The sequence below is a fragment of the Camelus bactrianus genome, chromosome 2 (genome assembly GCF_048773025.1).
Source record: "Camelus bactrianus isolate YW-2024 breed Bactrian camel chromosome 2, ASM4877302v1, whole genome shotgun sequence".
Classification (NCBI taxonomy): Eukaryota; Metazoa; Chordata; class Mammalia; order Artiodactyla; family Camelidae; genus Camelus; species Camelus bactrianus.
The window spans coordinates 26,419,173-26,541,068 of NC_133540.1; the positions used below are offsets into that span (position 1 = coordinate 26,419,173).

At 43.0% G+C, this 121,896-nt stretch overlaps 3 protein-coding genes and 1 pseudogene across 7 annotated transcripts; 2 read left to right on the top strand and 2 right to left on the bottom strand.

The window, feature by feature from the left end:
• The first annotated feature begins 26,724 nt into the window (after positions 1-26,724).
• Positions 26,725-35,521, top strand: SFRP2 (secreted frizzled related protein 2). Its single transcript, XM_010968525.2, has 3 exons — positions 26,725-28,038; positions 30,414-30,494; positions 34,362-35,521. Exons 1-3 carry the CDS (start codon positions 27,540-27,542, stop codon positions 34,664-34,666), a joined length of 885 nt encoding a protein of 294 aa, XP_010966827.1. The 5' UTR covers positions 26,725-27,539; the 3' UTR covers positions 34,667-35,521.
• Positions 35,522-53,344: 17,823 nt separating this feature from the next.
• Positions 53,345-102,849, top strand: RNF175 (ring finger protein 175). Its single transcript, XM_074375421.1, has 9 exons — positions 53,345-53,395; positions 64,945-64,982; positions 67,718-67,859; positions 78,701-78,855; positions 88,066-88,173; positions 92,447-92,567; positions 97,301-97,434; positions 100,524-100,625; positions 102,511-102,849. The coding sequence occupies exons 1-9, from the start codon at positions 53,345-53,347 to the stop codon at positions 102,629-102,631; spliced, it is 972 nt and encodes a 323-aa protein (XP_074231522.1). The 3' UTR covers positions 102,632-102,849.
• A 530-nt stretch (positions 102,850-103,379) lies between these two features.
• Positions 103,380-114,405, bottom strand: TLR2 (toll like receptor 2). 5 transcript variants are annotated; one of them, XM_074377105.1, is made up of 3 exons: positions 113,551-113,779; positions 109,972-110,035; positions 103,380-108,957 (listed from the first exon to the last, which is right to left on the bottom strand). In XM_074377105.1, exon 3 carries the CDS (start codon positions 108,939-108,941, stop codon positions 106,584-106,586), a length of 2,358 nt encoding a protein of 785 aa, XP_074233206.1. In that variant the 5' UTR covers positions 108,942-108,957; positions 109,972-110,035; positions 113,551-113,779; the 3' UTR covers positions 103,380-106,583. The 5 variants fall into 5 exon arrangements, with proteins under 5 accessions (XP_074233206.1, XP_010966823.1, XP_010966824.1 ...); XM_010968521.3 differs by lacking the exons at positions 109,972-110,035; positions 113,551-113,779 and adding an exon at positions 114,098-114,405; XM_010968522.3 differs by lacking the exons at positions 109,972-110,035; positions 113,551-113,779 and adding an exon at positions 113,963-114,100.
• Positions 114,406-115,138: 733 nt separating this feature from the next.
• On the bottom strand, positions 115,139-116,676 carry LOC141579624 (toll-like receptor 2; annotated as a pseudogene).
• Between the last annotated feature and the right edge of the window lie 5,220 nt (positions 116,677-121,896).

Below are 121,896 nucleotides of genomic sequence, written 5' to 3' on the forward strand. Positions count from 1 at the left end.
TATCTCATTCAGATTGTCAGTCATTTACATCGTAAGTTAATACAGAGAAAGTGTTTTATTCTTCAAAACATCAAAATTCTCCCATTTGGTATTTGCGTCCACTGGATCTATAAAACTCCCCATGTTAACCCTCTCTGGCTGCCCCTGGGATACAAATTAAAGACAATCTTTGTGTGACTACAGGGCTGGTAAGGGCCAGAAGCAGTTACTATAAATTCCAGGGACCTTTTCTCATATAGATATAAACATGCTTGTTCTCTGAACCAGTACATAAGAAAATCAGAATGATCACAGAGTTACTCATTCACTTAATACGCCATTAAAACATTTGCTCATTTCCCCAAATCTGGCTATATGGACAAGAAATAATGAGGCCCAGATTTTATAATACAGTGATGATGAGGTGTGACATCTTAAGATGTTTAATCTGTCTAAGCTGCCTCAGTTTTCTCATCTATAAAATAGAAGCATTATCTTTTCACCAGGGTTTTTGTGATTATTAAGTGAGAACATCTATGAATACACTTTTTAAACTAACATTAGTAGTCACTGTTGTTGTTCTTAATAAGCCCAGACTGAACCTCCCAAGGCCACTCTTTTCTGAGACCATTTATTCACTCTGCAGATACGTTCGGAGCACCTAGTAAGTGCCAAGCACTGCATGATTCAGTGATGACCAAAAACAGCTCTAGCCTCTGCCTTCGTGGAGCTTTTGATGGTCTGCCCAGTGATGGGGAAAGACATTAATTTAATAATCACTCTTAAAAAGAAAGAAAGAAAGAAAAATCGTAACTGTAATAAGCACTTGGAAGGAGCTACACACAGTGTTATGAGAATTTATCATAGAGGATTGTGACCAGAAGGGGCCATTATGGTTCATTTATTTAACAATATTCCTTGGCCCATGAATCGCCACCCACTGTGGAAGTCCTGGGGACTCAAACACTACAGCATGAGGCCCAGCCCCAGGCAGCTCACCGTGCAGAGAAGGGAGTCACATGGGTAAGTGGACAAGCACCCACCGTGACCCCGGGAGGCCAGTGAGGCAGCAGGAAGAGGTGACTCCACGGAGAAGGGCAGGGAAAGGGACGTGAGAAAAGACTTTGTAAACGAGGTGAGCCAAGCCTTAAAGGATAAGTAGAAGCTTCTCAGGTTTTCACCCCGAGAAAGGACAATTCAGAAAGAAGCAGAAATGTGAACAAAAGCAGAGCAGTAGGAAGAGTATCCATCAGCACGTAGATGTGTTAGCGAGTCCAAACTCGTTCTGCTCGCTGTAAGGCACGCCAATAAATTGGGAGACAAGGTGTTGGGGCAAGGAACAGCAACTTTATTTGGAAAGCAGGCAGACTGAAAGGATGGCAGACCGTCTTGGAGCACTATCCTCCCCTAGTCAGAGTGCAGGCTCCAAAAAGGGGGGGGGGGGGGGTCGGTTGTTGCAAACTTCTTGGTGTAGGAATTCTTTGTTCCTGCAGCTGTCCACGTGGGCCACCTCACAGGTGCTCCTGCAAAACCTCCAACAAAACAAATGTTACTCTCTATTCTGCAACTTGTTATCTTTACCTGAGTGCAGAGCTGGCAAGACCAAGCCTAGAAAATAGGGTGCAGGGTTAAAGCCAAAGGAACAGATCTAATATGGAGTCAGATTTGTTCTTTTCTATCACACATGGAGTTGGGGGGTGGAGGGAATGAGTCTCCCCTACCCATCCACTCCTCCAACCCCCACTCCCTTGGCCACCAGAGGCATTTGGACACGTCTGGAGACATTTCTGGTTGTCGCAATCTGGAAGGAAGAGGAGGGTACTACTGGCATCTAGAGGACAGAGATGCTGAATCCTACAAAACACAGCCATGTCACCGCCCCCTCCCCCACAGGAAAATTACCTTGCCCAAAAATGTCAGTAAGGCTGAGAATGAGAAACCCTGCATTAGAGGAAATACGGTAGAAAAGCCTCTCCAAGGCTCAAATATGTGTAAAAGAAAAATGGAAACACTTTTCCCTCCGTATGAGAAACAGTCCCCAGAATTGGATGTCCTTCCTCTCCGCGGCGCTGCCCACAACTCCGCAGAGGAGACTTTCAAGAAGTGAAGCGCATGCGTGGGTCTGGGGTTCAAGAGAAAGATCTGGCTGGAAATACAGGTGTAGGGTGCATCTGCAAGGTGAGGACTGGAGTCCTGGGAGTGGATGAGATGGTGTAGGAAACGTGTGTGATACACTGAAACTAGGAGAAAGCCCAACACAGGACCAGGGAAACGCCACCATTTAAGAGGCCGGCAGAAGAGGCGACAGCAAAGGGAAACAGGAAGGGATAATCAAAGAGTAGGACTCAAAGGAGAAGGGTGCCCTGAAAGTCAGGAAGGACAGGCTTTCGAGAAACTGAAGGATCATTACCCAAACGAGCAAAAAACCTGCGCATGGATGTATCTAGCAATTTTATTCATTTTTTTCTTCCTACCTGGTTTTGGGAGGATTTCCTTGCATTTCCGGTTGTAAGAGATACTCTGCCAAAGTTCAGTAGCTACACTGTGAGAATTGCACCATATGTCGATGCAGTTTTTGCTGCATTTGTGGGAGAGGATGAGCTATGCGTCCTTCTGCTCTGGCAGCTTGGCTCCTCTGAAGCAGCTTTATTCATAATGGCCAAAACTTGAAGCAACGGCAATGTCCTTCAACAGGAGAATGGACGAACAAACTGTAGTGCATCCAGACAATGGGACATTACTCAGGGATAATGAAAAAATGAGCTCTCAAGCCACAGAAAGACATGAAGGACACTTAAGTGCATATTGCTAAGTGAAAGAAGCCAATCTGAAAAGCCTCACACGGTGCGACTCCAAGGCTAAGACATTCTGAAAAGGCAAAACTATGCAGTGAAAAGATTAATGGTTGCCAGGATCTGGGTTGGGGGGAGGAATCAACAGGTAGAACAGAGGAGATTGGGGGGGTGGGCAGTGAAACTATTCTGTGTGATGTTGTAACAGAGGATACACGACATTAGCCATTTATCAAAACCCACACAACTGTACAACACAGAGTGAGCCCCAATGTAAGCTATGCACTTAGGTTAATAATGTATCAACTTTGGCTCCTCATTTGTGACACACATACCACACTAATGCAAGATGTGAAAACTGAGACGGAGAAAAGAGGTATATGGGAACTCTCTGTGTACTTTCCACTCGGATTTTCTATAAGCCCAAAACTGCTCAAAAATCTCTATTAATTATTTTCTTAAGACTAGGGTTTAATAACTTAAGTTCAATTAATATGTGTGCTGATAAAGCTTAACATAGAAAAAGATCCTATTATCTACAAAAAAGAAACAGACTCACAGACATAGTAAGCAAACTTATGGTTACCAGGGGGAAAGGGGGTGGGAAGAGATAAAAATGGGAGATGAAGATTTGCAAATGCTAACTACTACATACAAAATAGATAACACATTTCTTTTATATAACACAGGGAACTACACTGAATATCTCGTAGTAACCTATAATGAAAAAGAATATGAAAATGAATATATATATTTGTATATGTATGTCTGAGACATTATGATGTACACCAGAAATTGACACATTATAAGCTGACTATACTTCAATAAAAGAAAAAATGCTAAAAATGACCTTAAAAGTTATAATTGATCTTCATGAACCCCCCCAAAAGTTGAGGGATAAACTGTTAAATATCATAGAGAAGTCAAATACGGAGACCCCAAAACTGAATCTGCTCCACTTGATAATTAGGATATCGTGATGACCTTGAACAGAACCGTTAAGGCAAGGATTGCAGTGGGCTTCACATGAATTAGAAAGGACGAAGTGGGAAAAATAAGTGTAGATGCTAGCACTACGATGGCAATCATAGTGCAAAAATAAATGTACCAAATCAACATGTTATACACCTTAAACTCACACAGTGTTTTGAATGTTGAATATATTTTGATTTTTTAAAAAATGAAAAAAATAAAGTGTAGGCAACTTTTTCAAGAAGCTATGCTGTGAAAGAATGAAAGGACAGTGGGATGCAGAATAAAGGTTTCTTCCTTAATATAGGAGGGATCTGAATATGTTTATAAACTGCAGGGAAGACCCAGAGGGAAGGAGAGATTAGAAATCCAGTAAAGAGAGGAGATTACTAAAGAACAGGTCAATGAAGAAGCCATGGAAGACAACTGGACTCAAGTCTTGGAGGAAAAAATAGGGACATTTTCCTTTGATATTTTATTTTTATTTTTTAAATACATTTATTTCTTTATTCTATTATTTCACTGAATACATTTAACTAATTAATTAACTTAATGCACTTTGTGTATTAGATATATTTAACATTGTAGAATTAATTGAGTAATATTTCACTAGGAATTTTGAAACTACATGCATAGGTAAAGTGGGACCAAAATCCCTGTTTCGTGGGGGGCTTTGGGGGAGGGAGATAATTAGGTTTCTTTCCTTCTTTAATGGAGGTACTGGGGATTGAACCCAGGACCTCATGCATGCTAGGCATGCACTCTACCACTGAGCTATACCCTTCCCTTCTCTTTGATATTTTAATATAGAGATTTTGAAAGACAAGGGGTAGCCCTGGGAGTAGAGAAAGTAGCAAACAGAGGAGAGAGTAGAAAGAAGAGCTTTGTCTCCCTCACCATCCAGCATGGTCCTCAGTCTCAGATTCTTACAGATCAGCATCAAGAACACTAGAAAAGCTGACACAGCCAGCTTTGCAATAGGGGTCTGTGGACTTGAATTGAGAATCAGGAATTCTGGAACCCTACTCCACACCACTGCATCTGCACACCACCATCAGCCTCATTTCCCAGTGATTTGGCTCAGCTGTTTGGCCCTCTTGGGATTTCAGATACATCACCTGGAAAACAAGAGAAACACTTAATTCCCAGCCCAGGGCTGGGTGCTGGATCGACTGAACTTGAGATTGTGCGGCCAGCAATACTGCAGACAGGATCCCCACTTTGACTGAGGAGTGAGCCTTCTGGTTAGGGAGATTTTCCTTTGAACATCACAGAGAAGAAAAACAAGTCAGCCAAGCAGTATTCTCCATGGAAATTTCCAATATCTAGCCTCCCCAAAGTCAAAGCAACCTCAAAAGATAAACTTGCACTCTGAGGTCAGTGTGAACTTCAACATGAGCCAATTCTAATGTTCACCCACACTGGCATTCATCCAATTTTTAAAGCCTTTCTGTTTACATCAAGGAAAGCTGCACTGAAACAATCACAGATGGACTGAGCAACCTCTGAAACAAACAAAAACAGTTTAAATGACTTTATATGGAATAAAAACCTTTATCACCAACTTTCTATCTCATAAGCATGGCATTTTTTAATCAAGAAGGTTCACGTTCCAAAAAGAGGTGGGAAAAGCCAAGCAGGCTAAAACCACATCATCCCAGTGTGTGTTTCCACAAGCTAGAGATCAAAGCCTCAAGACCCGTGGCATCCTGTTCCCAAAGTTAAACCATCTTGGTCTGAAAAGCTTAGCAGAGGATGGCGTGGAAGTCTTAGTGGGAGGGTTTTCCAAGGGAAGATATTTCAGCCCTGTAGAAATGAGTTGGCAGGCTTTCCCCAGCCTCAGTCCTGCACCCTGATTCTTTCCACTGCTTCTTCTATAGCCTCATCCCAAGCCTGGTCAGATGGAAAGTGCCAGGGACAGACGATGGGGCAGCCTGGGTCAAGAACCACACATTCAAGGCCATGACCAGGATCGCAGCAAAGCCCTTGATAACAGCCTCACAGACACACTAATGAAATCCAAGGAGGACTGATGATCCTAAGTGCCTCCCAACACATCCTCCTGGAGGTTCTTTTGGCTAAGGAAGACCACGGCTCCCTGTAGCCATGCCTTTACCCATGCCACTCCCCCTGCCACCCTGTCTTCAGCCCTTGACCAGAACTGAAGGGCACTCCGTGGGAAAGTAGGTGGCATGGACCGTCCTTGCCGGGAGTTCATTCGTCTGGGTCAGGGAACCAGAAACTGGATAGAACGTTTACTGCCAGCTCTAAACCTAAGACTGACCAGTAATTCAAGAAGTCAGATTCCATCTTGGTATGCACTAGACCAAATTATGGCCAGAAAATGAAACTACATGAAATCAGAAACAGCAAACATTTTTTGAGCTCCTGAAACTAGCAAATAAGAAATTAGTCATGATGGGGGATACCAGGATGCAAAAAAACAAGCTGCCAAGAGTTTACATCCTGACTCTGCCCCTTGGCTGTAAGCGGGCTTTTCTCTGCCTCCCTGTCCCCCATGCATTGCCTGCACAGGTTGGTGACACAGAGTGGCAGCTGTATTAGAACAGAGACCATCCTGTGGCTATAACAGGTGGATTGGAATGCTTATGTCTCTTGAATCGAATGTCATAGCTCCAAAAGAAACTTTATATGGAGTGTTTTGTAGTAGAAAATACACGATTGGACATCTCATCTACAAAATAATCCTGTGGCTATTTATAATGTGACTTTAGGAACTAAGAGCATGACACATGCTCTTAGGACCAAGTATTTGATGCACAAAAATGTTCACATGGTACCCAAGCTGCCACAATGAATCTCAGATGCTTATAGAAGATCATCTGATGAAAACTTGGGACCAACTGTTAGCACATGGGACACTTAACATAAACTGCCTCTCAATCCATAGTCATGTCTTATTCCTGTTACTAGAAATTAAATTCTGGATGCACAAGGAACTGTGCTGTCTTCTCCTTCCCTTCCTCTGTTGTACTCTCTCTCCCCAGTAACACACACTCATTACTTTAAGTATCTTCAGTGATAACCAATGTTGAATGAATGAGGTATTAAAGCTGTATCAGATAGACATGTGTTTAGCTATAAATAAATGTAAAAAATAAAAACTTTCACTGCAAGGCTTTATACAGAGATGGGTTTATTTGTCTCTGGGCACAAAAAGTCTAAGACTAGAAACACCAGGCTGGCAGAGGAGCTCAGAATGCCACAAGTCTCTGTCCTCGGGGTCACAAGATGGCCACTGTGCTTCCAGATGCCATATCCAGTTTTCAGGAAGCAGGACAGTGAGAGGGCTAACAGCTTGGTCTTTTTGCCTGGAAAGGAGTGCTGGACACCTACATCACTGGCCAGGGCTGACCCACATGACCACACCAGGCAGAAAGTGTTCAAGAAAGGTGAGTGTTGAGCATGTCAGCATCTTTAAAAGGGGAAGGCAAGGGGAAAAGCCAATTGGGAACAGGGTGGAGGGAGCGAGGTCCTGGTGCTATTTGCAGATGGTTCTTTTCCCAAGAATAAATGGTTTTCACATTCTTTACTCCTCACTGAAATTGTTTGTTTTTTTTAATTGATGTATAGTCAGTTACAATGTGTCAGTTTCTGGTTGTACAGCACAATGTCCCAGTCATGCATATAGATATACGTACATTCATTTTCATATTCTTTTGTTCAACTTATTTAGTCCAAGCTCTTGAGGGTGGTGTTATTAAGGGTCCTTTTCATTTCATTCCAATATTTCTAGAGTCCAGTGAGAGTCTTATATTCCAGCTCGTCCAACCATTTCAAATTGATATGGACAGTTCCTATTTCAATCCCAAACTCCTGTCCAGTTATATTTATTTCAATACCAAATTTTTCAAATTGATTCATTCTGTTACCATTCTTTTTACCCTACTTTGTTTATAAGTGAGAGAGCCTGAATTCAAACTCAATCAGATCCGAAGTCACCAGTTTTTAGCTGCTTCTGGAACACCCGTGACCATGGGGATGCTTGGACACACATTGCTATTGAGAGGATTTCCACAATTTTTGTTTTCTGGAGTCTGTGCAGAGTTGCCTGGGATGTGATAAATACACAAAAATAAGATACAAAAACAGTTATTTATCAACTTAGAGAGTTGGCTGTCCTTTTGGGGGAAAAATGTACTACCTACAACACTATCTCAGACCATACACAAAAATCAATTCTAAGTTAATTAAAGGCTATGAAAAGCAAGATTTCTGTACAGAATGTTATGGGTCTCTTAAATGAGCCATACAAAACATAAACCAAAGATCAAAGAATGATAATTTTGCGTAAACTAAAATTACCTCTAGATGAAATGAGACAACAATAAAAGTTAAAAAGACAAGACCCAGAGAAAGTGAAGATACTTGCAATTCGTTTCATTGATTTTTTTTAAAAACATGACATCCAGAATATATAAAGAAGATCTAAATCATTTAAAGAAACAGAAAAGACAAAAAATTGAAAACAGGGAAAAGAGGCAATTTGCTCAAAAAGAAATCTGAACAGCCCGTAAATGTACAAAGTGTGTGTGGAGTCTCACTTGTTACCAGGGAGTTAAAAAAAAATTAATGTGATACTCATTCACATCCACCAAATTGGTAAAAATGTATGCGTATCAATACTAAATATAAGGGCGCTGGAAAATTCCAGCATCGCTAATGGGAGTTCCAATTGGTACAGACACTTGGAGAGCAATTTGGACTAGTGCATCCCCCCACAACTTGGCAATCCTACCCTCAAGTATGTATCTTGGAAACACTCTCTCCAACGTGCAAGAGAAAATACATGCGAAGGTGTTCACAATAGCTTGGTTTGTGACAACAAAATTTGGAAGCAAGTTAATTGTCCATCAGTAGGAGGATGGTAAAATAAATTACATATTCATCCAAAGGAAAATTGTAAAAACACTAAAGCGAATGAGATAGAGCTCCTGCTCCAGGATGGATAAACCTTCAAAACAGGGTGAGATGAAAAAGTACCACTCATCATCAGGCTCTGTGCCCTGCCTTCCGTCTCTGTCCTCCTCTATCTGTCCTTTAAATTCCATCTCTTCTCCAAAATCCTTCCAGAAAATTTCCCTGCTGTTTCCAACCTTGGTCCTCCCCTGGGGGGCTTTTAGTTTGTCTCTCTCTTATGACACTCACCCCCAGTGCAGCATCACAAAGACCTCAGCTTCATTGCCTCACCAACATTCTTTTTTCTCAATCTTGGATAATAGAATGGGGGGAAAAAATCATCCTTTAATGTATATTTATTGATTACTCCTGAGATTAAAATTTTTCCTATGCTAATTATTTACTTGTATTTCTTCTGTCTTATTTACAGCACTCTACAGTCTTCTGCACATGGTTCCTAGCACATATTGAAAACAGCAAATAAATTTTGAACTGAATTGAATTAAAAGCTAGAAATTGAAAGTAAATCAGTAAAAACACACAGACAAAAAAATTTACTCCAACATAAGTAATGTAGTGAAATACAAAAGCATCTCACTAAGAGTACAAGCTTGCTTGCTGAAGCCGTTTCTTAATTAGGTAAATGGAACACGTGACTTACTGCTTACATGATGCCGGATGTAGGAGGTACCCATTCCTTAGGGCTTAAATAGCTTCTGCTAGCTTGAGGAATAAGCAGAATTTAACACAGACAGAAATACAGATGCCAGGAGAGTGTGTGCCAGGAGCCAGTGTTCCTACAAAGTCTTTAACATGAGACAGATACCCGTCCCAATAAATCTTGAATTCTGCAAATGTATGACCTTATTCCCTAAGTTTAATGGATGTCTTTGGAAAGGTTCCTATTAACCTCATGACTTCTGGGATTTATAGCTAATAAGCAGAATCATAATTGAAATGATTACATAAATACAAAAAGTCACCTTTCCTCCAGAAAATGCAAGCTATTTTTCCCGATAGTTCACATGGCATTTAATGGTCCTTGGGTTTTCTATTATTTCTTTGTAGAGATCCCAAGGTTCATTTCCAGACAGGATTGTTTTTCTAACAGCTTCCAATAACTTACTCTGCCATTCAAATTCAGAGGTTCAAATTCGAAATAAAATGCTCAATATAAAAAAAAATCTGTAGCTCAAAGAACAGCTATAGAACTGGAATTACCGTGATCGTAGCCAGTGACCATCACTGCAATAGTTTCCTCTCTTTTCATTTATGAGTAATTTATCACTCTGTCTGGATTTTGACTTGTAGCAGCATCAGTCAATCCAGATTTTAAAGAAGCGCTTGGCTCCCAGGCTGCTGACCAGACAGAATCTCTTCCTTTGAGGGCAGTCAGAACATCAAGGTAGAACTCCTTAGAAGATTAACTCTAGAACACTGCTTACTCAGCATTTAACCTGTACTGAACCCAGCTGAATCCGTATGAGGCTTTATGGTTATCACAGGACATAAGAACAATCAGAAAGGGCAAGTCTGTCGTATTTCCATTACTTAATCCCCTTATGGGCTGCACTATAAGAAAAACATCATTGAGCTGACAAGCAAAACCAAGCAAAGTGATGACAGTGGCATTGTCCAGAAATATTATGCTTTCTCTGAATATTCTACCAGCTTCTAAACTCTATTTTCATAGGTATAAATTTAAGTGGAATTTTATCTATACATTATAAGGTGTTCTAGGGATGTTTCTGTTTTTTGTTCATTTAGGAGGTTCTTGTTTTTGTTTTTAGTGTCATGCAAAATAAATAAGACTTTGTACTAAATCTGTAACTATCATGAGTAAACACTTTTCACAAAGTTAAAAAAAAAATCAGCCTCAACCAGACTTTAGTTTATATTAAAAAGTTCCCTAGGGAACTGGGTTTTACATTTGAGCCCTGATTTAGCTAAAAGATTTATAAGGGCATATGTAGAAATACAGGTCCCTATTGGGTGATGAACCAGGGCTGAGACGTAATTATGATTCTCTCTGCTCTCCATTCCACTGGAAACTGCTCCCAGGAGCCCAGAGGTGAGTTGGTCGTCAAGGAAGAATATAAATTCTCTATGCAATACAACCATCTGGTCACCTTCCCAGCCGCCTAAAGCCAACCCAAAGGACGTTAGAAGATGATTCACAAATCTTTTTAGATTCTAAAGTAATTGGAATATTTGCTTCTCCTGGAAAGTTAAGGTCAGTGAAATGTTTTGTAGACCCTGAAACCAAATTTGGTTGGATCTATTTGTGTTTATCACTCCAGGCTGTCGCTCAGTTCAGCTTGTCACAAGTGCCGTGACCGGCACACATAAGCCTATGCAAAAAGTGACATCCCCAAGTAACGTGTGTAGAACAGTCCAGGAATGGAGAATTGAAATTATCCTTGTGAAAAAAAAAATGCAATTGTCTAATAACTTGCTGAAATTTCTCAAGAGTGAGGTAACTCACTGGGAGGCCTAATCTTGGCAGCGTCTTGTCTTTGAAACTGTCCCCAAATCATCTCCTTTTATGACAGAGTAGGGGAATGGACTTATCAGTCCACTGGGTCGGGGAGCTACAAGTTTCTTACAAGGCTCATGGGGTAACAGTACTTAACTATCACAGAAAAGATCTGGGCCACCCCAAGAACTCCTCACAGGAGCCTGGTAACCAACAGCCAGGGGTCTCAAGAACACAGGTTGAAGGTCAGTAATCAGTTATATAACAAAAACAAGATTTAACAAGGAGATCATAGGAAAAAAGTGTCTATTCTTTGTCTTGATGACAACCTCCCCACCACCAACCACACACCCTCACCTCCACCAACAGCTAAATAAATCCAACAGGGCTCCACACTTGCAAAACTTTGACAATCACCCTTCTCATATGAAAACTACCATGTTATCAGCTCTCACTAAGAAAAACATACACATTTGGTTCACGTATCTTGTATAGCGATAAAGATGTAAAATGTCAGAAATGTACAAATCAGGGGAAAAAAATGAGGCAGGCATTGTTCAGAGTATTTTCTGAAAGTCAGAGAGCCAGGTCAGTTCCATTTGGAGAAGGAATTTCAAATGGTTATTTTAACCCTATTTAGTTCTGTTGAATAAAACATTGGTCATCATTCATTGTTTATTCCCTAAAGTAAGATTACTTATGTACTTTAATATTTCTGTTGAGGGTTTCTTATTTCTTTGTCAATGGGATTCCACTGTTGTAGCTTTACCAGCTTGCCACTAGATTTATGTTTCATAATTATGTTATTTTCACATCCATTGTGAGGTTTGTTTCATTTTTTAATCTCGTAAAGTGCTTATGGAAATTAATATCATTTTCGGATACCGACCCCCAACATAAAGCTTCCTCTACATTAAAATAAATTTCATCTGCTAATTTGTGTAACGATCTGCCCATCAACAATGGTCTCTTTGCCTGTGGCTTTGGCTTAGGAACTCACAGTGGATTCACAGATGTCGCTTGTGGTCCCAGGGATTAGGCAGTGTGGTCCGTGAACCACAAGCCACGCAGGATACAATCCTGAAACTGTGCTATAACTACCTGCATGAATAACAGGTGAGGTTTTCCCATGGCTGCCAGCCTTTCTCTTCATCATTAACACAACTTCTCATGGCTTAAAGCAGTAATGCAGTGTGTGAAGGTCCTTGTGCCTTATTTTCAGTTCTAGAGGACTGTTTCCTTATCCTCAGTGTGTGACACTCAAAGGCCAAGGAGAGTGATCACAACTGTATTATGCTAAATAAGGACAATCTTTATCTTCCACATTCATCTCACTATGTCCAAATGAAAAAATCAGTAGTGAATCTGGAAATAACACATGCATTGAAATATTTATTTTATGGAAGTAGACGTATGTGTAACAACTGACTTTTCAAAATAAATAGCAACATGGCAAATGTAGGAAAGAACATCAGAACAGAGGCAAATGCAGACAATGTAAGTGCACACCCGACAAGGACACCTGTGACATTAGGAAAAAATATACATAACAAGAAACAGGGAAGCCAGATACAGGTTCCACCAACTGAGCAGTCATTGGTGGGTGATACCAAGCGATGCATCATTAGTCAAAGTAGGACGAATCTTCTGCTGCTAAGTAAGAACTGAGGCCATCCAAGAGTTTGTAAATATCATAAATGGGAAGGGCAAAGAACTAATAATAATAAAAGAGGATGCCTCATTGAATATAATTCATCTAGAATATAATAACCTGCCCAAAGTTCATAAATCAATAACATTTGTCTACACAGAGTGAGAAGAGCAGTTCACTGAAGCATGTAGAGTGAATCTGTTGGCTTTATCAAATGGCTGCAATTATCTGCCCCTAGCTGTTTGGAAAGAAGAAATCATCACAGTAGAGTCAGCACCTACTTCCAATATGAATGCCCTTCAACTGTAGTGAAGAGTCAGTGTGTTAACTGCTAAGTACGAAAACTCAAAAGACAGCCCCACACTGAAGACCTACCTGATGGGATCAGGTGCTCAAGCACACGGAATATCACCTCCCTTTCAAAGCAGCAAAAGCACTGGTGCTCCCAGGCACCCTCGTGAAGCTGTTCTCTCATATCCCCCCAAAGTTTTTCATCCAGTCCTGCTTTGGCTTCCAACAGGAGAGCCCAAAGAGTAAAGAGATGCATCTCCGTTTATTGCATTGGGGTTCATTTGAGTATGGAGTGCTTACTATGTGCTAGGTATGGTGCTAGACTTTGGCAGCCCAGGAGGGAGAAGGCAAGATTCCCGTCACTTGGGAGTTCATGGTCAAATATGGTCAATCAAGAAGTGATTAAATAAAAATGAAGCCATTATGGTGGGGCTCTATTCCAATATGACCAGTGTCACAAGAAGAGGAAGACAGAGAGGTTATAGCTCAGTGGTAGATCGTGTACTTAGAATGCATGAGGTCCTAGGTCTGATACCCAGTACCTCCATTAAAAAATAATTAATAAATAAATAAATAAATAAATAAATAAATAAATAAATAAATAAACTTAATTACCTCCTCCCCTCAAGAAACCTAGCAAAACTAAATAAAGATCTTCTTTTTAAAATGAGGACGAGATAGCAGGAGTGTGTGTGCAGAAGGACAACTAAATGAAAAGGCAGCAAGAGGGTAGCATCTGTAAGCCAAGGAGAGAGGCCTCCAGAAACCAAGCCTGCTGCCTCCTTGATCTTGGACTTCCAGCCTCCAGAAGTGTGAGAAAAGACATTTCTGTTGTTTAAGTCACCGAGTCAATGGTATTCCATCATGGCAGCCACAGCCAACTAACACAGCATCCTTCCCTACACCGGGGTTGCTTGATGGACGCAGGAGACAGTGAAGGGAGTTAGAGGATCTTGTAAAAGAGCTCATGAGGGAGTCCCCCATCCCGTGTGGGTTCAAGGAGACACTGGGTGAATCTCGGTCAGGGACACCCTGCTGGGTGGGAGAACAGACCACTTGGTCTTGAATGTCTTTCCAACACTTAGATTGTATCATTTTTCTCTCCAAACTTCAGCTTCTCTGTGGAAGACAATTATCACTTCCATCATCAAGTATACTTTGGGGTCTCCTAGCGTAGAAATTTGAAACAAAACAAAAGCACATTTAAATACTTTCCCTTGACTCCCTCTGGCCCTTCTTCATTTGGCTCCTTAATTTCTCAAACGCACAGTCTCTTACTGCTGCCATTATCCTTTGCCCACTTTTTGGAAATGGAAGTTGAGGGACCAATGTGATCAGATTTTACCAAATGGGAGGGAAAGGGCTGGGAGTTGCCTTTCCAGGTGGGAAGAAGGAGGGTAACAAACCCCTGCCTGTACTGTCAGGGTCACAGAGAGGTAAGATGATCTTTGCACAGCTGCGGTTACAAGTATTCTAGAATCTTCCATCAGGCTCAAGAGTCAGGCAGATCTGCATCTACTCTTGTTGGTTGTAAGGAGAATGCTCAGCTCAGGGAACTGTGACCTGTGTCACAGTTATTAGCCAGTCTAACCAATTCCCATTAAGAGAAAAGAATAGCATAAACAATGACTATTGCTAATACAACATATTCTTTTTGTGCAATACATTCTATTTCCTAAGTCATCATTTTATAAAGCTGTTGCTGAGAGACCCCCTTAAATGATAAGGGTGTCCTTGCTCTTCTGAACCCTCCCTTTGATAAAAATGCTAACAAACTCCCCAGAATGTGAAAGGCACTTTGGTTAAAAAGTTATTACATGTACTTAATGTCACTGAACTGTGCACTTTCAAAAGGATTAAATGGTAAAGTTTAGGTTATACCTACTTTACCACGATTTTTAAAAAGTCACATCAAGTTTTAGTCACTATAGTAAAATAGTACGTCTAAGCATGTGAGCCTTCTAAGAGAGCAGGTGATAGATTAATGGAACTTTGTTGGTCAGCATGATAGTGTGGGGATAAAAATGGAGAAACGAGAATTGCATCATCTGTGCTCAAAGAGATTTGAATGTCTTTGTTCAGAGAATTATATTCAGTGTGAATTTATCTGCAAAATACTAGTCCCATTGCCCTGATGGATTTTCCAACGTGACACTTACGTGGTCTGAATCATTTTTCTAGGAGCACTGTCTACTGTTTTGGAAGGAGAAGGTTGAGGGCCAGGATGCTGGGCCAGACTGTCAGAACCAAGTTCACTCTTTCCGCTTGGCTTGTGTCTCAATGGCAGCATGTGATTGGGAAAGGGAAGGGCTCTATTCCAGGAACCCCTTCTGGTTTCTCTGTGCCTAAAGTCTAGGATTTTCTGTTCCACGCTCACCGCAGAGTCATAACAAACTACATGGATTATACACTTGCTGTATGCAAAACCTACCACTTAGTCGTGGGGCTGTGGCTGATGGTACAAAAAAGAATATACTCCTGCCATCCCCACGCCTTGAATCTGGATAGGCTGACAGGACATGTTTCTAATTAGTAATGGTTACTCCAAGGAGATTACCAGTGAAGATTAATTACAAGGGTTTTTTTTGGAGCGCCAAAACTGTTTCCCTCAGTTAATATTTCAACTGCCTGTCATCTAGTTTGAAATAGCATTTTGACTGCAAATTCAAATTCCAACAACAGTAACAACATTTTTTTTAAGGAATTAGATCTCTTTTCAATTGAGTGAGTCTGATTGTCTTGATTGTCTTGTGAACGTGCATGAAGTGTGAGCTGGATTTTTTCTCCTCTTCCTGGGATGCGGGTGTGGGGTTTGCTCCTGACTGGGTCCTTCACAGCTGAGTGGCGCTCCAACTCTCCTAATGATTCGGGGCTTTATTTGTGGCCAGGGCAAGTCTTTTCACGCTGCATGACATCCCCAGGATAAGTTCCCAGAGGAAGTCTCCGGGGGCAGAGTTGGCTGACATGATGCACTAATGACTACCTCGCAGAACAAAGACAGTAAACAGCGCTTCCACAAAGCGCTTCATCTGCTGAGTGTTTTGTTCCTTTACCCTCGCTAGATGCAGTAGGATACATTTAACGGACGGAGAAACTGAGGCAAGGAGAAGTTAGGCAACCTGTCCAGGATCTCACAGCTGCAAAACATTGGAGTCAGATTTGAATGTGGTCAGAGTCTCAGTCATCAACCTATCCCAGGAATCAGCCCGGGAGAAGCTGGTCTCTCCCCACAACCATATATGTAGCTCAAATTCAGCCAAGAGATTTGCTTTCTCTTCAACCCAGTTGGAGAGAATCTAACAGAACATCTGTAATCCTCACGCCCGCTCTGTGACAAGAAAGACTCTGACTCCCCTCCCCTGGGGAGTCTTAAAGCCTGTTCTTTTTGGCATTCCTCATTCCCTGGAAAACAAGAGCATTGAAATCACTCAGAGGGAGGGTTCCTTTATCTTCCTTACCTCAATCTTTCTCTAATTTCCTGGCAATGTACATTTCATTGAACATATTTTCATAGCCAGATCACCACAAAAGGCCACCAAAATAAAAAATCTAATCCATGAAGACCAGTAACGTGTGTTATACAAAATATATCATAATCTGTATTCCTGGCTGTAGCCCCAATACATTTCAGTTTGCTCAAGGATTTTATTTTATGAAAAGAAATTAATTCAGAAAGTCATTTTATTTCTTTAAAAAAAAGTTTTACTCTCCCAGATTGCATTCTCCCAGGGAAAGCGCTCTCTTTCTCAGCGATATAATGGAAATGTATTTTAAAGCATATATGTCTTATTTCCTACAGGCATTCCTATTGGAAATGCCTACAGGATCTCGTTAAAACTGCCAATTGGAAATGTAGAAGGACTTTTATAGCACCCATCAGCACAGGCCTCTCACTTCCAGGGAGCAGACTTCTATTTCTCTAGCCCTCCTAACAGTGGTCCATTTTTATTTCTTCGTTGACAGTGCTAGTTATAAACGCAGTGAAATCAGATCATAGCCTAGCTTGGTGTCATGTAATTCTTCTCTCATACAAGTCAAAGCATAACCCTGGAAAAATGTTCATGTACTAATTTTCCAGTTGTCAATTTTTTCACTAACCGCAACGTTACAACACATCAATCTATAAACCTTACCAGTATTTACTCAAATTACTTGACATTTATTGATCAGCAATAGCAAGTTAAGCACCGTACAAAGCATGGAATTAGATACGTCATGTGTACATATATGTGATAGGTGGGACAACCATCCCCTGATAATCCAATTCTTCTCCACTTCCAGCCACGGGGCAGGAGGGCCCCTCTTCAATCCCTCTGAAGTTAGAGGTGGCCTTCCTACTTATTTTGGCCCATGGAATGTGAGTGAAAGTGACATGGATCACTTCCCAATGGAAGTCTGTAACTTCCGATAATGGCTTCACCAGTCCTCTCTCTGCTTATTGAGTGATTATGGGAACACATCTTGATATGGAAATGACAAAAAAGAAAGCATCTGGGGATGCTGAGCTGGGAAAACAGCTGCTCTGGAAGCTCCCCCCACCTCCCCAACCCACAACACACTTTGCATTAGTGGAAGGCAAACTTCTGTGGTTTGGTGACGATTGCTACAGCAGCAAAACCTAGCCTATCCTGACTGATACAGCGTTGTATGTGATTCCTGATTTGCAACATACTAAAATGTATGTGTAGTTCCTGAGTAAACTAGTCCATTTTTTTTGCCCAATGGCCAAACATCATTTTAACCCTGCCATCTTGAAAGTAAGTGTGTTTATAAGGAAAACTGGGGAAGATAATTTGTGTAAATAAGTGTGCATTCCCTTTACTTCTATAAAAGCAAGTGATGGCACGGATCTTAGTGATTAATATTCAATAGGACCATCCTTGCCCATAAAGGATAGTTCATTATATGTTGTAAATCAAACCTGTTTTAACTCAGTTAATTCTGGAATTAGAGTATAGACAGACGCAACATAGCAAACAGCATCCACCTATTTCATGCCAGCATGAAGGTCCTTATAGGAGGTCCTCTGGGCACACACTCTGTAAACAGAAGGAGCATCACTCATATGAGTGGGACAGACATCTTCTGACACTGTCTCCTTCCAAAACTACACCCACCTGAGAGTGAACACATTGTTCTCCCAGAAAACGTAAACCCATGAAGCAACAAACCCTGAGCCATGACTCAACCTCCCCTAACCTCCCTCGTCCATCACCCTCGTGGTAGGCAGAACTGAGCCTTCCAAGCCTCTCCAAGAACCAGAAAGTGTTGGTTCCCAAAGTACATTCTTCTCTGCACAAAGGGATATTGGAAATACATGAATGGGAAAAAATGGCTCAGAAAAATAAGAGCTCACCCTTCTCAAATTCTAACCACGCCATTTTTGAGGTTAGAAGAAAATCTCTGTTGCTTTTTCTTTTTTCCTTGCAAATCTAAAATTCCTCTTTTCAACCAAGTTGATATGGGAAGTATCATATTGGGAAATATGAGAGAAACAGCTTCTGAGTTGTGGCCAACCAGTCCAAATGCCAGAAGATATTACCATCAAATTTCTAGGCTGGGAGAAATCTGCACAGTGAGGTGCTTACCCAGACCCATCTTAATCATGATAGGTATAATTCAGTCACTATGCAAGCAGGGCCACTCATGAACTGGTAAGAAGCTGGAAAGAAAACAGTGCAGAAGAATTCATTCAGGAAATTCAATGTAGTTTGACTACTATATTCAAAGGTAATTATTACTATGACATAGATCTACATTTGTTGACCTATGGAAAGTTGTTACAAACAGTATATCATTTGATTGCATTTTTATAAAGCTTTGTGTAGATGTATTTTCTCTTAAGTTAGAAAAATGTAGCTATGTCTGTCATTTTTGTAGATCTGGGCAATGAAATTAAAAGATTTCCACTTTCCTCTTTATAATTTTCTGTGTTGCCAGAATTTTTTACATGCATTACTTTTACAAACAACAAGCATGGTGGTGGGGGAACAATCCATGGGTAAAAATGAAAGTTTCATATTAACTCAATTTAATTTTCAATTCATTCCTCCAGTCTTCTATCCAGTTGTGTGCGGTTGATTTGGGAGATGCAACGGTGCAGGATACGTCACTTACCTAGTGGTTAATGAGAATTTACCATGTATCTATTACAGTTGAGGGTTTTTAGACACAGAATATTCTCCTCTGAAAGTAAATTCATAAACTGGCAGAATGCAATCTCCTTTTGTTAGTTTAAGCTGGTCTTATTCAAAAGCAAGGAACATCTGTTCCTCTCAAGATCTTTACTGGAGGTTTTTCTGATGGTCTGCTTTCTAATGAGGCTTATGACTATACTCTATCACAATTCAAAAAGCAACCAATTCGGGGGAACGGTCTGGCTCAGTGGTAGAGTGCATGCTTAGCAGGCACGTGGTCCTGGATTCAATCCCCAGGACCTCCATAAAAATAAACAAATAAACAAACAAATAAATAAATAAACCTAATTACCTCCCCCCGAAAAAAGTTTAAATTTTTTTAATTTAAAAAAAAAAAAACAATAAAAAACCAAAGAAAAGAAGGTAACTAAGGTTCTCGGACATGAACTGCATGCAAATGCATCATTAGCCTTGGCCTTGTTTTTCCTTTCCCCAGAAGCACATATTTCACTTTAGGAGGCTCTTCAGAGCCGTCACAACCCTTTATCCAAATGTAATGGGGAGAAGTCTTTATCCTCAGAAATATGCTAAATGCAGGGAAGTGAAAATTTTACTTTTACCTACAAATACTAAAGTACAAACCCTTTAAAGGTGGAGACCTTTTGATTATTCCAACCATGCGGGGTAGAGGCCCAATAATCTTTTTTTTTTTTTTAATTGAAGTATAGTCAGTTACGATGTGTCAATGTCTGGTGCGCAGCATAATGTTTCGGTCCTACATATACAAACCTATCATTGTTTTCATCTTCTTCTTTATGATAGGTATTGAATATAGTTCCCTTAATTACGTGCTCTCCGCACCAAAAAAGACAGAAATTTCTTCCCAATAATCTTTTAACTAGATGGATGGAATTAAATCCCAAGAAACTTGAGGAATGCCTTAAGGCATTGGTCTATAAATTACATCACCTACAGTTAAAGAGAAGAGCAGGACAGAATAGTTGTCCTGTCTGTGCTGACATGGTAACATTCCATGGAAAAAATTCAGTGACTACTTGTCCAAGTCTTTCAGAGACCATGAGAATATCCTAGGGAATAATACACTCTTTCACATAAAATAAAAAATTCCAAATGAAAGAAACATGGTTTGAGACAGAGTACAAGCAAGTTTGACAACCTCCCCACCTCCGCAAATTTTACCACCACCACACCCAGCTGCTCTGAATGGAATGATAATTAGCATAAGAAGTAAAAGTTTCAACTTAATAATACCAAACGGCATAGCGTTAAAAACATGTTATCAAGATTTAAGAAAACAATTGATAAAAGAAGACATCAGATAATCTTGCTCAAGTTGAAGCGATAATCCAGACAAACTTGGGCATGGAAAGCGTTTCCGAACTAGCACAAATAATAATAAATTAACTGTGCTCATAAAAGCACTCTTTGTTTTCTTCCAGGGCAGAACTTGTTATAAATTTCTTTAATTAATTAAGATTTCAAGGAAACTAAGGGAAAACAGCAAAGCTCTGGACAACATGGTCAAGATGATCACCAAACACTTCACAGACTGGCCATCTCCCAGAAACCCAATTTAACATTTGGAAGTGTTATTTCTCTGTAATATTTCACTCCCCATTGAACCACTGGAGATTTACAAGCTATTAAGAAATATTTGGCATGCTAATGAAACTTTGTTGACATCTAGTGCCAGTGAATTCAGTCATCGTGCTGAGTGTGGATATGCTGGAATTTCTAGTTTGAAACAGTATAACCTGGTTACACTATAGTTTGACTAGTATAACCTGGAATCTAGTGTGAAATTCCAGGTTATACTATTAGCCTAAGTCAACCAGAAACAAATGCTTTTTTTCTAATTTACAGATCTATTTGTTGCTGGGAATACCTCTGACTTACTGAAGCTGAGGATGTCATAAAAGAATGAATCACTTTAACAAAGCTGACAAACGTGTCAGTTTGGGCAACATAAAAATCTACCACGAGAAAGACCCAAACAGACAGACAAACACACACCGCATATGGAAAGGTATCCCTAAAAGTCAGTTCAACAAGAATGACAAAGGGCTTTTTATTCCGGGATTTGCCTCTGGAAAGATCGTACTTGTGTGCAGGAACTCAGATTCCATCTGTTGCTTTAGAACCAGCAGGCTTTATTGTATTGACTTTGTGCTCTTATCTGATGGTAATAAATTCCTACCAGAGTGAAACACCAGCTTAGCCACTGACCCCTGCTGTTCAAATCAGACAATGGAGCAGGTCTTTCTTCCCAGAGACACTCTGTGGCTTCTGGACCGCCCTCTGTGAATGGCCTTGGGATTTTGCAGTCTCCATTCAGGATTTCCTAATGTGAGCAATTAGGAGATGCTTCATTTCAAGAGCCTCATCAGCAGTTGCAACACATCAGTGAGCAAAAACTACTGGGATCTCAGACACAGATGGGGAAATTGGGAAGAAATGAGCAGGGGAAAGTAGAGAGAAAGTATCCACAGGGTTCTTTGCATATGAGGCATGCGCAGGAAAGATTTCTTTAAGCAAGAGTGGCGAGTGGACTAGATGTATGCAGGTGACACTAATTTCTAGTTTTTGAGCCCCTGAGACCAAGAAATTAATACTGGTCCAGCAAATTTGAGACTTTATGCTCTAAACAAGTATCTGCTGGTGAGGATACCTGCACTGAACAGAAATAGAATCTCTTTCCCAGAGGTCCATGCCACTGAATCACCCCAGGAGTTTTGTTTCTTTTTCTTTTTCTTTTTCTTTTGCTTGTTTCTGTTTTGAAGCAGAAGTAGCCAGGGCTGCAAGTAGGACATGCCATGTCCTAGCTCCATCCTTATTCCCAAAATGTCTAGGGTAAGGGAAGAAATAGAACAAGAGAAGAAACGGAAATTGGTCTCTTCCGAGACAGACAGCCTCCATAATGTGCCTCTAGCTGTTCCTGAGAGAAGCATCCTGTCAAACAGCTTTCTCAGTGCATCCCAAGTCAGCTTTGAATAAAACACTCCAGGGACTGGGGAAGAGCAAGAAAATGATCTGTTGCACTAGTAGATTATCACTGTACGTGTAAAAAAACAATTTTTTTTGCCATTTTGGAGCAACTGTTTTTCAGTCATTTTTTACTGAGCCCCAAAAGTATCCACATCCTGTGCCTGCAGACTTTTCTCAAAGAGCGGGTTCGCAGATGCCTCGGGAATGAGGGGTTCCAGTGACTTTGAGCACCACCTCCTGCCCCCAACCAGAGCTCACACAGACTCAAGCAATTACGGCTCTCGCCGGGGGGCTCCTTCTCGGCCAGGTGACCGGCAGGGAGGGTCCGGGAACCGCTTCTGCTTCGCCTGCAGGGAACCATCGCCCTGCGCCCCGCGCCAGGGCTCCGGCAGGGCGCCGACCACAGTCTTGGTCTCCGCCGCCCCTCCCGGCTGCTTTCTCGGCCGGCTCGCCAGGAGAAAAGGGGGCCCTGGGCCCCGCGCCGGCCTCGGCGGGGACCGGGACAGTGGGCACCGCCAGCGCCGGGCCTCCCCTACGGCTCCCGCAGCCGCCGAGTCAGAGCCTCCCTGACCCTTCGTTTGCTCTTCCAGCTCCGACCTGGGGCCGCCGGCCCCTTAAACCTTAAAAGAAGGAGATACGCGCGAGAGCTCGGGTTAGCAGTTGGTAAACTGCGCTCAGCCTTGACTTTTCTTTAAATGTGAGACAGACGCTCTGCGGTCACAAGCCGGGACCCCGGCATCGAAAATCCGCATCTGAACCCCTGGGGTCCGAGGGCCCGAGGGAAGCAGAGTGCGCGGCAGGGGAGCTGCGGGCACCTGCCCCGCGCGCGTTTGCCCCGGGCACCTTCCTGTCCAGCCACAGTCGGTGTCCTAGCGGGTGCGGGTGCCGGGAGCGCCGAAGGCGAGAGAACAAGGTAACCCCTTCCCCGCTACACATTAAAAAAGAAAAAACCCAGCCTCACGCCCAAAGTGTAAAAAATATAAAAGATCTCAGAGCCTCCATAGAGTGAAAGAAGCTGATTTGCAACCCTAAAAGGGGCTGGGGAAACCATCTGTTTTGGGTAATGGCGCCCCCAGATGGCTGCCGCGAATCCTACGAAAGACGCTGGGGCTGGCTCACCATTCCGTCCCCGGGGAGCAGAGAAGGGCAGGGTCCACAGTCCCAGGAGGAGGAGACGTCACCCACCCGGCCGGCCTGTGAGGGGATGAAAGCCAAACAAACCACGCTGTCCTGGTCGCCCAACAGGTCAGGATGCATCGCCACAGCCGCCCGTTCAGAAGCGTCACCCAGCCGAGGCACATGCAACACCAGTAGCTGTGCCTTACGTTGTGTGACCAGGTTCTAGTCACTTAATCCCAATGTGCCTCAGTTTCCTCGTGACCATTTATTTGCAAAACAGTAATAATCACATCCACTTGCCAGAGGTGATTTCCGGGGACCCTCGGCCAGTCTGTTAGGCGTCGTCGGCGCGGGTTGTCCTTCTCTGTGTTTCCCCGGGGCGCTCCAGGCCTGCCCTCTGAAACTGCATCCTTCCCCTCCACGAACAGTTGCAAAGGCTTACAGCCCAAGAGGCCGTACATTTTAATAGAGAGTGTCGAAAGACAAGCTTTACAATCTAAAGGAAGGGCAGGTCAGTGGTGTGGACATGCGGGGGCTACGAAGCTTGTTTCCAATTCGAGGTTGCCCGCCACCTGTGCTGGGTTAGGAGAACGGAGACGTCGGCTTATTACACGTGCCGTTCTCCCCCTTCGTGGTTGCACTCCCTCTCGGAAATGAGTCTGAACGTCTATACCCTACTATTCGTGAATGGGGTTGAGAAGCTGTTTCCCCTGCTCTCCGCCCAGGCAGCACAGACCGAGGGGTCGGCAGCCCAGGGCTTGGAGACCACCCCTGCCCCCGCCACAGTCAGAATCTCTAAGCATGAGAGTTAGGGTCCTGCCTGCCCAGAAACAGTTTGCAGCCAGCAAAGGTTTAACCAAGCAGCCGAATTGTTCTGGAGAGATTTGGCAGAAACTTTCTTTGTGCCTCAAGATTCTTCAGTGCCTTGACTACAGAAAACAAACAGACAAGCGGGGCCAAAGCCAGAACACTGGTTGCCGAGATCATCAGGCCTGCAGCATTCAGGTGGGAAGTGGTTCACTCCGTGTGCGCGCGCGCGCGCGTGCGTGTGTGTGGTGGTGGCGGGGCCTGGGGAGGGGGGCCCAACCCCAGCACCTGGGACCCATGGGACACCCCTTCAAGCAGGTAGCCTGGCTGGGTACTTCAATCCTTAGATGAGTGGGCACCCACCATTACTTACCCTGGGTTTGGGCGAATAGTTGGTGTTCCTAAAACCGGCAAGTACTAAATGGACTCCAGGAGAGTGGGGCTGAGTGGGTGGGTGGGGAGGTAAGGGTGGTAATTCACTCTCCATTTGTGAAAACAAAAGCCTTTGGCGGATTTTGATAAATTGCAAGGCTCAGAGGAGACCTATAGGCCCAAGGGCCAACACGGAGCGCAGGAGTCCGGGTTAAGGAAGGCGCCAAGGGGCTGCACCACGTGCGCGCATCTCTCTGCGATGGCACACCTACCCGAGATGGGCAGACGCGCTGGTCACCAAGCATCTGCGTCTGTGCGCTCTTCACAACGACAGCGGTACGCGCTCGCGTCCCAGCTTCGGTAAAAGGTTATTCTGCTGTTCCCTTGCCATCAGCTGGTCCCGCGGGCGCGCCTGTTGCATGCGCACGCGCTTGGCCGGGCGCCACTAGCGGCGGAAAGGAAAGAGAGTAGGGCACGACCCGAGGTGAGAAAGGAAGACGCAGCTCAAGCAGAGTGAGGTCTAAGCCGGGTGGCGCGGGTGCAAGGAAGGGCCGCTACCCCGGAACCCGGCCGGCGGGAGCGGGACACTGGGCGCGGCCGAGATGGAACCCCTAGAGCGGCTTTCGGCGCCCCCTGGCGTCCAGCGGGGCCGCGTGGGCTCCCGAAACAGTGCCTCTGGCCGCACGGACCCAGGGACGCCTGGGCCCCCAACCTCTCCTTGGTACTCTGCCGCGCACCGCCTCAAACCAACCCCACCGGCTTCCGGCTCCTTGTGCCTCGAGCTCCTTGAGCCCCGAGGGGGTCTGAGAAGCGGAGGCGACCCAGGGGAGGGCGTTGGGCCTGGGGGCGGTGGAGGTTTGAGGGCCCTCATCCCAATCCCGGGCCCAAGTCTTAGCATCTCTCAAAGCTCAGGCTCTGATTAGCTGTTTGGTTCGATGTGCTTCCGTTTTACCGGGGGTTTATTTGCGAAGTAGTTGGTACTGGGGAGCGGGGCTTTTAAGCATCTCGGTGCTTTAGTCAAACACAAAAAGGCCCAGGACCGATTCGGCCGAAGAGCGGCCTTTTGCTACCGGCCCCGGCTCTTTCCCCTGAGAGCCCCGGCGTCAAAGGAGAAAAGACGCAAACTGGGCTTTTAGGGACCCAGATTACTTGGGTCAGAATCAAAAGATGCTCTCCTTCCAGGAGGCGATTTCCCTGGTGTGTTCACGGCCAGGAGAGGGTAGGAGATTACACAGAGTGGGGTTTCGTCACCCCACGTTAACCCCCTCCTCTAAGCAGTGGGACCACATAGCGAGCCAGGCGACTGAGGCCCGGGGGATCGCCAAAGCCAAAGCATCTTCCGGAAGGAGGGAAATAGAGAAGCTGCGGCCGGAGCCTACGGACGGCTCGAAGTGGCCAGGAAGTAATAACAATGCGCCCACCTTACATATGAAAGAAGCCTGGCGGGCTTGCTCTCCCGGGATTCCCTCTGGATCTGCAACGCCACCCAGCCAGGGGGCCTGAGGGGGAGGAGACGATCTGCCTCAAGGGGAAATTGGGGGCGATTAGGGGAGAGGAGCCCCACCTCACACACACACACACACACACTTTCTCTCTGCTGGCACCCTAGTCCAGGTTTACAGCTGTGAACTTACTATTTGCAGTCCTACAGGGCACTTCAACTCCGCGAGAGCAGAAGCCGGCCTGTTTGTTCGCCTCTGTACACCCCGCACTCAGCACGGTGCCCGCTGGCGTGGGTAGAATGGAGGAGCCAATTCTGCCAAGACTTCCTCTTCTGCCTTCCACCCCCACCCCATCCCAGGCTGCCTACCTGGCGCACTTTCTGCCAGCCCCTCGTGCCCCGCACCAGCCCCTCTCTGAGAGTACACACTCCAGAGGCCCGGCGCCAGGGCCAGAGTGTGTTAGGGCCCGTGATGCCTTCGAGCGCTGAGTCATCCCATCCCATTCGTTTAAGAAGGGAGGCAGGTTTCTTCTCCCAAACCGGGAAATGGTGGGCAGTTGTGTGACACTACGAGACTCCGTAGAGGCATTTCCTCAATAGCATAATTTTCTAGACTTACCCAACAGAATAACACCCGCAACGTTTGATTGATAGTTCATTTTTCATGCAAAAGTTTTACTCATACGACTCTATTTGTAGACATTCTGATTTTTAAAAGAGCGGGCGGGAGCACGCCGTACGGGAAGGACAAGGCTGGGAACTGTGGCCGGGGATGCGAGAGGAAACCATCCAACCTCGCCGAGGCGGCCACGGGCTGGCAGGTCCCGGGCGCGAGCCAAGGGCACAAAGAGCCAGCAGGCCGGCTGCTGGCTCGCGGCTCCCGGGAACGCTGTTCTGCCCCGCAGCCCCGGGGCCCAAGCAGAGACTGAAGGCTGGAGTCAAACCAACCCCGACCCGGGCCTCCCGGGGGCGGAGCGCGTTCCCTCCCGGACCTGGCGACAAGGCCGCTCATCGCGCCCCCCGTGTCCCCCTGTCTCTCGCAGCCCGCTCGTTGTTGGGGAGCAGCTGCCAGGCTTGTCTGTTCGTTGTTTACAGCGTCCCAGAGCGCGAGCCCGGCAGCATCGGGGGCGGCGGGGCGGGGGGAAGGGGGGGCCGGAGGACGCAGCCAGAATTTCTTTCCAGGGAGTGCGTGAGGGGCATTCTCAACGCAAAACCAGATCAAGAGAGTAGTGACCAACCCTCCTCGGATTACTCTCCACTGGCTCCTCCCTTGCTCCCCTCCCCAACTCCGGATTTGCATAAAAAAGGCCAAGAAAACTCTGGCTGGGCCCCAGCAGCGGCTCACTCTGCTCCCCCGGGTCGGAGCCCCCCGGAGCTGCGCGCGGGCTTGTAGCGCGGAGTCTAGCTCAGAGCGCCTCGCCCGCGTCGTCCTCCCCGCACCCGGCGTCTCGGCGCTCCCGCCGTCCCGCCGCCCGCTTTCCAGCGCAGCGAGCGGGTCCGGGACGAGCTCGGGCCCCGGCCGCCTCGTGCTTCCCCGGCTCGGCTCCCTCCGCCCCCCGGGGGTCGCGCGCCCACGATGCCGCAGGGCCCCGGCTCGCTGCTGCTGCTGGTCCTCGCCTCGCACTGCTGCCTGGGCTCCGCGCGCGGGCTCTTCTTCGGCCAGTCCGACTTCTCGTACAAGCGCAGCAACTGCAAGCCCATCCCGGCCAACCTGCAGCTGTGCCACGGCATAGAGTACCAGAACATGCGGCTGCCCAACCTGCTGGGCCACGAGACCATGAAGGAGGTGCTGGAGCAGGCGGGCGCCTGGATCCCGCTGGTCATGAAGCAGTGCCACCCGGACACCAAGAAGTTCCTGTGCTCGCTCTTCGCCCCCGTCTGCCTCGATGACCTGGACGAAACCATCCAGCCGTGCCACTCGCTCTGCGTGCAGGTGAAGGACCGCTGCGCTCCAGTCATGTCCGCCTTCGGCTTCCCCTGGCCCGACATGCTCGAGTGCGACCGTTTCCCCCAGGACAACGACCTCTGCATCCCCCTCGCTAGCAGCGATCACCTCCTGCCGGCCACCGAGGAAGGTAAGCCCTCCTCCTTATCCTCGCCCCTCCCCGGCCAGCTCTGCTAAGGCTTTTCGGGGGTGTTCTCACGGCCCCCGCCCGCCCCACATCCCAAAGCTTTCCCGCCTGGGGTGCCAGTCCCGGGCGGGGCAGACGCTCTCCTTGCCCTGGTGTGTTATCTGGTGACAAATTTGAGATTACCCTGCTCCCTCTGCAACACACACCCAAGTCTCTTATTCTCTTCCCGAGTTATACCCGTTGCTCTTTCTTAGGGACAGTTTTTAAAAGGGAGGGGCAGAGAAAACGTAGAACTAAAAGAGGTCTTTCCCTTGTAGATACATGTACAATTATTTTTAAAGCTGCTAGCATGGGGGCCACAACGGAGAGTGCTGGAAAGAGTCCTGCGTGGAGGAGTTGGCGGTGAGCACCCTGGCCAGAGCATCCTGGCCTGAGTCTCAGGCAGCACGTTCTTACCACTGGGCAGGATTCTAGGCGCAGGAACATTCCCTACAGGCAGGATAGCCAAAATGCTCAGATGGTGTTTTAAGGCACTCTGCTCTTTGCCGATTTCAGCTTTGAAAATAAAAATCCAGACTGGCTCATGCGTGTTGAAAATTGCGCTTTGATTGTATGTAACTGCTCAGGTGCCCAAGAAAGAGGGCACAAAGGGAATCTCCAGGAATCATTTTTCTATCACTGATCAGCTTTTATCGTAGGAGTGGTTTTAATTAACTGGAGAAAATAGTGCAAAAGAGAGTTTCCCAAGTGTTTTAGAAAACAGAGGGGGAGTTCCTGCACAAAAACCATCAAAGCAATGAAAACCTCATGGGCTCTTGATATTCTTCCTGAAAGGAAAACATATACATTGTGTCTGAACTGATTTACATCCCCCCCTCACCCAATGGAAAGGGGGCTTCCTAATCCCCTTCAGGGCTCCAGCAGCATCTCCCTTTCAATCTCTAATTGTTTTCCTACAGCCATCATTAGTTAAAGAAAATGCAAAGTTACTCAGCAATCTTTCCTGGCAGGCACCGCGAGTGTGCAATCATCTTATTGGCTAGATTTCTAATTTATTGCAAATGTTTGGCATATTTCAAACATTTGTCCAACATATACCACAGACCAACCAATACAGGTTAGTAACATTTTATATACATTCCTAGAGCTCCTAATTGGAAAAGTTTCATTTTGTTTGAGAGAGGGGAGTTGAGGGCAGTTTTATGTGTGTTGCTTTTGTTTTTATTTTTCACGATCAGCACCAAGCATGATACACTATATTTCTCCAAAAAGCCATTTCCCCTTAAAAATAAAAGTTCATGTTCTTCAAAATCCGCTCTGCACTTTCTCTAATTTGATAAATAACTTCTATAATGAGTCACATAGTTTGTTTTCCTGTGAAAATTCAATTTCATATTAAGGAAAATCGAATTTCACCTAAATGTTAGAGACAGCCTGACTACATTATAAATGGGAGAAAATGAATATTTTCTGCTTTTCCTTTTTCCCAAGAAATCAGACTCTTCTGAAAGAGCCTTTAGCAGGCTCTCTGATAATTGCTCACATTCCTAGGTTCGGTTAGACCCCAGAGACAATTAACTTTCGTTGGCTTCAGGAAAAGCTTTGAGTTTTCTGTTTGTTTGGGTTTTGTTGTTGTTTTGTTTATTTCTGAGAGTCTGAAACAGGCAAAGAGAGGCAAGAAGAACCAGCAGCAGGGAGGAAGCTAACAATGAAAGAAAGGCTGCTTAACTCAAGCACAAACTTTGCAGAAAGCACGAGGTGATGGCACCAGTGAGAGCAGGTTGTAGTGGTTAGCGAGGTGTGCTTCCAGGTGGAAAGAGCCCAGATGTGATCCTTACGCCAGCCACCTCTCCGTGTCCCCGAGTTGGAAATACCTTGAAATGACTCCCCCGAGAAACAGAGCTCAGCTGAGAGCCCAGCCGAGGCCAGGCGGCCCTGGTGGCCTGCAGCTGAGAAAGATGATCCTTTGGCCGGAGTTTGTGGCTGCTCGTTTTCCAAAATCCCTCAAGGGCCTTTTAGAGCTTTCTCCTCTGAGAGGCTTTGGGACCTACTTTTGCAGAGACTGACTTTGTCCCCAGACTGGGAGGAAGAGCTCAAAGCTGCAGGCTGGCCCAGTTACCTGTAGCTACACAGCGCCCTTTGCCTGGGGATTCATCATGTATTAAGCACAGCAAGTGGGCAGCTTTGCCCATCAAAAAATGGGAGACATGGGAGACTTTCTTAGGAATGGGTGTTCCTTCTTTTGTAAGGGAGACGGAAGCTGGGGTCTTACAGGAAAGACAGTTGCTGCTCTTGCCTGGATGAGCCCCTGTGAGTTGTTTACAAATGCCACCTGCTGTTCCCCTTTAAGGAAACTTACTAATTTGTCACGTTTCTAGCTCCAAAGGTATGCGACGCCTGCAAAAATAAAAACGAGGATGACAACGACATAATGGAAACTCTTTGTAAAAATGATTTTGGTAAGTAACACACCACCACCAACGAAACAGTTCACATTCAGAAGTTTTATTTCGCAGCACAACCTAACGGTACAATTCATTAAGATGTGACTAAATAAAGGGTAAAAATATCATCACGGCTTATCTCTCCTAAAATCATCTAACTTGCTAGTTTCTTCCCTATGTAACTATCTTGCACTGAGTTGTATCTTTTTAGGTGACATTCATTGTTCCTGTTCAGCAATAATCAGATAATGAGAATGGTTCAAATTATGAATTTTCAATGGCACTTTCTTCATTTCACTTTGGCTTTTTCTTGCCAACAAGCATAATCCTGGGCCGTGTTCTCTTTAAGTCACTTAACATATGTACTAGGGAAGGAAACATGTAAATATTAACCCCAGACAAACAGATTCCAGGCATTAAGTTGACCAAAAATAAAAATTTACTACAGTGCCAAACAGAAATCTTTTTACTTTATTCATAACTCATGAGGCTTTGCTTCTCTGTGTTCTACCATCAGTGTATATATCCAAGGTACTGGTTAGTAATCTGGCGGGGAGAGTGTTCTTACATTTAAAAAGAAGAAAAAATAAAGCTAGCAATTTACTTTTGGCAAGATACGTGAAAGGTGCTGTGATGACATGGTGCTTGGGGACAGTAAATAATGTGTGTGATATGTGATCCAATTCTGTGGATTATAAGTCAGTACTATAAGAGAAAGAGGGTTAGAGACTGTCCACCCGGAGCTCTAGCAGCACCTTATCTGCCATCCTCAGGCCTCCGAGGGGAGGGGCCACCTAGACACAGGATCAGCATTAAATTCCGAGTTGGGGTGGCCAGGAACTTCACCCAGACTCCTGCGACTCTCTTGTTTCCATCCCATTCCAAGAGTAGGCACTTTTTGGTGTGTTTGAGAGGTTGGTGCCCTTTAAAAGTGTTTATTCAGGCAGAAGGTTGACCTTATTGGTGAACAGAGATGGTCCCTGTTCTATCAAACACTAACAGACTCTAATCTATACGAGCATTTCCACATTCTCGACTAAGTTCTAGAGTCTGAGAGCAACCACTCGCCTTCCAGGTTCCGAGCCCAGAGGTCTCAGGCCTGGCCAGGTCCCTAAAACTCTGGGAACAACCCGTTCCCATCCTTACAACCCCAGATCTCTGCCAGGAGGTGTCCTGGGTTAACCTTAGCTGGTCCGGGATTGCCATTGCTGTAGGGGAAGCTTCATCCTGCTGAGGAAGGGAAGAAGGAAGGAGGCAGCTCTAAGTCCCAGCCAGTCCTTCCCCTCAGCAAGAGCCACAGCTGGATCATAGGGTTTCATGTGTCTACATTCAAAAACATACAGCTCTCAAAGTAAGGAAGGGCCAGAAACATTGGCAGCAGCAATCCCAAATCTCCAGAGCCTTTCTGAACCCAGTGCTTAGCTTCCATGCTACAAGATTTTATTGAGGGTAAAACAATATATATAATTTTAGTAAAATGTATATAAAATATCATTTCCTTTAAGCAGCTTATGGGCTTTGCAGTAGATTTAATACAGATCTCTCTCCTGGCTTCCATGAAAAAGTTGGTTATATCATGGGGCTCCAAAACAGTTGAAATTAGGGCACGCGCATACACACACACACACTCACACACATACACTACCTACTGGCTTTGTGGCTTTCCTTACAGAAGATCTCCTTCCTAAGGATGCTATATCATGACCTGGGCCAAAAAAAAAAAAAAAAGTGTGTGAGTGTGTGTCCTCATGCCGTCTCTCCTTAGAGGAGAAAGCCTTTCAAAACGACGTAGAAGTCGTTACATTTAAGGTATCACACATGCAGATACCTCACAAGCTTTGTGTTCTCCACATTCATTTTGTCCCAAAGGGGATAATAAACCTAAACTGGAGGGGGTGCATCACGTAGGATGTATAAGCAGTTTCCCACATCGCCTCTGTACTTTGGAGGAGTCCTAAAAAGGTAATAGGAACAAAAGTAGAAATCTGATGCATTTAACTTGAATCACCCACAAAAGCGTGACACCCTTCCTCCGTGCGCTTCTGAAGTACAGGGAGCATGTGGAACACCTCCTTATTCTAGTGATAAAAGCACTGGCAAAGAAAGAATAGCCCAGAACTACCAGCCTATGTAGGTAACCTTCTGTTGGAGCAGGTAGTATCATCACCTCCGCCTCCTGCCGCATCTTGCATCCGCGTTCACATCTTCCCACGCAGGAAGCTATCTGAGCGCTTTGATTCTCCCTATTCTCATCTTCTCCTGAAATCCTCCCCCCTGGTTAAAAGGGGTGATTTTTCTCATGTCTGGAGCTCAAGAATGTCTTGTTTGACCAGGTGAAATCTCACGCAGGCTATAGGCGAGGCTCCCAGGTAGCCTTATAATCACTTCTCCCACCGTACATCTTCCCCATTCCCAGCCCTTAGGCAGAGGCTGTAGGAACATGTGATATTTCCATGGGACTTATCTCATGATAAACTCTGAGAACTCGGTACTGCAGCTCAGATGCGTATCAGATAAAATAATGGCTGGCCAAGTCACAGCATCCTTGGTTTACCTGGTTGAGCATCAGTCATTGCCTACTGGACTGGAAAAGCCATGCTTAGTCAGATTCTCTTTCTGAAATAGAAAAAAAAAAAAAAGAAAGAAAAAGAAATCCCCAGAGCAGTGATACCCACACAAAACCCTCTTCCTCTGTTACTAATTTAAACAATGCATTAAACTCCATCCGTCTGGAAGTCACACCTGCATATCATCTATAGGGAACAACTGTTAATGTCACCAAGGGTCTTAGGACACATTACAGTTTCGTGTGTTAATGCGCCAACCAGGACAAGAAATCTGATACTCTGCCTTCAGAGACCACAGAAGTTAGTGGAGGAAATCTGGGGAGCAGAGTTCTGAGAACTAGACTCAGCCAGGACACAACCTAACTTGGTGACCTCCTATGAGTCACTAAACTTCTCTGGCTTTCAGGCACTTCATATATCAACAAGAGATTTTAATTGAATGATTCCTTCGAACCTTAAAATTCGATCCTTTCCCTGCCTTCATGGAGTCTTGAAATTTAATTCCAGCATGTATGTTTGGAGGGTTTTCTTTCCCAAAGCATACTGTTCATGACCATAAAATGTGTCTTTTATAGTAAACCACTTACTTTTGGTCTTAGCATTCTAATGAGCCTACATACCCCTTTTGGAAACAGGACATATATGAGCTGTAAACGCCTTGGCCTTGGACGGGCAAATGATAGTATCTGAGGATGAGGTCTTCAGAAAAACACTTTTACAGCTAAACATGTTGTGCTCTTAAAAAGTCTTGGATATTTTTTCCTCCTAGTTACTTTACCAAATCAAATGCAGCTGTAAGATCAGTGCTCCGTCCCTGTAGTCTGTTCTTTAGAAAACAATGATTGTGTGATATAATTCTCTTACAGGTTTGTCCAAAAACCTCTCCGACAATATAAATTGAGTTTAAAGTTTACAGCCACAGAAGGATTGTGTTTCACCTTAGAGTCAGGCATTTCTTTTTCATGCTGAAGTTTCCAATAGGGGAAGTCGTTTGTGGAGGAGAGCACAAACCACATGCAGCCTGCATACAAACACAGGAACACAAGGGCGAAGGGGGAAAAAAGAGTCAGTTGAGTCCCGCAAAGTCTTTAAAAGATGGCGGATTTGAAACAAAGTGCCTGGCAGAGCCTTTGAGGCTTTAGAACCGGAGCCACCTGCTGCCCTGGGCTCCCAAACCCCTACCTGCAGCCCCTGACAGTCTCATTAGCCCAGGGGCGGTGGGCTGTTTTCCCTGCCCGGAGCCGAGTCCCACAAACATGCAGCAGGATGTGTTCCCTCATTATAACTGTAATTCTGTCCCCTCTTGTCTTCGTAGCACTGAAAATAAAAGTGAAGGAGATCACCTACATCAACAGAGACACCAAAATCATCCTGGAGACCAAGAGCAAGACCATCTACAAGCTGAACGGTGTGTCCGAAAGGGACCTGAAGAAATCGGTGCTGTGGCTCAAGGACAGCTTGCAATGCACCTGCGAGGAGATGAACGACATCAACGCGCCCTATCTGGTCATGGGACAGAAACTGGGCGGGGAGCTGGTCATCACCTCGGTGAAGCGGTGGCAGAAGGGGCAGAGAGAGTTCAAGCGCATCTCCCGCAGCATCCGCAAGCTGCAGTGCTAGGTTCCCCGCGCAGCCCGGCTCCGCCCGCCCTACCCTGTCTCCTCCGGGACCTCAGCGCTCGTTTCCCAGGCACAGTCCCTGCAGCTCCGGCCCCAGCCCGGAGCTGCCCCCCTGCCCTTTGCACGTTTGCACCCCCGGCATGTCCTGAGTTGTAAGGCCCTCAGAGGCATCAGCAATGGAGAGCTGTTTTCACATAAAGGAAAAAAACCCACCCAAATCATGTAGAAATATTCCAACTAATAAAATCATGGCTATTTCTACGACGTTTTAAAATAGCTCATGTCAAAACTAGCTTCGCCTAGGTGCAGCTGGGCCTTGGGTTTGACTTTGTTGGTTGGTTTGGTTGGGGTCAGCCGATTTTCACTTTCCAAGGCTGCCGGAACGTGCAGAGAGCTCCGCTTTGCTCTGTGGTTCCAACTGTCGTGGGTCCAAAACCCGGTTGAGATAAAGCTGGCTGTTATCTCAACATCTCTTTCGGCTTCAGCCTGATACTCAGCGCCTACGTCTTGTAACAGCTCACTTGGCATTTTACATCCCTGTCGGGAACTGACAACTGCAGTACGTATCGCTATTCCAGGTAGAGTATTTCCATTTATAAAAACCACATTAACCACCGTAGCATGAGTTCTTCAAATAAAGGGCGACGCAGACAAATGTTATCATTGACCTGAGTACTTTAAGCTTTGTTTAAAACACTTTTTCCTTAATTTTGCAAATTAAACCAGTGTAGCTTCCCTGTAATATACATAGTAGTTGACTTGAAAAAGTTGTACAAATATTGCTTTAACCAACACTGTAAATATTTCAGATAAACAATATATTCTTGTATATAAACTTGACATCCTGTTTTACCAACTCCTCGTCTTCTGTCTTGTCTTCTTCGTGGGAGGAACTGGGAAGGGAGCTGTCACCTCCCCACAGTTTGAAGTGTCTGTTTCCTAAGTGATTCAGAAAGCGTCTCCCCCCTCCGACAGCTCCGCCTGGTGCCTCACATCTCACACAGACCCTACCCCTGCGGAGCCTGCAGGAAGGCGGAGATTTGAGGGCTCTGCAGAGGGCGTTCCTGCTTTTGTCCCTTCTCAGCAATCCAGCGGCAGCTCTGGGGCAACACTAGTCTAAAAACCTAAGGTTCACGAGCTCGACGGTTGTGCTTTTTCATTTCTGCAGATTTTTATAATGAAAAGGAATCACCGTTGTAAAAAATGTTCATTCTTTCCCCACTTACACTCTAACCTTCCGATCAAGAGAGCCATGATTTGAAGAGTAGCCATGGGGAAGCAGGGGATAGGAAGGGGAGGATGAAAATAACCAGCATTGAGAGGAGAAGGGCATCCATCCATAAAATGTCCATCCATACGCTTCATTGTTTTGTTTTAGGAGCCTCCAGAGAAACTCTAGTAAACACAGGAGTAAAGTAAGGCTCAGAGGGGTTAGGTGGCGTGGCTAATATGAGGCAGAGCCAGAGCTGAAACCAAGGCCTTTCAGGCAACAAATCCTGTCTTCTATTCAGTCCACGAGGGGTTGTAGAAACAGAGTGGCACTCATCTATTCAGCAAACATTTACTGGGCATCTGCTAGGTGCCTGGCCCTGTCTAAGTGCTGGGGACACAGAAGTTAGTCCTTGTTCTTTTGGCGATTACATGAGAGAGTGAAAGAACATAAATAACCACGATGATAATTACATATTGACAGGTGAGAAGCTGCATGAAATATCAGGACAGGTAATATGGGAGAGCAACGCAGTGTCCCCATCAATCTGAAAATTTTAGTGGTGTCCATGTGAAGCCTATACCTGGTGGCATTTTGTTGATTTCGTTTGAAAGTTTCCTGAACACACAGCCATGATCTCTCTACAGCCCCTCAAGGTCTTCTGGAACCAAAAGTCAATACAGCCCACTGCCTGCCTGAGCTCTGGGATTTCAGTGACCCCTTTCATTCCCCTCTCAACTCTGCTTCTCATATGATTCCACAAACACATGGGAAAGCCCTCTTCCTACAGGGCACCCATGGACCAGAAGAGGGATGTTCACATACCAAGGCCATTACTCATTTCAAACATTTGAAACAGGGAACTAGAGACCCTAGATAAGGAAAAAAAAAGAAAGAAAGAGAAGATAAAAGACAAAAGAAACAGTAAACCAAGGATTTAGGAATCAGAAATAGGAAGCAAGTACAACACAACCAAAACTCGTGGAAAGAAACAATTTGGAAGAAATTGATCTGTCTGAATGCTCCCTCTCCAATCAAAGCAAAAGCCACCTGCCCATATTAAGGGATGCGAGATCTCCAGCTCTGGAGAGGTAGTTAGTGCCAGACATGTTTTGAGGAAGTAGCAGAAGTAACACTCTAGTGTCTGCCTCCTGCCATATATGCCTCTCTATGGAGCTTCCATCCCCATCCACCCCTTGTTCCCATCCTTGATAAAGCTATGAGCCAATGATACATGCCAGGGCAGAGCGGGTAGGTTTGGGGTTGATTTTTCACTTTGTTTTATTATTTTCTTTTGCATGATGATTCAAGTATATATATATGACTCATTTATTTTTGAAATAATCATAACTGTATTCTTTTTTTTCTGGCCTGAGTGTTCACTGTAAAAAAAAAAAAAACTGTTTAACAAACAGCAACATGGGTTAAGACAAAAATGCAAATGAAGCAAGTTACAAAAGTACACTGCACAAAAACATTGGAAATACGGCTATGTCCTCCAGCTCAACAACACATACAAAGTGTCAGAAACACTCACTTGGTTCAACTTTTAGATTTCAGTCATTTGAGAACTATTATTGTCTGCGTTACTATGTGCGAGACACTGCACTGTGGTAGATGCGTAATGATTCAAGTATATATATGGCTCATTTATTTTTGAGATAATCATAACTGTATTCTTGATGAATTTTTCACCTATCAGATTTATTTGGTAGGCAGATGAAAACATGAATGTTCATCCATTATTGGGGGAAAAAAGCAAGCAATCAGAAAACATGGGATTTCTGGCTTTCCTGATGATTCATGACCTGTTAATAAATGGCTAAAATATCCCCAAATAGGAGATCAGCCTAAAAAGAAAAGTTCAAAGATACAAAAACTACACATCTATTACACATGTAATTCTTCTTCCCTTTCCTAAATAACTTGAGAAATGAGTTGTGGTACAAGGACACATTTTATAAGACTTTTGGGGCAATATTTCCCAAAGTTACCCACTGTTTAAAGGTTCTGTCTATGTGCTCTGAAATTCACAGGATCCATTTTATCTAACAGCACTCTCCAGTCTTCATTCTCTACTTTCTCATCAAAAGATAATTTTTTTCATATTTATTTCTTTATTTTTGTTGAAGCAGAGTCAGTTTACAATGTTGTGTCAATTTCAGGGGTACAGTATAATATTTCTATCATCCATATACATGCGTAGATTCTATTTCATATTCTTTTTCATTGTAGGTTACGATAAGGTATTGAATAGTTCCCTGTGCTATACAGAAGAAACTTGTTGTTTACCTCTTTTATATATAGTAGTTAGTATCTGCAATTAGTATCTGCACAGCTCGAACCACCAATTTCTCCCTTCCCAACACCTTTCCCCACTGGAAACCATGTTTGTTTTCTATGTCTGTGAGTCTGTTTCTGTTTTGTAAATAAGTTCATTTGTGTGTGTGTGTGTCTCTCTCTCTCTTTTTTTTTTTTTTTAGATTCTAGATATAAGTTATTCTTTCTCTTTCTGGCTTACTTCACTTAGAATGACCATCTCCAGGTCCACCCATGTTGCTGCAAAATGCATCATTTTATTATTTTATATGGCTGAGTAGTATTCCCTTACATATATATACCACAACTTCTTTATCCAGTCATCTGTTGTTGGACATTTAGGTTGCTTCCATTCTTGGCTATTGTATATAGTGCTGCTAGGAGCACTGGGGTGCATGTATCTTTTTGAATTAGAGTTCCCCCCAGATACATGCCCTGGAGTGGGATGGCTGGATCACACAGTAAGTCTATTTTTAGTCTTTTGAAGAATCTTCAAACTGTTTTCCATAATGGCTGCACCAAACTACATTCCCATCAGCAGTGTAACAGGAGGGTTCTGGAGGGCTTAATTCTATGATGGGCAAAACATTGTATTTAGGGTGCCAATAAAGCAGGAGTTCCCAAAACAGGAAAAGGGGGGAAAGCATTTGATCTTTGATTTTTGATTTTTTTTTTAAAGCATTAGAATAGTTACCATAAAAGAAAATTAAACCACTAGATTCTTACTTATACATTTTAAAATAAGTTTGTGGGGTTTTTTGTTTTCAGAATGAAAATATAGGGGTGATGTGGGGACATAATAATACTCTTTTCAGTGTTTTGGACTTCTAACGATCTTAATAACACTCACTTACTGCTGATATGGAAAGAGGGGATAAGTTCTGAGTATAGCATGGTCCCTCCATGTTTTCTGGTCTAGCTCCTTTAAATTCTCACCCTTTATAGACAGCCTGTAATGTGAGGCTAGAAAATAAAATTTAAACCCAAATCAACTGAAACCAGTAAAGTTACACACTGCTCAGCAGATCCAGGCCATCAGCATGAATCCTGAGCAACTTGTTATAGTATAAGAAGGAGTTACCCAGGCAAAGGAGAAAGTGGGAAGGCTGTGTGGAGAGGGGACAAAGTGGATAAACAGCTCAACAGTAATGGAAACTTCGAAACCTACTTTCAGCAAGGGACTGAACAAACAGGTAGGCAATAAAAGCAAACAGAAGACTCAAACAACACCATAAGCCAACTAGACCAACAGACACCTATAGAACTTTCCATTAAACAACAGCAGAATACACATTTTTCTCCAATTTTTCTATGAGTGGGCCAAAGATGGCCCCTATATTTTGGCTCTTATGTTGTTTACTTTTTCACCGCAGGTTGGCCACCATCAGCTCAAAGCAAAACTCAAATTCTTACCTATACAATTGCTTTAAATATATCCAAAGTAAGTACATTTTAGCCATTTAGAGTATCTGCCTATTTTGCATACCCTGCAAAACCGTATCCAATATCAGCAAGTCACAGAGAACATAAACCCTGAGGGTATAAAAGAACCCAAAGCACTGCCGCCCCTCAGAGCTCTCTGACTCAGAGACACCACCCCCCATCCCACTGCTGAGTGACATCACCTTGACGCAGAAGTCTCCTCTCCACTCCCTTCTTCCCTGAGAGTTCACTTACCTTCTCCTCCATTTGGATGGTGGCCTCTGTCTCTAGAAGTTCTGCTGTGAGGGACTTCCCCTCTCATACAGCCCTGTCCAAATACCACCCAAGAAGCCCATTATGCACTATGGCCATCTCATGCTTGGGTCTTTCCTTGATCAGTCTCGAAATCCTTGGACTCACCCCACAAGTGCATGTGGAATGTTCTCCAGGATGGACCATATGTTAGGCCATATAACAAGTCTCAATATATTGAAAAGAGCCCAAATCATGCGAAGTATCTTCTTTAACCACAATGGGATGAAATTAGAAATAAATAACAAAAGGAAATTTGGGAAATTTACAAATATATGAAAATTAAATACCACATTTCTAAGTGTGTTTGAAATTAAGCTGAATGAAAACAAAAAGTGAATATACCAAAATGCGTATGATGCAGTTAAAGCAATGCTCAGGGGGAAACAGCTGTAAATGCCTATATTAAAAAGGAAGAAAGATCTCAAATCAACAATCTAAATTTCCACTTTAAAAAACAGGTAAAAAAGAAAAACTAAACCCAAAGCCAGCAGGATTAGAGCAGAAATTGATAAAATTGAGACTAGGAAAACAATAGTGAAAATAAAGTTGATTGTTTAAAAAAAATCAGCAAAATTGACAAAAGTTTAGCTAGACTGACCAAAATAAAAAAAAGAGAGAAGGCCCACATTACTAATGTTAGGAATGAAAGAGGGATATTTCCACCAACCTTGCAGAAGTAAAAAGGATTATGAGGGAATACTATGAGCAATTTTATGGCAATAAATTAGATAATGTTAACGCATTTAAAGAAGAGCTAATATCAGTCATTCACAAACTCATCCAAAAAATAGAAGAGGGGAACATTTCTCAACCCATACTATGAGGCCAACATTGCCCTGAGGCTACAACCAGACAAAGAAATCCCAAGAAAAAAGACTACCAGCCAATATTGCTTATGAATATAAATGCAAAAAGCTTCAGCAATCCAGCAGCCTATTAAAAGGATTATACACCATGACCAAGTGGGACTCATCCCAGGAATGCTAAGTTGGTTTAACATATAAAAATCAATCAATGTGATGTATTATATTAATAGAATAAAGGACTAAAACCACATGATCATATCAATAGATGCAGAAAAGTGCTTGACAAAATTCCACACCCTTTCGGGACAAAAATTCTCACTCAAAAAACTAGGAATAAAAAGGAACTTTCTCAATGTGATAAAGCCATCTACAAAGACCCCACAGTTAACCTCATACTTAATAGTGAAAAACTGAATGCTTTCTCATTAGGATCAAGAAAAAAAGAGTAATATCTACCCTAAGTATTCTTATTCAACATATTACTGAAAGTTCTAGCTGGTACAATAAGGCAAAAAGAAAAAAAAAAAAAGTGGGGAAGGAAGGGAAGGGGAAGGGAGGGAAGGTAAAGACGAGAAGGAGAGCGCAAGAATCCAGCTCAGAAAAGAAGCAACAGAACAACTACTGTTCACAGATGCCATGATCCTGTCAGCTAAGAAAATCCTAAGAAATCCACTAAAAAAACTATTAGAACAAATGAGAGCCACAAGGCTATAAAATACAAGATCAACATCCAAAAATCTAGTGTAATTCTATCCTCTAGCACTGAACAATCCAAAAATAAAATTGAGAAAATGATTCCATTTACCATAGAATTAAAAGAAGAAAATGTTTCAGAATCAATTTAAGAGATGAAGGGCAAGCTTTGTACACTGAAAATTATAAAACATCACTGAAAGAAATGAAAGAACTAAATACATGAAAAGACATCTATGTTCATGAATTGGAAGACTTAATATTGCTAATATGATCATACTCCTCCGAATAGGTCTACAGATTCAATACAATCCCTGTCAATATCTCAGCTTCCTTTTTTGCAGAAATTGACAAGCTGACTCTAAAATTCTCATGAAAATGCAAGGGACCAAGAATAGCTAAGACAGGAAAAAAACAAAACAAAAAAACCAAAGCCAGAGGACTCACACTTCCCAACTTAAAAACTTAATACAAAGTTGCAGCAATGAAGACAGTGTGACACTGGTAAGGATAAACCTGTAGATCAAAAGAACAGAATTGAGAGTCTAGAAATCAACCTATATTATACTTATGGTCAATTTATTTTGAACAAGAGTGCTAAGACAATAATTCAATGGGGGAAAGCATAGTCTTTCTGACAAATGGTACCTGGAAAACTGGATATCTGCATGGAAAAAAATAACGTTGGACCTTTACCTCACACTATATAAAAATACTAATTTTAAATGGATCAAAGACTTAAGTGTAAGAACTAAAACTATGAAACTCTTAGAAGAAAACATAGCAGCAAATCTTCACAGCCTGAGATTAGGCAAAGATTTCTTAGTTATCACACCAGAAGCACCAAACAAAAGAAAAAATAGGGACATTTAAAATATTTGCGCTTCAAAACAGACCATCGAAATAATGAAAAGGCAACCCACAGAATGGAAGAAAATATTTGCAAATCATATACCTACTAAAAGACTGGTATCCAGAATATAATAAGAACTCTTAAAACTTAACAATAAAAAGACTAGTAACCCAATTTAAAAATGGGCAAAGGATCTAGACGTTCCTCCAAAGAAGATATACAAATAGCCAATGATCACATGAAAAGATGTTTGACATTATTAGTCATTAGGGAAATCACAATGAGTTACCACTTCACACCCAGCAGAATGGCTAGAATCAAAAAGCCAGAGGATGTGGAGAAATCAGAACCTTCCTACTTCACTAGTGGGATTGCAAAATGGTACTGCTAATTTGAAAACAGCTTGGCAATTCCTCAAAATCTTAAACCTAGAGTTACCACATGACAGAGCAATTGTACTACAAATTGATGTAAGTACTCAGGAGAATTAAGAACGTATATCCACAAAATCACTTGTATCTGAATTTTCATAGCAGTGTTAATCGTAAGAGCCAAAAAGTGGAAACAACCCAAGAGTCCATCAATTGATGAGTGGATAGCAAAATGTGGTGTAAGTATATAATGGAACATTATTTGGCCATGAAAAGAAGTGAAATATTGTTACATGCTACAACTGGGTAAACCCTGAAAACTTAGGCTAAGTGAAATAAGCAAGACACTAAAGACCACACGGTGTACAATTCCAATTATATATGAAACATCCAGAACAGGCAAATCTGTGCAGATAGAAAGTAGGCTGGTGGTTTCCTAGAAGACAGAGGATGGGAGAACTGGGGAGACACATCTAATGAATATGGGATTTCTCCCTGGGGTGATGAAAATGTACTGAAATTATATAGTGTTGATAGCTGCGCGGTTGAATCATACACTTCAAAAGGATGAATTGCATAGCAGGTGAATTATGTCTCAAGTCTGTTATTTAAAAAAAGGGGGGATCCCAAGGCTTAAGATCACACAGAGACTGTGTTATAAATGAGACTTGAAAGTTTGCTTGCCTCTACATCCCATTGTCTTAACCATCAACTACACACCTGGGCTGCCTTCTTTTTTCACATTACAGACCTTCTAGAGAAGGTCAGCCATCCTATGGAGTGAATTTGCCCAAACACCAGATCTCTGTCTCTGCCCCTAACTTTTCTCCTGAGTCAGGGTGTGCCTCACACAGTGGACAACCCTCCCTGTGTGGCCTCGAGAGGCCTTGGAATCAACCTGTGTTAAATAAGTCAAATTTAACTTCCCCCTCCACAACCTCTTCTTCCTTGTATGAGCTGCTCTTACTGGGAGTTATTCCTCGCCAGCTGCTGCCCTTTTCATTCCTCGGGCTATTTGGAAAGAAAAGACAATTAACCTCCCCCCCAAGTCCAGTAAATGATGAAGTTTTTCAGGCTCAGGTTACAGCTCTGACCATTCCCCTGGCTGACTCTTCACCCAGAGGACATACTCCCAGGAGATTTGTCACTCTCATTTCACCTTAATAACATCTTAAGTATCTTCTTAGGATATGGACACAATAGCAACTAAGGGGAAACAATAAAGACTTTATCTCCCAAAACTTCTAAAGAAGTGGGACCCTGACTCAAGTCTTGCTGTGCAGAGATCACCCATGCCTTTCTCCACGTGAAACTTCCTTTGAGTTGATCTCTTAAGGTCATCCCCAAAACTATGGCCATTCCGGTAGAGGTCTTCAGGAAAACCTTAAACTGGTAAAGTCTAACTAGTCCCTAAATTACCCGAAAACTGTTGTATAGCTTCTAAAATTTTCCTTCTTTTGAGATCCAGCCATATGTGTTGGCTATAAAACTTAAACATACAGAAGTCATTTTATGCCAAGATATTAAAATTTTCAAATAGCCATATTTAGATAAAATGCCCAGCCCCCAGTTTTTTGTTTATAACCGTTTAGTTACTTAGAATAACTGAAATCTTTCCCCGCCTCCCTCACACACACACACAAAAAAAAGCTAAAATCAATAACGAACAATCCAAAATGCTGATACTCCATTTTTCTGATACTGTAAAATAATGTGACTATGTGTTTTATTTCCATCTCTCCACCATTCCAACTGTTATATGATGGGCTGGGATTACTGCATTTATGGAATAAATTAGAAAAGCAGCTCTATTTCCAGCACTCACACGTGCCACATATTTTCAGCAGTTATGTGGCTAAACACCAAAACTTATGCTCCTTTGAAACAAGGATAGAATAACAGGCAGAAAGGAACAGACTCAAGCCTCACCTTGATGCTGTTCTCCTCCCAATCACATGCAGCATCCTCCAAGTGATGCCAGAAGTATGTCCCAGTTCTGATGAACAGAGCCACAGCATAAAACAAGAAATAGCATATGCACGTTCTTGGCCCAACTGCATGGAGCTATGTCAAAGGCACATTTTGGGCCTCTTATTTTAAGTTTGTAAAGAAGCACAGAGTTCTCAAGGGTCCTGTAATGTGTTAGAAGGCGAGAATCTGTGGCCACAGTGACAATAGCTCCCTCTCCTTCCTGAAAGAAACTCTGCAGGCAATGGGCTAAGGGAAAACATCTGTCCTGGAAATGTGACCACACCACCAATTCCATCTGGCTCCAGGCCAGGCATCGTGCTAGACACAGTGATGGAATAAAGATGTAATCATCCAATGAATGGGTCTCTGCTCTCCCAGCCTTGGCAATTGGTGAGTGACAGACATACGGGCCAGCACCTTGAACTCAGAGCAGTCTGGAATAGAGGCAAAAGCAAAAAAGTTCTGGGAACGCAGGGTCGAGAGAGGCGTGTTCCCACGTGGGATCTGGGAAAGCCTGGTGAGAGAACCAGGTTGGCCAGGCCCTTCGATGGGGGGTAAGGGATGGGACTTGTGCAGATCCAAATGAGGACAGCCAAAGGGGGTTCTAAGCAGAGGGGGTGGCCCAGAAGTCGTTATTTGTCCTTAACTGTAAGTGAGGGGAGTGACAGTACTCCTACCTCATCGGGTGGTTCTGAGGATGAAATACACAGAAAGTACCTGGCGTTGGGAGGCACTGTAAAAAGCTTTAGCTCTTATGGTGGTGGGGAGCATAAAAAGTAAGGCCAGAAAGGCACACTGGAAGGCTTTGTACCCCAGAAAATACTAACTGTGTCCTCTTGGCATTGCTTCTATAACTGATCTTGTTCCAAGCCACCAGGTAGGACAACTCACTCAAGTCAAGAGAAAATAGAAATGTTAGTACTTCTCTTCCATGGGAATGTGACTCCTGGGGGACAGAGGTGCCATGCGATCTTGGCAATTAGCCTGAGATGGAGGGATTTTGATGGCAAGTCCTTGGTCCTAAAGGGAAATGACAAATACAACTTCCACATCAGGACGGGGTTTCCTGGGGGCACCCCCATGAAGACAGGGCCTCCCACCCCACCCAGGGATGAGGGGCTGGTGGGGCAGTGCCGCAGCCCTGCGTTCTCAGATAAAACAATTACCCTCTTCTGACTTACATGTCTTCATCTGCAAACAGTAGATGCTCATGTCTGTTCTGGCAGGAAGGAGGGGGTCATTTTGAGGATTAAAGGATGTTGGACACATGTAGCTTGCTTAGCTCAGTGCCTGGCACACAGCGGGCATTTGAAAAATATTAACTCTTCCGATGTGAGAACGGTGGAGAGACCGGCTTTCCTGGGACAGGCTGATTTCTAACTTAGTAAAGGTAAGACTTCCTAAAGGAGACACCGGGGAAAGGAAAACAAGGAGAGGCGAGGGGAAGGACCCTCATCCAGGATTTAAATGTGGTTTTCCCTCCTGCTGAGAGGGGCCCCTGTGCTCAATAAACTAGAATGACCCTAGCTGAACTTCCAGGCTTGAAAGTATAGTTGGTCTTTAAAAGGAGTTCTTTTTCAAGATCAATTGTTCAGCAGAACTGAAGAGCTCGTGCTCCAAAGAGGCTCAGTCCTAAAAAACCTGCAGGGAAAACCATGAAAAGTGGAGACCGACCGCCTCTCCACAGGGAGCAGGAGCCTCATACAGGCTGTTGTCTGATCGCTGCAACTCTGCTGCCTCCTCGACTTTAAATTAACCCGAAATCTGAGAACCTGAAAGCTGAGCTCCAGCTAACAGTATTTAAATGAACCGGCTGTTACATGAACTTTAAACCACATGTCATTTGGTCGTAGGGCTGCCCTGGGCCAACAGACATCAATACAGAGAGTTCCCAGCTCGCAAACGGATTGTGTTCCAAATGTGCATTTGGAAGGCTGTGGTTTGAAAGGCAGAATACACTTTCCCAAAGAAGCGACGTTATAAATGGTGATTAGGGCCACACGCCAGCTCACAAAACTCTGTGTAACCATAATATAACTAAAGACTGCACATTTTTGCCAAAAAAAGAAGTCAATAATGCTCCAGTGCTAATTATTACTGAATGAGATACACAATAAAGTTGTATAGCTTTCGTTTGTCTTGAGTACTAGTGATAAGCAAAAGCAGATTTAATTAAGGGGAATGTAAAGGGCTACCCAGTGAGGCTGAGGGGCTGGGGAACACTGGGACTGGAGACAGGAGCCCTGGCAGTTGGCAGTCAGACAGGCTTGCATGATTCCTGCCAACTCTAAGGAGCCAGCGTCTACACCTGAAGACCGACTATCACCCAGAGGAGGATGGGAGGTGGGGTTTGGGAGACCACTAAGAAGCAGTTAGCCTAGTGATCTCTACACGGCCACTCTGTCTCCCAAGGTAGAACCTGGTTTCAGTGTCCCTCTCCTTTCAGGGATGATCACCCCCATTAATGACCCAGTCTGCCCTGACCCCAAGAATCCCTGAAGTGCAGAACTTTTGATGCCTCTTTCAATTCTGATTTCTGAGGCCAAGCAAGCTCTCGATCACTCACATTGCCTGGCTCGTTTTGAACCTGACACTTCTGCCCTCAATTAAACCGAACCTGCTATCGCCACCCCTTCACAGAAGGGAGATCCCACCAGGTGCCTAATCTCTCTCCCTCCACCACCCTGCTCCACATGACCAGCACGGCACTGGGCTGAAGACATTCTGAGTCACCTATTTTAGCTGTACTGATAAGGATGCAATAGAAATAGGAAAAAGAGGTGAGAAAGAGGAAAGTATCACAGGAGAAAAGAAAGTTACTTGGAGAAGATCATTTATCAAGAATATGGTGGTCTTACAAATAAACGTATTTACAAAACAAATGAACTTATTTACAAAACAGAAACAGACTCAGAGATGTAGAAAACAAATTTCTGTTTATGAGGAAAGAGGGTGGGAAGGGATAAATTGGGAGTTCAAGATTTGCAGATACTACTATACATAAAATAGATAAACAAGTTTCTTTTGTATAGCACAGGGAACTATATGCAATATCTTGTAGTAACTTATAATGAAAAAGAATATGAAAACAAATGTATGTATGTATATGTATGACTGAAACATTATGCTGTAGACCAGAAATTGACACAACATGGTAAACTGACTATACTACAATAAATATATATGTATAAACACAAGTTCCTACCATATAACACAAGGAACTATATTCAATATCTTGTAATAGCCTATGATGAATAAGAACATGAAAAGGAATATATATACATACATATGTATAACTGAATCACTATGCTGTACACCAGAAATTAACACAACATTGTAAACCAATTATACTTCAATTTAAAATAAATAAATATGAATAATCCTAAAATTTATATGGAATCACAAAAGACTCAGAATTGCAAAGCATTAGTGAAGAAAAAGAATGAAGCTGGAGGAATAATCATCTCAGATTTCAAATAATACTACAGAGCTACAGTAATCAAAACAGCATGGCATTGGTACAAAAACAGACATATGGATCAATGGAACAGAATAGAGAGCCCAGAAATAAATCCACAAACTTTTGATCAATTAATCTTTGACAAAGGAGGCAAGAACATACAATGGAGCAAAGACAATTTCTTCAGCAAATGGTGTTGGAGTAACTGAACAGCTGCATGTAAATTGACGTAGTTAGAATAATCCCTCACACCATACACAACAATAAACTCAAAATGGCTTAAAGACTTAGACATAAGACAAGACACTATAAACCTCTTAGAAGAAAACATAGGCAAAACATTATCTGACATAAATCTCAGCAATGTTCTCCTAGGGCAGTCTACCCAGGCAATAGAAATAAAAGCAAAAATAAACAAATGGGACCTAATTAAACTTATAAGCTTTTGCAAAGTAAAGGAAACCATGAGCAAAACAAACAAACAAACAAAAAACAACCTGTGGAATGGGAGAAAAGATCTGCAAAAGATGGGACTGACAAGGGCTTAATTTCCAGAATATATAAACAGCTCATATAACTTAATAACAAGAAAACAAACAACCCAATCCAAAAATGGGCAGAAGACCTAAACAAGCAATTCCCCAATGAAGACATACAAATGGCCAATAGGCACATGAAAAAATGCTCAATATCACTAATTATCAGAGAAATGCAAATCAAAACTACAGTAAGGTATCACCTCACACCAGTCAGAATGACCATCATTAAAAAGTCCACAAATGATAGATGCTGAAGAGGGTGTGGAGAACAGGGAAGCCTCCTACACTGTTGGTGGGAATGTAGTTTGGTACAGCCATTATGGAAAACAGTATGGAGATTCCTCAAAAGACTAAAACTAGACTTACCATGTGATCCAGCCATCCCACTCCTGGGTATATATCTGGAGGAAACTCTAATTCAAAAAAATATATGCACCCCAATGTTCATAGCAGCACTATTTACAATAGCCAAGACATGGAAGCAACCTAAATGTCCATCAACAGATGACTGGATAAAGAATACAACTCAGCCATAAAAAAGGATAAAATAATGCCTTTTGCAGCAACATGGATAAGACTGGAGAATGCCATTCAAAATGAAGTGAGCCAGAAAGAGAAAGAAAAGTACTATACGATATGTGGAATCTAAAGGAAAAAAAAAAAAAAAAAAAGGACAAATGAACTTATTTACAAAGCAGAAACAGACTCACAGACATAGAAAACAAACTTATGGTTACCAGGCAGGGAAAGGTGGTGGGAAGGGAGAAATTGGGAGTTCAAGATTTGCAGATACTAACTAATACATACAAAATAGAAAAACAACAAGCTTCTACTGTATAGCGCAGGGAACTATATTCAATATATTGTAGTAACTTATGAAAAAGAATATGAAAACGAATATATGTATGTTCCTATATGACCGAAGCATTGTGCTGTACACCAGAAATTGACACAACATTGTAAACTCACTATACTTCAGTAAAAATATATAAAATAAAAATAAATATATAAAAAAAATTAGTTAATTTTTTTAAAAGAATATGGTGGTCTTTTGCAAGATCAAACCCTTAGGTGGCACTGTCAGCCTAAGGCAGTTTGGCTGGGAGAAAGGGGAAGAATTAAGAGGTGGTCAGAGAATGGGTAGAAAGGCTGAAGGGGTCCACTTTGCATTCAGTAATTTAACATATACAAGGCATCCCTGTAAAGTGTGCACTCTCAAAGAAGTCTTCTATGCAAAGGTACAATAATTAATTCTCTTCAAATTACAAAAACATCTCATAACTTTCTTTCTTCTGATTGATTAGTTTACATCCCTGGACCATTTTCTACTGATTTTGATTTTTTTAAAGTTTATTTCTAACAATTCTGTTTATTCTGAGCACTAATTTTCTGACAGCTAGACATAGGCAAATTTTCCTCGTCCATGGCTTGCTTCTTTTTAGGTAACTTTCCGTTGTATGGAAATTTTACGTTTTAACATAGACTAATTTATTAATCTTCTTTATAGTTTGTTCTTTTTGAGTTTTGTTTAATATATCTTTACTATCTTTTTTCTTTTTTTGAAATATATATCTTTACTCTCTTGAGATGATAAAGATATTATTTTAAATCATCTTCTTAAAGTTTTGCTTTTTAAACCACCTGCTTTGATTCGGTATGCTGTAATGTTTTTTTTCAGATGGATAAGCTAATTACTAACTAGCCCATCCTTTCCCTGTGGATTTGCCCTTCTTCTCCTAAAACTGGTTTCCTATAAATACTAGGAATATTTGGAATCTTTTTGCTTTGTCCTATGGAACTACTTCTCAGTTCCCATACCATATACCATATTTGTCTAGCTAGTCTGTTTTTTAAATTTAATTATTTGGGGGGAGGTAATTACATTGATCGATTGATTGATTTAATGGAGGTACAGGGGGTTGAACCCAGGACCTTGTGCATGCCAGGCACGTGCTCTACAACTAAGCTATACCCTCCCCTCAGTCTAGCTAGTCTTGATGCCATTTTGTTTTTCAAGCACCTTCTTGACATTAGCTCATTTCTTCTATTACATCATTACTATCACCTCGGGGTTCTAAACCAAGAGAGGACAGGAGGGGGCACAGACTATGGCTAATATGCTGAAGAGATTACAGCTAAATAACAGGACAATGATTCCTCCATCCCACATTTATGACAGTCAGCCACCAACCATTTGATTTGGGAAACAAAGTTGCAAATTAAATAACTTTGGTTAGGTGAATGACTCCAGACAGAATGGTATAAACTTACTGGGACAAAAGGAATCAGTTCTACCCACCAGGAATTTGGTCACAAAAGGAATTGGGTATGACAGGAGAATAACTTAGAGCAAATCTCTCATTACCTACCATGAGGATGAGAAATAGACTTTTTAATTGTGGAGCTGAAGCCAGAAGGAAGAAAACCAACCACCTCTGGGTTTATGTGTGTCTCCAATGAAATCTGTAGATATTTCCGGTGTCAATGAACCAGGAAACTTCTGGATTTTTTTTTTTTTTTTTTTTTTTTGGAGGGGGAGGAGAGACTGATTCAGAAGAAGCCAGAATTTGAGGACATCCTGGGCCAGAGAGAAAAAGTGGCCTTTGCCACGTGAAGCCAGGCCAGAAGCCAGGCAGCATGTGCAAATAAACTCATTATCTTTGTTCCCTCCAAATCTGCAGCACCTTCCAGGGCTCCATTGTCAGAGGTGGCAGCACTGTCTGCCTGAATGCCCTGCTGCTCAAGCAACATGTCACCTGGGCACATCCTTGAATGTCAGTTAAGCCCTATAGAATCTGTCACCTAAGTCGCTCAGCTCCATCCACATCCTCCCACCTCCCCCCACCCCATCCCTGCACAGACACTTATACCACCAGGGTCACTGCCACCTTCAGCGGGAACCACTGCAAGAGACTTCTGGCCAGTCCCCTGCACTGGGTCATAGTTGAGCTCCCTCCCCCACCCCACCCCCACCCACACACACTACCCTGAAGCCAGAAGGCAAATCCAGAAATGTCATTTCTTACCTACGACTCTGGAATGACTTCCCACGCTCCTTAGGGTACAGTCTAAACAATTTAACAGGATTTGCACAGACTTTGATCTGAACCCTGCTGACCTTTGCAGCCACTTTCCTGAGTGGTTCTGAGCCCAGGCGGTGGGGTCAGTCTCCTCTGGGTTCAAATTCCCACTGCATCACCTAGTAGCTTTCAAACTTGGAAAAACGTCTGCCCCTCTCCATGTTTCAGTGTCGTCACCTGTAAAATGGAGATAATATCACCTACCTCTTTGGGTTGTTGTGAGGACTGAATGAGCTAACCCAGTGAAGTCCTTGGAACAGGACCTGGTACACAGGAAGCATTTTAGCAGTGCCAGCTGTGACTCCTATTTCAGTTTCTCCAGTTCCTGGTTTTCTCCAGCCTCCAGGCCCTTGCCTCCCCTGTTGCCTCCATCCAGAACATTCTCTCCATCACCATCCCACAGAGCAATCTGTGATGTGAGCAGCCAGAACAGCACTACCTGGGAACTTGCGAAGAAAAGAAATTCTCAGGGCCCATCCCAGGCCTATTCCCTCAGAAACCAGGGTCCAGCGCAGCAATCCGAGTTTCGGTAGCCCAGCCAGGGGCTTCTGATGCATGCCAAGGCTGGAAAAGCACTCACCGCAGTAAATCGTACTGCCTGTTTATTTGTCTCTTCCCCTTGCTAGGCTTGAAGTTCCACAATGGCAGGGACACGGCCCTGGTGTCAGTCAGTCTCCACTGGTAGCTCCTCTATAAGGAAGAGCAACCTACCATACTGAAAAACAACAACAATTCACAAACTGGAGTCGAATAAGCCTTATTTTGTAAGTCAGACTGTCTCCTGTGTCTCTCTTTGTCTGTCGCCCTGAATTCGCACCCAAGGATTCCTAAAAGCTTGCAAAAGTGTTCCAGCTTGTTCCCAGCCATGAGTCCAGGACTGGGCCCCAGATCAAGGGGGTGGTGGGGACCCCGAAAGTGGAGGGGACCAAGGCAGGTGGTGGGTGATCTCTCAGGGGAAGGCCTATGTCCTGGAGTGGCATGGGGACCTAGAGGTCTGCCTTCTCCCCACAGGGGAGTTTCTCTCCTTTGTCATCTGTGCAGGAGCCAAGTGGGACTCTACCAGGGAGCTGTCCCACGTCTCTGAGACTGCAGATACGGAGTAAGAAGGGGCCCGGGGCAGAGAAAGGCACCCGACTGGGCAGGCAGCAAAGGTTCAGTTCCCCCCAGCCCTCCCGCGACAGCGGGACCCCCACCTAAACGCCTGTCTTCTGATAAACGCTTCTGAGGGAAACTGCTAAGGGGAAAACGTCCTTTCTGATCCTCGCCCCTCTCTCCGCTTCATTTCTCACCCTTCCGACTCCCCACATCTCCTCCCGCACTGTCACCTGGGCGGAGCGCAGGACATTTTACCGGCGAGGGTGGCTGTGAGGATGGCTTCCCGGCAGAGGGCCCCGATACCCAGAGGGTCTCATCAGCAGTGATGGTGACGATCACGAGCGTCCTTCCGCTGGAGGAAGCCACAGCGCGAGCGAGGAACCCGGGCGGGCGCGCCGAGAGGCTCCCGGCGTGGGTACGGGTACCGCGCACACTGCCTGGGGAGGGGAGCCCGCTTGGCCGCCGCAGGCTCGGTTCCCGCCCGCCGCCGGCGCGCCCGGGAGGCCCCCTCATTCGGACTCCGAGACCCTCGGTGCGCCAGACACATGGCGGCGGGGGCGGCGCCGGGGCCGGAGGCGCCCCTCCAGCACGAGCAGGTACCCTGCGCGGGGCGCGGGGCGAGGGGCGCGGGCGCGCAGGGGTGGGGGACACCGGGCCGGGGTCCGAGGCTCGCGCACCCGGGCTGGGGGGCTGGACAGATAGGTCCCCAAGGCCCCAGCCCCACCCGGTGTGAACCGGCCCGGGATGGGGGGGCAGATGACCTTCTGAAGGTGCTGTTGCTTCGCCTCACCCCGCTCACTCTAGGAGGCCGAGCTCCACTCCATTTCTCTCTCCCTTTTTCTTTTTCCTCTCCCATTCCTCCTCCCCTTCCCCTGCTTTCCCCCTTCCTCCGTCCTCTTCCTTCCCACCTGCTCTGTTGATCTAGGATGAGGCTTGTCCTGCTCACCCCTGTGCATTCATTCCCTGCCCTCCGTACTGGCTGCACCCCCTCTCCTCCGCGCTCCCGGGCGGATGCCCCGGGGGCCCAGGTGAAGGCCAGGGCATAAGAGGAGGACAGCTGAGGGACATTGGGTGTACATCGGGCTTGACTCTATGGTTCTCAAACTGGAGCCTGCGTCAGAGCCACTCGGATCGGATCGTTGGTTAAAACGCAGATGGATGGCTGGGCTCTGCCCCCAGGGTCTCTAAGCCTCATTTCTGGAATGGGGCCTGATGGTTTGCAAGTCTGTCTCGTTCCCAGGAGGTGCTTCTGCTTGAACTTTGAGAACCACTGAGCTCGCCACGTTCTTCCTCCTGCTGGTGATGATTTCAAACCCAATCATTAATTTATTTTTCACTGACAGGACAATTCTTGCGCCATGATCTTGTACTAGGAGCTGTGCTATGCTTGGGGTGGGGGGGGGGTGCAATTAGAGGTGGATCTTTCCTCTGGGAGCTCACCTTCTGGAAAGAAAGTAAAACAAGGACAAAAATAACTCCTATAGGGTAGGAAGAAATGACTGTCCCAAGTGAAGCTTTGTAGAATTTCTAAGAGGCAAGGGATTGCTCCTGGCAGGGGGGATGGGCAAGGCTGATGGGGGCGTGGCATTTAAGCTAGGCCTTGGAAGTTGGGGGAGATCTGACCTCGTGGTGGTGAGGGCCAATGAGGATTCTAGATGAGGTAAGGACAGTACCAGATTGCTTGGAGGTGAAGAAAACTGTTGGGGGGTGGTGACCATGGGGATCGGGGGAACAGAGTGGTATTCACTATGACTCAGGTAGAAATTCAGGGCTCAGGAAGGCCTGTAGTAAAAGGCTGCAGCAGGCCACACTGTGCACTTGGAAGTTACTCTCTAAAATGGAAAAACTAAAAGGAAACTCCATGGCTTCCTTGCTGGTCTCAAATCCAGACCATCCAAAGTGGATTACGGATGAAGGACTTTGCACACCAGGAGGGGCGGGAGACTGGCAGAGTCACTTCTGCTGCTGCTCTAGCTGCTCCCTTAAGGCTGACATCACTGCCTTGCTGTTGCCTTCAGGAGGCATGGCCTCTCTGTTAAGTCCGCCCTGGGAGGGACTCAGCTTTTCCCTTAGACCCCCATGGCAAGGTGGTGTGTTCCAAGGACCACCGGAAGCCAAGATGTCACCTGGGAGCCAATTAGAAATCAGATTCTGAGTCCCCATCTCAGACCTACTGAATTAAAATCTGCATTGCAACCAGACCCCTGGGTGACAGCACATCAAAATTTGAAAAGTGCTGGTTTAAACCAGACTTTACAAGAGCTGAGGATAACAAAAGGAAAAGAGAGAGAGTTTCCAACCACCCCATAAAAACTTTCTGATCGCCTATATATCATCCTCTCACCCTAAACCTCACCTTATTTTATTTTCCTTATCTCCATCGCCACCTGAAGTGGTCTGTTGGTGAGTTTGTTTCTCTGAGAGCCTCCATCACCTCGGGAGGTCCAGGGGAGCAGACACATCATCTACTTTGCTAGCTACAACAGTTTCAGCACTGAAAACAACCTGGAAAATGGCAGGGCCTCTGTAAATATTCACTGACAGAATGAATGAGTGGATAAATGAGCAGACAACTCCATGACGTGGGTCACGGTTGGCCCAGCTCCCCTCCGACCTCTCTGTAGCAGACACCATCACCCTATTCCCCATCCATCCTCCTCCCCCCAGCTCAGGCACACCCCCGCGGCCTACTGAGCCAGCCATGCCTGGCGTGCTCTTGAGAATCCTCAAAGTTGGAGTACAAGAGAGCGGTGAGTGTGGATTCCGGGGTCCTCTCATCTGCTTCTCTGAGGTCTGCTTTGCAGGCTCTGGTTTCCCCCGAGAGGACCCACCTCTGCCCCAAACCTGCTCTCTGCCTTGGGGGAGGTCACACACACCCCACTCCCCTCTGTGCACGGGAATTCTGCCCTCCTCCTCTAACACAAATTCCACGTCACTGAACACAGTGCTCCAAACCTAACACCCTCTCCTCCGGCTCACGAGTGTCTTAGGGACATCAGTAGTTTGCATTTACTGTTCTGGCTTTACCACTCCTTGTAGCAAGATTTTTCTAACAAATGGATTGTCATGAGGGAGGAGTTGAAAGTGAAAGGGAGCAGCTGGGATAGGTGGAGGGTATAGCGCAGTGCTTAGCATGTATGGGGTCCTGGGTTCGATCCCCAGGACCTCCATCCATCAATCAATAAACCTACTTACCTCCCCCACACCTCCCCCCTCAAATAAAAGGTTGAAAAAAAAGAAAAAAAGGGAGCAACTGGGGTGAGAAATGATGAGGGTCTATCCTGGGAGGGTGGTGCTCTTCAAATACATCAACTGAGTGTGTGTCAAGCCAGGCGGGAGCTCAGGGGTGGGGTGTGGCCCAGCCCTGCCTACCTGCAGATTCAGACACAGAAATAAACCATCAGTGACTTGCAGTGTGGCAACAGTGGGCAGGGACCCATGGGCCAATAGAGGGGCCTAACCCGAAGGGCTTCCTGGAGGAAGTGGGCCCAGGGTCACCCAGAGGGAGGCTCAGGGTACAGGAAAAGCATTCAGGGGACAGAAGTTTCTGCTTGGTTGAGGCAGAGTGTGTGCAGGGGCCGCCGAGGGAAGCCTAGCCGAAAAGGGACACAGGCCTGATGAGGTATGTTAACAAGGGCAGCTGCTTGGATTATGAGCAGAGGCAGGATAATATGATCAGTCGGCTTTTGATATGATAACCTGGCTGTTTGAAAAGGGGGAAAGGCGAAGGCAAGGTCCTAGGGAGGAGGGGAGCGCCGCATGCCTGGTTCCATCTCTCCTCAGCTCTGAGCGCCTTCCTCCGCCACCCACCTACAGAGTAACAGCCCCTCCCCCGCAGGTTATGCTTTATCACGTTGTGTTTATTTCCTTCTAGAATTTGCTACATTAGGTAATTGGTTTGTTTACTTGTTTATTGTCCACACTTTCATGAGAACAGAACCTTGTCGGTCTTACTCACCATCATATGCCCGCCCCTATCCAGTGCCTGGCACACAGGTCGGAGGCAATAAATATTTGTTGAAGGAATAAAAAAATGGATGGCGTAGAGGCCATAGAGGTGGCAAGAAGTGGTTTGCAAAGTATTTAGAGGTGGGGGCAACAAGGTCTAAGTGGAGGGTTATGTCAATTATGGCGCCCCCAGTTTCTGTGTTGAGCAATTGGGTGGATGGGATGTGGGGCAAATGAGTGAGATGGCCGGCAACAAAATGGGAGCAGTTTGGGGGAAAATTCATGTGTTCAGTTCGGAGCAGGTTGAGTTCCTGTGTCTGAGGGCCATCCAGGTGGAGATGTGTTGGAGGCACTTGTACAGAGGAATCCAGAGCTCAGAAGTGAGACTTGGCTGGCAGAGAGGAGGGGTGGTTGGGATGATGATGCACGGATAGGCAGGAAAGTTCGTGGCAATTCTAGACGAGGAGCAGGAATAAGGAGCGGGCAGACAAACACGATGGCCTGATTTCTTAAAGTGACGTGTGTTCACGTTGAATACATTCGATGTAGACAAGTGTGAAAAAGAAGTAAATATCCCAAGACAGAGCATCACCCATGGACCATTCCTGCTGACATTTCAGTAACCGCTCTGGACGGATCTCTCTTCTGGATGGCTCTGTCCTTCATTCTGTGTAACTACACATTTACATGAATAGGCTCATCTATGCCAGCTGTTTACGGAGGACCCTTTTTCTCCTAATGATATGTTGTGGAAATATCTCTGCGTCAATGGATAAGGCTCTGCACGATCATTTTAAAGATCTATATGGATTTCCTTTGTGTAGAGATAACATAACTCATTAACGAATCCCCCGCGATGGACACCTAGATTGTTGACAATTTTTCAGAACAATAAATAAAACGACATGGGAGGAGGGTATAGCTCAGTGGCAGAGCTCATGTTTAGCATGCAAGAAGTCCTGAGTTCAATCCCCAGTACCTCCACTAAATAAACAAACAACTACTTACCCCCCAAAAGAATTTAATAAAAAAAGGGAAAATTTTTTTAAAAACGATGTGAACACCTGTGTCAGCCTTCCTTGTGTGTTTGTCTCTTCATGTCCTGAAAGAATACTCCTAGAATATTCTATAGTAGAATAGATGAACACTTAAAATTTTGCCAGATTTCTCCAGAGAACTTGTCTTCACATATAGGCACACCTGAATTGCATGAGAAAGCATTTTTTCCCTTGTCATTCTTTTAGGGGAAAATTATACCTCCTTGTTATGAATATTTTTTTCTTTTTAATGTTAGTTTGTATTAAAGTTTCATACATCCACAATTTAAGGAGTCAAATAATTCTACAAGACTGAAAACAACCACACACACACACACACACACAAACCCCAGCAGCCCCACTTGCACTCGCCATCCCTATTCCTGATGTCCGCCCCCCAGAGGCAACGATTTTCAGCACTTTCAGCCGTCTTTTCTGCTACACACCCCCTATTTTAAATAACACAGTTGTACAGCACCTCGATTTCTAGTCACTGGTGTGGTTTCATTGATCCTCTGCTATGGATGATGAGAACTTTGCTCTCTCACACCAGCTTGTCCCCCCATCCCACTCCCACTCCCTCCCTTTCTCCCATCCTCTCAGTTTAGTTACATCACAAGTGTTGGCGAAGTCTTCATTCACCAGTTACGTTAGTGAATCTAAGTGGGTACCATCACTCTCAGCTGGGTCACACATCCATGCACTACATATGCACCCTGTATCATTCCGCTCTCCCGTGAGTTTCATGTTTTGGCATCCTCAGCTTTCTGTGTACCAGTGCCCTGTTCATCCCCCGACCCTCCCCCGGAATTGTTCCTATCTTCTCGACACACCGGAACACATCGGCTGATCTCTTGGCTTCATCTTTTTCTTGGAGATACACTTGGTGAAACATCATGTTCCTGGTCCAGTCTAGGCTGGCTGCACCCTCAGCCCGCTGCCCAGACACCCATCCTGGAGGCCCCTCCACCATCCTCCTGGGGGGTCCCTTCACCTGGAGGGGACTGGCCTGGTTGCAGCCCAGTTTCCTGGAAATCCTGTTTTTCTCTTTCTCCATTCACCCTGCTATTTTAGTGGAGCCTCCTGAGACAGGAGATGAATTTTTTTTGTTGTTTTTTGTTTTTGTTTTTTAAAATTTGAGATTATAGTATTTCCTTACAAGAGGAACGTTTTAACAAATTTTACATGTGTCAATCAACACTTGTTCAAATTGGGCACACATCAAATCTAGCATTATGGGAGTTTTATTTATTTGGAAGTGAACCTCTATCAGTACAGATGCCAAGATACTCCACAAAACATCCACAGGAACTGTTTTCATCTTTGTAAAATTGTTCACAAACATTTCCTATATAATCCAACATAAAACAGAGAAATGGTACATCTTTGTCTTTCAGTGTGCATACAATGGAAAAACAAGAATACATGTATATTTTACAAAGTAACTAACAGACACTAGCAAGCTGACAGTTTTAGTCTGTAGGTGAGAGGAGGTGAATGCTTTTAAAATTTTGCATGTCTGTAAATATCTGTATTCTGCCTCCAAACTTGAGTGGTAGTTTGTCTATAGAAGTAATTTTCATTCAGAGATTTCAGCATTTCGCTCTGCTGTCTTGTAACTCGTGGAACTGGTGTTCGGAGGTCCCCTGGGCTCCCGAGCTTGGATCTTTTGCATTTGACCCGTGTTTTCTCTCTGGATCGGCTTTTCCTTTTGAATCACAATTTTCAGATTTCCTACTGATGTGATGTGATGTGATGTGGCTCCTTTTTCATTTATGTCCTGGGCCCCTGGTGAGTCTTCTCATTTGAAAACAGACGTCTTTCAATCCTTGGGAATTTTCTTGTATCATTTTTTAAAAATGTCTTGCTATCAGCCAACTCTATTCTCTTGGTCTGGAACTCCTATTTTTTGGTTATGAGATTTCCTGGCCAGATTCTCTAATTTTCTTATATTTTCTTTTTTCTTTTCCATCTCTTTGGGGGAGGGGCAGTTTAGTTATTCTCTCCGAGGGAGTTTCATAATTTATCTTCAACTTTCCCATTAGATTTTTCTATTTCTGTTCTCAAATTTTACGTTTCTAAGAGCTTTCATTTGGTTACATCTTTGAAGCCTGGTGTCCTTGTCATCATGGACACAGAACCAACCCTCTCCTGTCTCCAGCACCTGGTGATCTTTGGCCATCTGCTTGTGTTTAAGTGGAGACACTAAAATACTATTTGGAAGCTCTTGTAAGCAGGAGAGCCTGCTGACAGGCAGGCCGCACTGGAGGGTGACCCAGCAGGGCCTTTTCATAGGGAGAATGGTGACGGTCCACTTCTGCAAGTCTTTTCTCTTGGCCTGGATGATTTCTGTTTGCTGCCTGACGGCCAGCATCCCTAGCCAAGCGACAGGCCTGCCTCTAACAGGCCCCGGGTACCAATAAAGGCCCACCTGCCACACGTCTAAAGATTATAAACCACGCTGCTCCGACAGCCCTACCTGCAGTCCACCCATGACCTGGGCAGCCTGCTTGACCCACAGTTTGTAGGAACCACACTCTCCCCACCTGCACCACTGTTTACACACCTGAGTGGAGCGAGGACCTGCTGCGGCTGGATGTGCATATATGTCTCCCAGAGCTGCCGTAATAGAAATCTATTCCTTCACAGTTCTGGAGGCCAGACATCCAAAATCTACATATCGGCAGGGCCATGAGCCCCCCAAAGGCTCTGCAGGCAAATCCTTCCTTGCCTCTTCCAGCTCTGGGCGACTCCAGGTGTCTCTAGCTTGGAGCTGTGTATCTCCAGTCTCTGCCTCTGAATTCACATGGCCTCCTCCTCTGTGTGTCTTTGGGTGTCAAATCTCCCTCTGACTTTCTTTTATATAAAGTCACCAGCCTTTTGATTTAGGGCCTCCCCTGAACCTTGGATAATCCCATCCCAAGATCTTTAACTTGATGACATCCACAAAGACCCTATTTTGAAATAAGATCACAGTCACGGGTACCTGAGGGTAAGAACTGGACATATCTTTTGGGGAGGGGTTGGTTGGGAGGGACAGCATTCAACCCACCCCAGCACCTAAACCAGGGATGAAGCCTGGTCCCGTCAAACACCCCAAAGATCCACGGTTGGAAGCCGCCCTCCCATCACCCTCTCTAGCCCCTCCTCACTCACCTCCTCACTTTTCAGACTCAGGGTTTCCAGGCAGTTTGTAGCTGCTTCCAAACTACCCCACTGCAGTGGTGGGGAGAGAGGCGGTGCAGTTAGGAAGGGAACCCGGTCTGCCTGGACACCAGCTTTGGGGTGGGGTGGTGGGGTGCAAGTTAACACCTCTATCTCTGATTTCCCAGGGCCCAAGTTCTTCTTTATTTCCTCTCTTTTTACCCTAATCCACCTGAACGTGCCAGCCCTACACCAGCCCTCCTCCATCAATTTCTACTCAGTTACCAAACTTTCAAAAATTTTCTTAAGAGACAGAAAGGACTAAATGGAAATGTGTGTCTCTTTTGGATTAAATTGTAAGTGCTCTTTTTCCTATTCAAGAGGCAGGAGGGAAGGGGCAAGGCACAACCACTGAAGGAATGACACAATGATTGAGGACAGGACAGACTGGCTAGAACCAAGATGGCAGAAGATTCGACTTCCGGGAGACCTTGAGCCTCATGGCGCACCACCCACAGCCACCATGACAGTGCCTTGGCTGACCAAAAAAGGGCAAACATAGGCAGGGGCCAATTCCTGGAAATCCCCGCCCCTTCCCCAACACTACTGAAATAATCCTCCCTCTTGTTATCATATGAAATTACTGAGCCCGTAAAAACTGACAACCCACTCTCTCTTGCCTTCTGAGACAGCTGACAACCTGCCTATGGAGTGTGTATCTACTTTTACTTTAAACTAAACACCCCTGCATCTCATGGCCTCTCTCCCTCTTGCCTTTTGAGATGGCCAGCACTCTGTCTGTCGAATGTGTATCTCCCTGAATAAATCTGGTTTCACTTTACTATGACCTCGCACTTGAATTCTTTCCTGCGCGAAGAGAAGAACCTATTTTCTAGCAATAAAGTTACTAACTTCTTGCCCTCACATATGTTGTATTTTCTTCAGTTTAATTTGTCTTTGAAATATAGGTGATGACAATGTAATTTGATTTTTATGTCCTCAAAATCTACCGATTTTTTTTTTTACTTTATAGTTTCTGGTCTCCAAGTCACACTTAGAAATGCCTTCTCCACTGCGGGATTATTAAAATATTTACTCATATTTACTTCTAGTGCTTTTAAGATTTTCTTTTTTACGTTTAAATATTTGATCCTTCTGGAATTTATTTTGAAGCCGGGTATGTATCCAGCGTTATATTTTTCCCAAATGACTAGCTAATGGTTTCAATGGAACAAACCATTTTTTTCCTCAGTGATTTGAAGTGACCCGCTTATCGTATACAATGGGGCCTGCTGCTGAACTTTCTGTTCTGTTCACTCATCTGTCTTCCTGTTCCTGGGCCAGTAAGGCTTTTAGTTAATTTCTGTGGCTGTATTGTGAATTTCAGTGCCTGAGAGGCCAAGCCCCGGGTCTTCACTCTTTTTCTGAATTTTCCTGGCTATCCTCATGCTAATCCTTCAGATGAATTTTAGTGTCATTTCAATTTCCAGAATATAAATGCTCTTAAGAGCATCGAAGGGCTTACATAATAACATAACAGAAAAAAAATTGTCAGAAAGTAGGTTCTGCCCTAGAAAAAAATAGTGTCCTACGGGGAACTGTTACTAGCTAGAAAAGAGTTGTCTCTAAGAATGTCATCATCACCATCACCATCATTGTCATTGTTTGCTTTTTCCCCAGGAAATAAGAATATTGTTTCAATACCCCTTGATCTAAGGAAGTTCTTAATTGCATTTAGCAGAAATCTTTCCAGCTACAATTTCCACTCTTGAAGCTTCCCTGGTCAGCAGTAGAATAATTTATTATACTTCATTAAAAATGACTTGAGAACGGGAGGGCACAGTTCAGTGGTAGAGCCTGTGTTTAGCACGCACGAGGTCCTGGGTTCAATCCCCAGTACCTCCACTGAAATAAATAAGTAAATTAATAAAAACCTCATTGCCACCCCCTTTTCCCCCCGAAAATGACTTGAGAAACAGACTCACAGATATAGAAAACAAACTAGTGGTTACCAAAGTGGAAAGGAAAGGGGCGGGGACAAACTAAGGGTGTGGGATTAAGAGAAACAAACTACTACAAAATAGATAAGCAACAAGGATATACTATATCACACAGGGAATTATAGCCATTATTTTGTATTAACTTTTAATGGAGTATAATCTGTAAAAAATACTGAATCACTATGCTGTATACCTGAAACTAATAGAATATGGTGACTCAACTATACCTCAATTAAAAACAAAGAGACTTGGAATCTGGTGGATAGTTACACGTTTATGCCCAGGGCTATATTGCTTGTAAAAGTCAAAGGGAATTTGTCTTCTCAACTGAACTAAAAACCCAGTTCCCTGTTTTAAGCTGATTTGAACAAGAAGCACCATGAACCCAAAGATCTTGAACAGCAAAAAGAGAAGGACCCAGGGAGTTTCTTGGTTATAACGTTTATTGAGATAATTGGCCCTTGGATGAAGCACCTTCTTACAAAACTCTCATCCTGTGTCTTATTTATACTCACAATATTCCAGGGAAGCAGACAAGAACAGTTTTTATATCAATCTCCAGTTTCTAAGAAGGAAATGGAGACAAGCCCAGGTTAGTGATGTGCCCAACGTCAACCCAGTGTCTTCTGAGTCAGCTCGGTGTTTGATGCTGAGTGGTGCTGGGTGGCTGCATGGCTCAGGGCCCCAAACCCATCCAGTGTTTTCTCCCTCAAAGCAGATGTCTCCCTCAGCAGAGTGGGACCTTTCGGACAAAGGAGGGGGCTCAAGTACTGCTATTCCCTGGGGGCTGCCACTGAGGTCTTGCAGCTGGAAGGCGGCCTTGGAACCCAGGTGCTGTGACCTCCATTTGGATGTCAGGGACCACCTGGTGGGATCAGCCAATAGGCAGAGAGCTGTGCAGATGCTGCCAGCATCACCTACTGCCTCACCCACTTCCTCTCTCCCAGCATCAACCAGCAAGTCCTAGCTTTGGACAGACACTGCCTAAGCCTCTGCTTGGCTGTGTCATCCGGTGTTTTCACCTCTCTTGCAAGGGCACCCCTCCAGCCTCTGACCAAGGCACAGACGTTATTGCGGAACCGGCGTACAGGAGAAATCCTAGCCCGAACGATGAATGACGTTGTTTCTTTCCGTCTGTCAGAATTACTTCTGCCACTTAAGGAAAACAAAGTGGGGAAGAAAAATCTGGTTAATGTCAGGTTTATGTAACAAATGTTTTATTTGCTTTGTCTTCTTTGCCATCATTGGGGATTTTAGCTTTTAATGCTAATGGACTTGGGATAAAGTTGTTTCCTCCATGAAAGTTACACAATGATGTCTTTCCAGTGATTGGCCTTAAAGGCTTCAAATGACCAAATGGAGTGGATTAGCAGTGACCAATGGAAGACAGCATGTGGGTACACCATGTAGGTCGGCCAGAAGCATCTCCTGGGGATGGTCTCTGTGGTCTCCAGCTCAGTCTTCAGGGCAAGGCCAGGTTACCCCTACTTCCCAGGAGTCAAGGTTTAAATTAAGGTAAATTAGCAGGAGGACATGAACATGCTCCAAATAAGTAACTGGAAAGCTCGTCTCAAAAACCTTAAATTTGGAGATGGCATTTACTCATTGGCATCATTCAGTTCACCAGCAAAATGGAGGGATTTTTAGATGTTCTCCAATTCACACATCATATACCAGCAGCCAGGGTGACACTGCCTCTCTCTACAACCTCGACTGAATTGCCAGACAAAACCACAGAACGGGCCTCATCTGGTTCTCTGACCTAGAAAGCAGAATCGAATCTTTGTTGATCTTTATTGACATTGACCTGCTTACTGTCTTGTTTTGGATGTGTACCTGTGTGCGTATTTTTTAGTTCCATAAGCAAATATTCTATTAGAGCTCCCATCCTCAATTATTCCAGTACTAAGAAACATCACTATTTATCATGGTTTCAGTTTCCCATGTCATGTTCTAAAATGCAAGCTAAGAAAATGAGAAAGTTTTGAGAAGGACTTTTTTTTTTATGTTTTTCAGATCTCTCACACAAAGCTTTCTGCCGATGATGAGTGGAAGTAAGTGATTTGTATTTTTTTTACAGCTGGTATACTAAAAATGAATCTCCATCTCCACTGTTTGAGAAATTAAATGAAGCTCTCATTTTATTTATAAATTTCCTGGGGTAGAAGGTGAGTTAGTATGGCCATGTGTGCACAATGATCTTATAGACCAAAACTGCAGGGATTTCTTCTGTTTTCTACAGTGGGCTACACACTGTCCCACAAAGATGTCTGTCCTTCAGTATGTGTCCTTACATGTCCTTGTCCTTTTTGGCACAAGACACACCTAGTTTTCTTTATAGGCTGTTTCTCCTGTGTTATGGTACCTACTGTAGGGCCATGGGCACCAGACGGAATGAAACAAAAATGAAATGGCCCTCCTTTTTTGTATTATGGTCACCACTAGTGAATGCATTCCTAATCAAAATAGAAAATACTTCTCACATTTGTACACTACTTTATAGTTTCGAAAGTACTTCCACATACGTTAACCATCTGAGATGCACCTTCACTGTATATACATAGAAGAGATGAAATGTCCTGGAGTGTGTTTTGTTTGATATCTGTGCAAGTCCTGTCTTAGCCTGATGACAAATTCACTCTTCTCTCTACATGTGGCCTCTGTTGAAGCTTGTTCATTACATAGAATATGAAATAGTTATTTTTGATTGGGGGGCTGTACAAACTATAACTAAGTGCTCGCACTTCTTATTTTTCTTCACTTCCCATTTCTTCAGAAGAGTGAATATTTCTTTTTAAAGAGCCTCTAGAAATCATTCTCGGCTTCTAAGCTCAGCTTCCAACGTGGAGACTAGTAGCCACGTAGTGGTACTCAGTTTGATCACCCGATATGGACTTCAGCTTCTTCACGTGATAAATGAAGGGGTTTCAGTATATCTGTGGCACCTCCCAGCGCTAGCATCCTAAGATGCCCTCTCAGAGAAGCTGAACTCAGAGAAGCAGGGCTATTTACTAGGCTCTGTGGGCTTATTTCTGCACATTCTCCAGCAGGGGGCACTCCTGGGATTTGGATGGGGCCCTTAACTGAGGCAGCTCTGGAGAAACGCTGGTAAAGGCAGAGATCCAATCCAGGCACCCAACGAGTGCCTTTCAAAGGTCACAGAGTATGACCCTGGAGAGCTTTCTGGCTGGTACTCTAACTAATGCATATTGTGACCAGTCATAAGTAGAAAATTTAAGAGATTTTGTGACTGACAATGCCCCACTGGGGTGAAAGATCACGTTAACCAATGTTTATAAAGTAATCGATCGGCCAGATTCATAATTGTTCCCCCATTTTCCCTCATCTGGATCCTGGACCACTCTCTCTCCCTCTAGGTCAGTGGATCCCAATCTTGACTGCCCCTTAAAATCACACAGGGAACCTTTAAAAATTACTGATGCCTAGATCCAATCCTAGAAATCTCTGTCAGTTTGCTCAGGTGGCCACAGCAAAGTACCACAGACTGGGGGCTGGAACAACAGAAATCTATTTTCTCACAGTTCTGGAGGTTGGAAGTCCAAAGGCAAGGTGTTGGCTGGCTTTGGTTTCTTCTGAAGCCTCCCTCCTTGGCTTGCAGATGACCGCCTTCTCCCTGTGTCTCCCCACGGCCTTCCCTCTGTGTAAGTCTGTGTCCTCATCGCCTCTCCTTGTAAGGGCACCAGCCATATTGGATTAGGATCCATCCTAATGACCTCATTTACCTTAATTACCTCTTTAAAGACCCTTTCTCCAAAGACAGTCACATTCTGAGGTCCTGAGGATTAGGACTTCCACATATGAATTTTAAGGGGACCCAATTCAGCCTAGAACATCCAGCAATGGTCACTGAATTGATCGAGGGTACAGCTTGGGCACTGTGATTTTTAAAATTTCCAACTTACAGTACAGGTCAAGAACCATGACTCTAGACTTTCTTGGAGTCCACTTCTGCTGGAGGAAGTTAAACCGGATAACACACTATTTCAGTGGTTTTCTCTACCATTATATAAAATCAAGAGCCCAACTAAACGCTGAAGCATTTAACCATCCTCTGAATGTTTGTGCCTAAAATAAAACCTGCTCTGCAAGACTTTCTCCTTATAATGAAAACAATGTATATAATTCAGGTGTTCTCCGGAGCCCAGTGGATAATAGCCTCTCCATAGGTCTCACCTGCAAGATATCCTTTTACTTGAGAATATCAGAAATTATTTGAAATTACCAATATTTTATTGGATTTTTTTGACTTTCAAAAATGACACTTTCCTATGAATCAGCTTAATAGTAATTATTATTCCTCATATGGGTCCAAATAAAATAATATACATGCTTTACAGTTTTGGAACAACCCTGCAAGATACAGAGGGATCATTGTTTGAAATTTGCAAAAGTGGACACAGAGGCTTAGAGAGGAAAAGTGACTTTCCCAAGGCGATGAAGTAGCAGATCGGGGACTGGAACCCAGGTCTTCCCAGGGCCCATCAGTGAGTTCCCTTACCTTGAAAGGACAAGGCTGAGGCCAAAAGCACATGGGAAAGCTAAGGGCTAAGCAGAGTTGGTTTTGCTGATAAACTCAGGCTGACCCTTCCCCAAGCCTGGGGAAAAGGGAGGAACCAAGAAGGACTTAGGAGAACTTTGCATTCAAAACTTCAAAAACCTGACATTTGAAATCCACAACTGCTTTTCATGAGTTCAGCCTATTTTCCTTTTTTGGCTGAATGTGCTCGAACTGAGGGCGTTTTCAGATGACCTCCTTTGCCGGTTGCAGTCTGCAGCAGGAGAGGATGTACAAGGCGCACCGGGGCCACGAGTCCATGCACGTGGAGATGATCTTGATCTTCCTCTGTGCCCTGGTCATCGCCCAGGTCGTGCTGGTGCAGTGGAGACAGAGGCATGGCCGGTCCTACAATGTGAGTCACCCCCTCCCCTGCCCAGGGGCCGCAGGAAGCCCACTCCTCTTCACCTGGCACCCCTCCTTTGTTACCACATTGAAGGAACTGGTTTGGTTTAAGTCAGTGGTCTCAACCCAGCGCAGTTTTGCCCCCCAGGGGACAATCAGCAGCATCTGGAAACATTTGTAATTGCCACGCCTTGGCAGGAGGGAAGGTGGGGGTTGGGAGTTGCTACTGGAATGTGGTGGGTAGAGGCCAGGGATGCCACTAAACATGCCCAGGACAGCTCCTCATGACAAAAACGTCAGTAGTGCCAAGGCTGAGGAATCCTGGTTTAAGTAAACCAACTTTCCTTTTGTGTATGAACGTCTTCTGCCACTGGTCCAGGGCAAGGAGGATTAGGAACAGCAGAACTGAAGGACTGAGGCTGTCTAATTTTGCTTCATTAGCAATGAACTGTCTTGGCATTGACGGTTTCCATACCCAGGAAGCGTGTTAATGCAGACACTGCGCTGACCTCAGCCACACAGATCAGGACCCTGTTGTCACCAATCCCATTTGAGCATGCCCACTGGAACCTTCCCATCTCACGGCCTCAGAGTCATACCCTGGGCTCATCGGGCCTGAGACCATGGCATTGCAACGTTTAGAGCAGTGGTTCTCACGTCTCACAGTGCCTCAGAATCACCTGGAGGGCTCATTAAATCAGATCCCCAGGTCCCATCTCTAGAGTTTCTGGTTCAATGGAGACCAAGTGATTTGCACATCTAACCAGTTCCCAGATGGTACTGATGTTACTGGTCCTGGGACTGCATTTTGAGAACCAATGGTTTCGACTTGAGTACAGACTAAATACAGAAACAAACGTTGCAAAGGAAAACAATCCTCAATTAACACTCTACATGGTTCTGGGTCTTGGATTGGTCATTGTACAAGACTTGCCTGTGACATAGAATGTGTTGGCTTAGACCACTATTTTTATCCATCATTTATTTATCCTACATAGCATGGATCTAAAGGAATTCTTTTGCATTCTCCACAGGGGATCTTGTGGGGTTTTTTTCTGTTTGGTTTTCAAGCAAATGCATCCGTTTGCTGTCATGTCATTTCTTGTCAATTAAAACGAACGCCCTCTACATTATACTTGGACAAATGCTCTTTAATGAAAGATACTGGAATCAAATCTCATTAGTTATTCTCTCTCATATCAAGAAACAGCCCCTTAAATATATGGTTTCTTTATCTTCAAAATGGAAATACCTAACATAGAAGTCCTAGAGTCCTTAAGAAGAAACTTGGATTCTTCAGGAAAGGGTTCAGAGCCCTAGTCCTTCCTTCCTTTATAATTATTAATTATTGCTTCTGGATGAGATTTTTTTAAGTTCAGTTTCCTTGATGACACAGGTGCAGATTTTGCATAGAAGGAAAAGTTCCCTTGAAAGGAAACACCACGTGAGCCAACTGACTTGCAATGTGTCTCACCATTCCTCCACCATTATTATTTGATGATGCTTTGAGGTGCTCTATGTCAAAAAGAATCTGTCCTTGTCTTGTATTTGAAGAAGTTGCTCCCATGTCAACTCTTTGAAGATGTCACTGCATCTGTCAATGAGTTAACACTGGCTCTACCTAAACACAGATACACCTACCCATGGGTCAGCGGCCCCTTGAAGGACTTGTTGCCATTGGAGGTTCTGACTCTCAGTGGCTCAGACTACAACTGTTGGTTAGCTGGTGTGGTCTGCCCGTTGTTTCCCGTTGCTCAGTGCGCAAGCTGCACTGCCCGGAGTGCTCCAGGCACGTTGCTTTTGCCTGTGCTCCACGCCCACCATCTAGGTTTCCTGTCTCCCTACTTCTCACTGTGTCCTACTGTCACACAGCTGCGTTATTTTATGGTTACCCAGAGGGGCTCTCTGGTCCTAAGGATACCCTGGAGGTGACCAGGTGACCATGATCGTGGCCTCTCTTAGGGTGACCCAGTCTGGCACTTTGACAAAGCTAGGAGCCTGAAGATGCCCGCAGTGGTCAAGGACAGATTTGGGTCTCATGGCTCCCCACTGGAACTCTTCTGGGTTAGTTCATAGACACAGTTTGGCCTCTAGAATTTTTTCTACTTCTTTGTCCCATCAGTCCATCTATGATTGCATTGTCCCAAAGGAACAGGTGGAGCAGCCCCTTTCCCCTGCGTGGCTCTGATGACAGTCTTTGGCTCAAGGTGAGATGAAGCATGTGCGTGATCCCACATGCTCCCTTGCCTTTGCTCCATGCTCTGCAGCTCTTCCTGGGGGTTCACTGCCAGAGCCATCACCAGAACATCGCCATTTCAGGAACTCATGTTGATGTACGCAACCACTGCAGCTGGAAATGGTTCCCAGAGCAACAGTAGTTGATTCCAGCACTGGTTTCCAGTTTTTTGTTTTTTTTTTTTACTGTACTCTGCATGAACTGTATCCAAAAACTTGGCCCTAGCACACTACTCAGTTTAATGTCTTGGGGTAGAATTTGATGGATATGTTTCAACAAACGCTGACCTAAACAGCCTTATCATCCAAAGGGAACCTAAATTTTAACTTGTTTCTCTTGGCATTTAAGATTATGTAGGTCCTACCAGAGCCACAGAGAGTTTTGAACATGTTTATAAGGTTCTGAAGTTCTTGGCTTTTTTCTACAAAGGGCCATATAGTGAAGTTTATTTCCATGATTTGATATTGTAACCTCCACCAATATATTAATAATATATTATTATATATAACATATTAATTATAATTACTATAATAATAGTTACTCCATAATAATATTATTACATTACTATAATAATATATTTAATATGAAATACTATATATGAATTGATATATAAATGACTATTATGTATTATTACACTCATGATAAGTGATTTTGGTACATTATCTAAGTTACCCTGGGAGGTAATTATTTTTTATTTCCATTGTGAAATATAGTTCAGAGAGATTAAATAACTTGGTCAAAGTCATATAACTAGTTAGTTGCAAAGAAGAGACGAGAATCCAACCTCACTAGTTATTTTCTCTCATATCAGGGATACGCTCCTTCAGTATTTCTGAACTGTGGCTTCCTTACCTGCAAAACGCAAGCACAGCAGATAGAAACCTACCCCCAAACTTCTCGTGATTCGGAACATTGTCCTGTGAGAATTTCTAGGTACACAGTGAGCGCTCAGTACCATTAGTTGATTCTGAATGCATTCAAGAGATATTGTTTGTGTAAAACATGTGTGCAAATTTAATCATACACTGTTAAAGCAGTTTACCAATAAAAGAATCCCTTTCTGAATGCTTCTGTAAAGCTAAAGTGAATGTGCCCCCCATTAATCTACACTCTCCATTAGGAGATTTTGATGTACTGTTTTCTCTAAGCATTACACCTGTCTATCCCGCCTTGCCACACCCTCCTGCTCTGCCATCTGCTTTGTCTGGGAGTGTTCCCCAGGCTGCTTTTGTGAGATGGGTTAACAGGAACAAGAGGCAGGCTGGTGAAGAGACGAGAACTGGCTCAGGAGTTACTACATTTTACTACAGTGAGCCTCAGTTTCCTGATTTTTTAAATGATGAGTTTTTTTAAGGTAGAAAGGACTTCTGGTTTCAGCTCTGATATGTTAAAAGCTTGAAAGTCATCACTCCCATATTATGAGAAAAAAAGCTGAGCAAACTGAATGTCAGTGACTTTTCTTGGCCCTCTCAGAGAATTGAGGTCACAGGAAAAACCACCATCCCCAAAGTCTGGAAGCACAGATGAATGCAGGGAGTCATAACCAAGCTCTGCTTATTGGGAGCAGAAGCTGCCAAAATCATAAACTGCAGGAAGCATTTAATGGGGAAGTTGGAAGAAACTTGGGAGAACTGCTGGAAGTGGAGTTCAGACTAGCATGAGAGTGAGAAACTGCTGGGGGCCACAGTCTTAGGGGCCCCCACGTGTTTTTGTAGGTTTCACCTCCAGGAATTCCACCAGTTCTTCTCATGGTAAACAGCCAAGAAAAACCCTTGTGTTTCTGACAGGATTAGAGGAAGAGTTTATCATTTAGATCTGAAGTGTTCACCATAACAAAGACATACACAGCAGGGGAAAAGCTTTTATCAGGGCTTCATCAAATGTGGAGAAAGGGAAATTGCACACCTTCAGCCCCCTCTAGCCTTCCTGTCTCACCTGAGGGGAAAACAGAAAGTTCAGAACCACTTGGGAGGGTCATAGTACAAGGGAAGAACTAACTGAAAGAGCAGGACTTATGGGGAGGGTGTAGCTCAGCGGTAGAGTGCAGCGTTCAGCACGCCCAAGGTCCTGGGTTCAATCCCCAGTGCCTCCATCCAAAAATAATAATAATAAATAAATGAACATATTACCTCCCCCCAAAAAAAATTTTTTAAAAACTATTTTCAATGTCATAAAATAAATCTATTACATTTTAAAAAAAAAAGAAGAAGACCAAGACTTGGTCACAAAATGATGGAACACTCGCACTGCCCCTACCTTATCACCGCATCATCAAGTGTCCAGTGTAACAGGTGATTACAGATGAAAACGTGGCAGGCTACACAAGAATGAGCTTTTTAGGGGAACCTAAAGGCAAAAACGGAGACACAAACAAGTCTACCAATGGAAATGAGAGACTCTGACACATAGCAAACATCAAACACAGCTCAACTCTTGGCCAAATTAGCACAAAACCTCACAGTAAAAGTTCTGTTACCCAAAGAAAAACTTCAGTTCTCATTACCCAAAACATTATGCCTGCCTTTCAACCAAAAATTACAAGACATACTAAAAAGAGATAAAAAAAAAAAAAAAAAAAAAAAAAAAAAACCACAGTCTGAAGAGACAAAGTAAATATCAAAACCAGGAATTTAAAATAACTGTGGTTAAGATGCTAAGGAAGAAGAGATGGGTAATGTAAACAAAGGGGTGGAAACTCCAAGGGCAAAACTAAAAGCAATGCTAGGGGAGAAAAAAAAAACGTAACAGAAATGAAGAATGCTTTTGATGGGCTCATCAACAGACTGGGCAAGGCTGAAGAAAGAATCAGTGAGCTTGAGGAGAATATCACTGGAAACTTCCCAAATTAAGATGCAGAGAAAATAAAAGGGGGAATGAAAAGAAAAAAAATCAGAATATCTGAGAATTGTGGAATAATTCCAAAAGGTGCCACAAACATATTGGAATACCGAAAGGAGAAGAAAGAAATATAATGAAGCTGAAGAAACATTTGAAGTAATAATGGCTATGAATTTTTTAAATTTAATGACAGACACCAAACCACAAACCTAAGAAACTCAGAGAAGAAGCAGGACGAATATCAAGAAATCCACACAATATTGTAAAATTATTATAAATCAATAAAAAATGTTAAAAAAAAAAAGGAAGAAATCCATACCATGGCATAGTAAAGTTGCACTGCAGAAAGCCAAAGGCAAAAGGAAATCTTAAAAGCAGCCAGAAGTTTCTTATTCCCTGCCTATTAAGGAACAAGAATAAGAATTACATCAGATTTTTCTTCACAAACCATACATGCAAAAAAAAATAGAGTACAATATTTAGAGTATTGAACAACAACAAAAAAAAAAACCACCAATCGAGAATTCTATATGCAGAGAAATTATCCTTTAAAAGTGAAAGAGAAATAAATACTTTATCAGACAAACAGAAAATGAAGGAAATGATTGTCAGTAGACATAACCTGCAAAAACTGTTCAAAGTTATTCAGCAAGAAGGAAAAATGACATAGGTCAGAAACTCAGATCTACATAAAAAAAGGAAGAGTGTCGGAAAAGGAATAAATGAAGGCAAAAATAAAATATTGTATTTCTTATTCTTGATTTATCTAATGATAACTATTTGGCTCAGTGTAGTAATGGTAACAATGCATTGGGTGTCCTAGTATCTGGATAAGGGAAATGAATGACAGCAATGTTATGAGACATAAGAGGGAGGACTTGGAATTACCCTGTCATAAGCTTTCTTACAACTAGTGAAGCAGTGTAATGTAATTTGAGAGTGCACTGGGATTTGTCATAAATGTGTGTTGCGAACTCTAGGGCAACCACTTAGGCAATTTTTAAAACAGATGCAGTAGATATACTAAGAGAAGAAAGAAAACGGAATTATAAAATGGAGTTACAAGTATCTGAAACAACCTCATGGAAGGGAATTTGGGGGCAGGGACTGTTCCAGGTACCTTTGGAAATGAGCAACGTCTGTAAGACGAAGGCAGTGGGAACTGCACGTGACCACTGTACCCGAGTTGATAAGGTTGTTTCTTACAGTGATCTGGGTTAACAATTCTGCAACCACTATATATGTCATGCTGGGATGGAACAACTAAATAAATCAATGATCAATGGTGGAGGTGGGAATTTACAGATACAAAAGGTAGGGGAGTTATGAAAAAAAGTAGGAAGTGTACATGTAATAATATGTGTAAACAGCTTTGTATACTGAAGGTATTATTATTTACATATAATGTTTGTACCCTGAAGTTATTGTTTATTATACATGAAGTCTTATTACTTTCACGTTATTTCATGCATAATTTGGACCATGGACTTCAGAGATGACAGACTACTCCAAAAAGCTCAGAACTTTTTCAGTTAGAGCTTTTAACAAATTTGTCTATCTTCTGAAGCTCGTTCATCTAGACAGTTCCTGTGTACTGTGTACAGGAGCTGTGTACATCAGGGCAGTTCATCTAAAATACCTAAAGCAAAAGAAACAGGTGACTATGAAAATAAAGTTTAAAAATATAACATTAACTGCTCCCAAGGGATGCCCAAAAGTGTGGGTAGAAAGTGGAAAATTTTTTATGTTTTGTTTGAGATACTGCCAAATACCTGGATGTTTCCAAACACATAGTAACAGTTTTAGTGCAACAGAGACTGAGCATCTGGACATTTGAATTTTTCTCTTTCCAGCTGACTATCAGCTGGAAATATAAGTTGATATGGTGTAGACATGGGCAAAGCCTCAACGTTAAATTATTTCCAAATGCTTTTAACCGCATTTAATTAAAAATATAACTTCATTCAACACCGTCCTCTCCACCTTCTTTTATGTTTCCTACTTTTCGTATCTGCAGGAAATGAGGGAGGGGGCACCAAAAAACAACCCTTCTACTGTCCTTCAAATCAATAGAAAGCCTGATGATACATACACAGAAATTGGACTTCACACACACACTGTTGACTTGCATCAATACACAAGCAAATAATTTGCCGCAAGTTGAAACATTGCTCTATTTAAATCAAACTTCCTGCCTATTAATAGCTGTAAAACACTAGCACATATTGCTGTACCAATAAAGCATCTATTGAGTCTTTTTAAAATGGGGCAAGACACAAATACATACAAAGTTGCATACCTACATCCACACATACCATGGCAGAATCAACAGTCTAAATTGAATGGAATAGAAATATGGACCAAGTGAATTTCTAAGAGCCCTTCATATGCCAGGATTCTGTACTTTTACTTGTTCGAATTGTCCACACTTCCGTTTACTGACTTTGCACGGATAGCAGCAATATTTTCTGGAGTCATTTATTCTCAGGATAATTTTCTGCTTACCTTTGAGCATCTCCCTCCGTGCCCACCCACACAAATACACACAGACACACTCGCCAATGGTTGCAGGCAAGTTGGGGATTTGCAGTGCAAAGAGAATGGGCATCACATAACTTTCTTTCTCTCTCCTTTTTTTCTTTCTTTCGCTTGGTGTGACCCATTCATCATTCTGTACAATTAGACAAATGAAGAGATATCTTTGTTTTGCCTTGATTAGCAGTTCTTCTCAGATTCATCATGTGCCTGGCCCCAAGAACAAACATGGTACCTTTGGGCAGCATTGTGTTTGTCATGAAATTCCTCCTGCCACGATATGTGGGTGGGGAGGCTGGGGTGATGTGATCCAGATGCACGGGCTGCCCTCCGCCAGGAATGCAGATGTGTTTTATCCGCACATGCCCAGATGGTGACCCCTCTGGCATCATTAATGTGTCCCAGCTGCCAACCTTTCTCCTCCGCAAGCTTGCAGCTCCATTTCACATATTTCATGTGTTTATTTATGAGGAACAACATTCCTGCATTTCATATGTGGCAGTTACTATTAAAAATGAGAAGTTTTAACTGCTCTGGAAATTGATAAAGAATCTTTTAAATTGCTCTGAAATGTGGCCCTCATTTCAAAATGACTTCCCATACAATTATTGAATTCATAATGTGAATTTCTGACCTTTCCCCTGGCATGTTGAGAAAATATGACATTGAGTACACATTTTACAGATAGTTAAGAAATTAAATATTTGCATATACAACACAGTATAGGGACCTTTTTTTTTTTACTTTCCTTTATTTCTGATCTCCAAGGCCTATTTTTTAAAAGTAGCATGTCTATACATTTGAACATTGTTATGTACTGTTAATGAAAGCCAGGCATCAAGTAAGAGAAATTTGGCATCTTCTAGAAATGGGTTGCAATTATAGATCTACAGGGAGAGAACTAGTTTTACAAAAAACCAATCATCGCTTCAAACTACAGTAAAGTGTACCTCCACCGATTAGAGGAAATGGATTAGTCTTCTAAACTTTGGCTTATAATCTAAAGTATAAAATATAAGAGGATGGTCATTTCACTAAATTAAAATGAACTAAATCTTTTTATTTTTCAAAAAAATCAGCTTTTATGGGGTAAATGTAAAACTGAATCAAATTCTTAAAACAAAAGGATGAAAAATGCAAATGACAGATGATCAGATTTTGAAAGATGGAGTTTATGTCCATTTCCTTCTTTCATATCAGAAGTAATGAACAAAAGAAGCCAGAATCTATCATTTATCCTCTATAACCATCTCCATGATGAGCTAGAGGAAATGAATGACCAAAATACTGAGGAGAATTTTTTAAGAGGCTACACACTCTTATTATCCACAGCAGAGTCACGGTTCTGATGCTGAGTGCTAAAGGAAACTGGGCATGAGTCCTGGTTATCTAGCCTGTGGTTTCTGGCCCTCATGAGAAACTATTCTGCTCCCTCAAGTAAAGCTTGTTTTTCCTATTTGGATATATACACATTTATCTCAATTTCAGAAATAAAGGTGCAAACTCATTCATTACCTTTGACCACCCCCACAAAGCAGTACAGAAGATTAAAGCAATGATCTGACGAATCCAGGCAGGAGTAAAGAATATTTATTCTTCTGTGGAAGTACTGCTTGAAATTTAAAAACCAAAAAAGTAGGTGATAGGATATTTTTTTCCCAAACTCTCCAAATAGTTACTTCAGATTTACTCTGTGTGTATCTTTGTCTGAATGCATACGTATCATAACAGCTGTCGTGTTCCCTGAGAGATTTAGAGCCACCCTAAGAAGACTTCAGATCCAGGCCATTCATGGGGATGAAGAAATAAAAAGAATGAAAAGCCTGGGAAAATGTATCTTCTCGTTTGACATGGAAAGAAGAATGACTGTGGCCTGGCCTTTTTCATTTACACTTTGAAGTTCTATCAAATAATTTCAGTTATTGACTTTGAGACTATTATCTCCAAGTTCTTATTAAAGGATCCAAAAACTTTTTTAAAGTAGACTCTTTTGTCTAAATCACCTCCTTTTATCACCAAGATGAAGCAAGTTAGCAAATGACATGTCTTTTTTATACTCAGGTGATAAACCTGTGACACACATGCTCTGAAAGCTCTTTCCACATCACTGGCAGACATAATTAATTGATCATGACACTCTTTATCGATAAACCAGAACCCAGGCTCAGAATCTTCCTCAATAGAGCATTGCCAGGTGCCATGACCAATTAAAGTCCACACCTGAGACAAAACCTCTTTGCCATCCCCCTTGTATACTGGTGCTGAGCAAATATAGGTGGTCAGTCCAAATGTGATAAAACATAAAAGTCCAAAGGTTATTGCTATTATTTCAACCTATCTGCTTTTTACAAGTTGGTGAATAGCTGGTATTAGGCCTGATCTATAGAGTAGAAGTGTCACTATGGCAACTGCATCAAGTCATTGACCCACAGCCCATCAGCGCAGTCTGTCCTGCTTCCTGCCATGTGGGATTGAGGCCAGACAACTTAAAGGACCCTCTGAAGGCTACCTGGACTCATGTCAGTGGTACAGGCCACAAGGGGTGATGCACAGAGGGACAGGAAAGGGTCTAATCTACAACTTGGGCTGCTTGGAAAAGGCACCAGTAATTGGAGAGAAAAGACCAGAAGCAAACCGGTGGGTTGCAGATCTGATCATCAGGAGCAAGATAACTCCACAGCTGGGATAAGAGGCTTAACGCTGAGGAGTGCGCTGGGACAGCGGGCAGGAGACCTCCCAGATGCTGCTCTGACTCCACTTCTGCCTTTGCCGTCACCGTGATTTGCACACGTGCCGGGATAGTAACAACAGCCCCTTGGCATCCAGTACTGTTTCCAGAGCGCTTTCCCAGCTGTGATCTCACTTGTTCCCCACCTCGGTCAGCCCAGGGAAGCAGGCACTGCGGTCCCCAATTTTAACAACTCAAGTGAGGCTCGTTAGTCCATAATCACATTGCTATTGCAGCCTAAAGTTGCTTTCATCTGAAGTATCCAGAGGAAGGAGGTGATGGAAGATGGGTGTTTTGGATTACTTCCCACCCGAGTGTCCAGATAATGACGCCGACCCGCTCCATAGCTACGCATGCACAGAACAGCTTGCAGTTGGGTGGGGAGCCAGTTGCATGTTCCAGACAGGATTGTGAAGGTGGCTTCCCCCAGCGTAGCTTCTGAATTGTTTACTAGTAGGTGTGCCATCTAGACCCTCAGTCATTGAAGGAGACTTTCTGTTCATCTCTCTGACAGCTGGTGACCCTGTTGCAGATGTGGGTTGTCCCTTTGTATTTCACGATAAAACTTTACTGGTGGCGGTTTCTGTCTCTTTGGGGAATGTTCTCAGTTACCACCAGTTACATCCTCTTCAGAGCAACCCGAAAACCCCTCTCAGGGGGAACACCACGGTACGTACGTATTCGCTTCCTTCTTTGCCCATCATGCCCTTACTTTAACCATTAAAAATTATATTTAGTTCCCATTTTCCTGATGGAGAGGAGGGTGTGACACTCCTTTGACCCTTAAGAGCAAAACTGGTGAGAGATCAACTATACTGCTGTGAGTTCACAGAGAACATTTAACGGTGATTCAGACATGCCTGTAAAATCTATGACTTCAGATACTAGCTTGTGAAGGCCAGGAGAAAGAGAAGTGAAACTATTGTTTAAATTCTCTGGAGCAGTATTTGCACATTAATCTTTGAGCTCAGCATTTTATGCGATCCCACTCTAAGTCGAGTCACACGCGTTTTATAATAAAGCAAGAGTCAGAAGTTTGTACTTCTAACAATGAGGTATGTATTTTATGTCTGATAAATCATGAGTAATGGACAACTTATTACTTTCAGAATAAATGTGGTTTTAATATTCCAATGCTCACTTTAATTACCATTGCCAACCTCTTGAAATTTATGTAATTCCATCAGATCATCCACAAATCTTTCCAAAGTGCTTATAATCTCATAAAGTGTCCACAAGTTTGTTCTTATTCTCCTGGTTCTGGAGACTAGATCTGAATCCAATCCACATGAAACTGATGAGCTAAAGAGAAAATATGGAGCGTTAAATGCATGTTAGACAATGTCAAGTTTTGATCTATGATGGAGAGTAAATTCTAAGCTCTGTGAAATAGTTTTATGATTATTTAGCCATTGGGATGTTTGTTTCTAATCCTCTAGAAAAATGGGAGAGACAAACATCAACTGTTTCTTCTACTTTAGAGAAGGAAAATCTGTTCAGCGAGAGAAATCAAATACATGTGATGAGAAAGAGTGACATTCAAATAAATGAATTCAAGCTTATGAGTATTTTAATTTAACACCACTTAGGCAAGAGCTTTAGGGTGATTTTAGGAGACTTTCTAAACTGGCCAGTTTGGGGTTTTATACAGCCTTTGTAGGGCCTGGTTTACTCCTCAGTAAATGGGCATATGGTACCCCTTCTCCTTCTTACAAAATGCTGTCAGTTACTTAAGACTGTGAGAGCGATCTAAGTTTTGGATGAATTGAAATGCACTTGTTTTCATCCCCTGGATGTAATCCATATTCTATTTCAGTGAAAACGGTTCACTTTCCTACTGTATAATGAATTACCTAAGCTAAACACAGTATTTCTGTGCCCGTGAAGAGGAACTCCATTCCCCAGAATACCCAAATGCTGCCTCCTGACACATCATGGCTCCTCCGTCTCAGGTGGCCAGGGTCTCATGCCCTCTGCTTCTCGTGTTCTCAGTGCTCCCACCTCAGGTCCTTCCTGCCTGTGCTGCTCTGAGCCTGGCACAGTGTGAGAGCCAAGACACTGCTACTATTTGAGAGGTAACAATGGGAGAGGCTCATCGGGGCTCCATTTCTTCTAGAAAAGCAGTCTGGATAAGGACGTTCCTGTTTATGAGAGGCAGTACGCCCTAAGGACTTTGTATATCTTTGCTTAATCATCATCTTATTGGTAAGTCACATCTTAGCTACTTTCCATTGGGAAGTGGAGGATGTCACGACCAGGGAGGAAAGCTGGTAGGAGCAAACTAGCAGGGTGTAGAATCTGGCAGACCCAAGAGGAGCCGTCTCCGAGACCAGCGCAGTTTAAACACTGGCTGTTCCTCTCGCAGACTGGACCAAGACCCCTCTGTGGGAGACAGTAACTGAGAATGGGAAGTGGGTTTCCTCTCTACTGCAGTCGGGTTGACTGTCAACAATATCCAGGCTCAAAAACAGGCCACAGGCCAGCCACAAAGAGCTGGGATTGATCACATCAATTCCAACCCCAAGCCAACTTCCCTTTGGGGAGGCTGCTCTGAAGCGCAGGCACAATTTCTAATCTGGCGTATCTGCCGCCCAGTGTCATCTGAGTAGCAAGGAAGTTCTGGCCTCTAGGGCTCTACAAACTCACACCATCAATAAGCAGGAAGGTTTGGGAAGGAGGGGCAGATATGGAAGACACAGCATCCGTAACAGTGAGATGACATATTGAGCAGTGAATGTGTCAGGCCTTTTAAACATTAATACATTTTTTCATCTAATCTTCAGGACTGCTTTAGGAGCTGGCGTTACCCTCCTCACTCCATAAAGGAGACAATCATAGGAAGACGTCCTAAGTAGGGTGGCCAAGGTCGCACAAGCCGTAAGCAAGGGAGCCCAGCATCAAGCCACAGACTGGAAGGCAAAGCCCCTGCCCCCAACAGTGTGCTGTGGCTTAATTACATCAACAAACTGCTTTGCACAGAGAAACCCTGCAGTTTAAACCATTATTAGTCAGACACACCTCTGATGCTGGAGCAACCTTGAGAGGGACCCCTCCATGCAGAGAGTACGTGTGGAGTTCAAGGTCAGCACTCCAGTGTGGGCCGGTGTTGCCAGGGTTGGAGGGAGACCTCAGAGCCACCACTTTTTAGCACACTGACCTCTGCCTTTATGTCACTGCACTGAACAATGGTTCACAGCGCTCAGCACTGGCCAATCATTAGGACCAATGGCCCAAGGAGTCACTGTGGCAGAAAGAACCCAAAGGCCTTCTCTGACCCCCTTTGGAGATGACATGGCCTTATGGCGATTTGAGACACCTTGTGCAGCCCGTGTGAGTTTCCTGCTCCATGTAACTCCCCATGGCAGACCCCTCCCACAAGGCAGGATTACACCCACAGGGGGAGGTGCTGTCTAGATAACCCTTGTATGTCAGTAGCCTGAAGTGGGGAAAGTGTTTCACCATAGAAATAATGTAAATGACAAATCATTTACCAGGCAAGCCCATAAACCCCCCCATTTAAACCATAATGTTTCACAAGATCCCTTCTGACTAGAATTCAGTGAAGCAGAATGTCTTTTAAATAGCCCTGGCCCCAGCTCACACCCACTTCAGCCATCCAGGCAGGGCAACTCGGCCACAGCACACCCTGGAAAATCCCAGTGCATGCCCACTTGGGCCCCAGTTAGCCTGCCAACGCCACCCAGCACACAGGGGCACCACTATACAAGACCACACCTTCAAGACTGGGAGGTAGCCGTTAATTCATGGAAATAAACACAAAAAGTCAAACAAAACGAGACAAAGGAATTTGTTCAAAAGGACAGAACAAGATAGAACTCCAGAAAAAAAAAATAATGAAACAGAGACAAGTCGCTTACTTGATAAAGAGCTCAGTGACAGTCACAAAGATTTTCACAAACCTTGGGAGAAGAATGAAGGGAACACAGTGAGAGCCTCAACAAATAGTTAGGAAAGATAAAAGAGAACCAGTCAGAGCTGGAGAAGACAATAACTGAAGTGGAAGATACACTAGAGGGAATCAATAGCAGATTAGATGATACAGAAGAATGGATCAGTGACCAGGAATATAGAAGAGTGGAAATCACATAATCAGAACAACAAAAAGAAAAAAAAGAATTAAAAAAAAATTAGGTTACATTGAGGGATCTCTGGGACAACATCAAGCATTACTAACATTCATATCACAGGAATCCCGATGGAGAAGAGAGAGAGAAAGGGGCAGAAAGCATCTTTGAAGAAATAATGACTGAAAAATACCCTAGCCTAGGGAAGGAAAGATTTTCAGATCCAGGAACCACAGAGAATCTCATATTCTTGTATATTAATTTTATATCCTGCAAGTTGACTGGATTCATTTATTGGTTCTAGTTGTTTTTTGCTGGAGTCTTTAGAACTTTCTATATAGAGTATCATATCATCTGCAAATAGTGACAGTTGTGTTTCTTTCCTTGCAATTTGGATGACTTGTTTCTTTGTATTGTCTAATTGTTGTGGCCCAGACTTCCAATACTATGTTGAATAAGTGGCAAGAGTTTGCATCCTTGTCTCGTTCCTGATCCTAGAAGAGAAGTGTTCAGCTTTTCACCATTGAGTATGGCATTAGCTGTTGGTTTGTTATAAATGGTCTTTATTATGTTGAGGTATGTTCCCTCTATACCCTCTTTGTTGAGAGATTTTATCATAAATGGATGTTGAGTTTTGTCAGATCCTTTTTCTGAATCTGTTGAGATATCATGTGATTTTTATCCTTTGTTTTGTTCATGTGGTGTATCATATTCATTGATTTGTGGATGTGGGACAATCCTTGCATCCCTGGAATAAATCCTACTTGATCATGATGTTGAGGATATTTGCCTCTATGTTCATTAGGGATATTGGCCTGTAATTTTCTCTTGTTTTGTAGTGTCTTTGTCTCATTTGGGTATCAGGGTAATATTGGCCTTGTAGATTGAGTTTGGGAGTGTTCCCTCCTCTTCAGTTCTTTCAAATAGTTTGAGAAGAATAAGTAGTAACTCTTATTTAAATGTTTGGTAGAACTCCCTGTGAAGCCATCTGGTCCTGGACTTTCCTTGGAAGTTTTTGATTACTGATACTAGTAATTGATCTAGTCAGATTTTCTATTTCTTCGTGATTCAGTCTTGGAAGACTGTATGTTTCTAGCAGTTGTCCATTGCTTCTAGGTTGTCTAACTTGATGGCATGTAATTGTTTGTAGTAGTCTCTTATGATTGCTTGTATGTTTGTGGTATCCATTGTAACTTCTCTTTTATTTCTGATTTTATATGGGCCCTCTCATTTTTCTTGATGAGACTGGCTGAAGGTTCATCAATTTTTTTTATCTTTTCAAAGAAACAGCTCTTAGTTTTGTTGCTCTTTGCTATTTTTTAGGTCTCTGCTTCCACTTTCATCTTTATTATCTCCATTCTACTAACTTTGGGCTTTGTCTGTTCTTCTTTTTCTAGTTCCTTTAGGTATAAAATTAGGTTGTTAATTTGAAATTTTTTTGTTATTTCTTGAGGAAGGCATGTATTGCTATGAACTTCCCTCTTAAAGCTGATTTTGCTGAGTCCCACAAATTTTGGATCTTTGTGTTTCCATTTTCATTTGTCTCCAAGTATTTTTTTTATTTCCTCTTTGATTTCTTTGTTGATCTGTTGGCTGTTTAGTAGCATGCTATTTAGTCTCCATGTGTTTATGTCTTTCCAGTTTTCTTCTTGTATTGATGTCTACTTTTATACTGCTGTGATCAAAAAAGATGCTTGATATGACTTCTATTTTCTTAAGTTTACCGACACTGGTTTTGTGACCTAGAATGTGATATATCCTGGAGAATATTCCTTATGCATTTGAAAAGAATGTGTATTATTCAGTTGTTGGATACAAATTTCTATATATACCCATTAAGTACATCTGATCTGATGTATCATTTAAGGCCAGTGTTTTCCATATTGATTTTCTGTCTGGATGATCTATCTGTTGATGTAAGTGGAGTATTAAAGTCCCCTGCTTTTACTATATGGCTGTCAGAGTCTCCCTTTATGCCTGTTAATATTTGCTTTATGTATTTAGGTGCTCCTGTGTTGGGTGTATAAATATTCACAAATGTTATATCCTTGTCTTGGATAGATCCTTTTATCATTTTGTGATGCCCTTCTTTGTCTTTTGTTTTAGTCTTTGTTTTAAAGTCATTTTGTCTGATATGTGTGCTGCTACTCTAGCTTTCTTTTAGTTTCTATTTGCATGAAATATCTTTTTCCACCTTTTCACTTTCAGTTTGTGGTTCATGAGGTTCCTATATGGACCTATTCACATAAGTGTTTGTTTTAAGCTGATAACCCTAACCCATACCTTAATTTAAAATATTTCATTGCTAAAAAATTTATAGCCATCATCTGAGCCTTCATTGAATGGAATGGTCTTGCCTCAATGTTGATGGCTGCTGACTGATCAGCATGGTGGTTGCTAAAGGTTGAGGTGGGCATGGAAATTCCTTAAAATAAGTCAACAATAAAGTTTGCTGCATGCATTGACTCTTCTTTTCATGAATGATTCTCTGTAGCATACAATGCTATTTGATAGCATTTTACCCACAATAGAACTTCTTTCAAAATTAGAGTCAATCTTCTCACACTCCACCACTGCTTTATCAACTAAGTTTATGTAATATTCTAAATCCTTTGTTGTCATTTCAGCAGTCTTCACAACATCTTTACCAGGAGTAGTTTCCACCTCAAGAAACCACTTTCTTTGCTCATCCGTAGGAAGCAATGCCTCATCCTTTTGAATTTTATCATGAGGCTGCAGCAAATAATTCACTTCTTCAGGTTCCACTTCTGATTCTAGTTCTTTTGCTATTTCCACCACATCTGCAGTTCCATCCTCCACTGAAGGCTTGAACCCCTCAAAGTCATCCATAAGGACGGGAATCAACTTCTTCCAAACTCCTGTCAGTGTTGATATTTTGATCTCTTCCCATGAATCACAAATGTTCCTAATGACATCTAGAATGGGGAATCCTTTCCAGAAAGTTTTCAATTGACTTTGCCCAGGTCCACCAGAGAAATCACTATTTACAACAGCCATAGCTCATGAAATGTACTTCTTTAAATAATAAGACTTGAAAGTTGTAATTGGTTGATCCATGAGCTGCAGAATGGATGTTGTGTTAGTAGGCATAAAAACATTCATCTCGTCCATCTCCATCAGAGCTCTTGGGTAACCAGGTGCATTGTCAATGAGCAGTAATATTTTGAAAGGAGTCTCTTTTTCTGAGTAGTAATTCTCAACAGTGAGCTTAAAGTATTCAGTAAACCCTGTTGTTAATCGATGCGCTCTAATCCAGTCTGTTGTTCCATTTATAGAGCAGAAGCAGAGTAGACTGAGCATAATTCTTCAGGACCCTAGAATTTTCAGGATGGTAAATGAGCATTGGCTTCAACATAAAGTCACCAGCTGCAATAGCCCCTAACAAGAGAGTCAGTCTGTCCTTTGAAGCTTTGAAGCGAGGCATTGACTTCTCTCTAGCTATGAAAGCCTTAGATGGCATCTTCCAATAGAAGGATGTTTTGTCTATACTAAAAATCTGCTATTCAGTGCTGCTATCTTCGTGAGTGATCTGAGCTAGATCTTCTGGATAACTTGGCTGCAGCTTCTACATTAGCACTTGCTGCTTCACCTTGTACTTTTGTGGAAACAGTGTCTTTCCTTAAACCTCATGAATCAACCTCTGCTAACTTCAAACTTTCCTTCTGCAGCTTCCTCACCTCTCTCAGCCTTCACAGAATCAAAGACAGTTAGGGTCTTGCCCTGAATTAGGCTTTGGCTTAAGAGAATGTTGTGGCTGGTTTGATCCTCTATCCAGACCACTCAAACTTCCTCCACATCAGCAATAAGGCTGTTTCACTTTCATTGGTGTGTTCACTGGAGTGACACTTTTCATTTCTTTCTAGCACTTTTCATTTGCATTCACAGCGTGGCTCACTGTTTGACACAAGAGGCGTAGCTTTCAGCCTGTCTCAGATTTCAGCATACCTTTCTCACCAAGCTTCATCATTTCTAGTTTCTGATTTCCAGTGAGAGCCATGTGACTCTTCCTCTCACTTGAACACTTGTAGAGTTATTAGTCAACCTAATTTCAGTATTACTGTGTCTCAGGGAATAGAGAGGCTGGAGGAGAAGGGGCTAGAGATGGGGGAATGGCCGGTCTGGTCAGGAGCAGTCAGAACACACCCAGCATTTATGGTTAAGTTTGCTGTCTTACATGGATGTGGTTTGTGGCGCCCCAAAACTATTACAATCAAAACATCAAAGATCACTGATCACAGATCACCATAACAAGTGTAATAATAATGAAAAAGTTTGAAATATCATGAGAATGACCAAAATGTGACACAGAGACATGATGTGAGCAATACTGCTGGGAAAAATGGCGCCTCTAGGCTTGTTCAATGCAGGGTTGTCGCAAACCTTCAATTTGTAAAAAAAAACACAGTATCTGTGATGTGCAGTCAAGCCAAGTGCAATAAAACGAGGTCTGCCTATATAATCGATATTGTAAAAACTTTGTATAGTGATAGGTGGTGACTAGACTCATAGTGGTGATAATTTCTTAATTTATAAAAATCTCAAATCACTATATTGTACACCTGAAACTAATATAATATTATAAGTCAACTACACTCCAATTAAAATTTTTGATAAATAAATAAAATAACACTGAAACATTGTACCAGTAATACCAAAGGGCTTAAGTATTTGGTGCAATGCCTCCAACAGGGAGGAGGTCAGGGAAGGTGAGAGAGTTGGGGACAGGGCTCCAGGGGTCAGAGGTGAAAGGGTAGAGCCAAGTCTCTGGAGGGAAACTCTGAATGAAGTTTGGCCTGAAATGCAGGAGAGAGGGTTCAAGAGGATGGGGAAGGGAAGGGCTGAGGACTAACAGGGCCTCCTGCCATATTCACCCCTGTGTGCAACATCTCAGCACCCCGTTATCTTCTCTGGGTAACAAGGAGGGCCCTCCAGCCCCACTGCTTCTTGTTCCAGTGGGTGGAGCCCTGGTAGCCTCTTCCCACATTCTCTCAGGCATGGAGCATCCCCGTGGCCCTTTCTGCAGTTTGGCTAAGGGCTTTTACTGCCTGGAGCGAGGGAAACAAACACAATGCATGGCTCCTTCTAGATCATCTCCACTCTTGCCCTCCATCCCCAGTCGTCTCACTTCTCCAGTTGGACCCTGTGGGAAGAGGGGAAGCCTTAGGGGTCGTCATGGCAAGTGTGGGACTCACAAAGGACCCGTCCACGGAGCAGAAAAGACAAGTCTGAAGCTCTCTTGTTCCAGGGCTGGGGGAGGGGCTGTTCGAGTGGAGAGCTGGTGGTGGAGGGGTGATGAGCGCTGCCCTGGGGCTGGGAGCAGCAGGAGGAGGAGGGAAGAGAAACGCCTGGAGGAGAAGGTCTCCCTTCTTGACTTCCATCTTTTGCTTGCCTCCAGGGTGCTCCTACCAAAACCACTCTAAGCGAACCTGAGGGCCAAGTGAGAAAAGGAGGAGAGGAAAGTAGGCGGGGCCCCATAGAGACTAACCATTCCTGAAGGCAGTTTTTACATGAGGAATGTAAATAAATCACAATGAATTGACACGTGCATGTGCATAGAATCCTGTGTGCATGACAGTACTATTTATACATTGCTTGTTCATAGTATACTCAGACTCTAGATTATTATTAAGTTCAGCTGATACAATATACTCAGGTTCTTATATGGCGTAAGTAGAATTTTAGAAACTAAAAACTGACATAACAGTGTTTGAAAAAGATAAAGTATTTTCTAATATATCACTTTCTGTGCTTCTCCCCATTTTTCACTCCACAGATTGGTCTACAAATGGTTTCTTCTCATCTACAAACTCAGCTATGCGTTTGGTGTTGTAGGCTATTTGGCGATCATGTTTACAATGTGCGGATTCAATTTATTTTTCAAGTAAGTGTTTCCAATGAAGACATTAATATCTCCAAGCACTTGCTCGTCACATTCACCTGGGCCACTTCTCTGTATCTGGAAGCTGCATTTGGCCCCATAACTTTCCATGCACACATTGTTTATAGTACTGTCATTGTTATAGTAGATGTCATTGGGGGAAACCAGTAGAAAAGGAAGAGAAAACCCACAGATTAAAAATTGTTCCAAAAATTATAAGCTTTAAAGAGAATCTACAAATTCAAAAGATTACCATTAAAAGCAGGCCTACATTTGTGATAGAGTAATTCTTACTGAACTACAAATTTCCCTTCCACAAAATTCTGAAATGTCATTTCTTTCTATATAGCTTCTTCCTATATTCTGGGAAGATAATTTAAGGCAGACCACACAGCTGTGGAAAGCAGCTCAAATGAAAGTTCCCCAGAATCTCTTTCACATTAAAACGTCTAGAATGGGATACGTTTGGGAGTTCAAGATTTACAAATATTAACTACTATATATAAAAATAGATAAAAAAATTTCTTCTGTATTACACAAGGAACTATATTCAATATCTTGTAATAACCTTAAATGAAAAGAACATGAAAATGAATAGGTGAATATATATGTGTGACTGGGACATTATGCTGTACACCAGAAACTGACACATTGTAACTGACTGTACTTCAATTTTAAAAAGCAAACAAACAAAAACAAAAAACCTCTAGAACAATGTTATCCAATACAGTATCCACTAGTTTATGTAACTACTGAGCACTTAGAATATGAAATAAGAGATGCTATAAGTCTAAAATACACATTGGATTTGAAAGACAGTATATGAAAATAATTTTTATATCACCTACATGTTGAGATAATAGTACTCTGGATGTATCGGTGAAATTATTTTATCCCTTTCTTTTTACCTTTTTAATGTGGTTACAAGAAATTTTTTCATTTTCTCTTTATGTCTAATCTATATTCATTGGACAGCACTGCTCTAGAATTTTCTTTCTGGTATCCAGGAAATCCCTTTTGCTGAGGGCAGTTAGAAAAGGAGGAAACTGCGTACTTAGAAATTGAAAGAGAAGTGAAATAGTAGAGCGAGAAAGTCTGGGTAGAAATAAGGGAAACCAAGATAATTGTATCTATGACTCAGAACCGAGCTCCCGTCAGGAAGAGTGTTGCTGAGATGCGCTGTGGTGGGGTTCCTGCAGGGAAGGACCGAGGCTGTGTAATCGACCTACATTCTGGAGAGAGAATTTAAGACAGGCACACAGCTGTGGAAAGCAGCTCAAATGAAAATTCCCCAGAATCTTTTTCACATCAAAGTTACTCTAAATCTCTGGGACTTTAATAGAAATTGAAAGGCAGAGGTTGGCAGCCCTTAACTCATAAAATAAAAAAGACAATTGGAGAATCAGCCCTGGGGGAAAGGGCTCTTCCTTCATCAACACAGCGACCTGATTTTATTGCATGCAACTTTCAGAGAAGGAGCTCATACCATTTTCTTGCAGGAGAAGCATAGAAAACAATTGTACAAATCTATTATTACTAACACTATAGAAAGACACTGATTTATTTTTTCAGTATACTGTATTTTAATGAATGTAAAATATTAAGGACTTCTGTGAAATTACTTGGGACTATTGTTGCTCCAAGATTATTATCTTTTTTTCTTTTTTTTTGAACATTTTATTTTGAGTTATAGTCATTTTACAATGTTGTGTCAAATTCCAGTGTAGAGCACAATTTTTCAGTTATACATGAACATACATATATTCATTGTCATATTTTTTTTCGCTGTGAGCTACCACAAGATCTTGTATATATTTCCCTGTGCTATATTATCTTTTAATATATGCCCCCATTTTAAGATCCTTGGGGGGAGGGTATAGCCCAGTGGTAGAGCTCACATTTAGCAAGCACAAGGTCCTGGGTTCAATCCCCAGTACCTCCATCAACAAGCAAATAAATAAATAAACCTAATTACCTATCCCCCCCACCAAAAAAAGTAAATAATAATAAGAAGAAAAAATTACAACTTAAAACAAAAAACCTTAACCTCATTTTCCTATAGTGAGTCATACCAAGAACCTAACCCTTCAGATGGGAAGCAACTGTTTTTTTCACTAGTTGTTGAGCATAATTGTATTGATTCCTTTCTGCAGAATCACAAATTCATTGCTACACTTTTTATCAATTAGATTATAAATACATGTTCCCTGGGATGTGAGGGAAGGTCATCTTCATTACTCTGCACTGTCCCAACTCTCAAACCCTGAAGGGATGAAGCCACCCGCTGTGTTGGAATTCCCAGTTCATGTCACCAAAACACCTCTGCCCTCTCGGTCTACAAAGCCTCTGCCTTTACCATTTCCTCCTCAGATTAACAGAGCACAGAAACAACCTGGAAAAGCTTCCAGAGACAGACTCCCCAACTGCTCTCCACTCCCTTCCCGACTCAGTCAGATCCAGCTACTTCTGCTCTAGTTTTTGAGACTGTTTATAGAGATAGCAAACCAAAAGTGCCATGATGAAGAGCCAGATGTTGTACATCAGAAATTGACACATTGTAACTGGCTATACTTCAATTAAAAAAAAAAAAAGGCAGATGTTAAATTAGGAGCTAATCATTAACTTTTAAAGAAATATTTATCTTTAAAAAAGAAAGAGAGAGTTAGCATAGAGAATCCTAGTGTATTTGAAATACGATCCAACTTGCAAAAAATTTTTTTTGATTAACACACAGCAATTACAGCATAGTAGCAATGGGCCTCAAAGTTTGAGCTGCAGTCCTACTTTTGTTTTGCACCAGTCATCACGATGAGCAAATCATTTTTTTCTAAGGCTCCATTTTCTCGAGGGTAAAGTGGGGACAATGCAATCTGTCTCAAATATTTTCAGTAAGATAAAGTATTTGAAAATATTCTATAAAATCTAAGCTTGAAAGCAGGGATTCTCAGCCCTAGCTGCTGTCCAGACCTCACCCCAGGCCACTTAAAGTCCCTCTAATTTAAACAAAATGTAATTTTAAAATAAAAACAGTATGGAACTTTCTTTAAAAACTGAAAATAGACTTACCCTATGATCCAGCATTCCCACTCCTGGGCATGTATCCAGAGGAAACTCTAATTCAAAAAGATACATGCACCCCAATGCTCATAGTGGCATTATTTACAATAACCAAGACATGGAAACAACCTAAATGTACATCAATAGATGACTGGATAAAGAAATTGTGGTGTATGTATACAATGGAAAACTACTCAGCCATAAAAAAGAATAAAGTAATGCCATTTGCAGCAACATGGATGGACTTGGAGATCGTCATACTAGGCGAAGTAAGCCAGAAAGAGCAAGACAAAGAGATCACTTATATGTGGAATCTAAAATATGATACAAATGAACTTATTTACAAAACAGAAACAGACTCACAGACATAGAAAACAAGTTTATGGTTACCGGGAGGAAGGAGGGGTGGAGGGATAAATTGGGAGCTCGGCATTAGCAGATACAAACTACTATATATAAAATAGATAAACAACTAGGTCCTACTGTATAGTACAGGGAACTATATTCAAAATCATGTAACAATCTACAATGGAAAAAGAATATGAGAAGGAATATATATATGTATCACTGAATCACTATGCTGTACACCAGAAATTAGCATAACATCGCAAACCAACTATACTCCAATAAAAATTAATTAATTAATTATAAAAAGAAAAGGAAAAAAAGAGCCCCAGAAGGTGGGCTCATGTATCAGTAGATGTGTGAGTCTCCACAGGTGACGCTAATCTATAGTTAGGACTGAGAACCATTGCACTATTAAAGAGGGTCTTAATGTTAGCTGCCCTCTGGGACCACCTGGCATCTGGAAAGCCTCCAAAAATATTGCTGCATGGGCCCCACCCCCAGAAAGCCTGATGTAATTGGCCCGGCTCACAGCCTGGAGATGGAGGTTTTGACAAGCTGCCCAGGTTTTTCCACGTGCAGCCAAGCTTGAGAACCGCTGGAGAGAGTCGACTTGTCTCAGCACTGGGGCCCTAAGGAGCCTGTAAACACTCTCTCAAGAACTGCTTTGTCCACTTAGCACTGAATGGTAAAATCTGAATGAAATTGAGAACATTTTCAATTCTTTCATTTGGAAAAAGAAAAACAAAGGAGCGGGAAAACATACCCTCAGGAATCTGCTGGACACCACGGCAGGAAACATTTTCCAAGCTGCAGCCCTCCCCTGCCTCCGCAAAGGCCATGTTCTTACCTTCTTCATTGTTGTTTTCGACAGAATCAAGGCTAGAGATTCCATGGACTTCGGCATCATGTCCTTGTTCTATGGCCTCTACTATGGAGTGATGGGGAGAGACTGTGCGGAGATCTGCTCGGATTGCATGGCTTCTACTATAGGGGTAAGTGTTGCTTTGAAACCATTCATGGTACATGGAGGAATGGCCTTATCTTACACATTTGCAACTGTTTTCAGAAATAGATGTCTTTTTTGATTCTCCCAGCCCAAATGCTCCCTGGTTCTCCTGGCATCAAAACTATCTTAACTAATTCATTGAAAAATGAATTTCTTGGAAGGGAGGGTATAGCTCAGTGGTAAAACGTGTGCATAGCATGCATGAAGTCCTGGGTTCAATTCCCAGTGCCTCCAGTAAACAAACAAACAAACAAACAAACCTAATTATCTATCCTCCCAACTCCCTGAAAAAAAGAATAAGGCTATTTTTTAAATAAATTTCTTATTTACATAAAGTGGTTGAGAAAGAAGGGATCTTTTTAAATAAAATACAGTAATTATTTGGAAGTAACTACATCTAGCATACTCAAATTGCCCACATTTAAAGAACTCATAAAATTCAACAATAAAAAAAGCCCTTTATCTCTGTTGATGCAAATAAAAGTCATATTTGATGCACATAAAATGCTTAAGAATCAACCAGTGCCTCAGGGTAATATTTATCATAAGATGAGTTATATAGCATTTGAAGAAGGAGAAGACTTAAAAAGTGTACTGAATATGTTCTGACTATATATTGTTCCCTGGAATTAAAAAAAAAAATCCCTAATAGTTTTTCTTTTAACTCTCTTTAAATTAAAACTCAGGATGGACGTCCTTTCTGGTTAGATGGATTCCAGATTCAGGTATTAGGAGTACCCATCTGTGTCTGACACATGCACATCTCTTAAAAACTTACATACCAAGGGCTTGGGGGATGGCCCAGTGGCTTCAGGAATTCCACACCTCTGCCCTCTACCAGTCTCTTGGTACACAGCCAGTGTGAAACGGGAAACCCAATGTGAATAAATAACAAGAGCAGAGTGAACTTCTGGACTGTTCTCTCTCTCCATTTACGGGGCAGGACTGAGTTAACATAACCTTGACCTCATCCCCTCCCCTCCCCTTTCCCATCTCTGTAGGCACCATCTTACTCTTTCCCTAGAGCCTGAAACCCAGCTCCTGTGGTGAGATGCTGGGATCCTCTACCATATGTCATCTCTGGGACAGCTGCCTTTTTCAATAAGGTTTAAGGTGAGCACAGGAGGGAGAATATTTATTCCCAGTTCCTCCAACAAAAACCAGAGCCATCCCCCCTTGAGAATACTCCCAAAGCCTCTTGTGCTTGTTTATGGACAGGAGAGGGAGAGAAGAGTTGCATGCCCTCTGTTCTCCGGTGAACCAGGAAGAAGAGATTCAACCTAGCAAGACAACCAAGGCTTTAAGCACCACTTTTCTGGAGATTTCTCACCTGATCCCACCCCACCAGTCTTCAACATCTTATCAGCTCCTGTCATCCTTATTCCAACCACCAAATATATAAACCCACTGCCTCAAGCCATTGGCACAGCCACCAGTGACTTGAACTGATGGGTGTATGTGTGTGTGTGTGTGCGTGTGTGCGCACTGGTGCATGTGCTTGTGACAGAGGTAAAGAGGAAGCAAAGGGGGAGCAATTCCATTCTCATGCCAGTTCCTGAGCCCCAAACTAATTAAGTCAGACTCTGGGAGTGGAGCCAATGCATCTGCTTTGTTTTAAAAGCTCCCTAGGAAAAGCTCTTAAGCCATGCAAAAACATGGATGAATCGTAAATATATATATTGCTAAGTGAAAGAAGCCAGTCTGAAAAAGCCACATGCTATGTGATTCCAATTATATGACAACCTGAAAAAGGTGCAGCTATGGAGATGCTAAAGAGATCAGTGGTTGCCAGGGGGTTAGGGAGGGAACAGGGTTGAACTGGTGAAGCACAGACACTTTTTTAGGGTGGTGAAATTATTCTGTATATGATGTTCTAATGGTGACTACATGACACTATGCATTTGTCAAAATCAATAGTAATTTATAGCAGAAAGGATAAACTTTAATGTATGCAAATCTAAAAGAAATCATTTAAGATGTTAGGGAATGCCAGCATACAATGTAGACTGACAGAAGAGTCTAATTGTATTACAAATGTATGAAATAGCCTCACTGAAGGGGGTGGGGAAAAAGTGCTGACCTAAGTAACTTTGAAATAAGTGGAGATGTAAGATTAAAAGCAAAAGGAACTGTATATAAGCACTGAACTCTAGTTCATAAATGGTTTCCCTCAGGGCTGTGGTTAACAATTCTGATACCACTATATATGCATTCTGGAACTGGACTACTAAGTAAATGGAAGACTCATGGTGGAAACAATGTTTCTTATTCTCAGAAGGTTGCAGACAAGCAAGGAGAGAAGGCTGGAATGGTCTGTGTAGTAATGCATAAGAGCTGAAGACGTCAGTCTGAACTCACATTTAGCTTAATATAGATTATATGTATCTCAGTGTAGATGATACATATATAAACGTGTATACACATGGGATAGTGTACACAGACATATTTCCATGTTCTGTCAGGTAAGAGGGTTTAGAAACAGCGACACCTCAGTAGCAATGAGCACACCAAGTGCCCATATCTTGGTTTCTAACACCTTTCTACAATAAAAGAAAGCAGGGTTCCTTGGAAAATGGCTGATTCTAGGTCTTAGCAGGGAATATACAGTATGAGTCTGGAATATCTTGTAGTGCCGGAAAGTAAGGAAGTGCTTAAAAAAAAAAAAAAAAATCCACACATAAGAGAAAGCCCACAGTGATGGGTGTATGTCAAAGAGACACAGAAGCCAACTGAAAGAGACCCCAACAGCTGAAGCTGAAACAATCTGAGCAACAAAATAGTAGTGGTAAGAGTAGTAGTAATAGTATTTGGTTATAACTCGAAATATAAAATAAATATCCATGAGTCCATAGTGACATAAATAAATGATTGAATAGATAGATACATAAATAAACAGAGGAGAATATGCAGATTTCCTATGCAGAAGAATTCCACATAATTTATGTAGATATTCCACCCCTGAGAAAGTTTTATGGAGCATAGCCCATAACTCCCCACTCCTTAAGTGTGGGCTGCTCATGGTGTTGGTGATTTCCTTCCAAAGAGTACAGTGTAGAAAGGAGGAAAAGAACAGGTAGCTTTATAGTGGAGAAACTTGACAAACGCTACCTCCAGCTGGGCGATCAAGAGCCACATTGTCAGTGATGTCGTGGTGATGACACGTACCTTGCTACGGTGTGGTCAGAATGGCCCTTTACCTCTGTTATCTTCCTCCCTAAACCCCAGTGTAATCAACATAAGAAAAAAAAAAAAAAAAAAAAAAACAAAACCTCCGCTAAATTCCAATGGAGGGACACTCTACAAAGTATCCCCCAAACTGTCAAAGTCATAGGAATAGAGCAAAGTCTAAGAAACTGCCAGAGGCAAAAAGAGCCCAAGGAAACATGACAACTAAATGGATGGGATTCTGGGAACAAAATAAGGACATTAGGGAAACACCAAGTAATCCGAATAAGGTATAGACTTCATTTCGTAATGATGTATCAATGGTGACTCATTATTTGTGACAAATTTATGATACTAATGAAGGCGCTAATTAGAGGAGAAAGTTGGTTTGGGAATTCTGTGCTACCTTTGTATCTTTTCTGTAAGTCTAAAACAAATATAAAATCAACATTTAATTTTTTTAAAAGAGCTTCTTAGACATTCTAATGAGCTGCCAGTGTTGAGAATCACTCCTTATCCACAACACTGGGGCGAGGTAGATCCCAAGTTAGAATTCTAAATGCATTTCCTTCTAATGAGATTAATCTGTGTGCTCCCTATAATCCCATGGGATTATATTTAAATTAATTAAAAATTTAATTATATTAAAATTAGCTAAAAAATGCGTAGATGGCTGTGAGTCTGTTTTGTACACTAGAAACTGACACACTGTAACTGACTATACTTCAATTAAAAAACAATTTACAGAGACGCCTGGATTTACTCCAGATCTGTGCATCAGAGATTCCAGGCAAATAAAGGGAAGAGTCTGGGCAAGCCCGAAAAGCTTCCTATGTGATTCTGAACTACAGCCCTGGTACTAACTGCTCCTTTTGAAGGATTCCTCAGTGGACCTTGACTGGATGTTATCATTAGCAATGTGCTTTGGGTCCATTTGCGGTTCAGTGAGGTTTTGCTTGGAAACCTTTGCCCCCTGTAGCATTATTCTTATGGGAAAAAGTGTTTTAAGGTCTAAAGCAACAAAAAAGTGGTAAAGACTCTATGTCCCAGAAAGAGAAAGAAAAATACCACATAATATCACTCATATGTGGAATCTAAAAAAAAGACACAAATGAATTTATTTACAAAACAGAAACAGACTCACAGACATAGAAAACAAACTTATGGTTATGGTGGGGGAGAGGGTGGAAAGTGATAAACTGGGAGTTTGAGATTTGCAGATACTAACCACTATATATAAAATAGATACACAACAAGTTTCTTCTGTAGAGCACAGGGAACTATATTCAATATCTTGTAGTAACCTATAATGAAAAAGTATGAAAACATACATATGAAACGAATATGAAAACAAATGTATGTATGTGTATGTATAACTGAAACATTATACTGTACACCAGAAACTGACATAACATTATAAATTGACTATACTTCAATTTTTTAAAAAAGTAAAAAAAAAATACTGTGTCCAAAAGCCTGGCGGTGGCTTCCCTGTGTTCGGAGAATAGCGTGCACGCTCCTTTCCCATGGTGACCTGTGCATTTCCCCCAGCAGTTCTACAGCGTCAGTGGGATGCCCACCAGGAGCCTGTCAGACAACATCTGTGCCGTCTGCGGGCAGCAGATCATTGTGGAGCTCGACGAGGAAGGGCTCATCGAAAACACCTACCAGCTTTCGTGCCGTCACGTGTATCCTTTCCATGGGGAACCCTTTGGCCTTCATCAGGCCAGTTGTAGGAGGCCATCTTCAGATAATCTGTGTTGGGCACGGGAGGTGGCGAATCAGAGAAGACTGTCTCATCACCTTCCTCCTCCTTCCTCTCCCCGACTCCCCCACGCCTGCTGCCCTACTTCCCTCCCATCCCCAAGACCCAAACCTTTATCCTCCTGCCCATCTTCTTTTGGAGACTTTCTAGCAATCCCTGATGAATAATGAACCTCTAGTTAAGGTGAATCTCCTCCTCCTCCTTCAGTAATTTCTTTTTCAAAAAGGAATCTTCACACCATATGGACCTGAAGGCTATAGCAACCGTGCAGAGACTGGCTGGGAAAGCTGGTAGACCATAAATGGACAGGTAGCCAAGAAGGATCAGGGAGAGAAGGAGTTGGGGAGTGAAAAAAAGAGTGAAATTTAGATAGAGGGAGGAACTCAGGACTATCCAGGTGGAGCCCGTGTCTGAGTCTCACAGGACCAAGAACGATAAGGTGTGTTTTGCTTGGAAATAATCTTTAGGAACCTGCTGTGTCAACAGTGGTGATGGAGGAAGCCGAGCTCAGCTTTGGTCTTGAAAGGAGTATAACGCCACAGGCAGCGGGACACCTTAAATCACACAGGGAGGGACCAAAATGTGAGCACCCTGTTCTTGGACCACTTGGCTCCTCTGCCTATGGGTTCTGCCCCTAATTAACCATCTACTGGCTGAGGAACTTGAGGTGTTTAGGACCAGACAAGCCTGGGCCTGGAAACCTGCATTCTCTGGGACTCCAGTCACCTTGAGGAAGACCCTGTAAGCTGAAAGATGCTGAGATCAGGAGCCCTATATACCAGAGTTGTGCTTGGGTTGGCCAAGCATCCATATTTTAATTCTTTTCTAAATGCAGCTGAGAAGCCAACATTTATCTTTATTTTATAGTATAATACCAATTTTATCATCTCTCTCTACACACAGTCATTTCAAAGCTCTGGCATGATAAGGTGGTTTAACCATCTGTCTTTTGCCTCTGAAGCCTGCCTAACTCGGTCAGTAATAGCTTAGATGTGCAGTGCTGTGATCTGATTCTGTCTGATCGGGAGAGATTCCATTTATTCAGTCCTGAGAGTAAAAACCTGGACCGAGTGCATCTGAAATGTAATAGGAACCTGACGCCAGCATTTAAGCCTTAACATTTTAAGGTAAGAAACACAGAGCTAGCCCATGTGGGATTCTATGTGGTTTTTCAGTGTGATAGCTTTCCCCGAAAATGTTATCAGTCTTAGTAGAAATTTTCCAAGTCTGGTCCTAGTTTTCAGTATGATTTCCTTTTCAAATGTTGGACCAGAGCCCCTTCTGCCATTTGCAAGTGGAAATATTTTCTCTCTCCACCTTTAAAAGCCCTTAGGGATTGTTGTACATGTGTGCATATGTAATCTGAAATGTAGTCACTTTTAAATTTGCTTTGCAGGGAGTGTTATTAATGGCCTATTTTCGCATGAGCTGTATCAGTAAGGAGTAGGCAAACATGAATCACATTAACAAGGGGTGGGAATCTGAGTCCCGCTCGGTGGCAGTTCCGCCCATGAAGAGGCTTCTCAGCACAGAGATTTTGAAGATAAAAGAAAATGTTAGGGGAGGGTCTAGCTCAGTAGTAGGGTGCCTGCTTAGCATGCATGAGGTCCTAGGTTCAATCCCCAGTACTTCCGTTAAATAAGAAAATAAACAAACCTCTTCCCCTAAAAATAATTTTAAAAGATTTTTTTAAAGAGGGAACATGAAAGAGGAGATGGACATTTCAGTGCTGGCTCTGTGACCCCTGAACTCTGTATTACCCAGAAAATGGGGCTATACTCCAGCCCTTTTGAATGAAGGGCTGTTAGGCTCAGGGTTCAGAATCTTTGTTCTAATACACGACTTTACGTTAACCCAAGCACTTTGCAAAAGTGACCCCAATTCCAAGGGCATGAAACACTGGAAACTCCTAGTTGCACATGGATCTAGTGTTAAGGAATGATCTTCATGGCCTTGGCTTGTCCTGACCTCCTTGATCCTTCGTCTGTTAGGGAGGGGACTCCCACACCGTAGCCGTTCATTTGGGTGTGTCGCAGGCTAGTCAGAACATTATATGGTCTTGACCCAGGAACCCACATTGAAATCAATGACTGCAGAAATAAACAAGGCGTCAGGACGGGTCTCACTACAGTTCATCATTTTACCTAGACCTACAAGTTGTGGAACCTGGGGGAAATATGTTTGCCAGAGTAACCGGATTTGAGTGATTCATTCAAATATTCTTAGGCACTGCTTAAGGTGCTGAGGACAGGGACGAATGAGTCATAGTCCCCCATGAGTGCACAGAAAGTCAGGATACAGCATGACATGTGCTCTCTAAGTCCCTGGTGCTATGGGAAAACAAAGGGTTCACTCTCAACTTTGGGGCCAAAGGGTCAAACCTTCTGGACAAGGGGTTGTAGACAAATGAACTTGTAAATGCCTAGAGTTTTAGTGTTTATTAGATTTTTATTCTATGAAAAAACAAACTGGCTTCTTACCAGTAATAAAACTTTGAGGAAAAAACTGATGAAGCTAACAGAAGTATTTGTAAATTTACAACCACAAATAATTTAAACTCATCTAAGGGCCAAAGACAAGTCTGATTGCATAGTAGGTAATGAGCAGTGCACAAAAACCAGACAGAGAAATGCATGATCCATGAAGCAGGGAAATTGGAGGATGCATTTACATGTGACATCTGTCAAAAAAAAAAAAAAAAAAAGCACTTCCACATTCCTTATCTAATTTAATGACAAGAATCAAGTGAGGTACAAACATGTAAAGCCAAGAAGATCAGGAAATTCCTCAAGGTCATCAGCTATTGCAGCTCTGACTCCAAGGTCACCGTCCTTGGGGGTTCTATCATCCTGCAGAACCTCCCTGAGAAAGTCAGGTCCACAACCGGGTCACAACTAGCAGCCATTGTCACCTCCACCACTCCACCCGACAGTGGGGATCACTTTCATTATGTCATCGTGTAGTAGACATTGCCTGAGAAGATCCAGAAGCTTCCCTAACAAGATGCCTAAGCTTTCATGAATTCTGCATCCGAGGTTGGTGTATTGTTGGGAAAAAGCAGACCTGCCCTTACTGCAAAGAGAAGGTTGATTTGAAGAGGATGATCAATAACCCGTATCCTTTTTTATAAAGTTATGAAATATTGTCTTAAATGTTTCTGGTGACGCAGTCTGTAAACTTCCCTTATCTTCACTATCGGTGTAGCAGGAAACACTATGTTTTCCCCAACCACCTATTTCAAAATGACTTTCCTGTCTCACTGCTCCCCTGTGCTTTGGTTACTCTTCTTGTTAGGAAGTTAAATGCCAAAAAAGATCCACTCTACTCTTCAGAGTCCATGCATTCTACTGTAAGGGTCTTAGTGGAAATGTGACGGAACATTGCAAAAGATAGGTATATGGAAAGATCAGCTGGCTAGCTAACTAGACAGACAGAAAGATGGATGATAGGTAATAGGTGGATGGGATGAATGGGTGGAGAGATAAACAGATAGATTAGAACTGAAATTTTAAAAGCCCCAAATGGGAACCAGAATATAGAAAAGTATTGTTCGGTTGTACCAAATTTTATTACTTCCAGAAATGAGCGGGTGCTTTCCCCTGGAGCTCCAGCTTTGTCAGTTCTCTGCTATGCCTCATCTTTTTTTAGGCTGACCTAAGTGACCGCAGAATATAAAAAGGAGTGTAGACCTACTACAGATTTGGGTGGTGAATGGCAGCCATGAAATTTTTAGAGACAGCAAGGGTCCCCCAACTGAATAAACTCAAATCTCATTAAGGTCACAGAAGGGGGATGGCCCCACGTGGGGCTGACTGCAAAGACTGAGCCCTCAACCCCACCAGGGGAGAAAATGGCACTAAAGCATATCCCCCACTAAGCAGAACACCAAGAGGACGGCTACAGCCTGCCTAGTATCCTCTCTTCTCCCAGGAGACAGCCTTCCTCTTCTTTCTGAGTACCAGTCCTCTATATGTCACAGTGCAAAGGAGACACCCCCGGCTCCCTGCTCCCCCCCACCCCCAGCTCCACACCAACTCTAAATACACAGCTTTAACGGCTGTCGGCAGCAACACCCCATCTCTGAGAACTGGTAAGTAGGTCCGCAGAGGAGGGAGCTTGGATGTGTCCCTGGGTCTCGGAGCCACACCATGGCCACAGAGCACACCCTCCGTGGCCACCAGCTCCCCGACAGGCCTGGCCTTTCCCGCTGAGTCGATGCAGCTCCAGCACAACCAGGGCCAGAGGCGTGTGGTGCTCAGTCCTCCGTCCCTCTTCCTCGCATCCACTCTCCCTGCATCTCCCTCCCAACAGGAGGAGGCTGAGTCCAGAACAGCTTTCGGTTAAAAACTGACTGATGAAACTGCAGTATATAAATCTTTGTTATAAACTCAGTCATAATATGATCATAAATGTCACCTGAATGATCGTGTAAGTAACAAAGGACAATTGGTTTCTTTGAGAGAAAGCAACGAACTTGAGAGAAAAAACTTTTATGGTCCTCGGAGCATAAACGTTTGAATATTACATGTACCCTTTTTCTTGAGACTCAGTAGAAGAGAAACAGTCCATAAACTGTCTTTTTTTGTGTGGAGCATTGCTAACAGAGATGCTACGTATTGATGAAGTTCCTTTAGCACAATTTATCAAAGATACCAGGGTAAGGCAGGTGTTATCTGTGAACTAATATTTTCCTTTTTAACATGCAATGAGCCGCTGGCAGAACCCAGAGCTGGTTTTTTTTTTCTCACTTAGAGCAGTTTCCATTTCCTTTGCTGGTGGGGGAGGTAACTAGTTTTACTCATTTATTTCTTTTAAGTGTCGGTACTGGGGATTGAACCCAGAACCTTGTGCGTGCTAAGCACACACTCTGCCACCGAGCTGTACCCACCCCCCTGTAGACAGTTCTGAATTACTTTTAGAAATAAGGTGGCGTGTTAATAATGATGAATATTTCTGCTATGTGGCTGTATGCAGAGCAACCTCCTTAACTGAGATTTAGCTGGGAGCGCACACACATTCTATATGGACAAATCCTGGACTGGCTTCGTTACCTGGTGGCCTGGCAGCCCGTGGTGATAGGAATCGTTCAAGGCATTAACTATTCTCTCGGGCTGGAATAACACAGACGACTTACCCCAGAAGCAACGTCTCGCATGTTGAGATATTTTCAAACCCTTGATCATATATTTCATATTGATACTCTTCTTTTAATTTTCGAGATGATCCCATGAACTTAGAGAACGGAATAAAACTTGGCCATCTGTTTTCCATCTTGTGGAAAGAATCTTCAAAGAAGCTGATCAATGGAATAAACAAATAAAACGTGCTTTGCACCTTTCCCGTTATGATCGTTTTCTAATGCACGCATGTGACACATTTGGTACAACTCACCATGGGACATCCTCCAGTTTGGCTTATAACGATCTCACCTGTCATGTGTTTCAGAGGTTTGCAAAGTACTTCTCAGATACAACATTAAGGAATAACAAAAACCTGCTTACCAGTTCCACATCTTCAAAAAAGCAGGCAGAGTTGTTAAGTGCTCGATGGTTTAAGGATACGGTCTTCTGTCCTTGGTACTTGTTACCACGTGGCAGCTTTGACACCACTGAGACCTTCTGTATCGTCCTCTAGTTACTGGTTACTCCGAAACCTCTAGCACTAGTGCCACAGCCCACTCCATGGACCAGATCTACGCTGGCTTTCCTGGGGCTGCCAGATGCACTCAGGCCACCCCAGGGCTGCACTAAAGGAGAAGAATCACTCTTTTTTTGAGCACCCTGTTTACACACACACACACGCACACACAACCATTCCATTGCCATATGCTGCTTGTATTTTCTTCATAACATTTATCAATACCTGAAATCATATCAGAGATTCATTTGTTTATTGTTTGGCTTCCCCTCCATGAAGACAGAGAATTTGATCGGTTTTGTTCCCTACTATCTCTCCAGCACTTGGAGCAGCCCCTGGCACACAACAGGCACTTGACAAATACTTGCTGAACTAAGTGAATTAATCCAGCAAGAAAGAAAAAAAAATTAATAGAATTGCGAAGACCAGTCAGAACGAAGTCACCCAAGAACAATATGTTAAACGCCCCCAAATTAATTTGTTTTCAGTGACTGGTCATTTGCTAAGCAATTAACACAGTATACATAACACCAGACATCTCCTTTCCCATCCTTGAAGGTGTTACTCTTGTATGAAGTAGAAAGGAAACACACCCATCGTCAAAAATATGGACAATGAACTTAATGCTGTACCACATTCCATCATAGTTGTAATGGTAACTCACGCTAAGCTTTCTAGCTGTTGGTATTTTTCCTTCTTGAAACTGCTCAGGGCTTCAGTATCACAGCTGGCTCACCATCCAGATTATTAGAAGACTTAACTCTGGTTTATTTCTCTGCTCAGCAAACATTTCAACAATTCAATATTTACTACGTACCAGGCATGGGCAAGGATTAAAAAAATACAACAAGATTCTTGAACTTTGACAAGTCCCTGAGTCTATCCACAAATAAAAGACCTCCCAGTTGCATAAAGCGCCAACTAAAAATTAGTTTTTCCTCTGTAAAAGAAAGAGCCGTTAAATTGACCTCTGATGTCTTTGCCACTTACCTTTTCTGGACAGCTGCAGGAAGACCCTTTAGAACTCTGGGCAAGTAAACCAGTGTGTATTTGCATGGAATTCTGGGTGACCCTCCGAGTTCAGAAATGTTAGATAATCACTAAACAATCTCAGAAAAAAAATAATAAAAATGCTATTTTCTTTACACTGTTTAGGCGTTTAAAAATTTAATCCCAGTTTTATGAAGTAATGTATATATACACTGAATACACTGAAAAAATTACGGAGAGCAAACAGTCCCTCGTTACCAGTGGTTCTCTCACAGTGAAGGGGTAAGAGCTGATTCTTATTTTCTTTAATATGCTCTTGTCTCCTTTCCAAAATTCCAGCCATAAACACGTTTAACATTTGCAATGAGGAAAATAAAGATTACTTTTAAAATAGTGCCTTACATCTATCAATTAACCATGAAGCTGTTTCTATCGCTGTTTAAATTATTGAAAATTAAATCTGCGGATCAACTAAGTCCACATGAAATCTGTCTGGTGCTCATGATGATTCGCATTGTGCCTCATGTAAGAAACAGAGAAGTAAAGCAAAAAGCCCATTGTGTGTTTGGTTTCTATGGCAACTCCTCCAGTTCCCTCCTCCTAAACTTGCCCATTTCTTTCCTAGGCTGGCTGCTGCCTCCTCCATTAGACTCTCCCAGGAGTCTGTATGAGAGACAAGAAACACCACGTGAGTTTCCCAAGGACTAAAGCCTTTTGTGCACTTCATGAACTTATTTCTTCAGGATAACTTTCTGCAGACAACAGAAAATACACCTTAGATCTCTGCTAGTACCCATAACAGAAAAACATTCACTTACAAACCATAATATTTAAGAAGGTGAATGACTTCTTGGAAAATAACAATAACAGGTGACATCTACCCACAGGCACCTCTGTCGCCCTGTGCAAGCTCCCGTGGCTCCCACTCTCCTGGGCGTGGCCCTCCTGTCACCTCAGCTTGAATGGCAACCAAAGGGCACATGATCTGGGCTTCACTGATGTTACTGTATGTTCTGTATTTTTTTTTTTTATTGAAGTGTAGTCAGTTTACAATGTCGTGTCAATTTCTGGTGTACAGCACAATGCTTCAATCATACATAAATATACATACATTAATTTTCATATTCTTTTTCACATAAGCTACTGCAAGATAGCGGATATAGTTCCCTGTGCTATACTGTATAAACTTGTTTATCTAAAATTAATTTTTTTGTGGGAGGAGCTAATTAGGTCTATTTATTTTATTTACTCTTAGAGGAGGTACCGGGGATTGAACCCAGGACCTCATGCATGCTAAGCACGCACTCTACCACTGAGCTAGACCCTCCCTCCTTGGCGTTAACTGCATGTTGATAACTACATCACATCCTGTCATGTAGCTATTATTATCCCTGTCTTAAGGACAGGAAAATATTTGGGGTCAGATTGAGCTGCCCAAAGATACACACGTACTAGCCCAGGTCTTTCTGACTCCAGAGCCCAATTAACCACACAGACCCAGTCCTGGCTGAGAGCTGAGCAAGGCCACTTCCTGTCATGTGTGGTTCCCAGCTTAAGAAGAGGGTTGCCCGAAATCCATAAATAACTCCCTGCTTTTCAATATAATGCATTCCTTTAATGTCATATTACCTAATTATAAAAATTAACCCATGGAAGTAGCATCTACCTTTTACATTATCAGGTCTCAAATATTTTCCAATCATTATAAGATTCAAGTCTATACTTGTTAAACATCTATTTAGCTCACACATACTTTTATAAAGTTTCAGAAGAAAAAAAAAAAAAGACCTTTTTGGAATCAGAAACAAGACTTGTCAAAGCAGACAAAAGCAACCTGAGGCAGGGGAGGCAGACCTGAAGACAGGGGCTTAGGGGCCAGAGGCACCAGACCCCAGTCAGAGCTTCACAAAGAGTGAAAGGCTGAAGACCAGAGTCACGGATATAGAAGGCTTCTTTCAAATTCTTCTAAATTGAGTATTTTGTCTACGTATTCTTATTAGTTTCACTGTTGGGGAAACACAGAACTTACTGCACTTTGTGCTGTGTACCCTCTCCCTGGGGCTGAAGAACTCGATCATCAAATACCCAAAAAGACAGACCCAGTTCACATGAAACACACCTTGTAGGTATTTCCATTTGCAACTTTCTGTTCCTTTATGCTGTTTCCTAGTGGACTAAGCCAACTGGTACAGATAATTCAGATATCAATAATGGACTGTGATCATGATTCTCTCATAGGAGAAAGAAAAGCCCAGAACCATGGTCTCCCATTCTGGTAGCAGTTTTTACAAAACAGCACTCTAGAGCAAATTTGAACAGTTTAGTGGTTTTAGTAAGCAAGTCCTCATTCGTGTGGCTTACGTATAATTGTGTCGGAGTGGACTTGGTTATACCTAGTGAGACCGAAACCACCACCAGACCAAGACTGGCCTTTGGTGAAGGAACCTAGGACTTTATTGCAGCTCTCAAATTGAACCAAAACCCCTCCCGCTGCATTTCATCAGCGGGCCACTCCAGGTAGGTCTTGGTGTTCATTATCTTCCGCAGTTTACAGAAGCGCTGGGGAATGGCCTTCCTCTCAATGGGCTCCAGCAGGATGAGGATGGCGGCGTCATCGCTCTCGTCAAAGAGACGGAAATGGGAGAAGTCCAGTTCGTACTTGCACCACTCGCTCTTCACAAAGTTCTCCGAGAGCACAAAGATGGTTTTGTGGCTCTTTTCAATGCAGTCGATGATATTGTCAATAATCCATTTGCCAGGAATGAAGTCCCGCTTGTGAAGACACAACTTGAAGGGCGGGTTGAAGTGCTCCAGCTCCTGGACCATGAGGTTCTCCACCCAGTAGGAATCCTGCTCACTGTAGGACACAAAGGCATCATAACAGAGGTCCCCGCGGGGAGCCTTCTTGGGCTTCCGTTTGGCCTGGAGCCAGGCCCACATCATCTTCATGTACCACACACCGTGGAAATGGTGGCACAGAACCCCGGTGAGCAGGAGCAACAGGAAAAGGGCGCAGCACGCGGCGGACACCACGGCTGCCCTGTGGCATTCAGCCACCGAGAGCCGGGCGTCCTGAACCCGCCGGCCCCGCACGTGGGATGGAGAGTCACACAGGTAGTTTTCTGGCCAGTCGATCAGGACCTGGGCCAGTGCTCGCTGCCCCTGCGTGAAAGACAGGAAGTCACAGGAGCAAATGAAGCTGTTGCCGCCGGCTTCCAAAGTCTTCAGCTTTTGAAAAGAGGCAAGTTGCTCCTTAGAGAAAGTACTGATTGTATTTCTACTGATTCTCATAACTAATAACGTGGGTAAGGAGGAAGCATCTGGGAGGGTCTTCAACTTATTCCTGGAAATATAAAGTTCTTTGAGTTGCGGCAAAATCAAAGAAAATGAATTGAGATTGTTATTGCTAATATCTAAAATTTCCAGGGTCAGGGGGATGCAATAAGTTAAACTGTGTATTCTTGTGCTGGACAAGTTCAAGTATTTCATCTTTTCCGGCCACTGACAATTTTCAGGCATTGAATCAAAATTATTCTTACTGATATCCAGGTGAGTCAGGTTTTTCAGAGTAAGCAAAACTTCGCCAGTTTTTTCTAATGATTTCAAATGATTTTGCCTTAAAATTAAGGTTTGCAGGAAGGGCCAGGCATGCTCACAGGCTGAGTTTTCCAAGTATTCTTCAGACATTAAATTTTCACTGAGATCCAAATATTCTAACGATTTTAAGTGTTGTGAGAGTAAACAGGGAACCAGAAAAACCTTACTGTTTTCTATTATGATTCTTTTCACTTTTCCCGTGAGTGAATATATACTGCTCAGATCGTAAAATAAGAAAAAATTTGGAATAGTCAACTTCCGTACTGTTAACGTCTCCAAGTTACCTAGGTATTTAAGTGTGCCTAAAACAGGCGTTCTAAATTTACCAAGTCCGTTCAGGGTGCAGCCATCAAACTCTACTTCTAAAATCCCAGAAATATAATTCAGCAGTTTCACCAGCTCACTAAAACTTTCATCAGTGATTTTTACATTTCTAAAGGTCAACTTGTTAATCCATGTATTGGTTTCATAGACAGCTATTTCTGAAATAGAGAACGTGTTCAGATCAGTATCTCGCAGTTCTAAATGTCCGACAGAGCTTAAAAGATCTCCAAGGATCTCTAGCAGTGAAACCGGCTGCCTCATGCGAAGGATCAGATGAGTGATGTTCTGAATTGACCTCAAACTCTTTGGCTCATACCTCTGCAGATTTGAAGCATCGATCTCAAGTTCCTCAAGAAAAGTGAGCCCAGAGAAATCCTTTTCCTGAATCTCAGAGAAGGGGTTACTATTTCCTACTTTCAGGATTCGCAGATTGGGGAGATGAGAAAAAAGAGACGTTTCGCCAAGTGTTTTGTAAGGATTTCCCAGCAAGTTTAAGAATTTCAAGGCAGAAAGGGTCCTGAACCAGGAAGGTGATAAGTTAGACAAGCGATTATAGGATAAGTCCAAATGTTCGAGGCTCCTCAGGGGAAAAAAGGAATCTTCCTCTATTGTGTGGACTCCATTGGACCCCAGCCTCAAGGCCTTGAGGCCCACACACCTCTGCAGGTCATTGTTGCCGACATAGGTGATCTTGTTATCGGACAGGTCAAGGCTTTTCACAGCTGCCGTGAGCCCTGGGGGGATGGCGTTTAAAGATCTGGCACGGCCATCACAGACGCCAGTGGGGTCACAAGACAGAGAATGGGCCTGATCAAGGGCCCCTTCCTTGGAGAGGCTGATTGCTGCTGCCAAGACCCACACTGTCCACAAAGCATGTGGCATTGTCCAGTGACGCAACCTACAAATAAGAGAGGTTCAAATGAGTGATTGTGTTTGACAGCATATCTTAATTCTTGTCTTGAAAAACACTTTGTAAAATGCAATACACACCACACACACACACATACACACACACACACAGAGCTAACTACCAAGAAGTAACAGGCAAATGGAATGTATGAATGGGGATAAAAAATGAATTCCCTGGCACATCCAGCAACACTAACACAGACAGACTGCCACTGAGCCATGACTTAAAAGCACAGTTCCATCTGGGAGTGTGGATCGGGACCAAACATGGGTTGAAAGAATGAGTAAATGAATGAAAGGAGGAATAAACAAGCGAGCAGTTTAAGAAATGGGCCGGGCTTAACCATACGGATGTACAACCACCTATTCCTACACTTTCCTACACTTCAAACCTTATGTTGGAGCATGCCTCCTCCCTGCCCTGATACCCCCCAGAATTAGAGGTCTAACAGAGCCAGACCACAGCTCTCACTGGACAACTTTCACTGAGGAGGAACCCACTCTTTAACCCAGAGAAGAAGGTTCCATGCTTGCCAACCTGTCTTGCACCTCCAACTAGTGAGCAGGAGAGATGCTGAGAACCCCTGGGAGAGCAAGGTGGTTGGACTGAGGGACAATCAGACCGTGAGAAGCTTCTCTTCCTGCAGAGGACTAAGTGCAGGAAGCAGCGTTTAAGTGACCCAGCACTATTTTTTAAAAGATCATTTAGGGGAAACAATCAACATGACAGTATTACAGTTTTCATCTATATATTTTCTATTGGGTTCTTTTTCTCATCTGCTATGTCATTCTTAGAGTTTCAAATTCTCTGCCAAAATGTTCAGCCTTGTCCTTGATCACCATGAACACAGTCAGCACAGTCTGATAGGGTGCATGGCACTTCTGACAGCCTTGGAAGACAAGGAGTTAAAGGTTAAGGCCCGGGGCAGTCACGGATGGGATAGGTAAGGCTGAACTTCAGAAAATAAGCCCTCCGGTAAACTGCAGCAGAGCTTTGCTTTACCTGGATGGCTCAGACTGCTTCAGTCTCTGAAAATGGACTACAGTTATTTCTGGAACGTGGGTACCTACAGAAGCAAAGGAAGATTTTCTCTCAAAGAAGATAACATTATCCTAGGCCTCACATTTCTTTCTACAAGTAATTTTTCAAATAAAATGCCCAGAATAAAATAAAAAACAACTGGACATGAAAAGAAGCAAGGTATTAAGCATGAGAAGAGGAGAAACAGCAGACAATGGAAACTAACCCCCAGGGGCTACCCATCCATCATTGCACCCACCTCTAAAATTGACAGGGTTAAGATGAGGCGCCTATTACTATCTGGTACTATATCTATCCCATTGTCTTTCTGCTTAATCAGCCATTAAAAAAATCCTCTTAGTATAATTGCTCTGGAGAACCAAAATTTATTTGATTTTTTTCCCTCATTTTTGTAATATATTGCACAAATCTTAAGAAATCTATATCAATTTTGGCTAAGATTTAATGTCAAACACATCCATTTTTAATTTTTCTAGCCTTTTCTCTTTAAAAGATAAAATTTATAAGAGCAGAGATCTTGGGCTATTTGATACAGATATTGTTTGGTACCTATTGCATGGTGGATTTTCAACAAATAAAAATTATCAATGATGCTAGAACTACAGTTAATGACTTGACACTGAAGATCAGAATTACCTGTCTCTTCTCCCGTTTCCCCAGTACATGGGGCAGAGAATTCCTCAGTGTAAGACACTGAGAAAGGCAAGGGTGACGGCTCAAGTTAGACTGAGTGGTGTCAGATCTAACGGAGGTCGTGGATCTGGACAAAATAAAAATCACCTGCTTAAGGAATAGAGAAAGTTGACAAAGTGGGGAGGAATTATTGGTCCAAGACTCAGGAAAGGATGGAAGTGTGAGGAGTAAGCCCGGTGCTAAAGGCGACTCATGCCGAGAGGAAGTTGCAGCCCTGTGCCCCAGAGTGAAACCCGAGCCAGACACCCACTTTAGGATGAGGGCTGTGATGTCTGGGGAAAGTTGGAGTGGAGAAGGGACTCCTGACCCAGTGCATGATGCAGAACTGAAAGTGGGCTTTCCACAGAGCCACATGCAGGGAAAAGGCTACACCATATGTGAACAGGGACCTTAAAAATCTCTGCCCTCTGGCCCAGGGTCTCCACTTGGCTGGAAGCCAGCCTGCTACATCTCTCTCGTAAGAAAGCAGAACCCAAGCCTGCCACATGTGCTGATATGGGACCAAATATTAAAAGATACAACAACTAAGAATTTTTCAGAATTGAAGAAGCACATAAATTCCCAAATTACAAATGCATATTGAATCTCAAGCAAAAAAAGAATAGAAATTTCTCATCTAGCCTCAAAACAGTGGGATAATATCCTCAAAGGGCTGAGAAAACACACCTGTCAGTCTAGATGTCTATACCCATTTAAATTACCATCCAAGATAAAGAATGGAATGGAATATTATTCAGTCATAAAAAGGAATGAAATCATGCCATTTGCAGCAACATAGACGGACTTAGAGATTATCATACTAAATGAAGTAAGTCAGACAGAGAAAGACAAATATTACATGATATCAATTATATGTGGAATCTAAAAAATAGTATAAATGAACTTCTTTGCAAAACAGAAACAGACTCAGAGACATAGAAAACAAATTTACCAAAGGGGAAGAGAGTGGGATAAATTAGGACTATGGGATTAACAGATACACACTACCATATATAAAATAGATAAACAACAAGTATTTACTGTATAGCACAGGCCACTATATTCAATTTCTTGTAATAATCAATACTGGAAAAGAGTCAAAAAAAGAGTATATATGTATAACCAAATCAGTTTGCTATGCACCTGAAACTAATGCAATATTATACATCAACTATACTTCAATAAAAATTAATTAATTAACAAACAAATTGTCATCCAGAATAAAGATGAGGTAGACATTTTCAAACATTCAAAACCTAAAAAAGAATTTTTATCCACAGACCCTCACTGAAAGAAGTAACCGAAAACATGTTCTTCAGCAATATGGAAAATAAACCTGGTAAGAGTAGGCAACAAGAAGCAATAATTGAATTTTTTAATGTAATGATAGATAAGAAAAAAAACAACGCTCAGAAACCCGGATGAGGCTTTTTGGTATGAGGAAAAAGTTATGTAAATTTTAAATGATATTGTGAAGATAAAAACAATTTTGACAAGTAAGCCTATTTGGGAGGATGAATACAATTTAGATTTACTAAAAGGTCTTTATAAGGAGGTTACACTCAGGATGTCACATACAATAAATTATGCTCCATCACTAAAATCAAAACAAGATATTTAACCAAGCATGCCAAATTCTTAAATACAATAATGAAAAAAATTAACTGACAGCTTAGAAACTTCCAAAATATGTTGTCAACATCCGGCAAGTTACGTAATAGGTGCATTATAAAAAGTTTAAAGATACAAATGCTCTCTGCTTTTTGAAAAAAGGAACAAACTTAAAATATTGGTGAACAAGTCATTTTTTGAAAGGATGTTTGCCCCTTTTTTGGAAAGTGGGGAGTACTTTCAAGTCAGGCCATCTTATCTACCAGTTGCTTTTTGGTAAAAATCTGAGTTAGTCATAGTGCAGACAAGACCTTCTGCAAGATTACAAGCACCTCACCAGGCTGATTTGTTTACATCCGGATCAGTTTCCTTTGTCTCCCAGCCCTTCCCCCGCAACCACCCTCCCAACAGGAAAAACATCCTGGCTGGCGGCTTCTAAGTTCTAAACACAAGTTCTCATTTATAGAAGTTGAAGAAGTTGTAACGGCAGCGGGTGTGAAGCCCACCCTGGAGCAGAGGCCAGGCTCTGAATAGGGGAGAGAAGAGTCCTGGGCAGAACGGGATCTTGACCCTGTCCCACTTCTGAACCCTGGTGGCCGAAATCTACCTTTCACAGTTCGGCCCCAGGGGTAACCAGTGAGCGCAGACGCACCCCCAGCAGGACGCGCCTGTGCAACCTGGAAAGCCTCTACCTGATCCCCGCCATCGCCGCTCGGGGGGACGAGGACGGAGGCGGCCAGGGCGCACAGAGCCGCCAGCGAGAGGGCGGCCCTAAGGGGAGGCCGAGCCACTGCCCACTCCCGCCTCCGGGATGCGGCCGCCTGGAGCCCTCGGAAGCGCCCCGCGGCCACCCCCTTGGAGGCTGGAGGGCGCTGGGCCCCGCCGCGGCCGGCGGGCACCGGGACGCCAAGGGCTGGGCGTACCTGGGCCGCGCCCCGTCCCCTCTGGGCGGCTCCTGCTTCTCCCCCGGGCTCGCCTCCACCGGGCGGGTGTCCACATCCACGCGCGGGGCCGCGCAGACAGGACTGCGGGAGCGTCGACGGCCTGGGGACCGGGTGCTCCCGCCACCCCAGCGCCCGCGCCGCCTCCCCCGTACCCGAGTCGCGAGACTGGGACCCCGGGTGCCACCGATCGGGGAGCAGAGACCCCTGGCGCCCGCATCCGCGCCGCGGGCACCCTCCGGCCCCGCCTGCCCTCCCGACCGGGGACGGCGGCGGAGCTACGAGGCCCGCGGAGCGCGCTTTCCACACGACGTACCTGGGCGGCCGCGCCTTCTGCCGCCTCGGGTCGGGACCCGCCCGCGCCCAGGAGAACCTGCAGAGAGCAGTGCGTGCGGCCGGCGCCTCCTTCTCCCGGTGGGCGGGGACCACCCGCTCCGCCGAGTGCGCCTGGCTCCTGTGACCAGGGACACAACGGCACCTCCACCCCTCCCCGCGGGCTCAGTCAGGTGACCGTCACCGAGGTCCTGCCCTGACAGCAGCCTCGTGCCGGGCCCGGGTCAGAAAAGATTGCTGGGACCTGGGTGGGGGTCGCGGGGCAGCGGAACGAGAACCGGGATGCTTGAGTCCACACCACCCCCACCCCGACCCCGCCACCCCACAGCCCCCTCCAACCTGGGATTCCCCCAAGGACAGAAGCAGATTTCGAAACCAAAGAGAAGGCTTATTACCCTGCCAGTATTTTCTTCAAGCTTCAGGCACTCAAAGCCTCTTATTGCCCTGAAACATGCCGCTTTTACACGTCTCCGTTCTTCTCCATCCTCGGAAGTCCAAATTCCAGCTCGCGAATTATGCCTGATACCCACCTGTGCTCCTCCTCCTTTTCAGCACAACCCACCGGCCAGTGTATGTCCAGGGTCCACTTCCACCCGCAAGCCTGTGCTCTCCTGCGTTATATAACTCCCCAGTCACTTCCCAGACTGACACAGCAAGATTTTGCCTGAGTTGCAGTTAAGGACAGCCCAGATGTTTTAAAACTTTCAGTCCTGTGGCAGTCTCCTGGTGGTGCATGACCGCCTCTGGCACCTACCTCCGATCCCTGCTCTTACCATGAGAAGATGTGGGCTCCCGCCTACATCCAAGATTTTGAACCTTAGTCCATACCTTGCTCATTTCTATCCTTGCTTCTCAAAGTAAGTAATTTCAAAACCAGTCAGACTGGCTTTCTTCATGGCCCCAGAAACTAGTGAGGCATGTTTCTAGGGGAAACAAATAGCTTTTAAAAATTAAGCTGCCTTAATATTCATAAACTACATTTTATATTCACAATTACATTTGATCTTCCCAAATTGAGGTGGGAGGCTGAAGAAGTATTCTTGTTCCTCTTTTACACGGGAGGAAATGCCATGCAAATTGCAAGTGGCAGAAGTGAGATGTGAAACCAGAATTCTACCCTATGTTCAGGGTTCCTTCTGATACCCTGGCTTCTTGCCCCAACCTTCTATCTACCCTATTCTACATGCCTAGTGCTCAGTAAAGGTTCCAAACTCTGACAAACTTAATCACTAGGCTTAACGTGATGTGATGTGAACTTGAGAGAGTGGAGTCTGATTTTCCATATAGATTACTGGTTACTGTGTGGAGATTTGTCTGTATCCCTGACCATCCAGGCCCTTCAGATGTCTGAAAGACTTTCTTCTTCTTACTTCTCCACCTCTTTTCCTCATGATTTCTCAACTGTGTACTTAAGAAAACTTCTTTCCAATTTCTTTGCCTTGAAACCCAAAACCTCTGTTCTTTCTCTGTCTAGCTTTTCTAGATGAACTGCCTAGATTGATTGATTTTATTGCTTCATAATCCCAAAGTCAATTCGAATATTCTGGCAAAGTTAGGTGGAAATCATTTATTTACCCACAACTTATTACCAGTGTCCTCTTTATACAGTGAAGATTTTTCTAAACATTCTCAGGAAGCTATTAGCACATTTTATTCAGGAACATTCTTACATGTGTTCAGTTCTTAAAGTTTGCAAAGCTCTATCACATAAATCTTTTCACCTGAATCTCACACTAACACATGAAATAAATAGTTCTGATATTACACCTTCAGGTCAAGTGATTAAAGAACTTGCCTCAAGTCACATGACTCACAGCAGCCAAGTGACAAATCCCAGGTCAGACTCCAAAACTCCTCAGCTTCTTTTCATTGTGATCTGAGACCTCCTCTAACTCCCTACAAAACTGTTTTTTCAGTTAGAAAATGAACAAAATATGGAAAAGTATTTGGTAAAAATGTAATGCTCATGGTATCTATATTTTGGAAACTGACAAATTCTAAAGTGAAGTTATCAAAAAACAGTCTGTGTCTTGTTCACATACAATATTTTGTAATAGTTAAAGAAAATAATAATACATCCATCAAAAACCACTTAATGAAAATCTGCTATAATCCTTGCACTAATACACAGATCTTTGTACACAAACACTCATTCTGCAAATTTTTTCTGCTTTGAACAGATTTCAGTAACACCTGTAATTTTTTAAGAATCCTACTTGCTACTGCTTATGCAAAATAATGATAGCAAAATTCTAAATCAAAATAGAGACAAGTTTTGAAAACTGAGAATATTTCATTGTGTAGATATTTTTCTTTTACCAACTAGAATTATTCTTTAACTCAAACCCTCCCTGCTGGGCAATGGCCTTCCTCTCAATGGGCTCCAGCAGGATGAGGATGGCGGCGTCATCGCTCTCGTCAAAGAGACGGAAATGGGAGAAGTCCAGCTCGTACTTGCACCACTCACTCTTCAAAGTTCTCCGAGAGCATAAAGATGGTTTTGTGGCTCTTTTTGATGTAGCTGATGATATTGTCAATAATCCATTTGCCAGGAATGAAGTCCCGCTTGTGAAGACACAACTTGAAGGGCGGGTTGAAGTGCTCCAGCTCCTGGACCATGAGGTTCTCCACCCAGTAGGAATCCTGCTCACTGTAGGACACAAAGGCGTCATAACAGAGGTCCCCGCGGGGAGCCTTCTTGGGCTTCCGTTTGGCCTGGAGCCAGGCCCACATCATCTTCATGTACCACACGCCGTGGAAATGGTGGCACAGAACCCCGGTGAGCAGGAGCAACAGGAAAAGGGCGCAGCACGCGGCGGACACCACGGCTGCCCTGTGGCATTCAGCCACCGAGAGCCGGGCGTCCTGAACCCGCCGGCCCCGCACGTGGGATGGAGAGTCACACAGGTAGTTTTCTGGCCAGTCGATCAGGACCTGGGCCAGTGCTCGCTGCCCCTGCGTGAAAGACAGGAAGTCACAGGAGCAAATGGAGCTGTTGCTGCCGGCTTCCAAAGACTTCAGTTTGGGGGGAAAAAAATCAAGTTGTTTGTTAGAGAAAGTTTTATTTTCCTACCTATTACCAAAGAAGGAAGCATCTGGGAGGGTCTTCAACAGATACTTGAAAATGTTAAGTTCTTTAGGATATGACAAAATAAAAGACTTTATTGCTAACATCTAATATGCCTAGAGTCTGGGAAACACTGAGTGTTAAATTGTGTAATTTTGCACTGGATAATTTCAATTATGTTTCCTTTTCTGGCCACTGGTAAGAACCAAGTGTACACTGACCAAGACCAATGTTAGGTTTTTCTAGAGTAAGTAACATTCTCCAGAGTTTATAGATTATTTTGTCTTAAATTCAAACTCTGTAGGAAGCCTCACACATCCTTACGAACTGACTGTTTCAATTAGTCTCCAAGCATCAAATTTTCACTGAGATCCAGGTATCCTGTGGATTTGAAATATTGCATGCCAAGATGTGGTTGGTATTAAGCAGACTTTGGCACTTTCAACTGTGAATATCTTTAGTTAATATAAAACAAGCATGTCTGTAAAGTTCTGTCATCATGGAAGATTCTCATAGCTAAGCTCTGTTGTTATTATAGTTTCTGTTGAGCCTGGTCTGATCATGGAATCTCAGCCACCCCATTTTCCATTTTCCTGAAGTACAGTCTTCCAGTTCGACATCCAATAACTGTTTTTCAAATCTTACTGTTTAATTACTTCAATTTGTTTTACTATTAGTTTTTTCGCTGTGAGCCTGAGTGTTAAGATTTTCTTGTTACCTGTGATCTCATGTGAAGAGCAGTGTTTCTCACATTTAAATACTTTGAAAACTTCAAAGATTGCCAAAAATCTTTCAGAATAAAATTGACCTCTTCATATCTGGTCAAAAGATACAAATTCCCAGTTATAAGATACATAAGTTCTGGGAATGTAACATACAGCATGGTGACTATAGTTAATAATAGTGTATTATACTTTTGAAAGTTGCTAAGAAAGTAGATCTTAAAATTCTCAACAAAAGAGCAAAGTTGTAACTATGTGAAATGATGGATGTTAAACTTATTGTGATAATTATCTCACAATATATACATATATCAAATAATTATGTTATACACCTTAAACTAATACAATTGTACATGGCAATCATATTGCAATAAAACTGCGGGGGTGGGGGGAACACATTAAGATACCACTACATGCTCACTAGAATGGCTAAAATTAAAGATTGACAATACCAAGCATCGGTAAAGATGTTGAATAACTGAAACTCTCATATGTTGCTGGTGGGAATGCAAAATGATATACCCACTTAGGGAAAATTTGATCATTTCCTGTAAAATTAAATATGCACTTACTCAGTGACCCAGCAATCTCAATCCTGGGTATTTACCCACAAGAAATGAAAAAAAATAAGTCTACACAAAAGCATGTACTTTATTCAGAGCTAGAAACAACCCCAATATCTATCAACTCGTGAATAGATAGATTGTTGTGTATCTGTACAAGAGAAAGCTACTCAACATAAGAAGGCAGAGCCACTGAAATATGCAAGAATGGATGATCTGAAAGGAATTATATTAAGTGAAAGAAGTCAGACACAGACAATAAATATTATAGAACCCATTCATGTGAAATTCTACACAAAGCAAAACTGTGACAGAAAGCAGAGCTATCAGGGAGCCAGGTGGGGGAATGGACTGACCACAAAGGGGGATGCAGGGGACTTCGAGGGCAATAGAAATGTTCTGTATCATGATTGTGACTGCAGTTACATGACTGTCTCTGTCAAGCTCATCAAACTGTACTTTTTAAATTGATAAATTTTATTGCATATAAATTATCTTAAAAAAAAACTGACTTTGGTAAATCTTCCCTCCAAGTACAAAGGATGGATATATCAGATCTCCAAAACAGAGGTGCCATCTCTTGCTAGTCTTTGGGAGAAAGAAGGAGAAAGCACCTAATTTCTTTGGCGGGTCATCCTGCCTTACATATAAAACATCTCCTTTCACCTTAATAAGTTTACTTTCATTTCTCTCGCTTGCAACCCTAAGAGATTTGACTAAGATATTTCTTGATGGAAAGAAAATTGTTTCTTAAGTAACTCAGGAAGTACAAACTACCTAGAAATATAGTATAAAATCTTCTAATATCATATTCAGATGCTTTATCCCTCTGGAATGCTACTTTCCAACTTTTCACCTTGCCAATAGCACACCATGCATATTCAGAGCAATTCACCACCCAAATTTTACAAAGTTCATTCCAGGACTAAACTTGTCATCCTATAATGATTCCAGAAATTAAGATCTTCCTAGCAAGAATGGTCTAAATGTTTATTCTTTAAAAAGAAAGAAAGAAAGACCAACCAAATCTTTCAGAGTAAAATTGACTGCTTCAGCTGTCAGCCCCAGTGACTGATCTTCTACCTTGATTTCAAACTTCTTGGTACATTTTACCAAGGCTTAGAAGCATCAATCTTAAGTTCATTCAGAATAGAAATTCCATAAAAATTTTGTTTTTTTAATTTTTTTATATATATATTTTTATTGAAGTATAATCAGTTTACAGTAATTTAGATAATTTGTAAATATTTCAGGAGTCTGAAACTTGGGAAATGAAAAAAAGAAAGAGGGAAAGAGATAAACAAGATTATACTGTGTAGCACAGGGAAATATATACAAGATCTTATGGTAGCTCACAGAGAAAGGAATGTCACAATGAATACATGTATGTTCATGTATAATTGAAAAATTGTGCTCTACACTGGAATTTGACACAACATTGTAAAATGATTATAAATCAATAAAAAATGTTAAGAAAAAAAAAAGAGGGAAGGAGATTTTTCTTCAAGTTCTTTGATGCTCTATCCCAGAAGCAAAGGACCGAGCTATGAAGATGACATTGAGATAAGCTGCTATAATTTAGGTCCAAATATACGAGACTGTCAAGGACAAGGCAAATAATTTTCATCTGTTGCAGGACTTGTTCTAGACGAAAGAAAAGGAGCTTCCAAGTTCACATACACCTGCTGAATGTGGCTGGATGTAACTGTTATGAGGGCGTGGGCTTTGCTCTCCTTTTTGCAGTGAAGTATCACCAGCCCTGAGAGCATGGAAGGTACTGTCACCTACTACTTGTTGGGTGGGGAACTGACATGCCCCTTCAGAGCATCAGTTAGGTCCAGAGGAATGGAGTATAAACATTGGAGATTCAGCTGGAACTGCAAGGAGAGAACTCTGACCAGTGGCTTCTTGCTCCAGCTTCCTACCATTGCCACACAATAGCCGACCTCATTTAAAGACAAGAATGAAGACATACAGTGTATTCTTTCCAATCACAGAGTCAGACACAACCGTGAGTGAGCAACTGGTATCGTTGTAATATCTGTAAGGGTTTTATGTCCTCATCAGGCAGGAAGAATATGAAAAGAACACAAAAGTTCATCCACTTCCAAATTCCTTGGAGCTCCTTGGAAAATATTTTGAAATATCTAGACTCAAATAACTGTTAAATCCAACCATGTGGTGTGGCAGTCTGGGTAGGAGATGCTACCTTCTGTGTGGATGGAAAAAATGAGCTCATGATAATGACAAACCCAGGGACATGAGCTGTGTGACCACTGTCTTCTTCAGGTCCCAGTCATATTATAAAGCATAACTAGGGTTCAGTGCGTACTAAACAGGGTCACAGACGAGACTACTGCCAGCTTCCTGGTCAGTATCATTGGCCAACTGTCTAAGAGGGAATCCCCGAATTACGTATGGTGCTGTAATGTCACTTAAACTATTTTAACATTTAATTAGCTGAGTTTGTCAGTAGGATCAAACAAAAGCTAAGGTTCCTTTTAAATGGTGTTTAAATTCGGTATATTTATAAATAAATATAGTCCAACCTAAAAGCTGAAGGAATGACAAGGTTTTTAATTTGGCAAATTTAGTAATTTAGATAGTAAATCATAAAGCCAGGGCAAACTTCTGAATTATCTCTTCTGCAGACAAAATTTTGTGGGGGTATTAAAATAATGCCAACATTGACAAAATTAAATTTGAGTCACTAGAGAAAGAAATGTGCTAAGTGCTTCCTTTCTCCCCATGTTAACTGCTGCTCTTCCTCCTCTGCTGTGTCCACAGCTTCCTCCAGCCTGCACCAGTTGTGGCCTCATCTTCCAGTCTGCCAGTGTCCTTCTGTGTCCTGCCAGTGCTCCTGCCTCTTCCATATTTATTTAAAGCAAACAAACAAACAAAAATCAACGACATCTATCTTCCTCAGGTGTCTCTCTTTCTCTTCTTTCATACACCAGCTCTGGAAAGAGCGCTTCACATGTCCAGTCTCTATTTCCTCTCCTCTTGCCCTGTCTTCACTCTCCTCCAATAAGGCTTCCACCCCTGTGACTCCAAACAGCTTGCAAAGGTTATCAGCGACCACTATGTCGCTGACTCTCTTCCTGTCGCCTAGAACAGTTAGAACAGATCTCATTGTGACACTCCTTCCTTCTTAAAACATCCTCTCCCTTTGCTTCCATGACTCCACATGCTTAGTTTCCCTTTTTGACTCTCCTTTTCAGACTTATCCTTCCCTTCGCTGTTTCCCAGGTCTAGATCCTAGGCCACTCCTCACTGGCTGCTTTCTTCCTGAGGAGTCTCGTCTGTGCTCATCTGCGTGCCAGCACCTTTCCAGTTGAAGTCTCCTGCACAGACATCTCAACAAGCTGCAGACCTAGAGAGGCAGCTGCCTTCTTGAGACGTGTCCACGTGGGTGTCTCAGAGCAGTCCACTCAGCATGTCCAAGTTTGAGCTCATGACACCTCTTCCCGAGGCTGACCCCCTCCCAGCATTCTTTATTTCAACACCTGGCACCACCATGCACCCAGATGACTCTGCTGGGAGACTTGTCCTGCTGATTTTACCTCGAATCCATCCAACTCTTTTTACTCCTACTTTCGTCATCCTAGTTCAAGCTACCTTCACCTGTTGTCTCGACTCCAAAAACAGCCTCCCAGTGGTCTCACCTGCTTTGCCTTCTCCGTATCGCTTGCTTCACCCTGCATCTAGGGCAGCCATGACTCATGAAAATATCACCGGAGCCACTAGTGCAAGCTGCTTATGTAATTTTAAATGCCCTGGTAGCTACATTTAAACAGGTAAGCAAGAAACGGGTAAAACGGATCTTAATTACAAAATAAAATTATTTTATTTAACCTAAAACATTATCATTCCCATATGTAATGACTATGAAAAAATTAATGAGCTATTTCACATTCCTTTTTCATGCTGTCTTTGAAATCCAGTGTATAGTCCACATTGATAGCACATCCCAGCAA

Bases quoted from the DNA above. Each gene is read 5' to 3' on its own strand.
- TLR2 (XM_010968521.3), bottom strand. From the start codon at position 108,941: ATGCCACATGCTTTGTGGACAGTGTGGGTCTTGGCAGCAGCAATCAGC.
- SFRP2 (XM_010968525.2), top strand. From the start codon at position 27,540: ATGCCGCAGGGCCCCGGCTCGCTGCTGCTGCTGGTCCTCGCCTCGCAC. The intron at 28,039-30,413 runs GTAAGCCCTCCT...TCACGTTTCTAG, and splicing joins CCTGCCGGCCACCGAGGAAG to CTCCAAAGGTATGCGACGCC. The intron at 30,495-34,361 runs GTAAGTAACACA...TTGTCTTCGTAG, and splicing joins TCTTTGTAAAAATGATTTTG to CACTGAAAATAAAAGTGAAG.
- RNF175 (XM_074375421.1), top strand. From the start codon at position 53,345: ATGGCGGCGGGGGCGGCGCCGGGGCCGGAGGCGCCCCTCCAGCACGAG. The intron at 88,174-92,446 runs GTAAGTGTTTCC...TGTTTTCGACAG, and splicing joins GGATTCAATTTATTTTTCAA to AATCAAGGCTAGAGATTCCA. The intron at 92,568-97,300 runs GTAAGTGTTGCT...TTCCCCCAGCAG, and splicing joins GCATGGCTTCTACTATAGGG to TTCTACAGCGTCAGTGGGAT.